The sequence below is a fragment of the Crassostrea angulata genome, chromosome 1 (assembly GCF_025612915.1).
Source record: "Crassostrea angulata isolate pt1a10 chromosome 1, ASM2561291v2, whole genome shotgun sequence".
In the NCBI taxonomy this organism is placed as follows: domain Eukaryota; kingdom Metazoa; phylum Mollusca; class Bivalvia; order Ostreida; family Ostreidae; genus Magallana; species Magallana angulata.
The window spans coordinates 37,472,671-37,616,849 of record NC_069111.1 but is presented as its reverse complement, the minus strand read 5'-3'; the positions used below and the strand labels follow the sequence as shown (position 1 = coordinate 37,616,849).

General features: G+C 34.2%; 12 protein-coding genes and 1 long non-coding RNA gene across 22 annotated transcripts in view; 5 read left to right on the top strand and 8 right to left on the bottom strand.

Moving 5' to 3' along the window:
• LOC128170842 (uncharacterized) overlaps positions 1 to 5,851 on the bottom strand; it is a 25,403-nt gene extending 19,552 nt beyond the window's left edge. The window contains exons 1-3 of the mRNA XM_052836598.1: positions 5,726 to 5,851; positions 4,148 to 4,263; positions 2,584 to 2,734 (exon numbers count right to left, since the gene is read on the bottom strand). Coding sequence (XP_052692558.1) covers positions 2,584 to 2,734; positions 4,148 to 4,247 — 251 coding nt within the window. The 5' untranslated portion in view covers positions 4,248 to 4,263; positions 5,726 to 5,851. The remainder of the gene's footprint in view (positions 1 to 2,583; positions 2,735 to 4,147; positions 4,264 to 5,725) is intronic.
• A 1,918-nt stretch (positions 5,852 to 7,769) lies between these two features.
• LOC128170851 (troponin T, skeletal muscle-like) lies at positions 7,770 to 23,843 on the top strand. Of its 7 annotated transcripts, none has more exons than XM_052836648.1 (16): positions 7,770 to 7,864; positions 8,028 to 8,172; positions 12,833 to 12,878; positions 14,005 to 14,022; positions 14,368 to 14,412; positions 16,201 to 16,230; positions 16,820 to 16,853; positions 17,046 to 17,162; positions 17,339 to 17,425; positions 17,901 to 18,050; positions 20,528 to 20,740; positions 20,892 to 20,932; positions 21,057 to 21,098; positions 21,351 to 21,387; positions 21,734 to 21,813; positions 23,249 to 23,843. In XM_052836648.1, exons 3-16 carry the CDS (start codon positions 12,850 to 12,852, stop codon positions 23,259 to 23,261), a joined length of 936 nt encoding a protein of 311 aa, XP_052692608.1. In that variant the 5' UTR covers positions 7,770 to 7,864; positions 8,028 to 8,172; positions 12,833 to 12,849; the 3' UTR covers positions 23,262 to 23,843. The 7 variants fall into 7 exon arrangements, with proteins under 7 accessions (XP_052692608.1, XP_052692567.1, XP_052692573.1 ...); XM_052836607.1 differs by having other exon boundaries at positions 7,776 to 7,864; positions 21,734 to 21,968; XM_052836613.1 differs by lacking the exon at positions 16,201 to 16,230 and having other exon boundaries at positions 7,847 to 7,864; positions 21,734 to 21,968.
• Positions 23,844 to 35,327: 11,484 nt separating this feature from the next.
• On the bottom strand, positions 35,328 to 39,562 carry LOC128161423 (uncharacterized). Its single transcript, XM_052824708.1, has 4 exons — positions 39,371 to 39,562; positions 38,734 to 39,268; positions 36,154 to 37,015; positions 35,328 to 35,842 (listed from the first exon to the last, which is right to left on the bottom strand). Exons 2-3 carry the CDS (start codon positions 39,221 to 39,223, stop codon positions 36,741 to 36,743), a joined length of 765 nt encoding a protein of 254 aa, XP_052680668.1. The 5' UTR covers positions 39,224 to 39,268; positions 39,371 to 39,562; the 3' UTR covers positions 35,328 to 35,842; positions 36,154 to 36,740.
• A 9,700-nt stretch (positions 39,563 to 49,262) lies between these two features.
• LOC128168202 (uncharacterized) lies at positions 49,263 to 52,969 on the bottom strand. Its single transcript, XM_052834388.1, has 4 exons — positions 52,819 to 52,969; positions 52,172 to 52,560; positions 49,587 to 50,211; positions 49,263 to 49,471 (listed from the first exon to the last, which is right to left on the bottom strand). Exons 2-3 carry the CDS (start codon positions 52,542 to 52,544, stop codon positions 49,988 to 49,990), a joined length of 597 nt encoding a protein of 198 aa, XP_052690348.1. The 5' UTR covers positions 52,545 to 52,560; positions 52,819 to 52,969; the 3' UTR covers positions 49,263 to 49,471; positions 49,587 to 49,987.
• Positions 52,970 to 56,137: 3,168 nt separating this feature from the next.
• LOC128190035 (uncharacterized) lies at positions 56,138 to 59,590 on the bottom strand. Its single transcript, XM_052861906.1, has 4 exons — positions 59,469 to 59,590; positions 58,689 to 59,066; positions 56,526 to 57,032; positions 56,138 to 56,404 (listed from the first exon to the last, which is right to left on the bottom strand). The coding sequence occupies exons 2-3, from the start codon at positions 59,059 to 59,061 to the stop codon at positions 56,821 to 56,823; spliced, it is 585 nt and encodes a 194-aa protein (XP_052717866.1). The 5' UTR covers positions 59,062 to 59,066; positions 59,469 to 59,590; the 3' UTR covers positions 56,138 to 56,404; positions 56,526 to 56,820.
• Positions 59,591 to 60,952: 1,362 nt separating this feature from the next.
• On the top strand, positions 60,953 to 72,292 carry LOC128189959 (uncharacterized). Its single transcript, XM_052861800.1, has 5 exons — positions 60,953 to 61,057; positions 65,204 to 65,629; positions 66,257 to 66,340; positions 66,961 to 67,080; positions 67,292 to 72,292. The coding sequence occupies exons 2-5, from the start codon at positions 65,266 to 65,268 to the stop codon at positions 72,076 to 72,078; spliced, it is 5,355 nt and encodes a 1,784-aa protein (XP_052717760.1). The 5' UTR covers positions 60,953 to 61,057; positions 65,204 to 65,265; the 3' UTR covers positions 72,079 to 72,292.
• Positions 72,293 to 73,672: 1,380 nt separating this feature from the next.
• LOC128192312 (uncharacterized) lies at positions 73,673 to 74,527 on the bottom strand. Its single transcript, XM_052864906.1, has one exon. It carries the CDS (start codon positions 74,525 to 74,527, stop codon positions 73,673 to 73,675), a length of 855 nt encoding a protein of 284 aa, XP_052720866.1.
• A 4,605-nt stretch (positions 74,528 to 79,132) lies between these two features.
• On the top strand, positions 79,133 to 83,327 carry LOC128184198 (uncharacterized). Its single transcript, XM_052853562.1, has 3 exons — positions 79,133 to 79,257; positions 81,198 to 81,482; positions 81,902 to 83,327. The coding sequence occupies exons 1-3, from the start codon at positions 79,233 to 79,235 to the stop codon at positions 83,005 to 83,007; spliced, it is 1,416 nt and encodes a 471-aa protein (XP_052709522.1). The 5' UTR covers positions 79,133 to 79,232; the 3' UTR covers positions 83,008 to 83,327.
• A 1,052-nt stretch (positions 83,328 to 84,379) lies between these two features.
• LOC128164633 (dyslexia-associated protein KIAA0319-like protein) lies at positions 84,380 to 119,282 on the bottom strand. The gene is made up of 25 exons (XM_052828616.1): positions 119,228 to 119,282; positions 112,518 to 112,662; positions 100,995 to 101,303; positions 100,457 to 100,591; positions 99,967 to 100,158; positions 99,277 to 99,497; positions 98,709 to 98,754; positions 97,363 to 97,461; positions 97,008 to 97,108; positions 96,713 to 96,800; positions 96,124 to 96,213; positions 95,534 to 95,666; positions 95,181 to 95,245; positions 94,633 to 94,793; positions 94,327 to 94,450; positions 93,624 to 93,756; positions 92,913 to 93,064; positions 92,453 to 92,604; positions 92,069 to 92,207; positions 91,570 to 91,738; positions 90,238 to 90,386; positions 89,711 to 89,833; positions 89,276 to 89,372; positions 88,874 to 88,971; positions 84,380 to 88,692 (listed from the first exon to the last, which is right to left on the bottom strand). The coding sequence occupies exons 2-25, from the start codon at positions 112,612 to 112,614 to the stop codon at positions 88,538 to 88,540; spliced, it is 3,228 nt and encodes a 1,075-aa protein (XP_052684576.1). The 5' UTR covers positions 112,615 to 112,662; positions 119,228 to 119,282; the 3' UTR covers positions 84,380 to 88,537.
• On the top strand, positions 104,413 to 108,539 carry LOC128164910 (uncharacterized). Its single transcript, XR_008241004.1, has 2 exons — positions 104,413 to 105,022; positions 108,362 to 108,539. It is a non-coding gene; the product is annotated as an uncharacterized LOC128164910 (long non-coding RNA).
• A 206-nt stretch (positions 119,283 to 119,488) lies between the features above and the next one.
• LOC128164848 (putative peptidyl-tRNA hydrolase PTRHD1) lies at positions 119,489 to 120,933 on the top strand. The gene is made up of 2 exons (XM_052828918.1): positions 119,489 to 119,730; positions 120,518 to 120,933. Exons 1-2 carry the CDS (start codon positions 119,545 to 119,547, stop codon positions 120,689 to 120,691), a joined length of 360 nt encoding a protein of 119 aa, XP_052684878.1. The 5' UTR covers positions 119,489 to 119,544; the 3' UTR covers positions 120,692 to 120,933.
• Positions 120,934 to 121,110: 177 nt separating this feature from the next.
• On the bottom strand, positions 121,111 to 129,197 carry LOC128164707 (transcription elongation factor B polypeptide 3-like). 2 transcript variants are annotated; one of them, XM_052828735.1, is made up of 9 exons: positions 129,064 to 129,197; positions 128,204 to 128,260; positions 125,382 to 127,154; positions 124,987 to 125,215; positions 123,974 to 124,074; positions 123,693 to 123,794; positions 123,482 to 123,560; positions 123,165 to 123,335; positions 121,111 to 122,837 (listed from the first exon to the last, which is right to left on the bottom strand). In XM_052828735.1, the coding sequence occupies exons 1-9, from the start codon at positions 129,133 to 129,135 to the stop codon at positions 122,773 to 122,775; spliced, it is 2,649 nt and encodes an 882-aa protein (XP_052684695.1). In that variant the 5' UTR covers positions 129,136 to 129,197; the 3' UTR covers positions 121,111 to 122,772. The 2 variants fall into 2 exon arrangements, with proteins under 2 accessions (XP_052684695.1, XP_052684755.1); XM_052828795.1 differs by lacking the exon at positions 129,064 to 129,197 and adding an exon at positions 128,724 to 128,984.
• Positions 129,198 to 133,181: 3,984 nt separating this feature from the next.
• LOC128158192 (glycoprotein 3-alpha-L-fucosyltransferase A-like) lies at positions 133,182 to 141,010 on the bottom strand. Of its 3 annotated transcripts, none has more exons than XM_052820948.1 (2): positions 140,435 to 140,568; positions 133,182 to 136,240 (listed from the first exon to the last, which is right to left on the bottom strand). In XM_052820948.1, the coding sequence occupies exons 1-2, from the start codon at positions 140,541 to 140,543 to the stop codon at positions 134,988 to 134,990; spliced, it is 1,362 nt and encodes a 453-aa protein (XP_052676908.1). In that variant the 5' UTR covers positions 140,544 to 140,568; the 3' UTR covers positions 133,182 to 134,987. The 3 variants fall into 3 exon arrangements, 2 of the variants coding, with proteins under 2 accessions (XP_052676908.1, XP_052676918.1); XM_052820958.1 differs by having other exon boundaries at positions 133,182 to 135,894; positions 140,435 to 140,562; XR_008239930.1 differs by lacking the exon at positions 133,182 to 136,240 and adding an exon at positions 136,288 to 139,673 and having other exon boundaries at positions 140,435 to 141,010.
• Between the last annotated feature and the right edge of the window lie 3,169 nt (positions 141,011 to 144,179).

Sequence of the window (144,179 nt, the reverse complement as noted above, 5' to 3'; positions counted from 1 at the left end):
AATACAGACGACAGTTTCCAGGTTACAAAGCATAAATAATGAAAACGAAACGAAAATCAGAACAAGCTAACATCAACGTCATGTGTGAAAACTGTCAACGCATTGAAATATTTAGCCTCAATTTACTTCACAAAATCGGCACCAATATATTTTTCATGTTTCAAAAATTTCCCTTCATACGCGAACTGTTGCACAACAAGCAAATTCATCATAGTCAGATCGACCCTTTTTCGTATAACATCATGGCTGCTTTAAACAAAGAACCTCGTTTTAGAAGTATGGAATACGAGTCTTGGTAAAATGGGTACGCAAACCCAGGCCGTGGCAAAATAAAAGCCAGGGCAGATCGGCAATCGTCAATTCCAAATACGCATTATTTCGCAGCAATATTTACAGCAAATACAAATATACTGGTCCATCAAATATCCTGAAATTTTAATGAGATTGGCAGATTAATAACTGCCAATCTTTTGTTTTGCCCAGGACAAGTCTTGTGTACCCATTTTACCTGATGCCGAATCCGAAGCTATTAAACTGATTGTAACACGCCTTTCCTTTATTATTATTTTCGAAATAACTCAGATTTGAAACAGAATTAGACCTTAATTTTTGCAATTTATATTTTCCTTCCCATAAGGATAATTTATGCTGAACTACGTTGAATTGGAATCAGTAGTTCTTGAGAAGAAGATTTTTAAAAATGCACCCCCCTTTTTCTACAGTTTCAAGGTTTTCTCCGCTTTGAATAGAGATCGGACTTTTATTTCTGCAATTTATATTCGCCCTCCCATAAGGATGCTTTGTGCCAAATTTGGTTGAAATTGGATAAGCGGTTTTAGAGAAGAAGTTCAAAATGTAAAAAGTTTACAGACGGACAGACAGACGGACGGACGGACGACGGACAAAATGTGATCAGAATAGCTCACTTGAGCTTTCAGCTCAGGTGAGCTAAAAATTGATTCAACTAGAGGTACTGTGAGCAAGCTCACAATTGATACCCCCCGCTAAGAAAAAATCATAACTCATGTTTTTTTTCTATTATAGAAATATTGGATGAATCTATTTCATCGTCCATTTTGTATAAATAACAACTGCTCTATTTTTTAAAACTGTTAATGCTTATATGAGTACACAAACCAATTTGTATTCTTTAAATTCCATTTTAGTTCAAGTTAACTGTTAATGCATGAGGACATTTGCATCCTTATGTTTACAAACATGACTGGAATCAAACGAAATTCCACATGTCAAGCAGCCACTTAATATAAACATTTTGAATTGTTGGTATACTGAGCCCGATTTTTTTTAAACAATGACCTTGAACTTCCTCAATTGACCTTTGGTCAAGGTCATGACACACTCTCAGGTTATAAGCATTCTAGATGTGAATTAAGAACTTCCAATACTTGTCCATTAGAAAGATATGGACTGGACACGAGTTTTACACTTTTCTGCATGTGACCTTGGCCTTGCCCAAATGACCTTGGGTGAAGGTCATGACGAACCCTTAGCTCATAAGCAATCTTTTTGTGAACTGAGAACTTCCAATGTTTCTCCATAAGAAAGATATGGACCAGACAAGAACTTTGCATTTTTTTCTGCCATTGACCTTGACCTTGTCAAAATGACCTTCGGTCAAGGTCATGACACACCCTTATGTCATAAGCAATCTTTGTGTGAAGTAAGAACTTCCAATGTTTCTCCATTAAAAAGATGTAGACCGGACACGAATTTTGCACTTTTTCTGTCAGTGACTTGACCTTGCCCGAATGACCTTGGGTTAAGGTCATGACACACCCTTAAGTCATAAGCAATCTTAGTGTGAAGTAAAATCTTCCAATGTTTCTCCATAAGAAAGATATGGACCGGACATGAATTTTGCACTTTTTCTGTTGGTGACCTTGACCTTGTCCAAATGACCTTGGTTCAAGGTCATGACACACCCTTAAGTCATAAGCAATCTTTGTGTGAAGTAAGAACTTCTAATGTTTCTCCATAAGAAAGATATGGACCTGACACGAATTTTGCACTTTTTCTGTTGGTGACCTTGACCTTGCCCGAATGACCTTGGTTCAAGGTCATGACACACCCTTAGGTCATAAGCAATCTCTGTGTGAAGTAAGAACTTCTAATGTTTCTCCATAAGAAAGATATGGACCGGACACGAATCGAACAGACAGACGGACGGACGGACGGACAAGGTGATTCCTATATACCCCCCCAAACTTCGTTTGCAGGGGGTATAAATATGCTCAGCTTCTCAGCAATCTTAATGAATAACAAATTATGATGAGAAATTCAATTATATCAGTAGTTTAACTTCAAAAAGAATATATACTTAGCAAGAATTGTCAATTATTATAATTGTTGTGTAGTTATTCATGACAGAACTAATTAATACTAAATTGTATTAAAAACAAACTCCTGACTGATTCATTTTTCTGAAAACAGGAAGTAGGTTTACGGCCTCTACCAATAAACACATTTTGGTTTCTTGTATCTACTCAACTGGGAAATCAATAAAACAGATGAAACTACTGTAAGGCATAAGGTGTAAATGTACCAAACTTTGAATTCACTTACCTAGGGTACATATTATTTGATGGGGCATGGTATCTTTGCCCTAAGGATGAGGGAGGCACATTCTGTGGTGGGAGAGACAGGGGGGATGGGGCACGAGACCCTGGGGTCATTGAGGGAGTGGAATAGGGTAACTGTGTATATGGCTGGGGTCCTGCATCAAAGAGAAAAAAAAATGTATGTTCCTTAAGGATGTTCTTTACTCAGAGTTTGAGTTCTTTATGTCGACATGCAACTTAGTTATGTCGACATGCAACTTAGTTATGTTAACATGCAATATAAATATGTTGCCATGCAACATATTTATGTCGACATTCAACTTGATTATGTAGACATACAACTTGTGAGTTGTATGTCAACATATTTATCTCACATGTTAACATAACTAAGTTGCATGTCAACATATTCATCTCGCATGTCAACATAAGTAAGTTGCATGTCGACATAAATAAGTTGCATATCGACATAAATAAGTTGCATGATGACATAAATAAGTTGCATGTCGACATAAAAAGGTAGCATCTAGCATCTTGGATGTCACAGGTGAGCGATATTTGAGATTTTTTGATATTTTGTATAATTCTTATCTGATTGCAATTTTCTTGCATGTCAACATAACTATGTTGCATGTTGACATAATTATCTTGCATGTCAACATATTTATATTGCATGTCGACATATTTGATAGAAAAATAACTTGCACTCAAGGGGCAGAGATATGCCACCATAAAAACAGGAAATTCAAACTAATTTTTTAATATTAAAAGTGAAGATTTTATTTGTTAGTCAACATAATTTTGCAAATTTTCTGTTGGTTTTATCTCATTTTTATTTTCGTTAAAATAATTGTATGGCACATAATACAAAAATATTGAGAAATGCTTAAAAATGATAAAAGAAACCAATCTCAAAATTTTGATCATTGACCTTATATAAATTTTATGCCAGCAGAGAAAGGTCTATATACTTAGTTTAATACTATAAATTTTTTAGCATTAACATCATTCAGGTTTTTGTTATATTGAATCAAAAATGGGTAGGGATTTGAAAACTGATAGAGGAAATTCGGACTTGAATATCTATAAAAATTGAGAATAAAAACTTAATGCTTTGTATCTATTTAATATCACTGCCATTCATAAACTGTATTTCATTTTTTACAGAGTTTAGCAATTTGTATAAATAAGAAAATCTCAATCATGTAAAACTTGTAGGGATTTTTCTTAAATTTCCAAAAAAATATTCAATGGCCATTAACTTAAAAAGTTGGTCATTGACCTACTTTTTTGGAAGTTAAGAATAACACTTCCATGTAAGGTCTACAACACAGAATAGTTGGTTTTTCATTATCATCAGTGGAATTTTCTTTCATTCTGAGTAAAAGTCATCCTTAACAACCAAATTTGATTTAAGTAAAGTATTCACATTTATCCAGAAATCTGAACTATCACCAATTCAAGACTCACTGACTAGTCAGAAATTTGCAGTGGATAATCCACTTAAACCATTAGATACTATTTATAAAATCCTTTGTTTAAATGTTATTAATTCTCAAAGTCACTCTAACCTGAATTGTATGTAGCATAGGGAAGGTGATTAGGCTGGGAATAATATTTAGTGTAGCCATCTCCCATCTGCATAGGATACATCGGTATATTTGGGTTCATATTTGCAACATGAAATCTGTAATAAAAAAGAAAAGCAACAGTTCAGTTTAATACAACATGTAAAAAAAGACACCAAAAAGAAATACTGTCCACATCCAGAGATACTTACTCTTAGCATGACCCATTATCACTGGTTTTAATTACACTAAGCTAAGCTTTTAAGATGAAATAACTCTCAGTAGGATGTTTGATAAAATGATCTTCACAGAGTTATGCAATGACCCATGTGGTTTTATATTCAGGATAAAATGTTTCCATGTTAGTACAAGTATGGGCATAATTTATTGTAAAATGCAATATATAATAAATCCATGAGTGTCAACGCTTTTTCTCTTCTTTTCACCCTTTCTAGATCAATTTGACTTTTTATTGATATATCTTGTGATTGTAGCCCCAGTTAAAAAAATTCCATTTTTTTTAGTTATAGCATTTTATGCTATTAACAATAACATTTGGTTGAATGAAATGAAAATGATATCACTCACCCATGGTTAGTTTTTGTTTTAAAACTTTACTAGACTAGTGTGCGACCAGTTCTTGCCAGTGCAATGTTACTTCATATTTTGTAAATATGTGATTTATTCATCATGCTGCCAAAAGTGAATTTTACTTATAGTTCTTTAAGGGTTAAAAGTAGATGTCAAAGTTTAATGTAAAATACAGAATTTATCAATTTTCAATAAGACTAACTGTGACTCACCTAAAAACACACAGTTAAAAATGTCTTTTATGTTTAAGAAAAGTAAATCAGAGCAGGCAGATCATTGGAGGCATTTTAGGTCACAAAACTGTTCAAGCAAGTTTTTTTATTGTATAAATTGATACTTTAAAACCGAAAAGGTTAAACACCTTGAAGTTCACAGAAGACTGGTTAACAATAATACAGGCTACAGCGGTACTGACTGGACCTCTGGTATGAGTCATCTGCACATAAATAGATTCTGATATTAATGTCTATACTTATATCGTGTATACACATTTTGGGATGTGAATTTATATAAACCAATTAGCATCTTTAGTGAAACTATGCCATAGACTTCAAAGCCTCAGCTCCAATAGCAAACTATTTCAACTCCATCTCTGCATAATTGCACGTCAAAGATGTTGGGATTTTTCTTGAATTCACTATTAATTTAATTACATTACGATTAATTTAGTTACATTACGGGAGTGTATGTACGGCCAAATGCATGCATAGAGTTAGAAGACAGGCGACCCAAAGTAGTTTCAAATTTAACTACCCTCACACAAACCATTAGTGGATGTTGGTCTGCAATATGACGCCGTTTGCCACTACCCCAGACTGCGAGACAATTAATGCAAATTGCAATGGCATCTCTCCGGGCTCTCGAACTTGTTAAACTTTCTGACCTGTAATTGGCAATTGGCCTAACTATCCATTACATCCAAAGCATTGTTATAGAATGTTCTACATTTATCGTAACGCTAATTATAAGGCTAAATTGAATCTTTCTTACCTATTCAAATGTATTTAGAACAGTGAATCTTTATCATCAACATGGTCAGCCGTCTGTTGAACTAGGCCCCCATGCACGTTGTTTATTGAATATGGCGCTCTCTGTCGTTCTACATTCAAAGAATGCAACCAAAAATATAGTGCAGTCTTAGCTTAACAAACTTCTTATCAAATAAAACGTTTATCATGTGTTTGTGTCAATATAATAATGAATTAGGCCTTTTACATCATGATTGTTCGGGATATTTTTTAAGAAAACAGGACGTAATTGTTTTTATATCACTCCGCGTCTAATGTGTTTACTAACCTTCCCGCCATATTTCAGATGTGTCGACATACATGACATGACATTTGTTGAAATGGCAAACAATATTTGGTAAATTTTGTGCCATTCTTGTATATATTTTACCGTGAATTTAAATTTTCTTAATTTCATTTTTTAAATAGAAAATTATTTGCTGTGTTATGTGACAGTTAAAATCTTAAACATGACAAACAGTTGATATGACAAACTGATGATAATACTATAATATGGCAATACACAAGTGACAGTCTGGTCAGGCACCTGACGTCATGCATTTTCGAAAATATAACCATTTGTGCTTAATAATATTAGTATTCTGAAAATTTGCACAAAGGAATTTATATGTTTAAACTGTTCATGACTAAACTGTTATATATCATGATATATTGTCTCTGGTTTAATTTGGGATTTGAACGAAGAGGAATAACTTTCAATGATATGGGGGAAGAGGAAACAGAGTTAGGATAAGCCGGTAGATGTATGGGAAGAGAGAGATATATACCCTACATGCGCGGATCTAGAGGGGGGGTCGGGGGGGTCCCGACCCCCCCCTGGAAAATGAAAATTTATTAAATTTACATAGTAAAATTATCGCGAAAATATGCCTCGGACCCCCCCTGGCAAACACAATTATCCTTCAGACCCCCCCTGGAAAAATTTTCTGGATCCGCGCATGCCCTATCTATAATATATAAATATGTACAGATGGGGTACATGACGTATGCATGTATCTCTTAATTTCTTCCGGCCCATACATTTAATGGCTTACTGATAGAAATTTAGAGGCTTGTGGTAAAATTCAATTGCAGTGCATGCATGGATAACGCAGACAGCTGACCACAGGACTAAATGATTGAGGAGGGGATTCTATCACCTTCTCCATGCACAAATCCACAAAATTTTTCTCAGGGGCCAGGGTCTGAGGAATTTTGATTGCTTTGGGAGGAGGGGTGTGGGTGTGTCCGAGGGATTTTACAATGTGAATTTTGTAAGTTTAAATTTGCTGGGTTGGAAGTTTGGAAGTAGGGGGGGGGGGTCCAGACAGCCCTGGCCCTTCCCCAAGATCTGCACATTCTTCTCTGTCACTCTCCCCTTCCTTAGTTATAACTTTTATAACCTATTGCTAACAACCTATTACAAGGTAAATCTGAACATCTTTGCCAAATCATTTCCATTCAAGAAGATATTGGACCTTGTGGTATGGACAACAGGAAGAAATTGAAATTTGCCATTCTGGGATCTATACGTATCCAAAAGTCTGTCATATAATAGTAAACAAAGAACTACAAGTGCGTTGTACACTATTCATTATGTCTAGATAAAATTAATGTATACCTGTACAATATTGCTACATGAATTAATTAGCTACAAACACAACAGATTTACTGACACTCATGTTTATTGTGTAGATTTACTAGATTAAATAGAACCAGATTAATTCAATTAAGTGAGTGAAGTGCATACTATAATTAAGCTATTATTTTTATGCCATCTAATTAGACTCATCTTATTAATCTTAGGTGTAACTGTTTTCTTTCATAAGAGATTGAGAGAAGGAAAGAAAACTCTTTGCTGAAAACATATTGTATTGTATGTTAGGCAGGCTCATGGTGAAAAATCTGGTGAATTATTGGCAGTTATATACAGAGCTACAAACTCTATGTAATACTGAAAATACTCCCTGTAGCCAGTGTTTATATATCTCTTGCTCTCTCGTTTCAGGTTGTCTTTATATGGAATGGCCAATCTTGCAGGCAGGCATCCCACTGAGCAAAGACAGAACTTTATCATCTGCATGTGGTGGAGCATTCCACTTCTATGCTTGGGGGAAGATAGGTTTCAGATTTTACAAATATATATTATTTAATTTGTTTTAAATATATATATATATTTGCATCCAGTATTTAAAAAGTTATAAGAATTAGTAAGTTGTGAAATTTTGATTTTTAAAAGTCATAAAGCCATTGCAAGGTTTGTATTTTTGGGAGTTCCATTCCAGTTTAACCCTCAGGGGCAATGGATTGGGTCCGAAGTTGTAAGTGAATGCTGTAACGTGGGAGATGCTCCTTGCTTCTTCTTCCTAACAACACATTCCAGCAGACGATAAAGTTCCTGGCAGCCATCTTTGTTTTCGACATCTATAGGTAGGGTCTCAAAAATTTTGCATTCAACCCATTCCAACTTTGTCAAACTTGAATATATTTCAATATTTTGTAGAAATATATAGCCCTGTGTGTTGTGAGGTTTAAATACCATAGAGTTTTTATTTTATCTCTTAATATTCTAGCAGTAATTCATGACAGTTTGTTTTCCTCCCTGATCTTTTCTCCATGTTTCATAATTTTCATGTCTCCCCTTCCTCTCTCTCAACCCTTTATTTCAACATGGATTACATATGATTGGCATTGACTCTTTCTACAAAAATAATATACCTGCTTGCAGCTTTTGACGAAATGTTCATACATGTATACGGTCAGCTTTACACATGACAGTTGCCACTTGGCGCTGTCAAACTATCGAGAATGAAGTTTTTTATGTACACATTTTCAAAAATTACACCTAAATACTTTCATTTGTTACTTGAAATATATGAATATGTTTGAATGTTTAATGAAACAGGTATTTTATGTACAAATTGTGATATCTATTTACTTGTAATTCTGGGCCGGTACATTTTATGTTTTTTATGACCATTGGTTATGTTTCTAAGTTTTCCAAACCTAGATAGACTAGGCCAAGTCTAAGGCAAGAAGATAAGTACAATATCAAATTGATTTTGTTTCTTTTGTACATGTATATCATAGTTAGGATGTATGACATACAACATGATGAATATTCTGATATTAAAAGAAGAAATAAAATACATATAATGTTAACATTCTTTCAAAAAACCTAATTCTTAAGGATTTATTAAAATTAAAGGTACATGTATAAGCATGTCATATGTACTGGTATACATGGAAGCAACTTTCCACTTCTGGATTACACTTGTACAGTGTAGTACATGTACATATTTTATGTTTGGTAGATTTGCTTATGACACATGACAAGTGTTTTAGATTACTTCTGTTGACACACAGGTTAAGTTTACATGTTGTTAAAGCAAATTTTCAGAAGATATTTGCCAATGAATAATTTGAATTCTCTTTGTAGCTTTGAAAGTATTCTCTTTTGAGAAGTGGATAAGCATATAAGCCTACATCCACTTTGTGGATGTAGGCTAAGCCTGTCTACTTTTTAAAAGAGAATAGCTTTGAAAGGGGTGGGGATGCTATTGTGAACAAGATGTTATCTTACATTATCAAGGACTATATTGAAAGTAGATAAACCATAGTACTATCTAAAAGGTCTTTGTAGTATCTGAAATTATAGTGTTGCAAACTAAGTTATCAAGAATAAGCTGTACTTATTGTGACATCAAATTGGAACATATTTTATAGATGATGGTATTCCATATAGAATGTCAAGGAACACTCTCTCTAATATTTCAGGGCAGTATGGCATATGATAGATTTACTAGGGGATTCATGATATTCATCCACTTTCATGAAACAAATCATCTATGAATTATTATATTCTTCAAACCAATTTATGTTACTGTAAAAGTATCTTTTGAGTACCGGTAAGTTATCAATTTATAATGTAATGATCAGTGCTTTTATAGGCTTATTGCAAGAAGATGCTCACAAATTTTTTTTTCATATATTAATTTATATTCTTTCAATATTATATCATTGGCTTCTGAACATGGCTAAGTGGTCATGGATGTTAGGCAAGTAGCCCAAAGGTTGCTGGTTCAAGCCCCACTGTGTTTATTGGTACTTAATGTATATTGTGCCTTTGGACAAGGCTCTATCTCTTCATTGTTTAAAATAAAACAGATAAAATAGAGTACCGGCCGTTACATGTTAAATTATGCTTGCAGCTAATCTGCAATAGACTTGGGTCCCATGTAGGTGGAGTCAATGACTCTCATCCACTTCTCACCAAGGGATATAAAGCTGGCCCTCTGAGTCTAATTTTATTTTTTAAGTTCTGTAGTATGATCAGCTATGTGATCAAGCTTTGGTATTTGGTATGGAACTGTTGTGGCACATCTTTCAGCGAGAACCATTCAGATAATTGATTCAAACAAAATTATTGGAAAATTAATCAAGTTTTTATTGAGATTGTGCAGCATGAAACCTACAAGTGTTTTCACAGTAACATACTAGGTATATTTTGTATTTCCAAGATCTGCATCTGACTTCAAATTACAACAGGGGGCTAAGATTAGAATGTTAAGGATGTTTTGTCTATCAATCCACTGGTAATTGAAAATTTAACAGCATTAATTTTCTAGGGATCCAAACAGGTTTTAATGCATGTATGTATAAACTCTTTTCACATAAATCTTTCCTGAGATATCAGAAAATAAGCCCACTCCAGCTTTCATGCTTGGGTTTAGATCAAGAAACTCATCAGCTAAAAATAAATCCATACATTCCAGTGGTATCTTGAGAAGCAATTTCTTTTTCTTACACATAAACCATGTTCCAGGTTTTTTTGCGTTTTGCGTTAGTAAAGTTTCCCTATTATTATTCTCTATTCCTGGGCAAAAGGTGACTTTTAAGGTAAGCAGTTTGTCCTTTACCTTCTTTTGCCATTTTGTAATGGTGAATTTGTAGTCTGTAACTTTGAAATATAGTAAATATTGTTTAAAATTTTGGTCAATTTTTTATTATACGGATAGTTATGCTGGAATTGCATGGTACATTTTTTTTTAATGGGAGTAAAGGGGAGGAGTGGAGAGGTGTAGGGATTTGCTCCCTGTAGCCAACAAGGTGACACTTCCATTGATAGACCATTAAGGGTTCCACCTTTTTTCTTTGACTTTCCTTCTAGTGGGTCTCGCTATGCACCCATCGTAATAAAGTTATCTGAAAGTCTTTTTAATTAATGGTTGTTTATTGAAATTATGTCAGAATAATGGAAGTCCAATCTTTTTAGTGGTAACTTGAAAACAAATACAGTGTATATATAGGTAGTATAGATTTACACAACAGATGGTGTACAGCAGCATAATGTAACTCATATTGGAATACATTAACACACTTTCATACTTAGTAATGCAAACTCTCAATAAATGCCACAATGACTCTGTTGACTGATCTCACACAGACGTTGGAACTCGCAAAACATGTTTTTTGTTTAGTAAGTCAGAAATTTAGTCATACAGCTGTAGATGACATGATAGACAAAGACATCTTATTTACCCCCCCCCCATCCCCCTCCCCCAACTACCCTTACTATCTCTGTACTTCTTAGCTTGAGGCATTATGTGTCTGTAGATGTATGTAGATAGTCAGCAGGGGGTAGGAATCTGCTGCCATCAGAAGCACCCACTGGCATCACCATCAGTAGTAGCAGTAACAGCAGGGGAGCATGTGGTTCTAGTTTACAAATATATCACAAGTCAGCATAAACACCCTCACATGTAGCCCACTCCTGCCTCTGGTTTTCTTGTGTGATAAGTCAGCTTCTTTTGTCGTGAAGGCTTCCCTTTATAGTACTTATTGGTGAGTTAATTGTGGTTGTTTTGTTCTCTTTGTTTATGGTAAGATTTGGAAGTCATTGGAAGGTTAAATATTGTCTTGTTTATTTATCTATGTCATAGCCTTTTATCAGTACATGTACACCATAAGTACACGTTTATCATTTTGAGCCGTTTTACGTTCCCTCAACTTCTATGATACCACTATGCTAAGTCTTTATCTGACATTCAGCTGATTTGGTACACAATAATGGTGTGCCTATAAATGTAGAATAAGTTTTTAGATTTGCTATACCCAACCTTTTTTTAAACCCAAGCAATGATCATTTGCACTAGAGACATGTTTCCAATTCCAGAATGAGTCATTATAAGACTGAATGTTGCTTATCTTTATGTCATATTTCTAAATAACTACTGGTTCATGTTTATTCAAGTGACCGTATTTTTAGACCTACATTGCTAAAATATTTTAACTTTAAAAAACAATCATTTAAAGTTAATTAAACAGCTGCAAATAGGTGTTCTTTTCCTTTTCAACTGGACAGAGAACCTCTGTACTCTGGTAGTCAGTATCTTTGTGCTATTGTAGTCAGTATCAGAATCTGTAGGGAGATGGCAAGTTAAGTTTTTAGTACATGTGCCTAATCCCATTGCATAGAAAATTACAAGTGTTCAAATCACTCAGTATCTTTACCCATATAGTAACTCCTCTTTAAAATACTGCTCATGAAAGTAGATTTGGATATATTTTTCACATGATCATGCACCTGAGTTAAAAAGACGAGAAATTGGTCGATCATGAGAAAGATCAAACACTAAGAATATTTTTCTTCAACTTTTCTATGAAATAAAGTTTATTAATTAAGATTTGCAATGGTTAGACTTAAGTTTCCTAAATCATTGGTGTAGGTCAAAACTAGGATATATCAAATCAGCATGATTTAGTGATTAATAAACTTTTTTTCATAGTAAATTAGTCTGAGCAGATTGAATAAACTGATGATATCTTGATAATCAAAGGAGATGAAGGTCATCACTGGCTTAATTACCATACACATCCTAATTAACACCCAGGGTGTTTTGGGAATTAGGAAACCTAATATTTTATTGATGCTGTGAGATGCTGTTATGAAATGTCTAAACTATGTAATGTGAAAATATTTTGGAAATTGCATTTGTAAAATGAATAGAATAATGTTCTGAATAGGATTAGTTTGACATGTATTTATTGATAAGCCATTGCATATCATGATTTTCTGATATTATTTCAGGTTTCTAAATTTCCAACATGTCTGACGACGAAACTCACAATCCCCCGTAAGTATTTCTCTGACATTATAGTATATTTTGTTCACATACCTATATTGTATGCATTAAAATTTTCCCTCATTATTTTTTGCCTGATTCGGGTGCATTGTCTTTGGGTAAAACCTAATGTGACTAATGCTAATGAAATCTAGCGTAATTTAAAAAAGTGATTTTAATTATAAAATATATCTATCTCTTAAATGCAACTTTCAGTATGTTTGAATGTAATCAGATGAAAATAACATGAGGCGAAAATAGCCCTGTATAGAACACCGGTACCGGTATATAGAAATGCTTCATTAAGTCTTAGTTTAATTCTATATTTCAATGAAATCATGATTTATAGGATAAAAATATTTTTTATTTATGATTCAATTTTGTTCAGACATACATATCATTTACTGAATTTTAATTTAATTGATGTAGACCTCTTTGACACCCAAATTGCACATCCAATATTTGAGGTAGAAGAAAAAAAATAAACAGGCAGAACTTTTTAAGAAAACCACACACATAGTTAAAATCCATTTATTAAACTCTACTATTATGAAACACATTTGTTTATTTTCAAATTGGACAGCCAACAGTGGAAACCTTTTTTTTTTTAAATTGAATGCTTCTTTATTTATTTACTTATTTGTGCACCCTTTTCATCATTTTCATTATGGGTCAGAAGTTTTGCAAAAGATCTGCAAAAGGCTTCTTTGTGTCTGAGAAATCATGTGAAGAAGTTTCAAAACATTCTTTTATCAACTTTATTTGTAAGAGTATCTGTAAATTGTCACTTCAACTTCCTATGACAATCAAGAGTATTTGTCATTAAACTTGAAACTTTTATGAATTTTTCACATATTTTCAGCAGCCAACTGAGTCAAGTTTGGCTCTTTTTGTTAAAGTAAAGCATAGATAATTGAAAATTTTCTCATATTTCAATTTAAACAGCAGAAGTTTAAATAGGATGGACAGTTAACTTCTCTTCCAGATAATTTTGATATGCTCCCTCTCACTTCCTCACCCTTCCCCTGTATATTTTTGCTTGCCTTTTACAGATTCATTTTCAGTCAGGTACAGGTTTGCTTATTCTGTATGCGCCATGATCAAATAAACATTGAATTGAAAATCGTGTTTTTTACAGAGAGGAGATTACAGATGCGTAAGTTTTCATGCTAAGGCTTAGATAAACATAAACTTAAAACAAACACAGAGAAAGAACTGTATTGATGATCTTATTAGTAATATTCGTGAAATACAGCTTCTCTAACATTTAACATTCAGTGTTGTAACCAAACTAATTTGAATATTAATACTGAATAACCGTCTTATTATTGTTGAACTGAGTTTTTAGAAGATATAAAATCTAAGATGTATATCTGATTCTATATGCAAGTAACAACTGATTAATAAGGCTATGCATGGATTATAGATGTTTCTAATGAATGAGAGGATTAAAAAAATGTATATAGAGTTAAAATAACAGCCACTAATTTTTATCTGATAGCCCCGAGGAGGTTACATTTGTAGCCGCCCCCGTTGCACCAACTCCGTGAGTTTTAGATTTGTATGTGTGCTGAGCTGGTTTGCTTTTAGATATACACTGGTTAGCTGATTGATCAAGCTAGGAGAAGGATGTCTATGGAATTTGAATTATTTTTGGCATTTAGCTATACATAGTGTTTGCAGTTATTGCTGTTTTGAATACGGCTAGTTATTTTTCATTGATACATAGATGTGAATCTTTTTAATATGAAGATTTTGTGAGATTGAACATGGATCTATGACTGAGATACTGTTTATATTGGTTTTCAATTCTTTTACTGGAGCCATGCAACAATATGAAAATGAATTGTTTGATGTATTTCAATTGAACCACCAAAATCACCTTTACTACAATTACTGTTCTCTTTTTGCAACAAAATTGAGTTTTAATTGATTAATTTTAAGTTTTGTTGAATATTTTTGCTTTTTGAATACGGTAGACTTTATATACTTAATCTTCCAGCCTACAAAAAATATTTGGTTGGAGTCCATCAAACAAGAATATGTTGAATTGTGGCCTGATGAACTTCAGCATAAGCTTTAAGAATTTTTAGACCTTGATGAATATAGATAGTGTGTTTCCTATTCCAACTTGTAAAAAGGTCATAATTGAGGGAATTTAATACATGTTATTGTTGTTTTCAAACTTGGCCAGGCAAATGGCCCCTTGTGTAAAATCTCAAATACACTAAACACATTTTTCGTGTTTCTTAATTGCTGACAGCATTAGCATTAGACATGTACAAGAATTCTTCAGTGTGTAACCCTTTATGACATCTATATTTAAAACAAATATTTCAATGTAAAAACCAAGGGCTAGCTGGTCAGTGAAGGAAGCAGAAACACACTATTTAAGTATCTTGACCTAAGTGTCAATCAGGTCACAGTGGGTCTTATATGTGTTCTATGTGAAGTCTGGGTAGTGTTGTGAGATTGATTTAATATTATATGATAGCTTGTAGTAGAATGCAGATTAAAAAAAAAAATATTACAGGTATATGATGCATATTTGTATTGCATATGATGTATACATATTGAGATACATACACTAACATTTGTTTAAGAGTTTATGTGTAATATACAATTAATCAAAGCTGACTTCATGATTAATGATTTTATGCATAATGTGTTCCATTGGTGAAGAATGTTCCAGAATGAACCATGGAGAGGTTGGTAGTGTATTCTTGGTTCAGGAGATATGGATCAGTGTAAAAAGGAACAAAAAACAGTGATCTGCTAATTCTCTTATTATAAATGAATTCAGAGACTTCAAAATCAGTGGAACAGAACTTGATCAGCTCTCCTTTCAGTCTTGCAAAGTTACTATGGAGAGCTAAATTGTTCTACCTTCTCTTTATGCTACCACCCATTCCACAGTTATTTCTGGGTAAACTGTTGATTTCGTTTAACTGATATTTGTAAAATAGATCAAATAGTTAATCTTTAGTTTCTTAGGCCAAAAATTGCGAAGTATAATGTGGCAAGCAGGTATTTTACTTCATTTTTTTGGTAAGAATAACTCAATTTGTAATATTTTTCCTTATCAATAATCTTACTTTATATGGCAGTGAGTGAGAAACTAAAAATTAATTTTTTTGGATATACTGCATGACATCACAATCGACAAAAGAAATTTACTGTTGTTTTAATACAGAATATTATATACATTAAATTTTAATATTAATTTGTTCACAGTTTAACATTAGAGTTAGAAAAATAACTTTTTTTCTGCTGCATGGCTATTAATCACATTTGAAAAGTGAAATTTTAAGTTGTCATGTTTTCTCAATTAAAGGGAAGTAACTCCTACTGAGCAGAATGAGCAGTAAGTCAGTTTATGTAAAGTGTTTAAGCATTGGTAGATATACAGAGTGATGAGATTCCTTGTAGATCAGCCTCATAGTCAGGATTGAGGTGTGTGTACAGTCTAGAGGGCTTCTGAAGTTATTATAAATAACAATGAACTTATTTAGGAGCTAGAAATAAACTCCAAAATTGGAATGGTGTGGGTAGTCTGTAAAATTTCAAATAGTATGTGTGAAGTTTTCTAGTATAAATGCCAAGTATTTCTATTGATGACTGTTATGTAGATTATATAGTGGTGTGGTTTTACATTGCTGTAGATCTTAGAGCTGTGTGATTATTGATTAAAACAATGAGAGAGAGAGAGAGAGAGAGAGAGAGAGAGAGAGAGAGAGAGAGAGAGAGAGAGAGAGAGAGGAGAGAGAGAGAGCATGACTGCTGTAACAGTTTTGTGTGAAATTAGGGGGGAGGTGTAAAAGATTATACATGATTAGTATTAAAAGCAGGTTGTTTTTGCATGGTGTGGTTTGACAGTTGTTTAACTTGTAGATCTAGCGATTCTGCTTAATATTTACATGTATATTTTTAAGACTTTTGTCTTAATTTTACAGAGCTTCCGAGAATGAAGCAAAGAGAGCTATGGAGGTGAGTTTTATTTGACATACTGGTATATTGAATGGTTCCTTTGTTACAATGTGGTTTACAATGTTTTTTTTACTGATTCTTTAAAAATATTTAATACGAAGGAGTTAAACAACTTTGTCAAACAAGAGTTTTCCTTCTTATCTGATAGACATTTTACCTAACAATTAGTACCCTATGAAATAAACTTTACAGGAAGCAGCCAGGAGGAAGGCTGAGAAGGTGGCACAAGAAATAGCCGAGTTTGAAGAGCAGAGGAAAGAGGAACGCGAGAAAGAACAACAGGAAATTCAAGCTCTCCGTGAAAAAAGAGTAAGTGTATTTGTTCATTAAAATAAAAAGGTATGCCAAGATGACATACAGTTTGTGAAGACAGAATTTTTTTTAAAAGTTACTTAAACCAGCTAAGAATACTAGAAGAGAAAAATAATTAACATAAACTTTTTTATGTTTTTTGGTATTTGGTTAGAGTTATGTGCCCTTTGTAGGAACAACGCAAGAGGGAGCGAGAAGAGGAAGATAGGAGGCTGGCTGAAATGAGGGTACAGGAGGAGGCCCGCAGGAAGGCTGAGGAGGTAAGTGCTGTTACAACAGGTGCTCTTGCTCCCTGTGCATTTTTAATTAATGCAGTGACTCATGTCAAATTGGCATGCACAGATTCATCTTCAAATGTGTCAAATTTGATTTGTTGATCTGCATTGTCATCAAGATGAAATCTTGATTTTCTTATACGCATGTTTTATTGATACAAGTTTCTAGGAACTAAGAATCTGAGACCTCTATTTTTCTAAAAATTGGTGAAATTAAATTTGTATAGTACATCATCAGTTTTATATCATAAATATATTGATTCTTATAGATTCAGAAGTGTTTCAAAAACAACTCTTGTGATTTTAAAATTCACAGTTGTTGTTTTTTTTTTAGGACCATTGTTTAAAAATAACAAGTTTGTAGAGATATCTGTAAATTTGATATTTAAAAACTATACCAAAGAATATAGTGATGAGCTATCCGATGAAGTTATATAGCAACAAGGTCTATATTTCACAGGAAGAGAAAAGAAAGAAGAAAGCAGAAGAAGAAAAACAGAGAAAAGAAGAACGTGACAGAAAACGCAAGGAACAAGAGGAACGCATTAAGAACATGCGTAAACCGAACTTTGTCATCACCAAACACAGTGATGGAGAAAAAACTGGAGAGGTAATTAAGAAGCTCTATTCAGTTATTTGTGCATTTTTTCAAATATTAATTTATCAAAATTCGTAGAATCCAACAGCTGTTGGTAAAGTTCTTATCCTAATGCATCTGCCACCAAAACTTTCACAACACCAGATTGTGATTTTGTATTTAACTTTGAAAACGCATTGTTATTTTATAATGGTTACCTGGTAAATAAGTTTTTAAAAAATTATAAATGTCTGTTTTCAAGCAAATTAATTAAATTTAAAGTGTATTTGCAAATCTTTATATCCAAACTTCCTCCAACATGTCAGGACGGGGGGGGGGGGGGGGGGGGAGGGAGAATGGAGTACTCCCTTTGGTTTAGATTTGTTTTGTGACAATGTGTTTAATGTAGGTGAGCATTGTCATGCATCGATTTAATGTTAAAATTATTTAAAGACTCCGCAAATTGTATCACAATTTATTTTACTAAGTCCTGAAGAAAATAGATGTTGCTTGTATATTTAGTTTATTTTATGTATGATATTTACTATGATATTTATGATCCACTTTTCATGTACTGTATACAGCAAACATTTTGTATCTTCACTATCCAAGGTTTTACAGTCTGCTCCTCTCCTATACAGAGGAGAGGTCTGAAAATCCTTGGCTAGCAAAAATGACATTTGAAGCATATTTATTTCTACTCTGTGGTAAATCATAATACTTCATTTGGAATAAATAACTTCCATATTTTAAATTTTTTTGTATGGATTAATGTTACTCGACAAGAATTTTCATAAAATCAGTTATCAAGATAGTGCAAAAACATTTTTCCTTTTCGTATGAATCATCATCAGGAGAACAAGTCTTAAAAAACTTTTAAAGATTCAGTTTAATGGTACATACTGGGTTTGCTGGTAACTGCTAGTTACAAACAGCTCTTGATATATGTATCCGTAGCCATCATGCTGGCAGAGTAACTGTTCAATTCTCTGAAATGTCAAGTTCATCCTTATATCTTTTCTTACTTTCATTTTCTTATAGACACAAGAGGTGGGTTCTTTCAGTTGGTTTTCAAATCCAATTCCTTTTTCCTTGCACTGGGTTGGACAGTGATATTTTTTTATACTTTCCCTTACAATACATAAGCAGCTGCCAAAACATTATGTAGATCAGTGATAATGGGAATGGAGAATGATGTGCTTGCATGATCAGCTTAAGATTAAAAAGATGAAATTCCATAGGCAATTTTTTTACTGTAAACCAATTTTTACTATTCATGACATATTTATAACAATTTACCAGTGCCAGAGACTATGTAACAGTAGATGATCTTCAACATAATGCATATGCGTTATTAAAAAGACTGCATGGTTGTAGCAAGAAATATTTGCAATGATGAGGTAATAACAAGTAATCATTCGCAATTTAATGAAGGTGTTACCTGCATGTAATTTTCTAAGCTCCAGCTCCAACTTTTGTGATGTGTAGACTGCAGTTTTATTTGAAGTTTGAGTTGCTCCCCTTTCCCATCTTTAGTTGGATGCTATCAAAGATGAACAATATGGCTGGATCAGATTAACCAGGGAAGGTGATATTTAATTCCGTGCATAAATTAAATTGCATTGTAGAAGACCAAAAATAATGTTAGTTGATAGGCATATACTGGTTTGTTCCTGCAGGTTTCTTAAGAACAAAGATTATCAAAATGACCTGGTAACAAGGCAGTTCCATCAAGCTTTTATTTCTCATTAACAAAATAGAAAGATGTTAAAAAAAAATGTTGATAAAATCTTTAAATTACAGTTTTTTCCTTGGCAAAATAGTAATATTAAACATCTGTATAAACCTTGTATAATGTGATCATGATAAAGAATTTCAAATAATTCCTCTAAACCAATGAGGCCCAATTGAAGCATCTCTAAAGGTAAAAAATGTTAACATCCAATCTAAATACACTTTACTTGTTTGGTGCCCATGAGTGTTTTGTTTAATAGACATAAAAAATTCTACTTTAGATAGATTAAATTATATTTTAGATCCCAGCACATCCATAGATTTTTATAAGAGGAAACTAAGCAGTTAGAATTGATGTATTTGTAGACTAATTCATTAGACTTAATCTGTTTACGGTACTAACATGTAGTTATAATTTCCAATTTGATTAACAATAAAACTCTTGAAAGTTTTGCATGGAAAATTATTGTACTTTTTTACTTCATAAATTTTTATTAATACTTTTTAATTGAAAAAAAAAGATGTGTGGATATTATAATCAACTGAATATAATTGTTGTAATACTTAGAATTGACATTTTAACTGTATAAATTGTTGTTGTGGCTTTCATAATTCTTGCTATTAATTAATTTTAATTTGTTTCCAATAACATGAGCTTTACATTACATAGCCTCTGCTTCTACACTCTCCATTAAACCTTACATGTACAATGGTTACTTTAATGATCCATTATGGATTTTAAAATGAATGATATGTATCTCTGTGTTTTTCTGTAGGAGAACGAGCAGGGAGAGGTCCAGAAATCTAAGGAGCAGCTCGAGGCCGAGAAGAGGTCCTTCCTGTCCCAGAGGATCAAGCCCCTCCCCGACCTGTCCGGACTGGACGTGGAGAAACTGGCCGAGCAGGCCAAGGAGCTCCATAAGGAGATCTACCGCCTGATGAACGAAAAGTACGACATCGAGGAGAAGTTCAAGAGACAGCAGTATGATGTAAGTATAGGCTGGTCCTGGGGTATTTTAAACTGCATTGTTCTCATAACGTTAATTAATCAGAAAACACATAAAATACTATTAGTGTAAAGCCTACACATGAATTCTACTCTCTGCAGTAAATATATAAATGTATAACTTTGTTTTGTAGATGATTGAACTTGCAGAGAGAGCAAGACAGATGAGCAAAGGGTGAGAATTGTATGTGTGTGAATAATTAATAAAATGGACAATACAATGGGTAATAAAAACCTGTTTGTAAATGTTTTAGGCATATATCCATGTGTAATTTCAATACTGTTTTTCTTTATAATAGAAAAGGAAGAAAAGGACTGTCATCTGCACAAGTTGATGAGTCGTAAGTGTGCTTTCTTATTAAAATGTATTATAAGAATGCTTAAAACATTGTCATATTGTATGTTTGTAAATGTGGAAATCATGGATTTGTTCAGGTAAAACAAGAAATTAAGTAGTGGTCATTCTCCAAAAAAAATTTTTGATGCTAAAAGATATATGCGCTCAAGTTTATGAGTAACAATAAAAATATATATTAAATCATCATCATCATCATTGATCATTATAATAATACATGAAATGTTTGTTTCCTCAGGTTTGACAGATTAGCAGACAAATTCGCCGGTGCCCCAGTGAGTACACAAAACATCAAACACTATAAACATGTACACAGTGTACAGACATCTGTATGGTTCATATGATTTGTTTTTCAATTATGGCATAATCTTAAAAATATCTTATTTTATGTTTTTTAAGGGGAGGGTCAGTTTCTATTAATTAGCTTTAATCAAATTAGAAAAGGGGATATTTCTTGATACTATATTGATCGAGAATTTCATTTTTGAAATTGGTTTTTAAGAAATAAATATTGGAAATGGAAATAGTATATAAAACAGTGTATTGTTAATTCGAGCAAAAAATTATTTTTCATGTTACCAATATTAGTTTTAAACCTAGAATTGCTTTTTCTTTCTCTAGCCCAAGATCCAACTATGCAGCAAGTACGAGCGCCACACAGACCACCGATCCTACGGCCAGAGATTAGAACTTTTTGAAGAGTTAAGTAAACCTATAGAACCTTCCTTCGTAACCAAAAAGACAGAGGGCGAGGAAGGTGAAGAAGGCGGGGAGGAAGACGCGGGTCAGGAAGAGGGAGGGGAGGAGTAGCTCTCTCCCCCCACCCCTCATATCCTGTTAGCCTAGGTGTCAACAGGTAATGGAGTGTGTCGTACTTAGCTGAAGCATCCGACCTGCTTGCTAAAGTCTGGTGTGTTCCTTGGTGTATAGCTCTTTGGACATGTTGGTCATTGAATTGGGCTTTGGTTGACCTAGATCCACAGAACTCTTCAGAACAGGCATGGTTTGGTTTTTTCTCCCTCTAAGGGAAACTTGTTGTAGCTTTGAATTGTCTAAAATAAAGCTACTACAACAACTACTGGTATCATACTGTGGAATTATGGGATTCTGGAAGGGGTTAATAGGGTCTTGAATCTCATGGGGGTACTCTGTATCCACTTGTATAAATTGCTATAATTATAAATGACCAGTTTTTATTTGAATAATCATCTCTTAAAGAAAATACTGTAAATTCCTTATATCACGCGAGTACTTCATTCTGCAATCTTGCTGTTTTGTATCAAATCGTGAGAATATAAAATCACAAACGCTAAACTCTTTACCTTATTTCTTATTGTTCTCAAGTCTGAAAAAATAATGGCGAGCTTCTAAAATCTGCAAAGGGTACTTCTCAAAATTTTACACTGATATTAATTCCTTGCATTTAATTAGGAATTTGCAGTAAGATATCCTGGAAAATACCCCTCCACAAATCTGTAAAAATGGAAAATCCACAGAAATTGTTAAAAATTTAAATGATTCCTTTGTGTGTATAAATGAACCATGACTGCTCGTGTTATGTATATGGTTGTTGTTTTTGAGAGAAAAGAAACAAAGAAGTGAACTGTTCTGTCGTGTAGTTGGATGAGAATGATACATTTATTGCAGAACTTGCATGCATTCTTGTATAAATGGTTTCCCATTTATAGAAATAATCATGTTCTACTACAATATCTGTCTCCTAAGCTCTTATATCAACATGAAAATACACACACTGCAAACCATGATAAACCAGATGTTGTCACCTGATGAAGATGACTGTTTAAAAAAATAAGTCTTTCCTTTCTAATGAGGCCTTACCTTCGTCTTCATTGGCATGGGCATGTGAAAGAAGCCTTGCTGTGGAAATATTTGACTGCATTATAAATGTCTAAATAGACTTTTTGATGTTAGATTTTTATAGAAAAGGAGTAAAGTTTCATTATGATTAAGTTGAAATAAAATTATATTTTATTTCAAGTTAAATCAAATCTAATTTTATGTATTTTCATGCAATGGTTGGTTGTTTAATTATCAGCTATTTTGCCTTTGATTAATCAAGGTTAACTAGAAAAATTGATGTCATTTAAACACAATGCTTTGTTTCTACTTTTTTAGATTAACGCAATAGAAAAAATAAACCATCTTCAAAGAGGCGACATCCCCATGAACAGCCAAAATGACTTGATTGACTGATAGCAGTAGAGAGAGGATATAGATTCTTGTAACTCTAATGACTATGTGTAACTGCGTTCACTTGTTTTTAATCTCTTGATATCCTAGGCTAATCATTTCTTTAGCTTTGTAAATTTTTTTGTTTTTATTTATGAAAAAGTAAAAATGTTAATATTGCCATGTATTGTTTCAAAGGATTTCTTTCGCATGTTGTTTCTGAAGTCCTTTGAAATAATTGTATAAGAAACAATAGTCTTGATATTGAACATACCCCAGAAGGAACGGAAAAGAAGAATGACTGATTTTTTGTGGAGGAAGTAGTTCCAATGATTTAAAGTAAACTGTCAACAATTGTTCAGTATTTCGGTCGGAGTAAACAAAATGGAGGGTTTTTCATTGAGATGATCTTCTTCCACTGAAGACAGTTTAGTGATAGGCAGCAGTCTATTGCTTTATATATCTATCAATGTATGCATCCAAGACTATGTGTGATATGACTAGTCCTTATAGACACAGTAATAAAGTTGGCCAAATCCTTGCTCTTTGTTGGCGTTGTGTATGTAAGAATTATCTCCCTTTGACTGCAGCTGATTTTTTTGTTGGGTGTCTGTACATAAAATATATGCGCATTTAATTGAAAAGGAAGGCTGGTTGGTTTATAATTAAGACTATATTATAATCTCCTTTACAAGGAGAGCTTTGTAGAGAAATATAGGGAAATGATCTTTCAAAGCTAAATATTTAAGGAATTTTTTTTAATTAAATGATAGTTTGTGGCTTAAAAAATCTCTAAAGATTTGGTAGATCTGTTTGATGTGTGATTTGTTGGCCATCCAACCAACAAGAGGCCCATGGGTCACATCGCTCACCTGAGCAACAATAGACATCATTCAGATAAAATCAGCTTTCTGGAGTCATAAAAATTATACAAAATATCTGAACAATGTTGTTCAAAAGATCCTGTATGAAAAAAAAGTTACCCTGCATAATCTTATATTTATCATTGAGCCCCTTTGTAACAGGATGATTTTACAGTCATATCACATTTTGAGCATTGCAATTCTCGAGAAGATCATGAACGTCTGTTTATACATGTATATATAAAATTTAAACCTACATTAAATTAATCGAAACAATTTTAAAAGAATCGACAATATGCAAAATGCTTGCACATAAGTAAAACCATATAATTATAATAACATTGAGTTTTTGTGAATAATTTTAAAGTTTTCCTTTGTAAAATTGGACCCCCCAATGTGATGTGACCCAACCCTAATCCTGAGGAATATGATTTTGACAAATTTTAATCTACACTATCTGAACTGACTATAGTAACAACTTTGTTTTAGAAGATGATTTTTAAAGTTTTTCCCCACTAACCTACCCCTGTGGATCATGATTTGAATAAACTTGAATCTTCCCTACCTGAGGATTCTTCCTCAAGAGTTTCAGCTTTTCTGGTTAAGCGGTTTCGGAGAAAAATATATTTTAAAGATTTACTGTATATATTTCTATGTAACTCTCCATTGTACCCCCCCCCCCCCCCCGGTGATCATGATTCACACAAGTTACAGCTTTTCCAGTCAACCAGTTTCAGAAAAGAGGATTTTTAAAGATTACTTCTATATATTACTTTGTTAAATTTGACTTTCCATTGTGGCCCCAGCCTACCCCCGTGAGTCATGATTTTCACAACTTGGAATCTACACTACCTTTGGATGCTTCCACATCAATTTCGGCTTTCCTGGCCAAATGGCTCTTTAGAAGAAGATTTTTGAAAATTTCTAATTAATCTTCAATAATTTCTAATTATCTTCCCTTGGAAAGGGTGTGCTCCTTAATTTTCACAACTTTAAATTCCCTTTGCCAAGTCTGGTTGAAATCGGCCCGGTGGTTCTGGAGAGGATGTTGAAAATGTGAAACGTTTACGGACAGACGGACGACAGACAAAATGACTCATATTGTGATCAGAAAAGTTCACACAATTGAGCCTTCAGCTCGGGTGTCAGACCGAAAAAGATAAATGAAAAAGTGAGAATTAGAGGTTGACGAGTAGGAAATCCACTTTTATGATGTATGGTACAAGGACAAATAACGATGCTGCAGAGTGGGAAAATATGAGTTTTATCACTTGAAAGGAATTTACTGTTGGCAGTGGATGGACAGATGCAGATCGTTGACATTTGATATAAGCCTTTATTTATCTTAACGCCTACACAGTTTTGCAGATGTTGCCCCGTATCGTAATGAATTGTAGCTTCACAGAGACAGATGAACATTTAGAAATACAATCCCCTGGGCTGAAACAACACATGTATCACTTATCAAATGTTATTTCCGTCGAATGTGTCTGAGTATGTTGAACATGGATTGAGGGATAAGGTTGACGTGCTTTTTGGGTGGCACTTATCAAAGAAATAACATTTTATAAAAGTTATCCAATATAATCCAAAAGTGGGACTTGCTCTTGAACTGACGACGGTTTTTGCGTTGATGAGACATGCTACTCGGGCGATATTTCCAAATAGTTTAAATTTTGAGTATTTCAAGAACAATAAAAAGTGTGAGAAAAATGTGGCCAGACTGAACATTTTAACACCATTTACACCATGCTGTCTTATTAGTGATAATCGACAAATCGGACGGTAGTTCAACTTATTTCGGCAACAGTTGTAGATACATGTATTACGTAATTCATTTAAAGCAAATTTTCATGAAAGATTGTCCTATACAGATATAAAGCAACTTGATATTTACGTGTATACAACTAGACACTTCATATACCCGTCTTGTTTGAATTCAATATAAAATCAAATTAATTAATTGACCAATCTTGAAGCAATAAGAATATCGTACGATAATGTGAATAAACACATATATACAAGAGGGGGTATAAACGTGATGATATGTAATTTCATTGAACTTTTATGAAAGAAGGTGCCCATTAAAAATCAAACAGTAAAAGGAGTCACTATTTAGAATAACTTTAAAAACAAATGCTTTTTCAGTATTAACTAGACTAGTCGTAAAACATCTCAAATTCCATCTTCGCCAGCGATGGGTTTTCGGTCCACTTCGCTCCGGACCGAAAACCCTTAAATTGGCTGGCGAAGATGGTCAAATTCTGGAATACAGAATATGTTTCTTAATGACTGCAGCTAATGCGAGAGACCATTAATAAAACACATTACGAATACTTACTGAAATTATGCTTGGGATTTGATTATATAATTGGGCTTATTTTTGGGACAAAAAAACACTATTCATCTTTGCCTTACAAAAAGCAAGGAAAGGTTCGTCCTTATTTTTTGAAACTATTTCTTTTTAAATTTATTCATTAATATTATTTAAAATAATTTGTTTCATCTTTGTTAAACATTTATAAATGCTTTTTCAATTTAAAAAAATTCTACAGATGAAAATTGTCGATTTCCCTATCAGTTTCGAACTCATGACTTGTAGATCAATTTAATCTAACGCTGTAACTATCAACATGCGTTATGCTGTTTGACAAATATATATTCCTGAAAGCTATACAGTTAAATATTGTTTGTCAGGTGAGCGATGTGGTTCACGGACCTCTTGAATCGATGACTAAATGTCAGTGGTGATGCAGAGGGAATGGCTATTTTTGTAATTTTTAGATAAAATACATACCTTATTTTTCTGTAAGTAAACCAGAACAATTATATATATAAATCGTACATGCATTTACAACAGAAGCATTGTATCCGAAGTGCCATCTATTAAAGGCAGATAACTGTGAGGGGGAATTCTCGACAATCAGGAAGGACATAGTCTACTCGTTCAGCACTCTTGCGACTTGGAAGTACCCGCATAGTAGCGGGTATTATATTTAAAATCCTTTCGAAAGAAAGGTACAACAACTTTATGCACAACATCGATTTTAAAAACTATCTATTTGTGATAATCTGCTTTTCGGATTTGGGAGAGAGAGAGAGAGAGAGAGAGTCTTCCACATGTCCGTCTATCTACAAGTACAGAAAAAGGAACCAGGAATATACGTACAAGCCCCACGTTTTGTGACACTACAGTTACAGTTGCTATCTACCTAAAATATACATACAACCCTCCTAGTATCTACAAGGCCTTGGGTTGTGCAAAGAGTTTAAATAGGGTTTTTTTTTATTACTTGTACAAGGTTATATACGTAGAGAGGATTAAGCTGTGCAACATCCGAGCACTTTAGAAGTATTATGTCGAAATCCATTTTCATTCCGTTTATAACTTTTGCATGAACATTACAACTGTTCAAAGAACAACTGCAAGAAATGGAATCTCACTCGCTACCTTTCACCTAGTGATGGTGCACTTGTCTCAAACGACGTACTGGTTCTTTTCTCTGTCTGTCTGTCTGTCTGTCTGTCTGTCTGTCTCTCTCTCTCTCTCTCTCTCTCTCTCTCTCTCTCTCTCTCTCTCGTTATGTCAATGTGTCTTTCATGGACAAGTTCAGAATAAATATAAATGTTAAAGCAGTGTTTGACATATCTTTATCATGCCTTCCCCCATCCCCCCTCCGTATATCTCTACAAAAGGTGTCATGTGCTATTGTAGAGAATTGTATTTGGAGTATGACCTTCCCCTGACTTTGAGTTCACCGTTTCTTGATTTAAAGTTTGCTCAGTCTCAAAAGAACTGTTCAAACTTCAGTTTAAGATACGTATTGATAGAACAATTTAACTATGTCTTCATTGTCTTGCCTTTTTTAACTATGACATTGCCTATTATATGTTTATGTATCTTGACTTTGCTATTTCAAGTGCTTTTCAAATATTTTTAAATGTTGAACAATGCTTGGTATCAATATTACCAATGCAACGATGTACATACTGCGTTTCCGATATTGGTGTTGCCTATAAACCTCGACGTTTCCTAAATTTGTATTTAAATGTACAATGCACATATGATTTTGTTTCAAATAGTCTATTCAATTGATATACATTCATCAGATTTAATTTTATTGAAACAGATTAGGAATATAAATAGGTATATACTAGTACATGTATTTAAAGCGAGACATTGGTTTACAATGTACTATGAACTGACCATCTGCATTTTCGACCTCAAAGAGACTTGTATGATCTCCATATGAGCAATGATAATTCAGTCAATAAATAAATCTATTAATTTAAAAAATTATTTTTCAAACCTTAAAACCTCGTTGTATACAAACCATATCGAAAGACTGCAAGGCGGACTTTTTTTGGAAGGAATGGAGATGGGACGATATTGACCAATGTTTTACACTTCTAACATGGTTTTTTTTCCCGCAAACAAAACTGTCTTGTAAAGTATTTAGAAAACAATCTCTCCTTTCCGTCTTTGTTTGTGTTGGGGGTGAGTGGAAGTGCTGTAACGACACTGGTAAGGGCAGCGACTTCCATTCGATACGCCTTCAGCCCTATCCCCCTCTCTCCTCTGCTCTGTCAGAGAGGTTCTCGGAGTCTCAGGGGCCCTTACCGTCGACAAAAAAGTAAACACGTTGATAATTTGTTTATCACATATATCAATTCCTCCACTTCAAACCTGCTTATTTCAAATCTAAACTCTTTTTCTCGCTCGCTCCTCGCCTTTCAAAGAGATGACTCATTTTCATCTGCATTATCTAATGACGATGGAATGTTTCAGGGATTATTTTTTTCAAAGATAGATGAAAATAACAGGCTCTTTTTTTTCTGGCGTTTTATTCACTCAACTTGCCCTATCACTTGCAGTTTTTTTGAAGTTTGAGTTTATTGCCAATTTTCTAATAATAGAACCAGCATACATTGGTTGCGATGCTCATCAAAATATAGAAGTCAAAAGAATCTTCCTTCCTACGATCGGATGAGATAAATTCTTTGTGGGGTGTACCTAGATTGGCACTTTAGTGTATAATTGTAATCGCAGTTATAAAAAAGATATTTGATTTATTTGATAAAGAATGAGAATATAATCAATTGAATGGAGTAACGCTATGATAATTTCGTGTTTGTCTGATAAACTATTATTAGGACCTTTTGACATAGCGTGGCCAATTATCACATTACTCCGATTATGTCAATAGTGTATTCTATGAGCAGAGACTTGTATTGGCAAAAAAGATGTTAAAATACAAAACCTTATCGCAAGTTTCTGACAACCATTTCCCCCGTAAGTCCTTGCTTTTGGGCGATCTTTCTATCGCAATTTTATCATTGTTTGGATTTTGGTTACAAAGAGGCGGATTTAGAATATATTTCACTTGTATGTTTCATTGTGAAATTGTTTCATGCTCAAATATTATTAAATAAAACATTATTTTCAAAACGAACACTTTATATTTCGCAATTTTCCCGAATTTTAACCATACATTTGTAATTTGTTAATGTAAAGCATCAAATGTATGTGTATATAATTATGGTACCATTTAAACGCGTTCTATAATGATACGTTTTGATGTGAAGTCATCGAGTGTTGCAGATAAAAATACATAAATGTATACTGAGCTAAAGTTTCCATAAATAAATGTACAAACTTCATATGCTCCCATTCGCAGCAAACTACATCTGCATATACAAGTATAATTATACGTTTTCAAACAATTTAGTGTACGTGTGTACACATTAACAAGGCTACTTGACTTGTAACAAAGAACAATTACTTTTGGTTTTCTTTTTTATGAAAAATCTATATTTAAAACTGGGAGAGGGTTATGAAAGTTTTACAACAAGAATGGCTGCAGCAATGACCCGCAATTTCTATTGTGTCTGCAGATTTGCGCGTATTCAGCTTGATACTTGGCAAAGGAGTACATTAAATTGGCATAGGGTTCAAAGAGGCATTCTTAATAGAACGCATTGTTTATCACTGGGTAACCTTTTCTGGCTTCCAAAAGGCTACAAGAACACTTTTTTGAAAAAAGAGACCATGACCTTGCGTCTGGAAATTAACCCGAAATGCACCAAGAGCAGCTCTATGGAGTCTAATACAAAAACCGGCTTTGCCGTTATTTAAACATTATAGAGACGGACATCGGTAAGAATCGCTGATGGGAGCCATTATTTGTCTAGATAACGTAGCGTTGTGTTAAAATGTTTGCTGTAATCAATGTTATATATAATGTTATTTTTTCTTGCAATATCTTATGATGCGAACCGGCTTGTGTGAACATTCTAGTGCAAAATTTCTCACACAAATACGAAACTATCGCAAAACATATGTCAGAATAAAACAAAAAGCAGCGTGGTTTTCTTTTTTCTCTCTCTCTCTTCTTTTTGGTGACTGACCTCTCAGACGAAATGCATGCACGTGCTGGCAGATCAGCTACAGATGTCCAGACAGAAGCAAGAATCATTAAATAAAAATCCTTAATTAATTTAATTTCATTAAGGATAATAGGCTTTTCTTCACTCGCTATTAAGGTGGTATGGAACTTATGTCGATATTAATGTGGATAAAAGTACATTATTATCAAAATACTTTCACAGCTAGGTTTAAAATTTTCAATTTTTGCAATATTTAACCAAAAAAATTTTGTAAAAAATTTGGAAAGGATCTCTAGTGGGATTCGAACTCAAGATTTATAGATTCAATGTGAACGCTCTGAACTATTGCGCTACGTTAAATTATTAGATGACAACTTTGGAAAAGAAAATATTTATAAAATCATAGATGTACTTTATTTTATTGTTTATTTTGATAAATAGTCCGCCACAATATTGAGGTGTCCCAAACCACCTTAAGATTGGAAAGACGCGAGTTAGTTAGTCGATTCTTTGTACATACATGTATTTAAATTAAGGATGTTCTGCATGGGACGGGAAGCTGCGCGATAGTGCATTATGATTCTTCAATGCTGAATTAAAATAAATTATTTATGAAATAGAATTAAACGAGTGTGATTACATGAACGTTTACAAGCTTTCGTAATATTCTTAACCAGCTCCCTTGACAAGTCAAAACAATATTTTGAATTGAAAGACAATACTTTTATTACATATAAATCATAAAGTTTCATCCAAACACTCTCAAGTATTCAAACCAACCATCCTTAGCGTGAAATTGACATTATTGTGGTAGTTCAGGCACTTTAGTGAAATATGTATGAAGTAATTGAAAATAATTTGAAAGAAGAAAACAAAAAAAACCCATTTCTGTTATGAATAATACCAGATCCTATTAATTAAATAGGGAAATGAGAGAGAGAGAGAAACACTCCGAGGTCGTTTGCGCGTTTTTTTCTCGCTACAGAAGGTTTCCTTGGAATTTTAATAGTGTCAATGGTACAACAGCTAACATGAATCGGATTATGCAAGGTCGTAAAACACCAGTGGGCTGGTAATTTTCATTACAAAATGGCGGGGAGTTGATTAACTAATCATTTGCATCTTTCACAACAAAGTTCTCCAACCGACATAAAAACTGACTTCTCCCCAGTTCGCGCGCGCGGGAAAGTAAAATCTGATATGATATATACAGATAAAAACTACGCGTTTTCTTATTAGTAAAATAAAGACTGTAGTATATCATTAGATGAAACAGAAAATTCCAGCGATGATGTTGAGTGAGGTTTGGCAATATGACAGTTTTTGGACAACCTGTCATAGGAAATACAACTAAAATCGCCCATTTGTCACTTTCTTCGCAGAAAAAAATGTCAAATGTTTTATTTGTTTTTCAAAACAAATGTTCTTTTTTAATCGATTTTGGCGCACATGCATACATCGTCTGATAAATCATATGGCCAGGAATTCTCCTTGAATTCCACAGGAATTATCCCAGGCATTTTCTTAACATAAATCTGCCATTGCATATACAGTTCTATAGATAGTTATTGTGTATCATTCTGGTTTATTTACTTCAACGCTAAGAATGCTGCTGTTTAGGACCATATCATTTTTTTCAGTTGCCCCCGCAGACCCAATGTTATATAATTATCCATTGCCTCTTACTCTTCATGACGTAACACTTCCGGTAATTGTGAAAGACATTGCTTATTCCAGAGCATCTTTTTCAATTAAACTATTCTGGAAAAGCAGCACGTGTGCATGTTTCCGAGCATTGACGCGTTCCTTATGCTTTTTAATAGGTGAAAGCAGTTTCCGGAACATGCACTGGTATGGCTGTAAGAAATTGTATTTTAAAATTCTTCAGTCTTATTTTAGCAACGTGATTTTCACACTGTTACTCAAAGGCACTTTAAAATCTGGAAACATTCTACAGAAAATGGCAAAACTTTTTTTTAAAAATCTAAAATCCTGAACGTTAAAGTTCTTGCATAATATTTATTTATATCAGGTGGGTTTTGTTCCTGTGAATTAAAGTACGAACACTTGCGGTCAAGATCGAGATGTTGAAATTTTAATCTACCGTGACAAGAAAGGAGTTCTTCCATCTGGCGAAGTAGATGTTGCATAAGTTTTTCATCCCATTCTCAGTTTGGAGGCAGGCAGCTAGAACGACCAGTGAAATCACATGAAAAGGAAACATTTTAACGAGACCGTAGTGTGAGGGAAAAGTTAAGTGGTTCGAATAATGAAAAGCACGAGGACAATAAAAGAAGGAAATAAAATGGGGGAAATGCTTATATAGAGCAGACTTTTTCATTCAGAAAATGACCCCTCATTCTTGCGAGCAAAAATACTTTAACACTTTGATCAACATCCATATAATCTGTGGTTTAACCGTATAGACACAAAAAAAAATGTTCGCAAAATCTCTAAATTCGTGAAATATTCACTTCACTAAACCAAACAATCTTCTTTCATTTTTCCCCCTTATTTAAAAAAAAAAATAAAATAATAAACCATCATGATGAAAACTCCCCTCAAGCAAAATGTTCAGATTTTCTCACGAATCTGACGAATGATGTATATATTCATAACTGTTAAGGGGGCTACCCATCCACTCAAACAGCCACGAGAAAAGAATTTTCTGTTCGTGACAATTATTTGGCGTGTCAAACGCATGTAGTGGAAAAAAAATATGAAAATTGGATACAAATCAACAGAGAATCTAAGGTCAAAAATTCACGAGAAAAAAAGCCGCATGGTTAATGGAATTTGAGAAGTAAAGGTTGGCAAAGTGGAAGATTTGCATTTATATGGACCCCATGTGTACTCTTAAAAAGAGGGAGGGGAACTCTGAATTGTTCCTCAAGAGCCAAGGTATACCCTTAGATTTGAATTCTAATTACTATCTATAGCCCTAGAGATTCAAAATAGGCAATGATGCGATAGAAAAAAAATCGAGTAATTGGGTATCCTTGGTAGAAGAAGATACGTATTAGGAGAAGGAAGCCATTGTATCCGGGGACTGGGGAGAGACACAAATATACAGCCTGCAGGTCAATAGATTTATCCAATGACATATAATTAACAACTGAAAACGTGAAAACTGGGAACCTTTTTTTTGGGTGCATGGGCTTTTTTCCACAGAATGAGAAACGCGTATAAAGGCTTCAGAACCACCTCTATCTGAAATTGTTTTCGGCGTGTTTGAAATCAAAATACAAACACCATACTTTTAAAATCTAATGGAAGAATATTTGACTCTCTAATAAATAGTGTCCAGCTGGCTAGATCGAAAGAATGTACCTTCATTGTATTTTTATTTATTCTTAAAGCACTGACCACAAACTATTTGCCAAGAATAAATAAAGAATGGAATTTTCATTGAGTTTAATAATCCGCCAGTTTATTTCCCAGGCAACGTCATATCATGGACACCAAAAATCCACCATACATTTATCAAATAAAATCTTAAAACATCTATTGCATGCTTCTATATTACGGTTTATTAAAAGGGGTCGCCAAGTAATTTATTAGATGGTCGGTAGGATTAGGTTTGTCAATGGAATTTCAATTTAACCTCCCTTTTTTAGGTTTTAATCTTTTTGAAGGATCCTATTGTCCCGTTTTTGACAGAGTTTTAACCTCTTCGCCCCTCCTTATGCTAGAGTCTTTTCTGTATGCATCAAAGAAGTGTCCATTCATTGGTGTCAATATAATGCAAAAAAGGGGATAAAAAAAAATCTTCAAAAGGCGGCTAAACGTATCAGAATTCGTAAACCTTTCTCGGCTCTTCGTGTCGAAATAAATCCTTATGAACAATGCTTTTGTTGCTAAGGTTTCGCAAAGAAAGTAAACAACGCTGATTTAATGACAACGAGATAATATATATTGCAAGGTCTGCAGCAAGGGGGCTACTTTTCTGTCTCGCTATTTCTTAATCTGATGCACTATCTGTAATCATAGTACCTCGGGAGGCGGATATGCATTTCTTGCGCAACAATCGGCTCAGTGTTAGCAAGATCTCGCGCTCGTGATTCACCCGAGCTCAAATCACGCCTCATCTTCCCCACCTTTCCGACACCAAACCAATGCATGCGCGACTCGTTGCTTCTTGAATAACAAAGGTTCTAGTCATTTTAGAATCTGTTTCTTGAGATAAGACAGATGTAAAATCAGATATGCTGGAATCGTAAAACAGACGGAACATTCATATCTGTGTTTCATTGATACAAGGAAATATCAAAGAGGCATCTGATATCTATGAAATATTTCCACATTCTTTCATAAATTACCCTTCTTCCGGTAATAATATCTCACATTTGTTATTCATATCTGTCTTTGAATCTATTGTTCATTCATTGTACTTTAACATTATGATAAGTAAAGGAATGTTATTACTCTGGTATTTTTTTTTATGAATAATAATAATAATGTAATTTCACTTTGACCGAATATATATTAAAAACACAGAAAGTGTAATGGTGTTAGTGATAATCCAACCAGAGGTCGAAATGCTCTCACCAAGATTTACACTAATTTTCGCAAACGTTATCAGAAAAATCTCGCTTCATTTTCCCCCAAATTTTACTGCACGATAATTAGATCCACACAGCCTCTCTCTTGTTTTTATTCAAACGGACGCTAGGCTGGAATTTTTTGAAGCATGCATATCAAAAGTACTCGGGTCTTTAATTTGTTAAACCTTTATAAGAGGTCCAACAATGAAACCAAATAAACACAACGCACAGTTTTCGGTTCTGATCATTTTATTTTTTTTAAACAAATTCCCGTACATATCTTTAAAAAAAAAACAGAAGAAGAGAGAAATCAATGCTGCATTGCATGAATGTTTTCACATTTTTACATGTACATTGTTAGTAAAAAAATAAATATCTGACATGGATACACGGGGTATTATCACAGTCGATTTTTACACACGTTAATTAATACATTAATCAATTTTTGGCAAGATTGTTGTGTACTTTACAGATTCGAATTATCACCTAACTTCTTAAATACATAAAAAATAAGTTTAAATAGTGTGAGAAAAAAAAACTTCGCAATGAAATAAAATCATCATCATTCAAAGGAAAAACATGAACATATAAAAAGAACACATTGAACGGTTTACGAACACAGCGCAAATCTCTTGCTAAGGTCAAATAAAATAAATAAACTCTACTAATAAGATGAACACAGTTTTGACGATTGGTGGCAGGACCTGGCGCTTTCCCCCCGAACAGCATCTTTCCTCTGACCACATCTGGAAAAGAACAAGGTCAAAGGTCAGACGTAAGATAAACAATAATTCATTTCCACCGAGATCTACACTTCGCTTCTATTTTCAATGACAATTTCGTAAAATAAATGTGGGAAAGTTTAGGAACCTGTCACAGGTAATCAATCTTATATAGAATGAGTTTCCAATAGCTTTTCTCGACCCAAAGAGATTAAAGTGACAACTCGAAGAAAAGACTCTAAATCTCCCCTGTCCATTCTAAATCTATAAAAGTCATTTTCTACACAAAATTCTTCCACGTTAAAGGGATTAGGATGAATTTAAAGGGTATTTACCTTTCCTGAGTCATTTTGAGATGCAGGGATAAATGGACATCGATTCTAGGGTCAGAGGGTCACTCGGGCCCTGGTTGCTGACCGGTATTATTCGTAGAAGCAGCGGGGGCCACAATCAAGCAGGAAACAGATTAGGGTCCGTCACTTCAGTCCGGCCTTAGCACCAATGAAGGACCCTTCTTGCACACATTTAAGTGACAATCTTTACGCGGTCACTACATCGTGTGATAAATGATTTTCGGATGTGTGAACTGTGGGGGAAATGTTCAAAACCAAGTCTTTTGTAATGTTAAACCCCCAAAGTGAATTGAAAACACTTTTCTGCCTGCATATATTAATGTCAGTGACCAAGCACTCGCACACACACAACGAAAAAAAAACGTAGTCATGAATATACATAAAGGCTATAAATGCAGTCTCTATAAACACGGTTATTTTCAATTAGTAACGTTTTTGGACGGTTTTGAAAAAAAGTACACTCTTGTCTGGAATGTACTTGAATGAGAAAAGTCACTAAGGTTATTGACGTTCGAGATTAACTCCACAAAGTGTTTGGGTTTTTTTGGTCTTTTTTTTCACAAAAATTGTCAAACATTTTCATGTGGCGGGGCCTTGAAATACACATAGTTGGTCGAGGAGGATGATACAGTTTGTCCGCTGTTGTCATCACTTTCGGTCGACAATTCGCAAGGAGCAAGGAATGGCTCGACCCCGCCGGCCAGTAGAACCACCCTATTGGACGTGGCACCGTAGTTGTCACCACTGTCATCATATGACGTAATCATGTGTTTCTTTAGACGATCACGTGATGTCATCCGTGGTGTTAGGACCATTGGCGTTTCCGGAGCAGACGAACAAAGCTCTGAAAGAACAAAAAAAATCATTTTTAATAAATAAATACATGTCATACTGTGCTCCACATTACAAGAGAGCATTTTTATAAAAACTTTTAAGGCCTTTGTTATAAAAAATGCAACAAAATTGTTTGAATTGTGAAGAATATTTTTCAGAAAGCTTCGAGTTACACCCGTCTTATGACGAATGTGTGAGAATCCTTCAGAAAGACAAAGAAGCCACCGGAGTTGATTCAACTTGATTGCGGAGAACTGTTACAGTTCTTTGTTTTATCTGCCAGTAGCAGCAAAACCCCCCAGTTCCGATCCCCCGATAACGTTTCAATTATCTTGTCTGAGATAGACGTTTCATTCATGTGCATCAAATTGTCCAACACATTGCATAGCTCTCCGCAGTTATCTGAACACAACATGATGATGATCTACCCGTAGATACAACCATAGAGTGGGGTTTCCTTTTGAAAATTTTATGAATGCTAACGTGCATGCCATATACCAGTATATCAATGTTTGGAAACTGAACCAAAATTTAAGAAAAATATTTTTCCCTACAGGTTTTAAAATAAAATATACAGTGTGTATTTTCTTGATACAAGTATGACTATCAAATATCTTTTTTCCTTAAGAAATGTTTATGCGGCCTGCAGGACAGACGTCAATTGTTTACACAAACGTCTCTGGTTTTTCAGCACTATACACATAGACTTGCTGTATTAATATAAGAACTTTTAAAGTTTCTCTCGTTATCAAAGCATAAATATTGCTTGTAATTTAAAAACACATTTAAAGCTTTTTTAAAAAAGTCTACAATAATTTTGCCCATTTTAAAACAATTTTTAAAGGTTTTTGAAGATTAAATTCTGAGTCATTGAAACAGTATTTGGTTAAGTCTTGGACGAGTCCTCATTGTCGTCGTCACGTCTGAGTTGGTCTGATTTGTAAGGAGTCAGGGTTGCCTGTAAGGTCAATCCCAGTCTCCGGTTACAACAATGAGTTACTAACAAGGACAAGAATGTTTTAATTGCCCAATTGTCTCCCTTACTGTCCAGTTATCTCCCTTTGTGATGCATTAATTTGTGGAGTTTTTGAAATTTCTTAAATACTTGATATACTAAGACATGATTATTGTATTAATTATATTTAACACGCTAGCATTTAAAAAAATCTTTTTCTTTTTATTCAAAACTTATATCTACATAAAGTCACGTCAGTTTACATGTATAATGAGGAAATGCGTAATTCTAAAGACTGGCGTGTTGGAGAAAAAAAATGCAATTTAGAAGATACTTGTAGAAATTGAGCAACCCTTAATCGCCATGTGGCGTTCGTATAATCTTGAAGCACTGCTGCACATATTTTGATAATGATGACGGTACAGTCATAGTTATATACCGCATACCATTAGCAAAATCACATCAGCGGAAGCATTTTTGTGTCAGAGAGAGATAGACAGAAAAGAGCACCGTTTGTTACCATCTTCAATCCCACATTTTTGCACCATTACAAGTAATCCGAGATCTCTCTAATCTCTTTGATGCAACTTTGTACGAATGTTACAAGCAATGATCGAGACTGAGTCACATTTGAAGGGGCTTAGTTGTTGGGGCTTTTTTAAAAATCATTTAAAAACAATGTTTTCTTTTAAGTCACTCAGATATACAAATCAGATGACATGGGTTTAAAAATTATTATCACATTTAAAAAAAATCAGAAATATTTGAGTTACCTGGATAATATATCAGTTCTTTTTCCTCTCTATTTTTGCGACAGATGAAGCAGTAGATGGTGATGTAGATAATAATGATGAGGGACACGAAGGACAGAACCCCGACCAGCGCCATGGCCAGGGTGTACCACCTCTCGTCAGTGACCATCTCCACGGGGACGCTCCCGTGGGTCTTGGTGGCCTCGAATGACCCGTGGGAGGAGATCGAACCGGTGACCAGTACTTTGGTGGTTTCGTTATCCGCTGGCAGGAGATTGATGACTGGGGCCTGATGAAATGTGTCGAACTCCAGGAAAGGTCCACAGACGGTGTCGGCGTACGGGGAACAGGGGACCCGGATGATGGTGTTGGATGCCCCACACAGGGTACACGGACTGCACTCGTTAGAGTCCGTGTCGAAGTATTCGTTGACCGAACATTCGGTGATATCGTTTTCGGCCATTGCCAGATTTACCGCACTTAAACACACCAATAACAAAGAGTAATCCATTTTTATTTGATGTAATGTTGAAAACTCTGCTTTCCCTTAGACAGTCTGAAAAAGTAAAAAAAAAAATGAATATTAATATAGTACACAAATCACAGTAAACTTTTATGAATTAATTTCAAAAATTAAAATTTGAAATTGAACTAGTACCTCGACCGTTAGGATTTAAATGATTAGGATATAGCGTGGGAACACAATAACCTGCTCTTTTCTCAATGAACGTTTTTCTTAATCTGAATACACGTTAGCGACAGAAGGCCTTTTCGGCTCAATAAATACGAACTCCGCCCTATCTCTCACTTCTAGCCAATCGTTTACAAGCGCTGCCCTGGAATGCGAAGGCCCTGTGTGTATTTCGACTGGAAGAAAAAGCACACCTGAATCTCATTCATGCTTTGTTCACCTGTATCAGCGATTTCCAGCCAGTGTCAACAACGATGTTAAACGAATGTAAAAAGATTCTTAATTGTATGAATGTAAAGCAATCTTTGAAACTCATACATCATTGTTGTATAGAATAACAATTATACTCTAGCTTGACAGATTCTTCCGCGACTTAGATTTTTTTAATCGCCCTATCCAATAGCCCGGACCAAACGCAAAAACTGTTATACATAAAAAGTAAGAGAAGGTCATACACTTGATCCATTGCGTCCAGACACAAGATCTCAACTGTTAAGTCTATTTCAGATTCAATTAAATAGTCTGAAATTAATTTGGCCGTTGGTGACAACACGTGTTTTTGCCAACATTTGCACTGTGTGGACCCACAGTTTCACTTGTAGCGGAAATGTTACAGCTCCCAAATACAACCGTATGTTCATGGTTTAACATGCTATTTTATGCACATTGATTCCACGTGACATAGGTTAACTGTCGAGGCATATCAGTCTGCAAGTTCAATTTTTTCACTCAAACTACAGAATGGTACAACTAAACTTTACAACATCTAAACATGGTTGTCATCAGCAATTCTTGAAACATGGACAGAAATTCTCTTTTCTGCTTATTTGAATAATGTGTTTTTGGTTCAGAAAAAATAGTCAAGGTTTTCTACAACAACACAGGTGGCAAGTAATGAAGTCTGATGGCTCATGTTATAACACAATGACAAGCATGCATGTTGATAGAAGAGAAAACCTCAAGGGTTTTCCTCCGACTGAGTTCTCTGTATTCCTATGATTTCGGCATATCAATAAACCTTTGCTGTATCACTGATTCTGGAAATATTTGTCTGATGAGAGAATCTATCCCCTTGCTCCTCGCCGGTGGTCTGTACATTTGTTGTCAAGGGCGTTGCTGAGTTTGATCGACTTCAAAGCGCCAAGATGACCCCCGAGTCGTTCATCATCCACGGACGGTTATATTTCTCCGCAACATTAACGTGTGTTTTGGGGGTTTTAACATTGACCAGTACACAGTCTAAGACATATCACTAAAGAGTCTTATTAACGCTTTTATTTGTTAAATAAATCAATGTAACGATCGCTGAACATGGTGACATGTGTTGGTCAGACCAGGGACGTATATACTAACGTTAGTATATACGTCCCTGGTCCGACTGGCCGGATATTTGGTACCGTTACGTAATGAGATCGTGACAAACTATTGCCAAGTAAATGGGAAATCTTGTTATTCAAGTGTAACGTTTTGAGTGGCCTAAATGCTTTGAAATTATTAGAAAATGTAGTTTCATAACTGTTTTTGGTTACCTGTACTGTTGTCTAATAAATATTCATAATATCTCGTATCTTGCACAAGATCTATAATTAGAAGGGGTTTTCCAGTAGTCTTTAAAACACTGGGCGTTTAAAAAGCCGCTTATCATATAACATTGTAAAATCCTTGACTTTTTCCGTTATTTAAACATCGTTCCTCCAAGGGAAACATTGCTTCATTGCCAAGTTTAGACTTGTTAAAAGTCTGTATAAATCAAGCCCTTCACCTATAGATAAAAGGACCTTACTGTTTGTTTATGAGGTCGGCAATCGACCCGTCTAGCAGACTGATTGACACTGTCATTCTCATCGCATCGGGCTCGACACGGTGGCCCCGATATTGCTTTGCTCTTTATTATTAAAATGTCCTTAATTCACAAATATTTCTTGACGCACCTGTCGAGTGTTTATCTGTATTCACGAGAACATGAATATAATGTGTTATTTTTTTGTTTCGACACAACAGTTGGCATTCGAGAGTATTATATGAAATACATTTTTCGTGGCGGAAACGACCTGGTGGTAATTTTGCGATTATCGTTAAGTGCATTTACATTTTCTTGGAAAGCTACTAATTAGAATCCATCATGAATACCTCAGAAAAAACTGAGGCCCCGACATATGGTAGACATTAAAATGTGCAAGAATGGTTTAAAGGAAGTTTGATGTTTACAAAATTTGTTTGAATATAAGAATGTTTTTTGTTTTAAAATGATCAACCCAATCTAATTAAAATTATAGTCGTTCTGATTCCGCTATCGCTTTGAGAAGTGGTAGCAGATTCAGTAGTAACGGATTAGATTGTGATCGACCAAAACTAATTTGAAGTGTTTCCTCAATAACTTTAATACTTTTTACTGATCAATGCTGGAAAATTAGATCATAGATACATGTATACGGCAAAATTGTCCTTTTGTAAAATTACTTTCAATGCAACCTGTTGTGTTCTCGTCTCACCAAATATTTACTTTTTCCGCTAACTATTGTGTGATGGTGGATTTACAACTAATAAACAGCGAAATGTATTCAGCGGGTAGTACCCCTTGTTATAATTAAGGGGTAAACAGTCCTCCATTATTTTTTTTCAACCCTCGAAATTGAAACGTCTGGTCCCACTAATTATACTAGGTGCAGATTGCAAATAATAGTCCGTCGGCACGTGCAGGGAACGCGACATCTGCCCTGGGTCGCCTGGGCAAAGACCAGCAGGTGGTACTTAGAACCGAAAAATTCTGCACGTACTATTTAAATTTGTTCATTACGTTAAAAAAAGCCCCCCCCCTCCCCCCCAATAAATTCCAAAGTCATAGTGAAACAAAGCCCGGCATTGGGATACAATGTACTAATGCAATACTAGAATATGATGGTACCACTGCTTGACGCAGACACCAATTTCACGGGCGTCAATCAGCACTGTCATGAAATATCAGCACATCTGCCTTTGTCGAATGTGAAATATAGCAGCTGTCTCCCGGCACACAGCGTGCCGAATGGCGGTTCCTCCACGAGCAGAGGACGGGGAATGATGGATAATAAAGATAGCGGTAAATGTTCAGCAAATGGTCAGCCAACCCAAGACTCTTCAATTAAAGATTTTGATTTGTAAATTATAACCCATCGAATTTCTTTGAATTGTTGATGGGCGACGAGCTATTTTTTTCTTTAGTTTTATTTATAATAGAAAGTACCACATTATAGAATGCTTTGAGCATTCTTTCAGTAGATTTGCCCATTATCTTTCCAGATCAAGGCTTTTGATCCGCTACCTTCTATAGTTGAGCGGGCCAGAAACCCCTTAACTTGGAAAGATGGTGTCATACAAAAGTCTACTGTTATAACATTATGGGTAGTTTTTTGCAGACAGTGTTTTGTTCACAATCTCAGTCAGCGGATGAGGTTTGGACTGGAACCAACAAAAATCTTCTTATTTGTACCAACTGTTGTACAGCTTTGGTCTTTTTACCAATCATTTTCAAGTACATGTAACTATCATACATAAAATATTGCTGTTGTGGAATAACTGCATAACTGCTGTGTTTTAATTGCAACTGGAATAACATGACAAATGTATTAAGAATTGGTCTACATGTACATGTATTTCTAATGTTTTATACAATGAATATATTTTCGGTGTTTTTTATCGAACGTTTGTGTATAAATATTGCCTTATCTACATTCCATTTAACCCCCATAATCAGATTTGCTTCGTCAAATGAATCCTTGATTGCTCAACGGAAAATTGCCCAATCCATAATACATTGGGGAACGTCAAAGATAAGACGAAAAATTCACTTTGATGGACAAGGTAAATTCTAGATAATTGTATTTCTCAAAAAATAAATTCAACCGCAAACTAACATCATCATTACATGCGCTTTTTATCACAAGACATGGACTGTGGGAAATTTACGAAGAGATTTGTTCTTTTTTTATGAAGACAAATTCATCACTTCTAAAACATCAAAATCGTTCTTTTCCGAAAAGATTATTCTCTATATTTTATATTTTTAACACACATTTTTCAATGCATTGAGATGTGTCGCTTTTATACATTAAAATCGCTCTCTTTCCTCTCTCTCTCTCTCAATCATTTACAAAGAGTCTTTCTTTCTTGCCGACTGTTAGTATCAACTCAGAGCATTTAGGCAATACACAATCTATATGAATTACACAAATTGCGTGACAATTTTGACTGTTTTGGTGACATCATTCGTAGACGTTACGGGTGTTAATTCGATAACGTTGTTGCTACCCCCTGAAAAAGTGTGCAAAACACAAAGTCCCTCTGTTTGCTCACGTTACACACATCCGGACGGGGAGGGGTAAAATGGTCTCCTACGATCTTCAGGTTTAAAAAGTCGTCTGCCAAGGAGTTTATGTTGCGTGTACAAAATATGTAATTTGAATCAAGGATTTTGCTGTCGCTAAAATAAAAGATTGCAATCTCTCTTTTTTATTCTTTCATATGACCTTTCATCTCGGTTGGATATTGACAGCGGTTCGAGTAAAATGAAGTTATTAATTCATATAACAACGCCGATACCGATACATCATCACAAACAGAAACAAGATAGAGGGGAACCATAAAAATCTTCAAAACAAACAGAACCTTAACAATAGACCAAACAGTCTCTCTCGTCGCAATCAACCCCACTGATCTCTGGAGCCGTAAATCCAGTTTAATCGTATTTTAATCACAGACGTCCCGCTAGACGAGGGGTAAGCCAATGGTTTGTCTGTGTGTAATGGCGATTTTATGGCTGTCGGGCCGAAATGACGGATCGCGGGGACTATAATCATGTCATTTATCACAACATATACCCACTCGTTACCTTCGCCAAATGGAGGGACCTTTGACCATTTGTCTATCAGTAGGATATGTGTCCGACCTTGGATTGGTCGTAGTCCTGACTGATGAGTGCCCCCCCCCCCCCCCTCTCTCTCCACAAGGAACTCTCTTGGTCCCAAAGTGAGACACCTATTGAAATTTAATCTTTCTTTTCAATGTTCATTAGTTGTACATGTATTTTCAATGTGTTTGCAAAGGTGATATTTTGTAAAGTTATCTTTTACTATGGGCCTAAATTGAGACACTGACTGAAATTGGTCTTTGAATTGATCTTTTTTTATTGGTTAATGATTTTAAGTCGTGCTTGCAATGGTTTTATGTCGTTTCCTTGGTCCCAATTGTGACACTGAAATCGTATTCTAACCTACTCCATGCCATGTTTATTAATCTTTCATTGGTGTCTGCAGCGGTGTTATTTTATTGTTAAGTTATTTTGGAATAAAAAAAACTTGAGACCATTCGGACAAAGTTTACGCAATGTTGCAACCAAGATTACAAGTACTTTAGACATGTATTGTTGTATAATTGCCAGAATGATTTTTTTAAACAGGAACTTTAAATTGACACTGAATATTACATACATGTAAATTACATATAATTATTCTTACATTAATGTGATAATAACAACAACAACAGAATAGAAGTCAGGAGAAAATACTTTCTGTAACTAGTAATTTTTTTGTACTTGAAAAAGATTTGGTATATAGTGAGCGCATCACTTTTAGTCACCGAAACATTAGAGACATGTCCAGAACTAAGATATATCTGCAATAGCTCGTAATAGTTGAGTTTTATCACACGAGACAACCATTTGGCATTTACCGGACACTGGTGACTAAACATCGATGAAGGGACGGCCATCTGACAGGGGAATTATGGGAATAGATAGATAATTGTCTAATTCATCCACTTAGTTGACATCAGAGGAACTGATAAGCAGTTTGTTTGTGGCAAATACCCACCCCTGCTACACACAACCAATTACCTTGTCATGCAAATACCGAAAAATATGTCGATGAGGCTTGAGATAAAAAAAAAAGAGACAGTTTCGCGGGGAAGTCACTAATTGGCTGGCTTGAGTTTCTCCGGAAGTCGTTTTTCCAGGCTTATTAGTCACCATTTTGCAAAAAACTGTTACACTGTAGCGAAAATGTGCACTGTGCATGGCAAATGTACTGGCATAGTAACGATGCGGTTAGTGATTTAATGGCGAATAGAAGAATAGAATGCAAGTACACATTTATATTTAGTACAGATAGAGCTCTTCCCGATAAAAAGAAGAAAATATACTTGGGTGTTCTAAGATCCCATGCCAAATAAAAGGTGTGCCAGTGGTTGAGAACTCGTTGACTCTGTATACTGCTAGCGATGCAAAATGATTACTCAATGAATAAAGAAAAAAAAGGGGACCCCATTAAACATTAAATGTGCCCAATGCATGGGATTATCCAATTATCGAAAATAACGAAAACCTCGTTTGCAGGGAAGAGGTAAATGGGGTGGATAAACACACACAGAGGTGAGATATTATAAGGTCAGTCAACAGGAATTCATCCATATTTCCCTTTAATTGATGATGAGTGGGTCAAATTACAACCCTCCAATCATTGGGTTTACGCGTCTTTTCTTCTCGGTCCCCACCCCGGCAATCAAGCGCTGCGTTTTAATGATCGGCAACAGGTGATTTTCTTGCTGTGAGGCTGTCTCTTTCTTGGTCTTTTCTGAAGATTATGTAATCTCCACACTGAAGATTTCATTTTTATCGGGTGAGAGAATCTCGTTTGATTTTCATGCGGTTGTCCTCATATAGACATGATGAAACCTTTAGAATACGCCTGGTAGTGTTATCAAAGAAACCCCCCGTGGAGAGACTGGTGTTTACAGACAGCTCAATGGACTAGAAATCATTGTACTGTCCTAATCAGTCGAAAAATTAAAAAACATAGCTGTAACGTAGACATCGCTTTCCTTACGTAGAATAATGGACGACAAAATGATGGAATTATATTTGCTTAATTTTACACTAGCAGTTTGTTTACACGTTTCATGTAAAAATATTTATATTATATATTATAAATTACTTCAAGATGAAATTGCGCCAACAACTTACTAATCAAATCGGCCGGGTTTTTTTAAAATTCGAAAGCTACATGTGGAAAATGATGAAGCATATTTGATAAACTACAATTTGGCAAAACTGCCAAATTTAACATTTTGACTTTTAAGTTTAATTTATTCAATTTCTATACCAAATTCAGACGGTGTTAGGTGTTGTTTGGTATTCACCGCCTGCCCGTATGTATAGGTAATATAAGAACCCATTGTTGGGCCCAGTAGGTTCGGGATAATATCGTCAACTTAGAAACGGAGTTATGTAAATAAAAATTGCAATTCTATTTAGATACAGTTTTTCATTTGATTAACTGAATATCATATTTCGTAAATTAGCAGCACCGCTGCATCTTTATGCAGTCGGTTACACGATATATTTTCTCGGCAATATGATCCGCCTGATATTAGTGTTACCTACTATATCGCGTAATCTTAATATACAGAAAATAAACGTATCGCTTCCTAAAACTTTTATTAAAAGCAAAACTGAATAGAGGTAAAAACTAAGATATGCGTCAGGTGCAGCTTGCACAAAAGATACTTTTCAAACTAAATTTTAAAAGCTTATTTTTTTTGGGGGGGGGGGTATTTAGAGTCCCAAAAAAGAACAAAGAGCCCCTTATGTTTATTGACACAGTTGACATGATAAAAACACAAGGACGCTTTTTAGCTTCCTTCTTTGCGAATAAAGAGCGTCAGAAAAGAACCCGGAAATCGGGTATAACACACACGAATCGGCAGCCAATAAGAGTTCGTTTCCTTCTGATGCTTCCTGCATGATTGCATATGGTGCTATTTTTCTTCCTTTGTCACAAACAAAACATCGGGTAAACCAATAGCTTCTGCATTACGCAAAACGCTAAACAAGCAAATTCGAACAATTTCGAATTCTATTTAGTTTGCCAAGCAAACTGTTTCTATGTATAACTATATATAAAATACCTTGAGTATAACATTTTTTATTTTTATAAGATGCACAAGGTAACAATATACCAATATCATTTCAGTAGCCATTGCACCTTATTTTAAAATGTATATAGTGGGAATCATTGCAAAGCACTCGGTTCATTACCGACTACACAACATCCACTTTATAAGGGACCACACCGCTACCAAGAGAGGGGCTCTACTAACAAGAGGGCGTCCTGACCATTATCACAAAATCCTCTTATGTTATTAAAAGTATTTTTCGCTCAAACACAATGTTATTCAAACCATTTAATCCCCTTGTTCCTCCCGCAACAATGCAGTCCTCAGTACTTCCGGCGGCGTTTCCGTTCGGAATCCTTGGGACTATACATTCGCCGCTGATACTCCCCTGCTTATCCTGCCTATACAAACCACCCTCATTGACAAAACGGGTTGTGAAAAAATGAAAAATAGCAAAACCATTATCAATTGTATCAATTTCACGATCTTTCTTTTGAGGTTCTTAGTGTTGTGGAATTTTAATAAGGAATCGTCTGCAACTTTTGTAACTTGATCACCAGCGGAAAGGTGTAATAAAAATGGCGACTTTGTCAAGAAAAACAGGAGAAGTATCCTCTTTAGATATGTTACATGCATTCGTTATCATTTAATTAAAGATGACTGGACAAAAACAAGTGTATAGTGTACTGCCTCAACTGCTGATAAAAGTAAACATCTGTCAGTGTTTTTGCAATTAAGATAAGCATAGTTTTTAACTCCCAAACTAATCCTGAGCCATAAGTTTATACTTAGACATGAGATAAAATCATTTATTTTATCTTAAATTTTCTCTTATCAATTTATATCATCCCTGTGATCTTCAGCGAAGGAGATAAGAAAAGTCAAACTGATGCTAGAGCATGCGCAATTGCTGAACCTCAAAGATTTGCATTTGATGAGGCAAATAAATATTGATAAGCAGTGTCGTTTTTTCGACAAAAAACGCAGTAGCGCTCGTACCAGGTGCTGAAAAGCGTTTATCAAACTTCCAGAGAATATGACGTTCTCCCTAGAGACGTATCCTTATCGTCTGTTATCAGCTTTGCGATTTGTCTATTTTGGCAAGTTATTGCAAAAACACTTACTCTTCGAGTTGCATGTGATTTTATCAGAAATTCTGTTTGTTTCCGAGTTTCAAAAGTCGGCAAATGATCGGCTTGACTTCAAGTTTATCTGCTTCTACAAGAAAGGGTGAGGGCACTGTTGGATGCCAATATTTATGCAGAGAATCTAATTCATTTGTTCAAACCAGTAAAGTTGAAAGAGCGTAAGTTAAACAAATAAGAACAAGGGGTGTTTTAATCGGGGCCACGCGTCCATTAACATGACAAAGACCCTTAAATGCAGGTGAGCGTTATCAAACGACACTTCAACTTTCCGCTAGCCGTTAGGTGCTAGCGAGCAGATGATTTCATTTTGGTGGAAAAATCGATAACGGGACATGTGGATCCTTTATTCAAATGTTTAAAATTTTTCATGTCTTTCAGATATGAATTCAAGCCACCGTCAAATATAGAAATAGAGCGGCGGAGTTTTCGATTGAAGTTCTGTGACGATGCGTGTCGCTATCGCGCCATCTGTCAATGCACGCGTCTGTTGTTCATTGTAAGGGACAACGCTACCCCCTTGTTCGGGCAGGTGATACACGGTGGCTGCAACGACTTTACACAATGACAATCCAAATAAACGAATTCCCGCCGTTATCTAACGTTTTTTGTGCTTCTAAATTCTTTGTTCCGTACAATTATTTGCGGTTGTGGTACTATTATACATGTTCATACCCGATCCACATTTGACTGAATATTTTCTAAGTTAAAGCTTTTCCTATGTGTACATAGTTATGTTGGTCGCTGATTCGACTTTTGTTCACTCTAATACAAAATGACAACTAGAGTTTCAAGTTTAAAAACATCTGGTTTAATGGAAAAAAAAAATAAATTAATAATAAATACAACATACATATTTTCCAAGAGTACAACACATTGATGTTACATGTACAACAAAGTGAAGAAACTTAATTCTTTGACTAGAATTTGTTTGGGATAAAATCCACCCGGAAAATCAGAAACTCTTCCGTAAAGTGTAGAGTATGAAAGGCAAGCGCTGAAAATAAAAAAATAAAGTAACATTAGAGATAGAAATAAAATTGATCATTTACTATCAAAATGACAAAACAATATTGAATATTGATTATAGCATTGTTGCTATAGATATTTACCTGCAACTATATCGGCAGTTCATTACTGCTCATCTCTTGCTGCTTAGCCACTGGTCAGTTGAACTGGTCGCTGCCAACTTGTCGGTTAATCAATTTACTGTTAATTGACCTTTGTCAGCTGCACTTATAATTGCAAGTGTTAGTTGATTTATAATCAGCCAACTAACTTTTCGCACTATGACAGTTATCTATAGTCATGACAGATTGTCGTTTAATATATATTCGCTGTCGGTTGACTTTGGTTGTTTATAGCAGTTTATCAGTAATTCTCACAACTGATTTCATTGTTCATTTGACAGAATTCTAGGATTTTTTCACCGAGTATACCAGTTAGTACTTGGCATTGAAGACTTCCCAAATATCACAGTTAGTTCACAGTAAACCGATCTGAATCGCTGCTCTCAGGATTCTAAATGTTCATCAATGTCTACATAGTCATTACTGCAGCAATCACTGTCAACATAGTCCATCATATTAACATAGATGTGAGTATTAGGCATATTGAACATAGAGTCATTGGCGTATATACTGCTGCTGAAGTAGTTGGTCTTCTTTAGCCGGTCCCGCGAGGGTAGGGGTTGATATCTCTCCTCCTCCCCAACAGTAGGATAATGTCTAGGGTGGGCTGTGAAGAGAGAAAAAAATAAATTAAATTTTCTTTAAAAGTTTTCTTTTTTAAGTTTGGCGTATCTTAAAAAACAACAGACATTTTTGTAAGATTTGTTGTTTCTGGTTAAACATGTTAAAGTCTTGTCAAAATTCGCCATGTAAGCGAATTGTTGAACCCCAATGACAACTTGCGAAAATAGCTGAACATCTAGGTGGTGAAATTCTGAACGCTAACGGCCTTTATAGTGTAGCGTAACAGGCACTTAGCTTTGTACTAGGGACAATTTCAAGTGACACCCTGCTGTCATTTTTGGGGTATAATTGTGAAATAAGTATAGTTGAGCTGATAGAATGGGCTCTTAATGCAATGACAATGTCTTAAGATAGATGGAATTATCTATATGGTGGGTCTGTGCGGTCTTTCATTCAAATCTTTTCATTCAGTATCGAGCACCTATTTTTTTATCCACTGTACCCCGCAGTGAAATGGAAATAGCAATGTGGAGGAAGAATTCATGATGTATATATTTTCCGCCAAATGCACTTAAGAATATTTAAGAAATGAAAATATTTGTACGCTTCCAGGTATATCTTTTATTATTGTATACAAAATAAAAAGGCTTTTTACATTCTTATCTAATTCAAGGATATATGTGTATGTAGAGAAAAATTCTATAATTTATAGGTATACGGTTGTCAACCATTGGCTTTGAAAATGGGTTTTTAATGTAGATCCTAATGTATTTATATTGATAACAGTCGTGGTACCAATGTACCATCGGGTAGGATTTAGAAGTGAGGGAACCGAGTCTAAAATCTAATTGAATGTTTACGGGTAATGAATGAATAATACTTAGTTCCAGTTCAATTTTTGCTTGACAAGCACTTTGAAGCTTATAAAAATATCGAAAGATTACATTATAGTGGAGACACGTAATCTAAACAAGGAAAAATAACTGACAGAATTGAGTTGTTATAGACTTATTAGATTTAAGTCGCAAAGTGACAAGAAAAGAATGTGGCACTTTATTGAACAATACTGGACCGGCGTCAGCCATCTCGAGTACTAATAGGTACTAACTTTATCACGTACTGTTGTAACAACAGATATGTTACTTGGCATGTCTATGTAATAATGAAATTCGCACACATTGTGTTGATAGGGTAAAACGCTGGGAAAAGAAAAAGAGGGTTTATGGTCTGTTGAATTCCTTCATTGCCATAGCGAACAAATTTGGTTGTTAATTACAAGATTTTCAACAGATTTAGCAGGAAAAATGCAGTGATATATTTGTTAAGACAATACTCGTCAAGTCTTTGGAACGTTAATTTTGTGAGATCCCACATTAAATGAAATGGACTTGCAAATAACCCAGGGCGCTAAATGGTAGGCCTCACTCATCAGATAAAACATTTGTCTCTGGGGAAAAGGTTAGAAATTTAATATCTTTGCAATCATTCGTAAAATTTCACTTTTTGTTATGCGGGTAACCGTCTGCGAAAATCACGCATGCAACGTAATTTGCGCGTCGTGATCCGTGTAAGAGAGAGGTTTTATTTCAGAGAAAAATGCTTATCACTTTCTCCATCAGCTGCCTTGATTAACCAAACATTTTATTGGGTGTTAGGGATACCCCCTGTGTTTTGTTTCTTAGTCTTTTCCATTCTTTAGAACACACTTTTTAGAGTGTTGAAATAAAGAAAACTGTGACAACGGACACATGTATGAGACTTTGATCTGACAGCAAAGTTCAATACATTTTTACTAGATAAACATATACCGGTACAATGAAGACAAGAAAACATTATTTTATAAATTAGTGTAACGCTCTTGTAAAAAATTCTTCAACACAGTGATTAAATGCTCATCTCGTCATTTTCCTATCAATGTCAATCATAACAAATCCATTGAAGTCAACATGGTATGATATATTTTTCAAACCATATTAATATGTGAAGTATAAAAAGAAACTTACGTCTACTGAGGTATAATATTTCCTTTTCCTGCTTGGGGCTCCATACTTTCCGTCTGAAACAGTACAATGCTATGACGATTGTGACCATCAGGGTGGTGAAACAGACAGCAGTGACCACCATGAGCACGGTGGGACTGGTGGTCCAGTCCTCAGGCAGCACCTCGACGGCCACGGTCCCCGCCCCCCGGGTCACAGGCGAGGGGGTACCGGGAGTGGGGTAGGGCGCGATTTGAAATCCGGCTAATACATCTTTTTCGCACAACGTGTCTCCAAAATAAGAACACTCCAAGAGAATCTTGTCCCCCTTTGGACATTCTGAACAGGGCAGACATTCGGTAGTGTCAATGTCGTAATATTCATTCTTCTTACACATTTTGGGAACTTTGCTCCTGAAAATTGTAATGATAAATGACTTTCATTAATATTCATCACATTGGCTTACTGCATTTTACGGATCGTACGATAGTTTAAATACCGTAACCCGCTCCCCCCATTTCACACTGACAGTTATCATTACGTTACGTTACATGAATGCCTCCGTTATCCTAACGTAGTCAATAAAACGACGATCCTTTTAATTTTGTCACAGACAGTTAAAAAAATTATTTAAAAATCAACTTTTGACTGATAATATTTCAAATACTTACTTAAGTTTCGATAAAGTCCAATGATAGAATGATGATCACACTGTCCTGTATCAGGTTTTAAAGACTGACAGTCCATTCATTCAGTCCACATGTTGTGATCTGTTTAGGTATTTACAGCGACAAGTCCATACATGATCCCATTATCAATGGAGTGCACTTTACGGAAACTAGCTACGCCCCGCCCATTACACTTATCGACCAATCAAATTGGCCTGGGAAAATTTCGAGGCTATTTTTATCGTCTTCGAATAGACAAGATAAAATCGTGTTTAAACACATGATGCAGAAAAAAAACAACGTAGCGTCCAGATTTTAATAACTTTAATGATATAAATGAAATTGAATATTATTAGGATGATGTTATCAGAATGAGTTGAAAATCTGAGAATAACAAAAATATATGCAGCAAAATTACGAAAGCTGAGATAAAGAAACTGAAAAAAAAACACCGTAAAATACTTGTTGTGTGTAGTTCATACAACTTGCCATTTTTTGGTGTATATTATCAGATGATTCAGAATTTTGGTGTTGATAATAAATATCAAGGCCTGTCAAGATTGCTTTGACACATCCGCCCGTATCAATTTTATTTTAATTTTGGTGCATAAATCATCCAGTTCATTTGAACACATAACTGGGAAAATGTCGGCGAAAGGAATATGACGGTTGATTCGTAATAACACAATCAATAACATAGAATTAAATTAAGATATCTTTATTCAGATATTAAAAACAACTCTAAGGCTTTAAAAGTTTATTTTTCTACAATTTGAGTGAGTCCGAGTTAAAAGTGTTCTATAACTACACAAAGGAATCAATAATTTCCTAAGATATGTTGGTAATTGAAGCTATTCAGGGACAATATAGATATTTACATAGATAAATGATCAAAGTCGTTTTAGATGTAAAGACCTACACAGTCAATATTGTCTTCTGGACACCCGCTGGTGTAATATCTGATTAACTCACACAATCTGACATAATCCGCCTCAATTCAATTTGTCGGAAAAACACATTGGTGGATTAATTTTAGTGTACAGCTGTGTCCCTGCGGCAGGGCGGCCGCCTTTGACTGTCCTTATCTCTTCACAGGACACAAGTACACAAACAAACAAGTGCACATAGTATTTCCGCAGGTTTAGTACCTTATACCTTATGGTGAGATGTTAAGTCATATTGTACATGTATAATTGATAATTATAACACCACAGGTTGAATTCGGTAATCATTTTTTAAAGAACACAGAGATGCCGAAATTTAATCATTCATTTAGCATCAGACAATATGTTCTAGGAACATCTTAGTGATAGAGTGTTTTAATATTCAGGACCCGGCTAAAACCTCAATAAACTATAAGACACTTTGAAAATTTATTCTAATTTTGTAAGCAGTTTACAACTAATTCTTGGATTCTCTGTTGTTTTGATGCCCTTTTCTTAATGATATGAGCAGACCATTTCCAAGGATTTTTTTTATATCCGCTGATGAATTACATGGATAATTTTTTCTACTTCTTCTTCTTCTTCTTGTTCTTGTTGTTGTTGTTCTTGTTCTTGTTGTTGTTGTTCTTGTTCTTGTTCTTTTTGTTCTTGTTCTTTTTGTTGTTGTTCTTGTTCTTGTTGTTGTTGTTCTTGTTCTTGTTGTTCTTGTTCTTGTTGTTGTTGTTCTTGTTCTTGTTCTTTTTGTTCTTGTTCTTCTTGTTGTTCTTGTTGTTCTTGTTGTTGTTCTTGTTCTTGTTGTTGTTGTTCTTGTTCTTGTTGTTCTTGTTCTTGTTTTTTTTGTTCTTGTTCTTGTTCTTGTTGTTGTTGTTGTTGTTGTTCTTCTTCTTCAAAAACTCCCTCCCTGATTAAACCATCTTCTTTGTAGGGTTGGTTACAATGTTCCAAAGCTTGTAGAGGATACATCTATTATCTTTATTTTGTACCACTTCATTCTGAAGCACGAGTCTGAACATAGGGTACTTATAAAATTCGGGATTCTCATCTCAATAATCAAAATTAATCCATTCCGTTTCGGTTCTTGTGGGGCATACATTGTATCTGCGACCTTGACATATGTCGATAGAAACCAAAGAAACATCCCATTGTCGAATACATGGGTTCGAGCCCTGAATAATCGATTTGATTATTTTTTCAATAAGTTAACTATATTTTTTATTTGAAAATAAACATGAGATTTGCGCATGTAACATTATTATCTTCATTGTAATAGATTACTTTAAATTTAAGTTCGAGCCCCGAATAATCGATTTGATTATTTTTTCAATAAGTTTACTATATTTTTTATTTGAAAATAAACTTGAGATTTGCACATGTAACATTCTTATCTTCACTGACTGTAATAGATTACCTTAAATTTATGTTATTTTTCACAACTCTCAATTCATTAGTTTTAAAACCCGCTAAAACATCAATTTGAAAGCTGAATTAAAGGATAATCTGCTACTCAGTTAATATATCTCGATATTATATGCATAATAATTGTATTTTCTTAAATATCTACAAACTCCATTTCGCCATAGATATATATTATATTCCGATTGAAATATTCTGATGTCACCATGTTATTAATGAATGTTTACCGAGTAAATGTATCATCGACTAATTTTGTCGATGAAATATCTTCAAGTATGTACATGTGAAGAAACAACAATGTTCTGAAAAGGTTAAGATGTCCTAAGATCAGATGTTCCTAGGAGCTACATCATCGATTTGCCAAGGTTCGTGGACCTTCCAGCTAAGTCTCACAAAGAGGAATAACTCATGATCGCAAGACGACTGCGCCTTCACCAATTTCTCCATCACCCAAAGACGGTGATTACAACATAAAACGATCATGTAGGTACTATAGGTACATCGGGTCGTTGACAGCCTTTTGTTGAACTAACATTGTTACAATTACAGAGGTGTATACAGTAATTGATGCTCACAGCATCAAATATAGGATAAAGATTTGGATAATGATACACTTATATAGTTAAAGCCGATTTCATTCATTTTTCTTCATAACCCATTATATTATATTTATGGATAAATTGAGGTTTCTGGTGTGCGGATCCATAATTGGTTCAAGGAGAAGGGGTGGAGGTCGGAGTGATATCTATATTTGATGAGGGGTTCCATGGCCTGTTTTTAGTAATTTTACCATTTTACCATTAAATTTAAGAATTATGGTGGATTGTCCAGGGGAGGGGTTCTAAACCCTACCCGGTCCCCTCTAGAACCATTCTGATCCACAAACCAATTGATCCAAAAGAGGTATTTTTTTAGTGTGACCCAGACAATTTTTTTAAAGAAATAATATATTAAGTATGAAAATGTTTCAACGTTTTGATAATTTAATTATGAAATAAATTAGTAAATACAATATATACACAAATGACACATAATTGTTGATAATTGTATTTACAAATCAATTTTTTTTACGGCCATTGGCTGTAACAGTTTAAAATTATCGCACAAATGTATATTCACTCCATAGATTTGATAAAATCTCCATGCATGTGTGGGTATGAACCATTCCTCGAATTCCTTGGGGGAAACGTTTCTTCAAAAAGGGAATAAAATCTCCGATGCCAACACGAATCCTGCAAGAAAGAAAACCAGAAACACGTTAAAAATTTGGCTTGATATTGGCAAGAACGTAAATCTCTATGAAAATTACAAAATTCGCTGAATTACAGCATGTTTATAACGTGATCAACATACCAAGTTTAATATTCCTCGAAGAAGATATATGGCCTCTGATTCAGCCTTGAGAGGTGCAGCGGATTCAAGTCTGTTGTTGTTAGAGGATTTGTTTTAAATCAATATCCTTGTCCCATCTTGTGCATTTTTCACTACAATTTGGCGTCACTCTGCCTCTTCTAGTTTTTGTCGACATTGCGTCATCTTAGTGGCGTCATAAGTAAAGCGTCGTTAGGCGTCATGCGTCATTATAATAGAACTTGTATAGATTAGCACTGACATTTGGAACTTGTATGCACACTGTTATTGTTTTCTTTCATCGGTCTTCTATGATATCGTCAATGGTGCAGTAGTCGCTATCGATGGAGTTCAGCATGTTAATGTAGATATGTGTATCCACCATATTGAGCATCGTGTCGTTGGCGTAGATACTACTGTAGTAATTAGTTTTCTTAAGGCGATCCCGCGAGGGTAGGGGTTGATATCGAGGTTCGTCACCCTCTTCCGGGTCTTGGTATCCAACATATGCTGAAAAAGAAAGGAGTTTTGTGAGAATATTTTATGGAGATAAGGTTTATACCAAGTCTTTCCTCATCAATAAGCGAAGAAATAGGGAAATATTTGGCAATTTGGGTGGCAAATGTATATCAATTAGACGCTGTTTCAATGAATGTGATTCATTTTTTGTCGAGTGACAATTTCAGGCGGACATCACGGAGAATAGCAACACCAGTTTTTGGGCAGTCAAGTTGTCAGATTGTTTGGTCAACGACCGTGTCTGAGGCGGATGGTATTATCTATCCGGTGGTCCAGTTCACTCACACCTTACTCCTTGTCGCTTTCAATTCAAGCTCGCACTCTGAGGGATGCCTACTGTGGGATAAAAAGCAGTGGCCCTCGGGTCTAATAGGCTACATGAATTTGAATGCATCATATTGAGAAAAACCTTATTTACATTTGAGTTTTAAAGAACAGAAATGAATATTCATACGACGAAGAAGGATGAAGAGAAATTTAGAGAGGTGTTTCTCTCTCTCTCTCTCTCTCTCTCTCTCTCTCTCTCTCTCTCTCTCTCTCTCTCTCTCTCATTTAAATTGACGTTTTCAGAGATTTGCGGTTGGTGATTGACAAGGAAATCAAAATTACTGTATTAAGAAAATTTAAGTAATTTCCTTTGAATTGACTTTCCGCATGCCAATATTGGTTTGACAGATGATAATTCAAAAATTGATACACGTGAAATATCAATATATTACACTCATGCAGAATATTTATAGAAGCTTATGAACTATTTTAGAATAAGTTTACATAGTTGGAATGAGGTCAGACAATCAAATTATTTAAATTATTTCAATATCTCTACACATATATTTGTACTTTTAGCATAAGAATGCGAGATCTAGTGCTATATGGAGGAACCTTTGAATCACCGATTTCCATTGTCAACGAACAAGACGGACTTTCCATAACAATAGCTACAGAGTCATGTCAAACATATAAAAGTGATAATGGAAGTCAACGGGGTGACGTAATATTGGGTGGCAGACGACATTCTGGTCTATTGGAACAATGGACACCAGCGTGCTTGTGTCGCCTGCCCCATGATTTCTAATTTACCATCGTGATAAAAGTCATGCTGGTAATTCAATTTAGACGTTTAGCGGGATAGTGTGGCTGTACAATATAACAATTTCACTTCAAACACATTATACCGACTTTTTTTTCGTTTAACCGCGATCAGTTACGTGACTTTTTGCGAGACCAATGTAGGTGACTAATTGCACATATTTTTTCGTGACCAACATTTGACTTGAGGTTAAACTGTAATTTCATCAACTGCTAAGGATTATACATTTTTCGTATATTGTTCTTTAATTCGGTAACTAAATGCAGGAATGTGCCATACGATGGTTTACATGATGGTATATTTCAAACTCCCCAGTCTCAAAAACACACTGGCGTGCCTCGTCTGTGAAATTCAACCCGAATATTTCATCAAGCTCTAGAAAGATTTTCTCATTTTACAATTTTCAAAGAAAAACTATTTGCTTATCAGAATACTGGGGCTGTGTATCGTGAATAATTATAAACATAAGCCATCTATCCTAGAAAATGCTCCTTTGTTTGATATAAAGAATTAAAGAGAACAGGAAAACTTAGAAAGATTAATTTTAAAAATCTTACATCTAGTGAGGTAAATAACTTTCTCTTTTCTTGGTCTCCAATATTTTTTCCACAGACGGAAGGAGATCAGGAAAACCACGACCACCAGGGACACAATACAGAGACATCCGGACACCATCAGGACGGTGGGGTTAATGTTGGACGTCCAATCATCTGGTAGAACCTCCACGGCTACAGTCCCCGATCCCCGGGACACCTGCGAGGATTGAGGGGCGGGATTGGAAAGCAACGCAAACCCTTTAAGAAGGTCCGTTTTACACAGGGTGTCAGCAAAGTACGAACATTTCATCAGCACTGAATCCTCTGTGGCACACTCAGAGCATGGGATACACTTCTCGGAATCAATGTCGTAATATTCCTCGAGAGTGCACATCTTGTCTGCAAACAGATAGTGAAGTGAATTGTCAGTGCTGCTCATAGAATTTTGACCGCATTATATAGTATATGTTGACATCTGATTTGCATGCGAGACACCCTCGCTAATTATGAACACTCGTAGTCTAATTATTGCGATAATCTTTTAATTGAGGCTTTTGACAGCTATTGCAGTTGGTTTTATATTGTTTTATACGGATGGTTAATTATCGAGATTGGTTGTTGACGCCTCATTAATTAGTTTTTCTGGAGTTACTCATAAACTTAATTGATATTGAGGTTTACAAAACAGGGCATACCAAAAAATTGTAAAGATTCAAATAAATGATTATAATCTTTTATGTCATTTCTACAATTAAAAAGAAAACCCCTAATATTTGAAAAAGAATAAATTAAGATACTTACATATGAAGTGCAAATATTCCTCTGCTCAAGAAACGTATTTTGAATTTATTCACGTGTTACACGCTATGCGGATGATTTCGCGACAAGTTGAAACATGATCGCCGTCTGCACGGTGCAGGGCTTTTTGCTCCACCCACCGATAAGCTCTCGTCCAATGAAAAGCGGGTAGGGAAATACCAAATCTATTTATATCTCGTTCGCCTTTAAAAATTTTTTTTTACCCCCCCCCCGAGAGAGCGAGAGAGAGAGGGGGCCATTGGCCTTATGCTAAATATGTCTTGAAAACAAGATTTTTAAAATTATTTTAAATAGATGCGTGTACATGTGGTTAATAAAAAAATAAGATTGAATTAAGTATACCCAACCTAGATAAAGAACAGAAATAAATTCAACCTCCTCTACTTAATATGCCATTTCTTTTGTTTGATATTATTTTCTTTATTTTTTCTTAATTATAAAACGCCCATTCATTACACTGAATGAAACAACTGGCTGTTCTGTTTATGTTTTTTTTAGATAATCAAATCAATCATGGTTGAGGCAGGTGTTTAACATTTGTTCTATTGAAAAAACAACAACAACAAACAAACAACCCAAGACTGTCTTAATCGACGTCAAATATTTTCCATTGTGATGTTTTTTCTTCTAAATCATCATTTCCCCTTAGGACTTATCGATAAAATCAACTAGACAAAACACAAAAAAGATAAAAGCAAAATAATTCCACTGGTACATGGTACCCAGCCTATGAAGAGATCTACACCTAGATCTACACAGTCAATATGTCTCCCGGACACCCGCTGACGTAAGACCTTATTACAGACACAATCTGACGTAATCCCCCAATTCAATTTGTCAGAAAAACACATTGGTGGATTAATCTTACTGTACATCTGTGTCCCTTCGGCAAGGCGGACCCCTTTGTCCAACTCTATTGTACTAATATACATCAGTATACATATACTTTCTACAATCAATACAGCAGTTTTTATTTTATTTTGATAAGCGAATTGTATCTCAAACAGGTGTGCATATTGAGACTATCTTGTTTATTTTCAACACAGGATTCATACCAGTATAAATTGATCTTACCAATTAATTCAATTCAATTTATTGATAAACACCACACATAGTGCAAGTCATACATACAGTATACAAATATAATTAGTACATATATTTTCTTATGTTAAATGCATCACGTATGAAGATACAAATATTACTTGTTGATTTAACATATTAATATTAAAGAAATATATTAAAGACGTTCTAAAATGAACTACTGATAAATACAAATAAATTTTACGTACTTTGTGGATGAAAATATTTAGTTTTCAGTGACTATATCTTGGTCTAAAATATTAGATTAAAATTAAATGACGGATTAATCTAACAATTCAATGGTACATCTAACAGATAATTCATACACTCGTACATTGATCTTCCACTGCGCAGCAAAATACACCAAAGAAAGAGGGATAACTCTTATTCATTCGTGCAATATATTTGTAAACACTTGTGACCTGAATACTCACCAACCCGGTACTCAGGTTTCAAGGCAGTCAAAATAAAGGAGGAAAGGGCCAGAACAGGTTTGTTCATTCTCTCTCTCTCTCTCTCTCTCTCTCTCTCTCTCATTTTCTCTCACACGTTTTTCTCTCCCACAATATATATTTTTCTTTCTTCGCATCGACTTCCCATGCACTTCAAACAGTCGATCGCTTCATCGTATGCGAAGAATTTTCTTTACCATGTATTACCATGTATTTACTATTTACTTGTACACATTAGATAAAAAAGAAAATCGATGAAATTCTGCTCTCCATGCTAAAGTGATAAGCTCGACAAGTCGTCGTTGTTTATATGCATAGACCACAATATAACTATGTACAAGAGTCTGTCATTTTTTTTGAAGGGGTCAGTGTAGATGTTTCCATACATACATTGTATTATATATTTTTTTTTTAGATAAAAACAAATGCATTCTCCAAGGTCATTTTACTATAGGAGTTTTAAATATACTTGACGTTCATGAGATGAAAATGATGGACGATTGTACAAACTGAGAACCTTTGCCCTGTAAATTTATACGTTATGGCCAAATTACAACATATAGCCAGGGATACGACGGTACTATACCTGCTTACCTGTAGGAATTGTTATCTCTCGTTTCTCCGTAATGCAAATACATGTATGGTAACAACCTTTGTTTGGTCATTGAGAGTAAGAGTCCCAATTTGACGCACGTAGGACTTGACACTATTTTAAATTGAGAATATATATTTTAAATACTGCCTTATATTAATCAGACATTAAACTACATGTATGTATGCACTGGTTGATTCAAATATACATAATTCGGGACGAGGGCAGATCAAGAATGTATTGCCGAACAAAACTATATGAATTAATGATCTAACAAAATAGGATCTTAACTTTTTGCTTCTTATACATATACTACATTTTTTTTTTTTTTTTTTTTTATGATTTATTAAACACAGTACATTTGATTCGAGATAATACCTCCGCAGAGGCTCTCTATATATACATCACCTGGGGTGCCAGGGGCCCCCTGGATCTGTAATGCTAATCAGCGATATAAATGAATCAGTATTTATAAATGTATTTTTTAAGCGTAAATAGACTTAGATATGGAATAACAATATTGTATATACATTTGTAGAGCATTAGAATATATTGTACAAGGTATTTCTTTTCTTCAATATGTATAATTGAATTTTTTTAAAGCGTAATTAGACGTAAACATGAAATAACACATTTTGATACAAGCAATAGTAAAGTAAAATAAGAGTACTATTCGGGGAAGTATCAATTGATATAATATTCGTATCAATATTGTAAACATATTTGTGGAACATAGCTGTTCAATAAAATATTTTTAGCAATAAATATACAATCGGAACATAAAGTAAATGCAATGCGGCAGGACTAACAACAGCATCACAGTCCAAAATTGCCTACCGCATATATGTGAAGAGGGACAGGTCTCCCTCTTGTATATTACAATAGTACATTAATAACGTTTATAATATTTCATTTATCATATACTATTTGATATTTTTTCAAGAATGCTGAAGTTTAACTTTACACATTTTGATTTTTTTACAGTAAGATACAATTGCATTAGCGCATTTTTTAAAAAACAGCGCATATCTTCAGATGACACATGTTCGTTTAAGATTCTACGTTTCATTTTATATATACTACATTTATCAACTAATGATTTGTGCATAACACTTGAACATTGTTATAAGAAGTATATACATGTACAATACATGTACAACAAATGTATGTACCAAAAAGACTAAACAAAACTGGTGGAATTCAAAGAGGGTTCGAATCTATTTGATTTAAAAAAAAAAAATTCCAGCACCTGCAAATGGAAAATGAGAATGTGCTTCCGTTATGCCACCATATGTACACCACGTATAACACAACATGCGGGGTGTATGCTATATTGTACACGGGGTGTAGGCTTCCGAAGCGAGAAAACGGTGCCGAAGGTACGATATGTGTCAAATTAATTAACTAAAGGACTTATTTTGCCAAAAAAGTATGCTTACGGAAGACAGCATGAATAAAGGAATATATAGACACGTTTTATTCCATTGTACATGTTCTAGTTTTCTCAAACACCTCAACACAATTCCGACAGTCAGGGTGAGTTTGACCCTGACGTACGTTAATGATCAAATATCTGCACAAGGTTCCGTTTATCATCACTGTTTTGTTACTAACAATTACTTACTATCAGTGTTTGATTATTCATAATTTTTTTTGTGAATAAAATCAATCGAATACATGAATATTTGCGAAAAAGTGATGTTGTACACGGGGTGTATACAACGTGTTGTACAAGGGGTGTAAACAATCGCTTTTTATAACGAATTAACGACATTCAAGAGTCTTGACAAATCTTAAAAAGCAGTTCATATTCTTTAACAGATAACATATGTTGCTTTTATCATATTTATTATGTCTATCACTTCCATCATTGATCGATTGATCAATTAAAAATAAAAGACGATATTATATATCACTATTTATAAACAAGCTACATATGGGTATGAAGAAAGATTAAAACGTTATATTTTACACCTTGTAAGTTTACTTTTTAATATTTATGTTTCAGGAAACATGAACATACAAATTTAAATGTCTCGGAAAAAGCGAAGACTCTGGCTTAATAAACCAAAGCGCATATCCTTCAAGGCAACTAAAAACTAATATGCATTACTTCCTGATTCACGTAACTTACACTGCAATACACCCATTCTAGTAAAAAGCACCAGTGCACTCCTTCAAAGGTGGTTTCATGGGCTTTTTAATGTGCACTTTCAGGCATCTTCTCAATACACATTTTTTGTCGCAATGATGGCAAGAATACCTCTGTTCTGATTTCTCCTTTGTGCAATGTTTCGAATGTTCTTATAAGTTATACTTTTTTGGCAAAATAAGTCCTTTAGTTAATTAATTGGACAAATATCGTACCTTCGACACCGTTTCCTCGCTTCGGAAGCCTACACTCCGTGTACAATATAGCATACAGCCTACACCCCGTGTACAATACCGGTATAGCACACACCCTGCATGTTGTGTTATATGTGGTGGTAACGGGGACAAGCATGGAGAGATTGCAAAACGTAATACAGGAGCATGGAGAGATCTAGCAATATTGTAATATACATGGATTCTTGTTGAAATTCCGGATTTAGAAATAAATAATATAGTTTGCTATTCAAAAATTCAAGTGAAGTTGGACAGTTCACATTTTGGAACATGAAATCTCTTCATGATATAAACCATGCACAAGCATGTCAATATAATTACAAGTTTAAAGGTCACTCCCGTATGACAATATGACCACAGCTAGAGGCTACGTTAGTATTTAGCTATCCATAATGGTTCCTCGCCGTTTCATCTGATGATATTCAGATAACGTTGATGACCGGTCAATTTTCTTTTTTTTCTATCTCGAGTGAATCAGATGTCAGATTTTGAAATGAATACTGACGTCATTGGTTCTTTGTGCGGTCCAGATTGACGCAGGGCTATACAGCCCGACGCCTCAAGTTGAGTGATGGCTGTACACGATCATGTAGTATTTATATAGATGATCTCAACCTCTCTTTGAAATCCAACAGAAATATTTATGACATTAAAATCGACGGGGGGGGGGGGGGGGGGCTTTTTTGTTTGTTAAGAAAATACTTTTTACTTAATAAATATGAACCAATATTGATACATGAAACTGGATTTTTAAAAAAATATATACCTCTCTCTCTCTCTCTCTCTCTCTCTCTCTCTCTCTCTCTGCTAATGTTTTTGTTTGTAAATGGGACAAGAATTGTTTCCTATTTGTTTATGAAAAATAAAGTGACTGTATAAATTGTCCATAGTGTTCTTCCTGGTTTCAAGAGGGGACGATGAGGTACATGAAGTGCCCCTCACCATAACAGCGTTCCTACATCTTTTAGGTCACATAGTTCAAGTGTTAGACACGTTCTATTTATATATGCATGTCGATGTGACATTGGCAGTACTTAATCAACACTAATGAATTCCGGATTTTAAAAAAATGACAGAAAATCCGACAATTTGAATTAGTCTGATGAAGCGATTTTGACCTACATTCTTGTTCAATGATGAAATAGCATGGCAATGAGCCTTAATGAGATGCTAATGTATTTTGTTTATTTTTTTTAAATTCTCCCCAGGGTTGTAATACATTCAAAACGCTTTGAAAGCCAATGATGAGAAATCTTCATACAGGGAAAGCATGTCAGACTCAGAATCCGAGGAAGACTTCGTAACGCCTTACGGTTCCCCGAGCAAAACAGATGAAAATGTTGACGTATTTTCTGAAGGAACTCTACTGCAAACAGAACAAAGTCCACGAAACCGGACAAGTTCTTGTTCAATTGAAAATTTGCAAAGAACTAACGGAAATGGAAACTCCTCGGCAAAACATCGACTGGGGTCCATTGATATTTCCAAAGAGAACTTGTCGTCTGCTCCGGCGTGCGCCAGTAGGTCGATGTCGCTTGACGACGGGGTGAAAGGTCAGATATCGGCGAGGTACCACGTGAATTGGGAAGGAGCCACCAAGCAGCGTGGAGTGGTACTAGTGTCGGACGGACAAAGTGAGTACTAGTACCGACTTTTTACACGTATGAAAGAGCCATTTAATGCTTGGTTCATTTTATGCACCGTTCAAGAAAAGTTAATTCAATTTGAGACATTAGAAATATTTCAAATATGTATGGATTTGAAATTCATTTTTCTATCGTTTACTAAAATGCAAGCACACATGTATCATAACTATAAATATGTTTTATAATAACAAATATTCTCGACATACGACACTCTTGCTGCATGTCTGTTCATCAAACTTAGAATTAACATTTGCAAAAATTAACGTTAAGACCATATATACGTTTATCAATCTTTCATGTTATATTCTGAAATCTGACTGGTTTAGACGCAGTTTATAATCCGCTATATTACCCTCAGCATTAGCTATACACTTGGCAACGGGTAACACAACGAGTTATTGTTACTTGCGCGTACATAATGCGCGTACGGTTCGCTGTAGAATTCAAGTAATTCATATATATACATGTATATATATAAGATTTCAAAAAAGTCATCTGTAAGTCTAATAAAAATGCTGTCCTCTGTTATGTCTTATTTCGATATAAGCTAGAATATAATTAATATTAGACATAGGACATCTCCATTAATCCTCCTGATTATGAAATTTGTTACAGAGGAGGGCGAGGTCATCCAGCAACTGGACGTGCTGGGGATCAACGAAGATCTGGCACACAGAGAGTACCCACGTCTATACCCCGGTATGTATTCCATTTACACACAGAGTACATATACTAAATCTATACTATGGTATTTATACTATTCATACAGAAAGAGAATTTGCACCTAAACCACTGTAAAACAGTGAGTACCTACACCTATACCACGGCATGTATACCATACACACACTAAGAAAATACTTAATCTTTACCACGGTATGTGTACTATTAACACAGAATGAGTTTTCACATCTATACTACGGTACACACATGTAGAGAGTACCCTCATATATACCACGGTATGTATACCATACACACAGAGAGTACCTACATCTATACCAAGGCATGTATACCAAAGAGAGAGAGAGAGAGAGAGAGAGAAAGAGAGAGAGTACCCACATGTATACCAAGGTATTTACACTGATGAATACTATACACGCATAGAGTACTCACTTCGATACTATAGTAAGAATATCATAGATTCATATATGTAGAGAGTTCCTACATTTTTCCACATGCAAAGAGAGTACCCAAATTTATACCAAGGTATGTATATCATACAAACATACATGTAGAATACCCATTTCCAGCTTATTAATGTATTTTTACAAGAACATCGACATTTTCTCTTTTATTGGTTTTGGGGTTGTTTTTTTGCAAAGATGGTGGCATGCCTCCTCGCTCTTCAGTAGTGATACACTCGGCAACTAATGTCATACAAGATTCACTAGTGTACTTGAACCAACCAGAGAAAGAGGAATCATCGACAGAGACAAAAGAGGGTTTGTAATATATGCGATTTTTATTCTATCTAAATGCTATTGAGTTCTTGGTTAAGACGCAATATAATGCGAGGATAAATATTAAAATATCATATTAATAAGTTAAACTTTAAGCAGTTTTAAAAGTGTCTTTCATTCAATGATAATAATCCTATTCAATTGTTGATTGTTTTATAAAACAGACATAACTATGGGTGATTTACATGTATAGGAAAATCCAGCTCGCTCCTTGGTGTTTTCCGACAAGAAGACAGTGTTTTCGTGGAGACGAACGCTTACCACCAAGCAGAGGAAACGCTGGAGAACTACTTCCGGGTCATGTTATCGGGTCAACCAGGTGACGGGAAATCGGCAATTGCCAAGCATCTTATTGTTAAGAAATCCAGACAAGGTTACCGGTTTGTTCTCATAAACGGTTCATATGACTTTGACTCGGTAAACTTTGATGAAAAACTAATATTATTCTTCGATGACATTTTCGGAGTAACTGTTTATGATCGATCTCGAACAGAAGATGTGCAGAGAATTCTGTGGCAGTTGGACAGCATTCTGATGAACAAATATGGAGACGTTTTAATGATCATGACGTCACGTTCACATATTCTTCACGATGCGCTGAAGGTTTTGAAGAACGCTGACTTTGTCCGTAAAGTGACACTTGACATCACAAATGGATTAAATGAGTACGAAAAAGGTCAAATTCTAAGAAAACATTTTCAGTTTTTCAATTTAAAAAAAGAGGATCTTCACTTTTCTTCTTTAGAGGTATTCTTTGACCAAGCAATTTTGTTGTCCCCTAACCACGGGTTTCCACATTGTGTTCAAATGTTCGTTCAGTCTGCCGCTCTTCGAAAAAAAGGACTTGAATTTTTCAGATCACCTATAGAATACCTTATACGCATTTTAAACGTGATGAAAGAAGCCAGCCCGATGGACTTTGCAGTATTGGTATATATTGCGCTCAGAGACGGTCGTGTCAACAGGTATGCCGATAGGTTTCCCATTCAAGATGCACAAAGACTGGCGTTCATCAGAAAAATGATTGGTTATGATGCGGGTATTATTCTCTCTGAAATCTTATCTTATAAATCCAAAGAGCTTGATTTGTTCTTGTCAGATAATGACACATATAAGGTATTTCGTCATCCGAGTATTCAAGATGCAGTTACGTTTATGATGGGCGAAGAATTTACGTTGGACGTCATCGAAATATGTTCCTTTGATTTCATATCTGGTAGAATAAGAACCAGTCAGTACAAGTGCGAAAACAATGAAAAGATCATAACGATTGAACGTCAACATTTTCCAAAACTTTGTCAAAGATTTACAGAAGAAATCAGGCAAGGCAATATACGAGATGTGTGCTTTCATCAAGCGATGACCGATCCAGTCTTCGTAAACGTCTTCTGCAAAACATCAACAGTTTGCAAAAACTTCAAAGATGCAGGGAACCAAGCTGAGGTACACCTTCTCTCATACGTCCAGTTCGACAGCATACACAAGTTCTTTGGATCCCTCATATATTGGTCATCTGTCGCTAACAACGTTTGCCTGCTGCAGAATCTTCTCCAAATGGATGGTCTTCATGAACTATTAAAAGGAGAAAGAACTTGGGCGCAGCAGCAATTGAGAGAATCTTTCGTTTTCACGTGTCTTCACGGAACAAGTATTGCATTAGCTCGACAAATTGGCTCTTTGATCGAAGACAAACATTCCAAAGGCTCAACAGTGTTTTCCCAAGACATTCTGAACACGCTAAAAGAACCTTTATATTCACATATCTTTTTCGAGACCAGTTTGAAACTTTCACCACTACAGGCAGCTATTTTGAGTATTGGCCCGAATTCACTCGGAATCGTGGAATATCTTTTACCATTTCAACACCAGTCTGATATCCTCGAATCAACACTTACAATTGCCTTGAAGCTGAATAAACAAGATATTGTTGGCCTATTTACAACAAAAACGAACGTAGATCTAGATGAAAGAGATATTCGTTGTGCTTTACGGAATGGTACTTTTACCCTTGTACAAAACACCGATTCTAAAATTCTTACAACAATAATAGGGTCGTTAAAAACTGATGATCTTAAGCACATGTTTTATCATATTGACAACCCATCTTGTTTAGATATTTTCAAATCTGTAGAACCCAATGAAATGAAATGGATTTTTCAAAAAGCTCTTCCATACGCTAAAACGACCGAGGTTACTTCAGCTCTGACACAGTATCTATCCGCAACAGACGTGGCTGAAGTATCTCTGGATATTTTCCAAAATGTTTCAGATGTCAGCGTCCTTAAATTCCTCATAAGTGCTGGAGCTGATGTTAACAGCGTGGATATCGAGGGTCATAGTGCATTATTTCTGGTCAACAACAATGACATTCTGAAGACACTTTTAGAAAACGGTGCTTCGGTCAATGTAAGAGAGAAAGTCTTTGGACGGAATCCTTTAATGCATCATGGAGTCAACGGAACACTTTCCTGTTCAGTTTTTGACACTTTTATCAAACACGGAGTTTCAGTGAATGATACTTGCCACAAAGGCCAGAATTTACTATTGCAATTCCTTAGTTCATGGAATGTACGGAAACACAAAGAAGTAAGAAAAGATGAACTGCAACTCCTTGAAAAGATAATTCAAGAAATGGAAGACTTTGATGCACGTGATAAAGATGGCAATAACATGATTCATGTATGTATGTTAGCAAATGTTCCCGTTTCAGTTTTTGGTGTGGTTCTCAAGCAGAGATGCGACCTCAATGCAAAGAATCAAGCAAGTTACTCACCAATTCACTTGGCAATTAGCTATGCTTATACAAAATCAAAGAAAAAACAATGGAAACCGGTCATGGTAGAACATTTACGGTATCTACTTTGCGCAGGAGCGGAAGTAAATGTGCAAGATAAGGATGGCGACACTGTACTGCATTTATTGATGAGCAGTTTTGTAGACAGGCTGAATTATTACGATGAAAGATTGACGTCTTATGAGAAACTGAACGAAGAGAGCAAATTCGAACTGTTGAATAGTGCAATAGATTTGCTCTTGTCATATAACATTGATGTTAATATTCGTAATATAAAGAAATGTACTGCGTTTAATTTGCTCTCAAAAACACGTTCTAGACGCAGCTTACAAGTAGTCAAAAAGTTTCTTGATCACAAAGCAGAGTTTGGAATGTCCGAGTTCCTCACCTTTTTGTGTATATCTTCAAAACAAGAAAACAGCCCTTATTCTTGGCATGTGCTGCAAGCTCTATCAAAGTTTGTATCGCTTAGATGGAAGGACCTTTTTGCGAACAGCCAATGTGCCCGCTGTGAGGAATTTGTAGGCTTCATCAGAATTGTAGAATCAATTGGTGCTACAGACCAAACTGTCCTAGAAGCTTTGCAGTTGATCATCAATCTCGAGTCCTCTTTAAGATGTGACGTTTTGAAGACGACTAGAAATGTTCTAAGTGATTCTCTATCAGAAGGATTGGAAATTGTTTGCAGCTCATTGGTTCCATGTAGTGAATCTTTAGGCTCCGAAAAATTTGTTTCAGTGTTATTTTTTGGAATTCTCTCCCATGCAATCAACTTTTTCAATTATCGCCAGCGATCCATCATTAAATTTCGGAACGTTTCATCCCTGATAATTGAAGACATTGATATTCTAATGCATATGATGAATCTACCTTCTAACGTTTCTGAGAACAGAAAACTGAGTCTGTTGATAAGTTATATTGAATCTGATATGCGTGATAAAACCTTATTGAAATCTTGCCTTCCGTTACTATTACCCGCTAACTTTGATGTAAACAAAGAAGTAAATGGCACCACATTATTGATAAGTGCCCTGAAATCTCCAGTTTCACGTCAAGAATTTCTTCAGTATTTATGTAACAAAGGAGCAGACGTGAACTTATGCATTGGAGGAAACAAAAATCATGCGCCTCTTCTCACTGTTTTGATCAACGATAACAAAAAGGTACAGAAAACACTAACATATGATAATCTGTATAAACGATTCACGTTTGTGACGTCCGATAAAGAACTTTGTGGATCCACACAGTTGCAATTGCTTCTCCAAAATGGATTAAACCTCCGAAGAGCTCATACGGTATTCGAGTACATCAAATTGGAGGATTGTTGTTTAAAGTCACTGAAACTTTTGATTAATCACGGTCTTGCATCGGATGAAGCTGACGAAAAAGGCCAGACATTGTTGCATAAGTTATGCAAAAGATCAAGTCCCTCCGAAATCGTGAAGAAACCATTTAACAGACTAGATATTTTACGATTACTATTATCTTACGACTGTTGCATTAATGCTCAGGATAAAGATGGAAATACGCCATCCCATCTTTTGGCCATGAGACGCCATCAAAATGGATTAGAAGAGCTTATCTCCAAAGGCGCGGATATCAATTTGAAAAACAGAAAAGGAGAGACGTGTTTACATCTTGCCGCCGACAATGCTGGAAGCGTCCAGTGTTTACTCCAGTACGGATGTGACGTTAGCGTCACTACCAAGGACGCCTGCACAGCCCTGCACGCGTTCTTTGACCTGTCTTCTGAGAAGTCGAAACCTCTGAAAGGACTTGCTCTTGCCATAGAAAAGCGGTTCCAAGATATCCAAGGTATTAGATCCATTACTCTACTCTTGGATTCTGGGATTGATATAAATGCTCAGAATAATCAAGGGAGGACTGCCTATCATTTGGCGGCCTATTTCTTTGACCCAAAATGGATCAACGAAATTTTCAGACTTCTTGTTCGCAACGGGGCGGATGTCACGTTACGTGACAACGAAGGAAAGAACGCTATAGATCACGTCCTTTGTCGTATGCGGAGCGCAAATTCAGAGGCGGTCAAGTTATTAATGCCAGCCCTAAAAACCGTGATCCGCGACGCTTCCCGCACTACTGTTGTTCCAAACATTGGAAAGGATATGCTGAAAACTTTGGGTGATTGTGAACTGTCAGAGTTGTTTCCGTTGAATGAAGGTTGAAAACGTTGAATGCTTGTTTCCATAATAAAAAAAAAAGATATTTACGGAAACTTATTGCAATTCATAGCTCAGTAAAATTCTGTAAAAAAAATTAAAAATAATTTCGTACACATTATTTTGGTGATTGTGATTAATCAATGTATATGTTGAATAAAAATGATTTGCATGTAAATATCTTTTTATTGTATATACAATAATCTTATGTAGCAGCTAAAATTGAATCAATGTTGCCAAGATCAGTGATGTGGTCCATAGGCCTATTGTAAACTAGTACTTAAAATTTTTTATTCAAAAGCTGTCTTTTGTCCAAGTTGATTATTTTTCTTCTTTGCCCATGAGCATCCGTCTTCGATTAAAAATGAATTAAGATAGGCCTACCTAGCTATTTGATTGACAACTGAGATACAGGAGGGATGGAAAGTTATGAAATAAAAGGAGGAAACCGGCATCTGCAGAACCATCGAGTTTAAATAAATGCTTAAAAATGCAAAATTTGGTCAAATCGTAACCAAAGAGCCGGGGTGTGGCTACAACAAAGACGATTTAAAAATGAAAAATAATACAAATTTAAACAACGAGCCTCTTGTTGAATGTAAATACAATGTGCTGTTGAATTGGTGATTGATTTGGGAAGATAGTTGACTATCTTCCTAAAATTTATACTCAATGTTATGATACATAACAAAGATACTTTCAACAAGAGGCTTAATAGCCTCTGTAGTTCATATCAGTACATGTTCAAATGTATGTAATTATTCGAAGATCCAAATCAATTTACTGATTAAAAATGAAGAGCGTGTGATAAACTTCTCTGGAACAGGAAATACACATTCAGAGTGGTAGCGCTTTACACGGAAAACATGTGGAGGGTCGCCAGATCTCCTTCAGTTTGTAAAAAAAAATAATAACCGATGGCAGTTTGTACAGGGGATTCAAACTTTTTAAAGTGCTTATAAAGTGCACTCTTGATTAATATTTTTTTATGTACACCATAGTAAAATTGATAGTCAAATTACGCATGTTATTTAAAAAGTTATAATTTAATCAACACTGTGAACATATTTACATTCTTTTATTTTTTGTATACTAGAAAACTGTGTGTATTGTTGCTTGTACAATGTACATATTTAAATCGTGTCCGAAACCGAAAGAAAAGGGCCAACATGTATATATACAGAAAAGAATATATTTACATGTACATAGTTAATGATTACATATGCTAGTATGTAAAACCCAATATTTATTGACGCACGGCGTGAACATATACTGTCTTGTGGTGGTTTCGTGGTAAAACTGACGTCAAAGGTTAACCGTCATAAACACACTTCAATTATCCTTCAGAACAAAAAGCCAAACAAGATAGGTTTCTCTTTTAACATAGGTTTGATCACCAAACACGTACGCCAAAAAGCCCCATTACAAATATCAGGACGAGAGAGAGAGAGTTTTCTCATGAGGCATAGACATGTACATGTATCGCTTTGTTATATAAAATATGCGAGGTAAAAGAAAGAATCTGTAGATACAATGATATGCTCTGTAATGATGACGGCTTCGATTTACCCGTTATTTGTAAACAATATTTCATATATTGCTAAAAACTATTAGAGTCCTCATAACCTGATCCCCGACGGATGATTTTCTTTATCTCTTTCTGTAAAGCTTTATCGTAGTACACATATATCCACGGATGCGTCAGAAAACCCAAAACACTGAGTGAACGTAAAAACACATGAAAATGGAATGTCACTAAGGGCATTTGAAACCATCGCGACGGATCCTTAGCGTCCAGTAATGCATACGTCCATTTCGGTATGTAGGAAAGCACCGTTACTGCAGTAACAGCGAAAAACATTAATGATGACCGTCGTGCCTTCCGGTTGGCGCTGAGGTACACAGCTAGAGACTTAGTTTTGCTTTTTGATCTGTTTCTGCTCGGGTTTTTTCGTAGCGTTCCCTTGTCACATTTTGGAACCTCTTGGAAACCAACACTTACCTCCGGTTGTAAGACCTCAAGTTGATTTTCTTCTGTAACGCTTTCTAATTTCACCATTGGTCTATCGTAGCTCGAACGTCTGCTTGCATTCTCGCGTTCAAAGGCATTAATAATGCTTGCTCTTAGATTCCCGTACAAATTTCTGAAGCGTACTTTTTGAATCCGCATGCCTTTGAATTGTTTTATTTGCTTGTAGATGACCCGTGCTACCAAGCAATAGAGAACAGTCATGACAATGGAACCCAGAGCGGAAATGATAATTAGAAGAACCGTCAGACCGGAAACCAGTACTTCTGAACCGGGGATGGTCATGTCTGAGCTACATACACGTCCTATGGTGCCGTCTGATAGCTTTATATGGATGACTTTGTAGTAAATCAGCTTGGGTAAGGTGAACACTACAGACACTGCTAGAGAAATTCCTATCACGGTGTATTTGGTTTTAGTTGCCATGGTATCCGCCATGGACAAACATATATGGCGGTATCTATGGATACAAATGGCAATTAGAATCAACAAAGACGTGAAAAATAATATGTTTGAACAGAATGTTAGAAATTTACATGCTTCATCGTTTGGGTAATGTAACGGATTGAGGTTTTTGGTGAAGACGAAAGTTGAGCAGAATACACACAGCATAGCGTCAACATATGCCAAGGATAAGATGTAATGTCTGTCATCTCTGCTCTTGTTGATTTTAAAGCTGTACATGTAAATAATTGCAACATTTCCGAAAAATCCAATCACTAGAAATATAGCATGAATGACAGTATCATACATGTATATATTTCGAAATCTTATGTTCACCACCTCCAAAGCATCTTCATTGCTATACGAGAAATTTCTTGGAATAAAAGTGGTCACATTTTCCATAACTGGCAATATATCACTTGCTCTGCTCTGAATGACGTAAATTGTTTTTTAACGGGATTCTAATGATGAACACACCATAGAGATTAAAGACTGGTCCCTTTAAAAGAGGTTTTTGTCAAATTCTCTTGGTTACGTAACATAAGTCACATCAGCGAACTATTTTCCCCCTTGTTTTCATCCCGATTGGTAGCCATGTTTTGACTGGTATATAAACATAGTCAACAAGTGTCAAGTCGAGGACAAGCGATTTACTGTAAAGCTACACCACGTGATCTCTCACAGGCTGTTCATCCTACGCTTAGTATAAAGAAATTTGTGTTGTACCCCATCCTGTATTACATCCTCTTTCTTCAACAAATGGCCTCTTTTCCGGGTAAAAAGTTTATTTTATGACTGCAAATCAAACTTACACGAAGTAAGACACACTTGCAAAAAATATCATATTTGTGAAGATGGTCTATAATACATGTACCATTCATGACGGCCATGCATCGAACATAAGTTCGACTGAGGACGAGAATTTGGAAGAAATGAACCTTCACTACAGGAGTCGATACATGATAAACACGGTATTCAATGCAATTTTCTTGGTCTTCGGTGTCTTGGGAAACGCTTTGGTCATCTATGTATACAGAACGAGATTAAGAAAGAAGAGGCATGACGACCGATATTACGTGGTCGTGTTGGCCGCCACGGATTTATGCCACAGTATGTTCTCATCTAGCCTTGTTTTCGCGAAAAACTCCTACCCACTTATGTTTCCAAGTGATGCCTTGTGCAAGTTTTTGTTATACGGCACCAACGTGTTCTTTTGTCTGTCCCTTCTTCTGCTGTTGATAGTCTGCGTTCATAGGTATAGAAAAATCTGCAGACCCATGAGTCAGGATGAGGCGCTTCGACATAAGAACATTGGAATTCTGATTGCCGTTCTAGCTTCATTGGTGTTTAATATCCCAAAGCTCGTTTACTTCAAAAGAAAGCAAATAACGGTAAAAGCGTGCAAAGCGTATATATGTGGCTCAGATATGACTATGGGAGGTTCAATGTTTTTCGTGGTGATCATGTCGAAATTCCAGATTGCCTTTTCTGCCGCCGCCGTCATAGTGCTGGCTGTGTTGTATATCCTTGTTGGACGCGTTGTATACAGACAGATGAAACAAACTGAACATAAACGGAAAGAGAGCGAGAGATTTCGCACGCAGATTGAGAAAAGTTCGCATTCCAATTCTGAGGAATTCTCAACCACGTCTCCGAAAATTTCCGAACACCATTCAAAAGTTGTGTACAAGGTTTCTGACAAAAGCGTCACTCTTTCTGAAAAGAGGAAGATGAGTACGAAACCGCGGAAAACTCGGAGTAATTCGATGATATCTAGTCTAAGTTCTCAGGTTCGAACCCATCGACTCACCATCATGTTTATAATAATTACAATAAATACAGTTTTGTCTTACCTCCCGACCTACATCTTCGTACATTTCGACTCTATGGCCCCGGAGCGTTGGTTTCATGTTTCGAACTTGGAACTCCAGTTGTTTTTGTTCCTAAGAAGTTTACACGCCGTGAGCTATGTAGCCAACCCAGCTATATACGCATATTACGACAGCGCTTTTAAGCATGCTTTGGCAAAAATGATGTGCCGAGGAGTTTTATTTGAATCAAGCGACCAATCGTCGACTTAATAGCCAGTACTGGAAAGCTACGAACAATATGCTGTCATTTTGACGTATAGAAACGCTTAGACGTCGAACAATGTTCTCCATTAGGATTTTATAACGATTTTTTGCCACAGTAATTTTTTATTCTGTCCTACCGTAAAATAAGCTGCTTATTACTGAAATCCTTCAATATAACGAGTGTCTTCTCTATGGATTTGTAATTATTGATTTAAAAAAAAAGAAGAATAAATATTCACAAATATGAACTCTATATGATTATGAGTAGTGCATGGATGAAGTTTTCTGGTCAATTTTTCCTTTGATACGCCGATCAAATAAAAATTATTTATTTCTTAAATCCACTGTTCACCTGCTTTGTACAACAACGAGTAATAAAGAATGAATTCCTAATGTTTTTTTGTTTAGAAAATACGTTAACTTTATCTTTTTTATATAATATCCGATTTCTTGAACTTTGTCTAATCGTTCTCGTTTATTTTCGATGTGATTAATTCATCGACCGAGTTGGATGTGATGATATAATATAAAAATGTTTTTCCCATTACTTTAACCAAGAGTTTCTGAGAAAATTAAAAAAGAAAACCACAACAAAGAACACAATTTAGCAATACAAAAGTATGACTTTAGACGTCATTGGCGTCGGAACCGGGGGGCTAGGGGGGGGGGGGGCTTAGCCCCCCCCCCTTTTTTTTGCAAAGTTATACCTAACCATTAGGCACATAGCATAATAAAGGGTTCATCCCCCCCCCCCCCCCACTTTTTCTCGCATCAAACATAATTGATCTGAAATTTACCTTGAAAACATACTGAAATATTGATCCTCAGGGATTAGGAATTTCATGATTTGGGAAAAAAGATTTTTGGTAGGTCAATGTTTTTTGGAACTATAAGTATACTCTTTTTCAAAAGACTGGCTGTTTAATAATTAAGATAATGATAATGAATTATCAAGCATGTAGATGGATTTTAATACCCTGATCAAATTTTTCTTGCTTCACTTTTAAATTGAAACATTACTGAGAACTTAAGATATATATTTATGTAGTTGGTTATTTATTTGATTTATCTCTTTTTGTTTTAACTGTGTATATATTTATGTACATAATTACAGTGTATTTCTTTGTGTTATTTGTTAATAAAATTATTACTAAGTTCATACGAAGAACATAAAAATGGTGGTTTTTTAGCCTTTGAAAACAAAGCAATGCATAAGTTCTATGTCTGTAAGGCACGTATTGTTTAGTACAGTAGACAATTTAGTAAAAAAACAAACACACGTCGTCAATATTGCAATCTTTATTTGTTCTAGACCTGAATACATCTAAATAAGTGTGATAAAGACAATGCACCAACATTTGATAAGAATACATATTCCAGGCAACATTTCATTGGTCTCAAACAATGGAATATACTTTTGTATACAGTTATATTTAAAAAAAGCCATGGCGAGGAAGCAGAAATCGTCGGTTCATTTGCTCAACAGCATTCAAAACAGATATCAATATTCAGTTGTAAACATGTAGCTATTTTAAAAGAATTCGTTATACGGATATATAAGAAATTACAGATATAGCACAGGAAATCCAATGGCCCGTAGAAATTCGTTAAAACCGAGTTTTACTGTACACGTTAACTTTGTATATTTATGTTCACAGTTCAATATATGTGGACAGATGCACAGCAATCAAATTACATTTTCTTTAAATTTTTGGAAGATTGTTTAAACAACACACTTCAATATACAGGATATCCTGTGTGTCGCGACTTAAGACACAGAATTGTACATTACATGCAGTAGGCTTTCGGTTACTCAAAATCAACATTTATAGTGTGCTTTTGCTTTTTAAAGACAATCTACAGTAAACATCCATCAAGGAAGAGAATAAGCTAAATTTTTAAAAACAGAAATGACAATTTATAAAATTTTGTCTTGGTTTGTTCTATTTGGCAGAGTCAGAGTCAGTATTTAAGATATCTTAAAATAAAAAATATTTTCTTGAATTATCAAATGCACAATGAAATATCTTCATGATTGAAGGTAAATAATGAAGTGTCTCATTGTTTTCAATTAATATCATTAAAAACATGGAAGATAAACTACAACATTTATTTAATGCTTACGCCAGTTCGTGCAGTCCGTGCTTCGACGCTACAACGTCAGCTACACAACTCATTTTATCACTCGATATGCACGTGTGCATAAAATACATAAAAACATTCACAAATTAAGTATAGGAAGTGATGAGCGTCATCATTATGTTTTTATGTATCGAGACATTGAAACCATAGAGAGACAAGGGTGAAATATACAACCACCTAAAAAACCCAAACTTTTGTCATGTCATTCTGATTTTTTATAGTTGCATAAGTAAAATATCTTCGCATATGTGTTTTTTAAATTATGTACACTTATTTACTGAGTAGTTCCGGGATTTTATCTATTTCTGATAATAAACACAAGACATTTTACAAAGTGCTCTTTTGAATTGGAAGAAAACAACCGGAATATGAAACTTTGATTTTGTCCGACTTTTTCTTATCAGTGGGGTCTACCAATGTACACCGCCTGTACAAATGCTCTTTATACGTGCTAAATTTTCACATCAAAGATGGCACCTAGAGGTTCAATATGTGGTATGTATACATGTAATTCAGTTGAAAAACTCGGGTTTTAAGAGCAATATTGTGAAAAAATAATGCTGCGCTAGCGCATCGTGAGAATGTTTTTGAATTGCATATGGGGGTTTCTATACTTGAAGTTGTCATTGCCACTCTTAAACAATACTTTACCGTGGAATTCTTCAGTAGTCAGTCGTTAATCTACTCTCTTTGATATACTAGTATGAATGTTTGTAGGAAATATAGCCAATCAAATAAACTATTTATGGAAGAGAAACTGTAAATTGGCTACTATACTCTGTCCCGAGTTTTTGCTTCCACCACTTGTCGCTTGATATTTCGATAATAACAAATACCTTTGTGCTCAAACTACATGTACGTTCATCCACTTATATGAAAAATGTCCAGATTATCTGTTTTGAAACGCCCCCTCTACAAATTACGTGGTCAGAATTTTTTTCAGATTTCCAAAAAAAGGCTAGTTTTGTTATAAAAAATAATAATTCTCTGAAATCAAGAACAGTTCTCGCCTATAAAAAAATTTAATTTTTCTTATAAAAATAACAAAAATAACTTCCTGCACGGAAAAGGGAATGCAAATAAGCATGCTATAGTTTGTCCCGAGTTGTTGCTTCCATCACTTTTTGATGATTTTTAATAAAAATAAACATGCCTGTGAAAGAAGTACAGTTGAAATCAATGAAATGGAAAATATCCAAGATATCTTCATTGACAAATTATCCCTTTTCACTCATAAAATTTCACAGGAACGAAAACAAATTTCTTACGGAGATTTAAAATGGGAAATGTTTTCATCTTTTCTCCATTCGGAAAAACGCGGGACACCTCGCGCAATTTTTCAACGTTATCACCCGGGCTTATTAAAGGCTGATGCAATGCAAAATCCCCGTAGACTTTCTATCTTGGGATGTGTATTGAAACCTGAAGCGGTCGTTCAATTACTATAGTCTGTCCCAATATATTTATGCAGCACATTTGGACGATTTTTTGATAAACATACACATACCTGTGAAAGAAGTGCAATTGAAATCGATGAAAGGGAAATTTTCCAAGATAACTTCATTCACACATTATTATTTTTCACTCGCAAAAATTCATAGGAACGAAAACAGATTTCCCACGGAGATTTATAATGTTGACATCTTTTCCCAAATTCGGAAGTCACTCGGAATACCTTGCACACTTTTTCAACGTTATCATCCGGGCTTAGCAATGGCTGATGCAATGCAAATTCCCCGCAGACTTTCTATTTTTACCCGTGTATTGAAATCTGACAAGCTAGAGGGGGCGTTTCAAAAAGGAAATCTTGGGATTTTTTAATACCATTGAATGAACATCGTCTGAATCAAGAAGTATTCATAACTATTGAATAACTTAAGAAAATATGCTGCAAAAATAACTTGGGACAGACTATAGTATAGATTATTTGATATAAAATCAAATAATTTTGCATTAGTTTGATATAAAATGTCTCACACACTAAAACTACAGTGCTTTGCTTGATTGAGCTAATATAGAAATACAACATATGATTTAAACAATATTGTTTACAGAAATGCTTAAAAAATAATCAGACAGTGGCTGAAAGATATGCTCCGATCGATGGCATTTATCAAATACAGTAAAAAAAAACCGATCATAATAATGAAAATGGCCCCGGTGAGTTCTTGTATTTGGGCCTTCAAACGTACCCTTTTCCATAGAAAACCGAATATTTAAGATTTCATGTACATCGAAGGATATAGTCTTGAATTGACGCAATTTACTGGTTAATACGTTTTAATTCTTATGCTTGCAACGATATTAGTTTAACGACCGATAAAGTATAATATTATGCAAGTACTCTCAACTGAATAATTTTAATTTCTTAAAATGAACACTATATCTGTCCTTTTATGTAAATTAAACTTAACGAAATTGACTGAACGTTTCAGGATTACATCTGGTTTGTCTGTTTGCAATTGCCACTTCGTTCTGGGCGAACGCAAGCATGGACGTATGGGTAACTAATAGCAACGGAGGAGACAGACTGTCAAAGAAAGCCTCGTTATCGCCCACCGGAAGTTCTAACGGATTCCATATAAACGTCGACCGTAACAAGCGTTACCAGTTCATCTCCGGTTTCGGAGCAGCATTAACCAATGCAGCTGCGTACACTCTGTTCCACAGTCCAAGACGAGACCAGATCATGGAGGATCTGTTTGGATCATCCGGAATTTGTAAGTTTGACTATTCAAACAATAATGCCTCTCAATTTCAATTTTTCAAAATATATAACAAAGGTGGGTGTTCAATGGTACTTGTGCTGAAATTCATCTAAGGTTTTCGTGAATGTTTTCATATTTGCCCTTTTACTATAAGACTACGAATGTACACGTACAGGGAGTTATCCTCTATGAGAGGACAATTCCTTAACACATATGTATATTTATTCATCATAAAACCTCAGTGATATAAGATAAGAACTATAAAAAGAGTGATCTGAAATTTTCTTGTGCGTTTACAATTGCGCTTTTCTGAACAACAAAATGCATGTAGGCAACTACCCTAAAATTTGCATTGCACAACATAGGGAAACATGTCAAAGACCAAATTCGGTTGAAACACATGAAACCTTTGACCAACATTATTTTTGCAGCTATGAGCTATCTAAGGTTGCCAATGGGAGGCACAGACTTTCAGGGAGTACAGCCTTACACCTACGATGATCTGCCATCCTGGCAACACAACGACTTCCATATGGACCAATTTTCTATCCAGAAGGACCGTGATTTTATCATCCCCATTCTCAAGCAAGCTCTGAAAATCAACCCCAGCCTGAGGATCATTGCTACGCCCTGGTCCGCTCCTGCATGGATGAAAACCACAAATTCTCTCTTTGGGGGAGAATTTCACCATGGCAACAACTACCAACAGGCATATGCTTTGTACTTTGTAAAATTCATTCAAGCGTACCAGAGCGAAGGGATTTCAATTGACGCTATTTGCCTACAGAACGAACCCAAACATTCGGAAAATTCTTACCCAACGATGAAACTCAGTTGGGAAGCCGAGAGAGACATTATAAAGAATTACCTCGGACCTGCCTTCAATCAACACAGCATAAACACAAAGATTATCATTTACGACCATAACTGGGACGACACAAGCTACGCTGGCAACATTCTGTCCGACGGGGGAGCTGCTCAGTACATCAGAGGAAGTGCATGGCATTGTTACGGTGGCCGCCATGACACCTGCGGGGGATTCCACAATCAACATCCAGACAAGGACATCTACTTCACCGAGTGCTCGGGCGGCGACTGGGCGCCCGGATTCAATGTCGTGTGGGGCGTCCGAATTCTCTCTATTGGCCAAACACGCAACTGGGCCAAAACCGTCATGTACTGGAACATCGCACTAGATGATAACCACGGGCCAAAAGTCGGCGTCGGAGGCTGTAACAACTGCAACGGGGTGATTACCATTCACGGAAATGGCGATACGACGAAGAATACCGAGTATTACATCATAGGTCACATGTCAAAGTTCGTTTTTCCGGAAGCTGTTCGATTAGACACCCCCGCCTTCGGTTGGGATGACGTGCATTCAGTTGCGTTCCAGAATAATGACGGGAGCGTGGCCATTGTGGTTTTAAACCCCCGTAATGACAGGGACCAGACGTTTTATATTGATATTGACGGCCAACATTACCAATACACCCTCCCAAGAGAATCGGTCGCAACATTTGTATACCGCAATTAGGAATTTCAACCTATATCAACTTTTAGTGTATCTTCTGTAGATAATTATCTTTTCAAAATCAATACAAATTTTGTTAAGCGTTAACGATACATCAATTTTAATAGCCGTGATTTATCTTTGACAACTCACATGCATACACATTGGTAACAAACTGTATACGAGTACGGTGATAAAGGTTACAAATGGCCACACCAAAGAAGCTCAACAATAGGAAAGAGGAACATAGTTAAATGACTACCCAACTAAAGAGCTTAGATTTTTTGTAAAAGTGGTAAAAATTGATGCAATCTTTGATAATCTTCTTCTATACTTTAAGAAAAGATTCAACTATAATGAGCTGTGGGTCTTTGCAAAATTCAAGACCACAGGTTGGTACCAAAGCGGGACTGAATTAGTCATATAGTGAAAAAGCTTCAGAAATCTAACGTGCTCATTAACACTACAATAGTATATATATAATGGCAATAATATGCTTGGGACCTTTAGAACTGCATATCGCAGTGTCACTCGATCAAGCCTTATTTCTAATAAATTAAAAAGATATTTATTTAAAAATGATGGAATAGAACTCCGCCATAGAATATTTTGAGCCAAGTTTGGTTTATATACCCAGTTGTTCTGGTAAAAAAGTTGAAATGAAAAAGTTAAAAGATGCATGGACAGAAAGAAAGGAATGACGAACAACAGGTGATCAGAAACGATTACCTGTTGAGCGAAAATATGTAATCCCCCCCCCCCCCCCCCCGTATCGCCCACCAGGCTGTGCTGGAAGACGACGATATCGTAGATCAAAATAATAAATGCTTGAACGAATTTCATTGTTTCATTTAGGTAGTAAATAAGTCATAAAATGTCGGTGTCCAACGTTATTTTAAGATACTCGGATTACTTTCGGGATCATGATACTTGTACGTTCTATATTTTGTAAGACAGTGATCAACAGTATAACTGAGAGACGATGTTCTGCCTTTTTTCTTCGTAAAACTGATTGTAGCCATTCCAAAGGCATTCTTATAATCAGCTGAATTAATGAAAAGTGTTACCAGGCACGTAGTTAACAATTATTTGCTCTTCAGTTTCACTTCCTGTATACAAAAGCAGTAAGTGCGTACTTGATGAATCTATTTTAAGTAAACCACTTTAAAAAGGGTGTTTGAGGACATGTCGTTGAAAAAGAAAAACGAACCGTTACATTTCTCGAAAGCAGATACTTTGAGCTACTTAATTTCACAAATAAAATATATCAATTCTGCAATGTCTGCGAGAACCAAAAAAACCAAAACAGTTACGAGTGGTTGTTACTAGTAAAATCCCCCAATTATTATATATATGACCAGCATCAAGAATTTAAAAAAGAAACAGAACTCAAAGCGAAATGTACAGTATATATTGTATCTATTTTTTGTAGTCATCTCATAAACTTGCACACAAAACTGAATGAAATCAAGGAACTTAAAAGAAGAGAATATACAAATTAGTGCAGAAATAACTGACCTGTTGTGAAATCAATCGACATAACAAAGTGAACTATTATAATCCAGTGAATGCATTATGATAATTGTGACATTTATCTATGCAATTCATCTTTTAACACAAAAAAAAAATAATTCTCCAAACAAAGGCACACTGTATAGATTCTGTAGTTATATTATATCTTATGGTTGATAAAATGTCAGCAATCTTTAACACCTATAGTACAATTTAAATAACATCAATATCATAACATATATTTATCTTAATTAAAGGCAAATACCGTAAATATAATAAAAGTTTGAAAAATGTATGGTAAGAATTAGAAGACTCTAATCATAGCAATGCTAAAATATTTTGTACTTTGAGTCATATATATTATATATTTATATATACCGTTTTGCGAAATATACTTTTCGCGACAAAACCCAGATAAAAGAAACTAAACAAAAGTATCTTTAGAATGAAATAGGGAATGCCAGAAAAATTGAACTAACATCTTGGAAAGAGAAATAGAGGATAATATTACATTGCTTTAAATTGTGTATAACATCATGGTAAATATAATTAAATTGAGTAAAAAAAATTAGAAGAGATCTATATATATATATGCTCTTTGAAAAATCTGTAATCAATATTGCAGAGTTTTCCCCCTTTAATCTCACCATGTCACTTTTTTCAAAGCCAAATCTAACTGAGGTTTAACATCAAAATAACACCTCAAATATATAATAAACCTGGAATGTATACAATAACTTTGTGGGGGATCCCAATTTATAAATTAAACAATCATTGAATAACCGAAATAAATAGAAATCACAACAGATTGCAAATAAATAAACCCAAAAATGTGTGGTCTTCTTCTTCATCAATTTTAAATGAAATCTAAAAACTAAAAAAAAATCAATACCTTACTTTTCCTTTCAAACTGTTTATGCATATTGGTTTTACAATCTATAGGTACAAAAGAACAATCATCAACAATGAACAATCACAATATAACTTGATATAACACCAGACCACCATCTTGGATTTCATGTCAACATACTGTTACAGCAGAAAAATAGTACTAGGATGATAGACAAGCACGAATTACTGTATACAGGGTTATTTTTGCCCTGTGTAATTTTCACCCTCCTACAGTAATCAGTTTTGCCCCATTTTGAATTCGTCTAATTAGATTAAAGAGAGATAATGTGAGACATTGGTATTCATTCAGCATTAAATTTGCCCGCTGACAGTGAGGGCAAAAGTGGTGAAAATTAAACGGGGGCGAATAATTCCCGGTATACAGTATTATAGAACGAACCACAAAATCAAAAATACATGTAAAAATAATAACTACTGTATATGGTACATGAATTAGAAAATAATCATCACAAAAGAAGGTCAAAACTATCACAACTTAATTTACCCCGTCCCCTCTTTTAACATACAATTACATCTGTCTTGAAACATCCTATATCCCCCCCCCCCCCTTTCAATGTAAATAAAAATTCTGATGAGCTGATTGGGACCAGCTATGGTTGAACATCCAGAGCTCTTAATTTTTTGCATATGAAATAAGACTACATCAAACAAACTCAGAAGTGATGGAAACAAATAGCATTAAGATTAACTTCCACAAATCAAAAACAAAAATAAAATCAAATGCAAATTAATTACAAGTACAATCATTTTGGTTTAGCCCTGCAAATCACTTATCAGTTTTTAATCTGTATGTACCACTAATATCATAGTTAAAGTAAATGGGAACACTTGTAAGTAATCTCAGGGTCAAAACTAATAACAATTGCACAAATCTATGCATATGCATTATGCACGTGTCGAAGCTGAAAGCCCATCTGCATAAACAAAAAAAATATTTTTTGGTGCTTGACAAATCCATGTGTGTATGTCCCAAATGTCCATCAAGGTAGTTACATGCAGAGATGTTTGGAGAGTATTCAAGTAAGTGGGATTCATTGCACAAAATATTTGTTTCCTTTTTTCTTCTTCAACAAATGCAGTACAGAACTGGTTTATGATATACATGTACTACTGTTAATGTATCACCGTCAAAATTCAATGCAATTTGACAAAAGCCATTGTGGATAAGTACAGTTGGAGGCCAAGCTTACATGGCCTTTAATCATATACTATTGTGTACTTAGATTTGCAAAGAAGCAGTGAAAAAGCTGCCCAAATATAACCACTTATGATCTGACAATGGTTCATGCACTTGAAACAAGTTTTGAGCCATCTTTAAGTAAAAAAATCTTAAATTATGGTAAAATACCGTAATGTAAAATTTGTGTCCATCAAAATAGTTGCACAGAACAGATTAAAGATGAAACCACAAGTGATGACCATTACCATAACAACAGGCTTTGTGTTGGAATGAACTTGTACAGCTAAAACAAGTTAAAGAAATTTGGAATCAAGTATTTTGAAACAAAATCAGTGTCTCAAGTTACACAGTTACAATGATAGTTGGGTTTTAAAATAACACAGCTGCAGATACATGTACAGTACATATATTTTTTTACAAAAAAAAGAGAAGTATGAAAACCACTGCAAAACAAAGCACATTAATTTGTATAAAAAGAAAATAAATGTTTGCTGGCTTCTTAGAGGCCAATTAATTTATCAATAATTACATGAACTGATATTTTTACTCAGTAAAAAATAAATATAATTTTTGCCAATGAATAAAATAAAACAGAACCCAAACAAAATTTCACCGCAAAATTTTCAATATCAAGCAAAAAAAAAATATTAAAAAAAATCAATACATGAAACTGCTATCAAGAACAAAAAAAAAAATTACTTTGACATAAATAATGCAGACCGCTTTGTGACATGCCAATATCCTTCCTGTTAGCTACAGCTGTGCCCTGACACAGACTGATTTACTGATTGAGAAAGCCTGGCCTGTACATTGGGAGTAGGGGATTATTTACAGGGAAATACTGATTGCCTTAATTAACCTAGTGAGTTGCAGCACCAGGAATTGAGATCACGGAGTCTGTGCTTAGTATTTCTTTGAAATATTCACTAACCATTTCAATTTCATTCTTAATGCCAAATTAAGTCAATAAATATTAAATATACACATCATTAATGTTGACAAATAAGCTTGAAATAAATAATCTCCCCCCTCTAAAATGAGAAATTTATTGTAGAAATTTTGCTTTTTCCCCAACACACAATCTGTTATCATGATAACCAAAAATCATCTGATTATTAATATATATTAATAGCATATTGCATGTGGCTAGATTTCATTCTATATACCTGTAAATTATGATTTTGAAATGTCTTTAGAAAAAAATCATCTTTGATAAATGATCCATATGAGCAATAATTTAATTTCAATGCAAGAATGCTCAATTTTTACTTCAATTTTTAGCTATTTAAAGTATGCAGTTGTTAAATATAGCTGAGTATTAATGGGCTAGATCTTACTTAGGGAATAAGGAATCATTCCTTGAGTATTATCAGGTGATCATTTTGGTCGGGGCGTGATCAAATCCAATAAAGCCCGAAGGGCTTTATGATAGATTTGATCACGCCCCGACCGAAATCATCACCTCATAATATTCAAAGAATGATTCCTTATTACTTATATTTATATAATTTTCAGCAATTGTATGATTAAAAATTTGAATAAAAATAAGCAAACCTTGCTTGTGCCCCCAATTACACGTCATTTGTAATTATTGGACTGTATAGTACAAAATCAATATGCAGTGTTATCAGAGGAAAAGACATTAAAAAATGTAAATAAATGTATATACCTGCACTCTATTTATACTTAACACCTACTGACTCATGGAAATGGAAATGTATGGAATGGTTGTCAATCATAAGGTTGAGCATAATATTACATAATGATAATTCTTAACACCATGACATGATTAAAATAAATATCCCACATGGAATTCACAAAAATATAAACCCCAACTGTTTTTGTACACACTTGAAATTGCACCATTATGTAGTCAAGAATAGCCACATATTAAATCATAGAATCTTATCTATAGGTAATAACCTAGGACCAACTATCTCCAGTTTTCTGCTAGGCCCGTAGCTTGGTCTTGATGTGTTTTGATACTCCATTGAGAGGTTTCTGGATGAAGCCGTTAGTCTTTTTAGTGTTGATAAACAATGTCTCTTCTTCATCTGTTGTGAGGTCGGACTCTGACATCATCACACTGCTGTTCTGGGTTTTACCTATAGATCACAACATACAGTCATGCACAAAGATCTACATTACAATATCTATACAGCAAATGAATTTATGTTAGAGATATACTGTTACAGTAGTTATTTTAGTAGCTAGAAAACATATTATACTGTATGAATTTAAACTCCATCAAAGATACTTGAATTTTTTTTATTCATTTCAATGTACCTTTTGGCAGCAGTTTGATTTCATCTTTAGCATCATCTACCTCCTGCAGTAGAGAATATCTATGTCTCTTTTTTGTCTTCCATTTATAGCATCTGCATCTATTAAACAAAAACAAAATGCATTTTTATTTATCAAATATGTACATGTATGCAGGTTAATTTCATAATAATTTATAATTATTATTACAATAAACAGTAAAATAATGTTTTAGATGAAAATTCAAAACTTGTTGGATTGGTTTTCTCATACATAACCACTTTCAAAGGCACTGTACGTGTATCGATCAAAAACTTACAGTCACTATCATTATCATTTAACCTTTCATATTTGTCAAGCAAAGGTCTTGATAAAACACACCTTGTATGGATTGTAACTGCTTTTATAAATTGACTTGAATCTCACCTCCGTTTTTTGATCCAGCAGATAGCTCCCCATACTATAGCTGCCAGGGCCACAACCAGTAGAAAAAGTACAATGATGAAGTACAAAACACTCCAATCTGCAATTATAGCACAACGATAAGCAGGGTCAACACTTACTCTATACAAAAATGTTGTCAAATATCACAGATATTGAATGGATTTTTTTCCTCTTTTTTCTTTCAGTTTGGTCTGTCAAAATTCTACATTTTGTTGTGTTGTAGTTTTTTGTTTGCCAATTTTAATTCGTAACATTTCTAAATTCGGTGTTCTCTGTTCATGACACTTACAACCACGGTGAAAGTTTTACATGTATTAAATTATTGTTCATTATTTTTGTTCTGAATATGAATTGATTAAATTTAATTACACACCCAAAAACACAAAACAATGACATGAACAAAATCAATGTACATACCACAATTGCTCTCCCCATTCATGACATTGAATAAAAAGAAGTTTTGCATCCAGAAGGCATCACACACACAACGTTTTGACTTGTTATCACAGAAGCCATGCCCAGAACAATTGTTTTGGCAAACTGAAAATTCAAAGTATCGAAGATTAACATGGAAAATAAAACATTGTAATGAAGTGTCTTTACAACTAACCATTTAATTCTTTAACATCCTTAATGTCAACCAGCAATGTACATGTATTTCAATCATCCAGGTAAGATTTTTTTTCAGTGTTGCTTTAAAATGCAACATACAGTTGAACCGCGATATCTCAAACACCGATATCTTTAATACAATAGATATGTCGAAGTGATTTGTAAGTTCCAACCACTTATAGTTAAAGTAATTTACCCTTGACATCTCGAATACTTGGATATCTCGAAGTTTTTAACAAGTCTCTAGTTCGAGATAATGAATTATAACGAATAAATAATTTCTTAAGCTTTGCAAACAGGGATAGGTTATAGCTAATTATTCCAGGTCTCACCTATCGTATCCAGAGAGAGGACTTTATAATTGAGTATATGGTAGTTAGAGGACTCCAGCTGCTCCTTTAATAGTTTGCTCGTCTCCGGACCAGGTTTTATGTTCCGAGACTCTTTCCTTATGTCAGTCATATAGAAAGTGATATGCAACCTACATCGAAAATATATACAAGTAAAAATTACAATCATTGTTTGGAGAATCTACTAAAAATGTCTTTTACATAGATTGACTGTTGTAATGATAAATTAACACAATTTTACATGCAACTTTCTGTATGATGATAAACTTGATCAGAAAATATTTTGGAACCAATCCAAATTATTTATGTCTTACAAGTATTTATCTTCAAGCCAGAAAAACTGGAATAAAAATCAATAGTATCTAAAGCTGCAAAAAGAGATTTAGGTGAACCATCAAGGACTAGTGAAGTGTCATCTGCATATTGTGATATTTTGTGTTCTTTATTATTTATACAAATACCCTCTATGTCCTTGCTTTGCTTAATGCAACTTCCTGTTTAAATCTTGCCAGAGTGGATATTCCATATTTTGAAGAATTAGAGAGATTACATTGTATCTCTAATTTGAACTTAAAGAAAATGAAACAATTAAAACAAGTGTTTACTGTATAAAGAAAAAGGGGACAGATAGGCCAATAAAACATTGTATTTTCACTGATGTTGTTATATCTGATGAACAACTGACAGGATAGGAAGAGGGATGGTGAATATTTAACTGATATCTCTTTTCAACAAAGAATTGATTGGTGTTTATCTCTACATTGACATGGGTTGTAATAGAGCCTCTTACAGAGTTGGAAGACTTGTGAAGGGTCTGTACATGTATTTCTGCATTGTTTGGGGTGGGTCTGTTCTTACAGACAGTTGGGAGACTTGTGAAGAATTTGGATCTCTGTATTGTGTGTGTGTGTGTGTTTGGGGGGGGGGGGGGGGTGTCGGGTGGGGGGTCTGTTCTTACAGAGAGCTCGGTGACTTGTGAAGGATTTGGATCTCTGTATTTTGTGCGTGGGGGTGGGGGTGGTTCTGTTCTTACAGACAGTTGGGAGACTTGTGAAGGATTTGGATCTCTGTATTGTGTGTGTGTGTGTGTGTGTGTTTGGGGGGGGGGGGGGGGGGGGGGTAGGGGGGGGTCTGTTCTTACAGAGAGCTAGGAGACTTGTGAAGGGTCTGTACATGTATCTCTGTATTGTTTGTGTGTGGGTGGGGCCGGGGTGTGGTTCTGTTCTTACAGACAGTTGGGAGACTTGTGAAGGATTTGGATTTCTGTATTGTGTGTGTGTGTGTGTTTGGGGGGAGGGGGGGGGGTCTTCTTACAGAGAGCTAGGAGACTTGTGAAGGGTCTGTATCTCTGCACTGACGTCCCCGTTCTGTGATTTGGGTAACATTGAGGACAGCTGGCTCCTCAGGTTCTCCTTGTCCTCCACTGTGAACTCCTCTAAGTTTGTGTCCAGAGTCAACTCTAGCAAGTCCTTCTTATGAGGATCTAAAAAAGGTAGACAAAATGTTGACATGCACATCAAGACACAATGCTAATGTAAATCAAGACAAAAATTAGTATCTATATAAATGAAATCTCACTCATTTTATAATTGATAACTGATCTAAATTGCTTTTTTTGTTCCCTAGCTTTGTTTATGTGAATGGTTCTGTAGTGACAAGACAAAGTTTTGATTACCAGTATATTTGCAATAATAATGAAAAAAAATCTGAGAAGTCAGGTCACCCAGTATGAACATGTATGCTGCAGCATAAATACATGGTGGGGATTATTTCCTATTCCTTTATCCCATCTGTACAGACAGCCAGTACGTACCTTCTTTGACATGTAGGTTGGCTGTATCTGAGCTGGACAGTCCTTCTGCATCAAACACAGTCAGCTTAAAGATGTACTTCCCTGCTACCAAATTAACCAGCTGTAACACAGCTCCATGATCAGAGCCATTCAACACATCCTGTCAATCAAACACATCATAAACAACATGTATCCTCAGTCTTAATCAAGCAAACTCATCATCCTTTTCAATTTTCAATTTCGTGTTCCTGATGAAAAAAACTCAAAAGTTCATTAAAAAAAAAACTTTAAGATTTGAAATTACATATCAGTTTTCAATGGCTGATTCAAATGAAACTGATAAAAAGTATAGAGCAACTGGTTAAGAATCAACAATGATTGCAACCAAAGTGGTAAAACTCTTACCCCAGCAGCCAGGCTTTTGTCATCCCTCTCCCAGCTGTAACGGACTATCTTTTTGTCATCCATGGACTTGGATCCGTCAATTTCCACCAGGATAACAGGAAGGGTGACAATTCTATCCCCACCGGCATTGCTGACCGGGGCCTTGTTTGGTACTGATTATTAAACGCAAGAGATTATAATAGTCCTAAGCTATCAGAAATGAAGCAGGATTTGATTATTTTTGATAATCTTAAGGAATTTAATCATCCAACATTTTATCATATAACAATTTTTCTCCCCAATGATTTTAGGATTAAACAGTTTTCAGCTATCTAAATTAACAATTTTCAGTCTCTTTTTCAAGATAATTTCTTATCCCTGCATTATTATAATTATCATATAACTTATTATTCAGGACTTTTGTTAAATTTGCTGAAATACTTGTATTCTTTCACACATTCTTTCATAACAAACAACTTACATTCTTTCACAACAATGGTGAGATCTTGAGAAGACTTCAGTTTTTCCTGGTCAGCCACAGTTAGGGTGAATTTGTACTCGCCCGGAGTTATGTCCCCTACTGCTGTTGCCAATGCAGTATCACTGTTTAGAATCTTCAGGGTGGGAGTACCACTATAACAAAATATAATTATCAAATTTTTGAAAATATAACTTTTCATAAAAAATTGCATTTTTTTGCCTATTAAGTATCTGACTTATATACTTCTTATCCAATATGTTATCTATCATCAAGTAATTTTCAGCTCAACTGAAAAATATTTCAAGGTATAGTGAACCACCTAAAGGGGGTATTGGGCACCTCAATAATGTGCCGTACTTTCTATTGAAATAAACAATAAAATGAAGCACAAGTTTAAAAAAATTTTCTTTCCAAATATGTTTACCTAAGAGCGCAGTGCATTAGGTAAAACTGAGAATCTGAAAGGCATGAGTTCAAATACCGCTGGGTTTTTTCTAATTTTTAACTTTTCCAAAACATTTTTTTTTGGTCAAATAATGTAAAATTTGAAAATTTTAAACCTGTGAAAGTATTTTGATTATAAATTACTTTTACTTACATTAATATTGATAGGTGTCCCATACCACCCTAACATACGTATACATTAATTTACAAGTTAATTCAGTGACTTGATACATAGGCTGAATGGCCATCAAGCTGAAGCACCCTTACCCAGTCTGTACCCAAGAGTAGCTGTCAATCTTCTTGTCGTCTGTGGAGTTTCTGCCATCCAGAACGAGGCCCTTCAGGGGTATAATCTTGGTCAGCTGACCGGCAGTGACCGCCACAGGAGGGGTGTTCACATCTACAACAAGACAAATCCCAACAACTTGAGGAGGCTGTGTGGTCAATAAAATAACCATCAGATCTATGTAAATTTTTAAATGTATGATTTTTTATGGTACATGTATAAACTTTAATTTTGTAATGAAATATTCCACATAAACCGTGACAAAATAGTGAACCTTGAGGTGAAATGAATGGTGTACGTTTTTGAAGATTATATGAAATAAAATCAATTTTCAATGTATATGCTATATGACAGCTAGTGGAATTTTTAAACTTTGGATTTTAAGAGCAATCAATGTACCATCATAAAGTCAGGAACGTCTTCGGAATTTTGTGTAAAATGTTAGTATATAATTTTAAAAATCCACCCTTTGTGAAATTATGCACAAATTCCCCCATCATCCTCTAATTAAAATATCTTAATGAGAATTGACCCAAAGAAATATAATTTAGATTCTCAATTCTAGAGAGACAGCTTTTGTAATAATAATAATTAATATTATTTTGTTTCTATAATATGGCAATGCAAATGCTTCATCAATTTACATTTATTCTCATAATCTTAAGCACAGGAATATTCACATACCTGGCTTAACGAAAAGATGGACAGTGGCTGTTGACACCTGGTCTGCTGTGTCTGTCACTTTCAATGTAAAGGTGTAGTCTCCTACCTGTAGCTTGGACAGGTGTAAATATGGAGAAGTGGTCCCCTGAAATTTAACAGCAAAAAATTGAGAATATTTGTTATGTCTAGTTAGCTATCTTCTCCTAATCAAGCTCTGAGAGTTATGCATTTACTGAACTCAAAATAAGACACTATAAATTTGAGAATAATATTTTCTGTTCTTATTTATATAATGTTAATGATAATTAACGAAATGAATGAGAATACCGTCATGTCAGCAGTTAGTTTGTCTTCAGCTGATTTAATCCACTCATAACTTTTGATCCCTTTGTCATCAGTGCTGGAATTCCCATACAAAATAACGGAGTCCTGCGGAAGATGGATCACAACATCTGATCCTGCATCCGCCTTCGGAGGATAGTCTGTTTCTGTATACACATAAGATATATAAAAATCTTGATAAAAAACTTCATATTTCAGCATCAAATTAACATGTGATTCTTTATACAGAACAATATTAAAGATTATTTTAATCACTGTTTTGATCTATCCTTTACTCAACTCGTTATGCGACTGGCATTAGAATGTTTATCCATTTAATAATCAAATACTTTGACCAATTAATTTTGTTGCTGCCTTAAAAGAAAACAGCTAAATTATTACAAATAAAGGCTTTGGATACATAAACATCAGTAATTAAACATTTGCTTCTCTAGATGAAAGCAGCTAACATATATAAATAACAAATTACAACCAAATCAAAAACTTAAGAGAAAAAAATGCATTCATGACATGGCAGAAAAACTTGGACCAACCTTTTATCACAGTAACATTGGCAACAGTTGAATTAGTAGCACCATCTGAATCAGTCACTGTCAATCTAGATATAAAAACCAGTCTGTGTTTACTTTCTATAAACATGATGCTCTCTTAAAACACATTTTCCGAAAAAAAAATTTACCTTTCACCTAAAAATTGATTGACTTAAAAATAGTTTTTACCATCAGTTATATTCTGCAATAAGTTTATCAGTACAACTCTTTTTATTTTTTCAGTATAACTCTACAATCAGTTTTTCAACAACTCTATAATCTGTTTTTATTTTTTCAGTTCAACTCTAAAAGCCTATGCAGTGATCAGTATATCAGTATTTATGGGCTGCACTCACTTGAAGACGTAGTACCCGGGGACCAGGTCTTTGAGGGTCAGCATGTTGCGGTCGTCCTGCAGGTTGTGGTCCTGTAGCGGTCCACTCATCTCCTCCCACAGGTACTTTACAATCTTGTCATCATCTGAGCTGTCTATTCAAGTACAACCACAAGTCATACTTAGCGAAAACATTCAGCTCTCCTGAATGCTACACCTTAATTCTATTCAAATGACTATTGTAAACCAGCTTTTGTTCATTACCGCTATACTTTGTGATTTACTAGAAGTATTGTTTCGCAACCAAGTCTACATTTATTATCTTGAATAAAAACACAAGACATGAAATGACTTGTTCGCTGCATGAAACATTTGTGATAAGAAGACAAGCCTTGCAAAATCATCTTTCACACAATTTAAGGCAATATCCAATGTCTTTTCACAATTATTCCAATTTCTCGTAATATTATTTGCTCTTGCTGCTTTACAATATATGATACATGTACAATTTTTACAAACAAAAAAACAAGGGCACACAGACGTAAAAAAAAGCATCAGGCCTTAATCTTTGGATCTATAAAAGGATAACATTTAAAGGCAGAGGTTACATACCTGAGCCATCCAATATGGCAGAGTTTGGGAGTTTGACCACTTGTTCCTTGGGATTGATCACAGCCACTGGGGGACTGTTCTGTCTGGCAGCTGCAAAACATTATACAGCATCATCTTGCATGTAGTTGTAAACATAAATATAGAAAAAGTGGAGATCTGTATAAAATTTCAGAAGGTCAGACTTAATGCTTGGTGTTCTCTGCTTACTTAATGAGCCAAAGTCATCTAAAACAATTACCAAGTGTACTGTGGAATCAATTTTATTTGTGAGGGTCAATGTTTGTTGGTAATAATAATATTTCTGGTTTGTGGGGATGTAAAATTGGTAATAATTTCGGCATTGTTTTAATAAATATTAAACAAACGCTTGTATATACGTTCATGGGTATGTAAATTCGTAGACAAGGGCTACTTAATAAGCCACAATCATTTGTCCCTCACCCACAATGCTGTTACAATAATAGATATACTCTTTGACTACAACTAAAACAACCCAAATTCTATAATTAACTTGTGTTGCTGAACATTAATGAAGACTAAAAACTAATTTTGGTCATATCTCTATTCACATATCTATAAGTTGACTTACGTGGTAACACTGTGACATTCACATATGCCTCCCCAACATGGTTTACACCTGTGACCTCAATTTTAAAGGTGTAAAGACCTGCTATCAACTGTTGACAAAAAAAAGAGACAGAAAGTAATTATTTGTACTGCTTTTTTATAGGAAATAAACTTGAATCTTAAAATTTTATTCCTATTTGGACAAGGAAAAAGAAAAGAACTTAATAAGTAGATAAATTAAGTTAAAGATAAATGATTCAGCATATCAATATCCTTTAATTACAAATAGAGGATAAGATAAAGACAATATTTCTTACATTTGAAATGGTTAGTTTGTCTGTATTTTTTCCCACCATCTTGCCAATCTCAGCACCTTCAGGGGAGGTAATTAGGGACCATTCATACTGAAATTTCTCTCCTATAAATAAAAATTAATTCATTCATTGGTTCATTTGGATATCATTTAACTTGTTCCACTTTAAAATTGAAATATACACAATTAATCCTGAGAAATTCAATCGAAACTGTATTATGATTTCTTTATTATTGGAAATGAAAGAAAGTGTTTAGAACACCTGTACCTGTACATGTAATAACTTTTTTCGAATAACTTTTTTCCTATAAATCAGACTTTAATGATTTGTTGATAATGAACAAAATTTGCAGACAAACCTGGGTTTTCTTTCTCCAAAACAAAGCAAGTTAAGACAGTTTCATCTTTAGGTAGCTGTAGTTCTACAGTATTCCCAGCTGATACTGATAACTTAGTTACTGCAAAAGTAACAAAACTCAAAATATTTTTTTAAGCAGATAGATTGATAAATAAATTCCACATGACATTTAAACAGATACATGTACATGATATTATTCAAAAGATGACTTTGCAATATGTATACCCAAAACTCAAACTAATAGGCATGTATTTTGATATGCTTTAGAAATACATGTACTAAAATCAGTGAATAAATTTTTGAAGGTATCATTTCTTTCAAGTAAAAATGGAAGAATGAATTTGATATAAAAACACCAGCATGCAAATATCACATTTAATTGTTCTTAAAAATCAGCACAATGACATGCACTTTCCATAACCCTTACACATGGATTTTTTGTATCAGTATGAATCCATGTCTCCCATCACAAAAAAGGGAACATTAAACCAGGGACCCATTTAATATCATGCATGGTCCCTTTTCCTACCAAAAAAACAGCACAGATATCTAGTAAACAATATTTCAGGTATATGGACAAAATTTACTTAAAAAACAAAAATACCTGTCATGTGTTCATATAGATTAAAGATTTTTCAATTTAATTAAAATTTATTTCAAAATGAAAGAAAAGTAGTCTAGCTTTCTCAAAAGTAAAATTTTTGTGCACAAAGATGAGTCCCCTAGAGAAGAGATTTGTGTGCTAGCACCACCAGTCCCCCTTCTTTGCCGTTTTAAGAAAAAAATTACGTTTCTCACTTGTCTTGACTACTCCAGCCCGTTTACTTCGATGGCCTGGTGTTTAAACAAGTCATGCTTTTAATCATTTTAGAAAATGAAAAACAAGATTTTTTGTTGAACTCACTTTCATGTAAAATGCGAACAACTGCAAATTTTGACAGGGTTTTAGAAGACAAAATAAACTGCAGAATAATTGGGAATAAAGAGGTAGATTTTTTAGTGTATAAAATTCACATGATTTCTTTAGGTAAAAGCAGGATAGTAAGAACAGCAGAGACATAATGATTAATGTATCAAGTAGATAAGCTTTTGTACCGTTTTGTAAAACAGCATTGTAGGAAAGGATCTACATTATAGGAAAGATGATAGGGGGTGGATACTGTTGTTATGGTATACCACAATCCCCCATTTCAATAAAGGAATATATTTACAACTACATGTATGTTTTACCAGAAAAATATTTAAAAGGAAGTAAAGCAGCTACTGGTTTAAATCAAAATGTGTTTTTCTGCATAATAAGGATCATCCAAAATACATGGCTGATACGAATATTTGATTCACCATTACCTTTTGGGGTTGTCTGAATGACCTCTGGAGTTGTTGTCTTTGGGACCTGTTGATTACATAAAGGAAAAAGTAAATTTGAAATGTTAAATTAAAAAACCCAACAAACAGAATTTAGTTATAAATGTATTTTAATCCTTCTCATTGATTTTTAACTCGTCTGTTAATGTCTTCAAATGAGTTGAATATAAAATTGTCTTCAAAATATACTAGTAGTGGAACAGGCATCCACCCAAGTTGTACTAACTAGCTATTGACTAGCATATTTTACACAATACTGTTAACGTTATCATACTTGGCATGCATGATATTTAGAAGAAATTGATTTTTGATTAGTCTTGCATTTCAATTGTAGATGTTCTAGATTTAGCATACACTGCTTTCTGCCAAAAATGCGTATCATAATACAGTCAAATGTACACTACCAGTAATACACTTACAGTATTTCTAACTAAAACATTTTAAAAATCTCATCAGATTAATACTCATTAATGAAGTAATCATCACACATGTACATTCAAGAACCATGTTTACAATGTACATATACATGTACTGTTGCATGTGTACTCACCGGGGTGGTACTGGCATTGAGAATACACTGGTTATCTGTCCCCATGACATACCCCTCCACACACACACAGATCCCTGACCGCTTCAGTGAGTTCTTAGGGAGGTAACACTCCTGATGCTTCCCGCAGGAATCCAGTCCATACTCGCACACCACAACGGAGCTATCCACCGCGGCCTTGGTGGTAGGCGGTAAGAGTGTGGTGTTGGTGTTATTGTTTTTACCTGAAACAGATGACAATACACCAATGTTGATTGAACCATCAATTAATTTGCCTGAATCAAGTTACCAGTAGACTGTAAGTGTAAATGCCTGCTAACAGGAATTATAGTTCAACAATATAGTAATGATATATTAAGTTTTTAGCTAGGTCAAATAAATAAAGGTGTCATGATAGTACATGTCTTTAAATTAAAAAAAGATTCATATGTAGCAAACTTTGGCAAAGACAAAATAAATCTGAATTTCCCATTGGATTACATGTATATTCTTTAATAGATGCAAAACCTAGTAGATGTCTGATTTTGTAGGCCTTTTAAAAATTTCAATCTTTATTATGCATTAAATAAATGATGAAATCTTTCCTATAAGTGGGTACAAAATTTCTTAATTTAGTTTGGAGTAAATAGAGGAAAGAAAATTTGAATGAAATGTTACATCTGATTTTAAGGGCAAGTGATAATTTTCTGTTACCTATACTGTCCGAGGCCACACAGGTGTTGGTACCATCGCGGTGGTACCCCTCTTTACAGCGACAGGTGCCCACTCGCCTGTGGGTGTGGGGAGGGAGGTAACACTCCTCATTCTGGTGACAAGTGTTGTCCAGGGGGTACTCACACTCACCAGTACTTGACACGGGGTCAGCTAGGGCAGGATCAGCCAGGGCTGCAATACAGAAAGAAGAGAAATCTTAACTTTTATCAATACTGTGAAATCGTAAGACTTCATGGTGGCTCATAAATTGTGTGGATCTCCCTCACCCCTCAACAAATTATGAGACACAGAATATATTCCATGAACGTCTGAAAAATTGACAATCCATGAAAATTGCCCCCTCACCAACAAACTAATTTTAATTCCACAATAGTATAGTCCATCTACTCACAATTCTTCACAATCATACGTTTATTCTCCATATGATCAAATTCATAATTTATAAAACTCACATACAATAGGCCCTTACCCACACAGTTGCCGAGTTGGTCCTGGATGTAGCCTGACTTACACACACAGCGAGGGGCCCCATCCTCAGAACTGTACCTACACTCCTCCCCTTCCTTACAGCCATTGTTATTCAACAAGTCACATTGTTGATACACTGTTGAGTTTAAAAAAAAATCATCAATAAATTTTTATGTATTTTTTTTTTTACTTTGTAATTAATCAATCATTGGGGTTATTTCAAAATGAGTAAAATAAAAACAAGGCAAAACCAAAAGTAAAAGTATACATTAACAAATTTGACCCACTGGTTATTTGATACCAATACACAATACCAGTAGATCAAATTATGTTAGGAATAATAATACATGTATGTCAAACCTTCAACTTATGGGCAGCATTATTTGAACGAAATTAATGCTTACTTTTTCTTAATTGCAACTTTTAATAGAACAATGTTTTTTAAAAATAACGTTTCAGTTATTTATAATAACATTTTGATCGTCTCATATGTAAAATTTACATTATCAATTTGTCTTATTACTTCCTGCACGACATACCCACATCCCTGACGTTGATGTAGTAGGTATCATTATATTTTGCGCTGTTCTTGGTTATGGCATCACACCCTCCTGGGTAAGTCAGATTGCATTTGATGAGGTAGCAAGTATTTTTGTGAAAAAAGGCAGAGTCACATACAGAAGAATCTTGACAACACGACACAATACACAGCCACTGATTGGTCGAATCCTTGTCCTTTGTGTACACCCCTGCGGAGGCCCCACCTTTGGGAATGGAGTTTTTGTGGATGCGTTTCTGAAGGACCTCTGGTTGGACTTCTCTACCACAAATCTCTTCACTGACAGATCCTGGAATCAAACAATCAAAGAAAATAAATAAGTGATAGATTTCATGAATGGTGGAATTAAGGTTACTTAAAAAATGTTTTATTTGTCATAAATATACAATATTATTTCAAAAATAATGATACAGATCAATACCAAAATCAGTAAAGATTGAAAGGGCAAGAAAACAGATGTTGGATATAAGGTAATAATAATAAGCATCTATTGCATGTTCCAATTGTAACTTAATATATGAACATTTATAAACCAGGAAATGCAAAATATTTATATATACTGTACACAGGGTTGGTTTTTTTTGCCCCAAGTTATTTTCGCCCTTCTGCTCTTGAAAATGGTTTCACCCCGTCTTAATTTGCCCAGATAAGATTGTGTACTAAAGAAATAACTTGTAACATTAGTATTTGCCCAGTTTTAAATTCACCCACTGACAACGAGGGTGAAAGGGGCAAAAATGAAACAGGGCAAATATTACCCTGCATAAAGTATGTATGACCATCAAAATATAAATACTTGAAACTGTGTGGTCTAACTTGATGAATTATTGTTTTGAAGAAAAACCCTGTAAATGTAATAACCTTCCATGCTTTTAATGTTGTTCATGTTCAAAAAGCATCGGAAATTGTAAAAGTTCAAATTATTTTTTATAGGTTCACAAAATACATTAACTTTAAAATTACTCATGTATGAATACCTAAGTGTGATAAAACATGTATGATTGTAAACCATGTATGATTAATATGCTTGAAGACAATTCAAAAAGATTGTATATGAAAAAAAAACCTAATTTAAGTTTCTGAAAAGCAGCACACTTGTTCATCTAAAAACCAAAACAAAAATGATATTCTCACATTTGTGAAAATGTGAAGTAAAATTTTATTTGGAAAAAAAAACGATCAATTTAGGATGCTAGCTGTCAACTTTGCTTTCTAAAATTCATAAACTTAAAATAATTAAAACAAAAATTCCTAGCAACCACATTTTAAAACTCTGAATTTGGGCATTGAATTTTCATGTTCTAATGTTTTATCCATTGAGATACAAAGTTTGAAAAAAAACACATAGGTAAAAATTAAACGATTAAAACACATGACATTTTCCCCTCCATGATTTCATGCAATGATGTGCTGTCATAAAAAACAGATGAAAGGGAAAGATAAAAAAAAATTCGAAAGCAGTTGACTGTGCTAATTAACTGTACATGTTGGTTAGTACATTCACTTTTCACTTCCATACATTTGTGATCATACATAAGGAATAAGGAATCATTCTTTGAGTATTATGAAATTATCACCCCATAATATTCGAAGAATGATTCCTTATTACTTATATTTATATAATTTTAAGCAATCATACGATTAAGTATTTAAATATAAATAAGCAAACCCCGCTGGCACCTCAATTTGGCGTCAATTGTATTATGGGTTATATAGTACAAAATCGATACGTAGTGTTATCACAGGCAAAGACACTGGAAAATGTAAATATAACTATGATAAAAACATAATTTATTTTTCGTGCAATATCATTCAACGATCATACCCAAAAAATTGGTAGAAACATGATTTATATTTTTAGTGCTGGCACTATAAAACAGATCATATACCCCCTTTACTTTAAACATATTTAAAATAAAAGATGCATTTTTGCTGGCATCATCATGCAGGGATCAGTTAAGATATCTTATGTATGGATTGAGTTTCAGAAATAATTTGAATATTAATGCACTCAAGTAATAAAAAGTATTTTGTTTGCAATGATCGATCAAGACTGGTCTTTAAATGATATAACAATGCAGTCAGTATGGTAATACTAGACATCATTCAGCATTGATTGACTAGAACTCCATCTGTTGTGTAATTGGTTTTCCAGAGATAAAAAATTTGACGGAAAATTTATGTGGGAGGTCTTCATTGTTACTTATTTTGTTTACATGCTGTCTTCAAAATACATTGACTATCCATCATTGCCATGAATATTATGTTTTCACTACTATTATGCATATCCATATAAGTCAATTTCAAATACCGGAAAAATAAAAATGTTTTAGTCAAACTTAGGTCCCTGCTATATTTATAACCACATTGAACAGTGACCAAACTTAATTGCCATTACATATTAAATCTGACCTTAGAGTTAAATAACCTTTGCTCCACTGATGGTGACCTTGACCTTAAAAACCACAAAGTATGAATTTTAGTTTTTGTTCTTAATATGGAAGGTTCCGTACTGGTAATAAAAATTGTCATCAATTGCATGCTTGGTTATAATTTGAGTGTTTGCAACATATGTTTATTGCTAATAGCTATTAGGCTCCAACTCCCTTTCCCCTTCTCGTTTCAACATTTCTGCTTTCATGTAGAAATTATTGACATACAGAAAAGACAAGATCAATAGCCATTTCATGCACTGCTGTTCCAGTCAATGCTAAGTTCTTTAAAAGCCTTTTAAAGCTTCATGGACCTGTGACTGGTCAATTTCATAAATCAGGGTCAGACAGAGGTTTGGTAGTAGCAGATGGCAGCTATCAACACCTTTTCACTCATCCTAGTGGGGGATATCGACAAATCTGGGCTGACAAGCTGAACGCTCCATTGCTAGGCCTTGTTATCATCAGACTTGTTATAAGCTCTTTGTGCTGGGCTTCTGATTACCAAAGAAGTCCCTTAGTTTTCAATAAGAGCTAAGAGCAAACTAATTCAATTAATATAGAAAAGTAATGCATATTGGATATCTAAAACTCAAATCTTCAGCTAATTATTAAACACATTAAAAATAGTATGAAAACAATGCATATGATTTTTTTTAAAGTGGCATGGGACACTGAGATATCAATGCAAATGAAAGAATGTCATATTCAAAGTTTATTTGCCATTTTAAAATTTTCACATCGCAAAATTAAATATTTTGATTAGATAAATTAATCTAATGCAATATTTTAAAATTCTAATCCAAGTAAGAATTGTAAACACCCCTGTTGATTTCAAGCTCAAGACTTGCAGATCTTTTAACTGACTGGACAAAAAGACTGTGAAAGAAAATGATATAACTACAAAAAAAATGGTAACGACCTAGTAAGTTGTCAGAACTTGTGTCCAAACCATTTGTATATGTATCGTACATATACTTATACAATAAAATATGTTCAAATAAAAAATAAAAAAAAAGACGGTACATTCACAACACACATATTGAGATATCCCTATACATTTATATATCTCTTAGAAGGAAATCGTCTAGCTGTGTTCAAATACCCATGACAAAACAATGAAATTAATCTTGGAATACCTGCATGAATACACAAATGTGCATGACCTTGTCATCAAACAGAAACATAACATTCACAGATTTATCCATAAGACCTGGTATTTACAATTTTTGCCGTTTCAGATAGTCAAAAAGCTGTTTGTATTGCCTGTATTAAGACAATAATCAAATTCATTACAATCCCTAAAGACTATAACTGTGTTTAAATGTATATGTACACCAGTAAAATATGAATTCCAGGAGTTACTTTGTATACATGTCATTTTTGTTTTCAAAGAATTGCAATTACTAGCAATATGAATGCATCTACTATCTAAATAAATACATCTTTTAATACCAATTAAACCAAACTGCATTCTGGTATCTTTAAAAGTGAATAAATATTTACAAATTTTCATATCATTTCCATGTATCGTTACGTTTCACTGATGTTGAAAAGCAAAGCAGCCACAAAGAAGGTACTGTAGATAAACATTAATATTTCTATTGTATCATTAAAATGATTCATGAAAGCTTTTACAAGGGAATTCAAATTTACAAGATAATTTCAGTGTGAGAACGTTAGGAGGCATATAGTCTCAAGCCACGATCCGGAGCCTGCGAGAGGATTGTACATAACGACTGTGATTAATGTACTGATGTTTGGGTGGCAGAGTCTTATATCTATGGGTACTCAAGATCAATCGTCTCAGAATTTTAACAAACAGGCTACCACTATTATAACACTGATGAACTGGTGATACTTTTTCTAGTTGATCTAAATTATAACCTGCAAACAGATCGTTAAAAAAAATAGGCCAGATTAAAAAAGTCCTGATTTATTACAGAAGTATAATTTTTTAAAAAAATACACATATACACTCCCTTAAACGTAAACTAATCCTAGATGTTAATCATTTTATTTCTTTGAACACCTGGCTGATATAATAAAATAGTTATAAAATAAGTGGGTTAATTATCAATGCATGGATTATCAGTAATACTTTTATAATGCAGCTTTGATACATAAAGTACAGTAGGCAGAGGTACGTGTAAGACTGCTAGAGCAAATCTTAACCAATCACTGATTCATAATCAATATCCCAGCAATTAAACACATCCCACTGACTGCAGTCTACTTCAACTGCTCCATCAAACCCTTCACTTTGGCATTGAGGGTCCTCAATTTAATGTCCTTCACCACAGAGAGCTCAGTGGTGGAGGCCTCTATAAGTAGACAAGCCATTTCAATGGGCTAGGGGGTGTGCTATTTTAACTACAAATTTGTGTGGTGATTTCTTCTAATCTTAAATACATGCATTTACAATTTACAATTAACCATAACCAATTATTAAGTGATTAATCTCTCAACTAGGAAAAAGAAAATAATTACATGTAAGGGATTTAACAACACTAGTCAAACAAAATGTATTGATTTAAATCCATATTTCTAAAAACTTAATTGAATAACCTATTGCAACATTTGAAGTACTATGAAGCATGTTAATTAAGTGATCAACCAATTACTGTCTATAATGGACTTAAAATAAGTTCTACAGTTAAAGCAATATTATAAAAATAGGCTTATTGATTAATTGCACAATGGTTTGTTCCAATAATTCAATGAACAAGGTTAATTCTGACAAGGTTACAGTTTGAATATACATGTATTCATCAATCAATCAATCAATCAATCAATCAAAAAACACTTTCTGCTTTGAAATCATTATCATCATGGGAAGCGAATTGAGATTGATTGCATTCATTTAAGGAATGAATTCAATATTTATTTGTTTTATACGATATAAAATGGTTTGGGGCAGTTTACGCTTTATAAACTGCGAAGCAGTTTATAAAAAAGCGTAAACTGTTTCAAACCATTTTATATCGTATAAAACTAATAAATATTGAATTCATTGCTTATAATTTAATTTTTTTACTCTGCATTGTAGATGAAAACGGTCATTTGACCTTTAAAATGACGTAAAATTGTACAAAATTCAAACGTAACATCAGGTGTATTGATAGGTGTTTGACGTTATTCCTACTATGACGTAGGCAATATTCTTTATACGATATAAAATAATTTTTTAGCCAATCAGAAAGCGCGTTACAACCAGAACAAGAATAGAATTCCAGGGTCCCCCGCCGGTCAAGCAATATACTAGTATACTGTATATTGGAATATTTTCAAACATTCAGGGCTGTTCCAGAATTAAATGTGTGGGGAGGTTGGGAGGAACATTTTTTTACCTCCACCACCCATTTTTTTTTCTATTTTTCCTGTCACAAATATATCCAAAATACTACAATCTAAAAGAACTTGATTATTAGCGGTATAAACATTTGGTATAAATTTAATAAAAATCCGTCAAAATTTGTAGGCATGAGAGCGCTTACAAGGTCACAAAGTCCCATAACTCCAACAAAAAGTATCGACCAATGCTAATTTTCGAACTTGACCAAGATAATAGTGGTATAAACATTTCGTATAAATTTAATGAAAATCCGTCAAAATTTGTAGGCATGAGAGCGCTTACAAAAAAGTGTGATAAATCCGTCACAAAGTTCCATAACTCCAACAAAAAGTATCGACCAATGCTGATTTTCGAACTTGACCAAGGTAATAGTAGTATAAACATTTGGTATAAATTTAATGAAAATCCGTCAAAATTTGTAGGCATGAGAGCGCTTACAAGGTCAAAGTTTTTATAAAACTTAGTCGTTATTGTGGTCAAAGTCCGATAACTCCAACAAAAAGTATCGACCAATGCTGATTTTCGAACTTGACCAAGGTAATAGTAGTATAAACATTTGGTATAAATTTAATGAAAATCCGTCAAAATTTGTAGGCATGAGAGCGCTTACAAGGTCAATGTTTTTATAAAACTTAGTCGTTATTGTGGTCAAAGTCCCATAACTCCAACAAAAAGTATCGACCAATGCTGATTTTCGAACTTGACCAAGGTAATAGTAGTATAAACATTTGGTATAAATTTAATGAAAATCCGTCAAAATTTGTAGGTATGAGAGCGCTTACAAGGTCAATTTTTAGATAAAACAGTCATTATTGTGATCAAAGTCCTATAACTCCAACAAAAAGTATCGACCAATGCTGATTTTCGAACTTGACCAAAGTATTAGTAGTATAAACATTTCGTATAAATTTAATGAAAATCCGTCAAAATTTGTAGGCATGAGAGCGCTTACAAAAAAGTGTGACGGACGGACACACGGACGCACGGACGGACGCCCGGCATTTCTATGTCCCCGCACCGCGTTGCGGCGGGGGACAATTAAATTATATCCAATTAAAATCAAATTACAACTGTAGCAAACTTAAACTGTACAAATAATTTATACATCATTTTCTACATATTAAAGTATTCTTTTTATCAAATCCTCATAAATTTAGTACTACATGTCATATATCATACTATCTATTATATTTTATATACATTATCATTTTATTATACTATAATAAATTACCACTAACTGTATGTGGACATGTCTCTGTGTTATAACTGCAGGGTAGTAAAGCTAGTGGACAAGATTGAAGAAAACTTTAGCATCATTTTACCTTAAAACCATTTCACTGTCTTTGCACAATTCTTAAGCATTTTAGTAAAACATACCTTATTCAGTTTGAAAGTAAATGGTGAATCATTTTTCAAGAAGTTTGGTGACATGGTTATTTAATGTACAAATTAATTCATGCAACCACTAGAGTGGTAAGAAACAGCTAGGATTATCAATCCGCAAGAAATATCCATCTTATGACTTATGAATTTCAATATTTTTCTGGTTACCAATTTCAGAAAAATCTGCTGCAGCAGAACCAATATCTACCGGTATGTCCCCTGAGGAGGGATCAAGGAAGGACTGATGAATAGTCATTTAGGGGGTAGAACCTTTCATGCAATGGACCCAATGATTTACCCATAATGTTATCAAATCTGTGACTTTATGTGAAATAAAAAATCAATATACCATATATATTAATTGCTTTGTTATAATATCAATTTGTACCAATAGAAATAGAAAGCTAGTCTAGATATCATTTTACATATAATGCTGTATTGATTGCAGAGTCAGACAGTGCAGGCAATAGTAGAACAAGGACTTCAGGTACATGTAGTAGTAGTGGACGATTGTTCGGTAAGATCACAAATTAACACTGGACACTAAGCTTATCTATGGGAATTACTGAACACGTGTCTAGTAAATGCCGCTGACAGATCAGATTAGATGAAGTCAGAACCAGCAGTAGCTACAATACTGTAACAGCATAGTGCAACAGAACTAGAATAGTACATATATTTGATTGTATACATTTAATGCAAACTATCTCAGAGTCTTTATAGACACAATTTTGTGAAAATGAATTTTAATTGGGACAAGACCTTAAAGATGTGTAACTAGATGAAAATAAATCATGGTAAAAAAAAAATAATAACCCTACACAGAATAGTGTTTGTAATGTTTGTCCAAATCTTTTCATTTTATCTGTCACATTTTGCATTATTTAAAAGAAAATGAAGTTAAACATGTTTTATTAAAGACATGTATTGGTTAAGTCAATTAAACCGAGTTATCAAATTTTTTTCTGATCCTCACCATGTCAACGACCTTGACCTCATTATTCTTTATTTTGTGTTTTATACCTTGGTTTCAGAAATTGTTAAATCTGATTTCATACAAAGATATATATTGTTGAAATAAATTCACTTACCACTGTATCATAATTAATTGTACTTGACCTTCCTTATGACCTTGAATTGATTATTCCTCATTTTGCATTGTCTTTTTTCTTGGTTTTTTTTTAATATATTTAAACAAATTGCACTTACAGTCCACTCCGTTGAACTAGTATCATTATATTATACTTTTTTCAGGCAAACTACAAAATATTTCATTCCCTAGTTTATATACATTGTATTACTTATATATATTAGAAATATGGCAGTGTTTTGCAAAGTGTAGGGATCGAATGCCAAAAATCAAGCTACATTGCACACAATTTTTTGTTGTGTTATTCATAAAATTAGGTAACTTTATAGTATCAATAATGAAAACACTTGTTAGGGAGTTGAATTTGTTCAGTCAAAGAACCTGCAGCTATTCTAAGGGGAGATAATTAGAAATCCACACAATGTCAGGTTGTATCTATAAGTAACTTGATGACCAATGAATAATTAAAATCATTTTATGTAACCAACAAAATAACTATGCTGACAGCATTAAGTATATATATATATCGTTAAATAGGTTTTGTGTCCAAGTTTCCATCCTTTGAATTAAACTTATATAAAACCACTTTTTCTTAAAAAGTATTAAAACTATGAAATCAATTATGAAATATAAACCATATTAATTTTCAGCTGATCACAAGTGTGACAGATAACAAATCTTTTATCACGCTCATACTGTGCAATCCACATCAATATGTCACGATCACCTGTTTTTAACAAAAATGTTCGTAATTCTTAGATCCGGGGCCTGCTAACATTGATAACTGTCACTAAGCCTCGTCTATACATACACTCCCTATATCATGATGGTATCAGTTACCATCAGCAGCTGACATAGTCCCTAGCTGGTCTACATATAATGATTCTCTGGCCCACATGTACTACACACCAGATGTATTAATTCATACACAGGAACAGCATCATCTGCAGTGCATTTTCATTGCTTAAAATATTAACATAATGATTTTCCATGGCAAAAGATATGGCCCTAATAGTTCACACTGGTTTCAATGAAATTTTTTCAACAATCAAACCCTGTCAGATCGCATTTGAGGCATAAAATATGAAAAACATATGATATTAATATAAACATTAAGATATCACCCATAAAAATGGTCCATTCTATTCATAAACAGTATTACCAGTACATTGCAATGTGGCATGCACTTAAAAAAAATTGAAAATTTGTTTTTTAAAGTGTGTAATTTTAGTCATGACATTGCACATATATCATCACAATAAAGTAATGAGCTATAGATATATTTTTTCCTTGTCAATATCTACCTTTTCCTTGAAATTTATCATTTTACAAAACTACTTTGCCTTCTTAACATTTTCAAATTTATTTCAAAACATATATATCCATACAACAAAAAGATTTTCCTTGATGCATATTTAAAACTCTACCTTCTCTAAATCGTAACATATTAATTTTCATTTTCTCTACAAATCAATACATTCAGAAATCAAGGTGTGTATATTGAGGATGCCTGGGATAATAAAACTCCTTCAGGGCTATCATGCTTATTACAGCTCCTAATCAAATCAACAGCTGTCAAAAGTCCTCCATTATACAAAATTTCTTAATCATTAAAATCTTGGAAGAGAGTCATACAGAAAGACGATCTTTAATATGATTCCAAAGGTAAATCAAAGTACTGATAGTACTGAAAAGCGCTAACCCAGCTTATGTATGTATATAACAGATATATTTATACATGTATAACATTTCAGCTTCTGTATTCGCACTATATCCTAATCACTGCGTGGCACCCCCTGCAATGATGTTTGTAAGCCCCTTACATTAAATTCACAATAGCCCGTACGATTCACAATAGCCCGTGCAGTTATGTGCATAAACCACTGAAACTGGTTCCCTAACCAATTTTGAATAATGTATACTTTTGCCCATAGGGGGCAGTTATTCGATGCACCGGAAGTAGAAGTCTAACAACAATAAAGCGCTGAGCTATGGCTAAGCGCTTTAAAAAGCAATCTGCATTCATGTCTTTCTTAATTTCAATGGTATACATAGCAGTATTGAAGAGCAGTCATAACACACTGCTAATGGTAGCATAATATAGACTGATTGATCATAAATCAACATTGCAGCATTACCACATTCAAACAGAGCTGATGGATATAAAGCAAATGTTGCTGACAAAAACAGGAGACATTAAGCATCTAGTCAGTGATGCAGAAGCATTAAGCCAGCTTCTGGTGCCTCGATAGACCTTATTTCCTGTTAATTTGTCAAAGTAAGCCATAAAATTACAGACTTCACATAGACAAATAAGCAATTGTTTAGCCTGGATTTATTAAATGTGTGCAAAAATAGATCTAAAACGTAATTGACATCTGAGTTAATACAACAAGTCTTCTATACAGTAATTCTGTATAATGAATGTATATCTAGTTAACTTGTCAATACACTGGGTTCTTTTGCCAGATACTACTTGCTTTATTGCAAAGGAAATGAAATAGCAATGATTAATATGATGATATATGCATATGGATTGACATCCTTTTTACCAGACCATGATATTTGGTGGCAATATATATTTTTACTGCAAACTATCATTTTTACATTAAATTTCCTTAATTATTCCATTGCTAGTAGTAATTTAAAGTACTGTTTTTGTTACAGTTTATTCAGTACATTGAAATACTGAAAAGTGAAAACAAACCTTTTTACAGACTACATAGTTCTGTAAATCAAAGATGTCAAAGCACTTAGCATCAACAAATGATTTGCAATCAAGCATTCATTGAATTTTTGCATCGTATATTATAATATATACGCTTACATGCAACGGTTTGTTAACAACAAATATGCATAAGTGAAAGGTAAAGTCATAAAAACTGCACTAGCTTGAATAAAATTTGGAATACTGTCTCATTTGAATTTGCTGGATACAAGTGCTATTGAGTGAATTTAATTCTTTTTCATTCTAATGGTATTTGTGCTAACTTCTGTGGAAGTATAGATGAATTCCTTGCATGAAATTCTATTCCAAGGTCTAACTAGGATAAACAAGGCAGTACATGTCAATGCTTGAGGACATTGAAATTACAAGGTTATCAGGCCTAAAATACTGAATGAATAAAAAATCTGTTGATTTCACAATACATGTTTATATTTGATATTTCTAGAATAGACTGTGAATGCGTACATGTTTCTAAAACACTGTGGAGATGTTTATTACAAATTAAAAGTCCTTACCGGAGAGGAAGACGATTACTAATAAGAGGGAGCAGTTTGTTGCAGACATCCATTTTCGTGATGAGATGTCCCTAGACTTGGAGACCATTGTCCACATCCTAGCCCATACTGCTTGTGGTCAGAGTACAGTAGATGTGGTGGACATCTGTAAAAGACAACCCAGACATGTAACACCCCGTCTAGTCATTAAACCTACCTGTTAAAAGGTACCTGTAATCATAAAATAAACTAATCATACTTCTTATGCTTCATGTATAAACCTATTCAAAGTGTAGCCGCAGCAACATCATGATTAAAGGCTCACATATTTTAAATCGTCTCAATGTTTTATGATATGAACCTATCAGTTTATAAAGTTTGAACACATGGCAAAAAATACTCATTAAGGTAAAGATCTAGTAAATGCAGTGTGATTCTAGTGTGTCTAATGGTGCTTAAGAATCATTATGACATCATAATTGATTTGATAGATTTTTCTGTACTTTATGTCTTTAAAGGAATTATATGGAAAATAAAACAATTTCATGACATTCTGTATTAAATCATTGGAAAAGTGATCCTGATACCTACCGGTATATTCAATTTGACATTATTTTAAAGGGGAAGTCAAGAACCTTGCTTAATGTCATTTTTGATGAGACTGTATGCACTCTAGATATATCGGGTATTAGTCAAAAATAGACAAAGATTTATTTCCTTCATAAGTCATAGAAAATAATAGTTAAAAACATGTTTTTTCATTGAGTTTACACAATTTAAGCTCACAACCTATCAAATGAAGCTATTGATATGACACACTATTGAAAGTTAATTTTCGGAAACCTGTATAATGTTCTTACTTTGAATGAACATGCATCAGTAGTCTAGCTCAAGAAAATATTGTCAAGTATTTTCTGGGGGAGGATTGAATACAAATAAATTCAACTATAGGAATGTATTCATGAAATGCATACAATACAAACTCCCACATACAATTCATAAAAATTATGCAGCAGGTGCATCACTGGTATCGCTACAGCAAATCCCACCTTTCTGTCAAAATTAATTATATACCAGTAATCAAAGATTGCAGTCTAAACTGGAACTTTTTTGGAGTGCTAAATTTTATCATACGCTTACTGCCATCTACAGACATAATATTGCAACTTGTTCTATAAAAAAATCCTGATGTACTCTACCATCGGACACAATGAAGCATTCCCTTTAGAGAACCAGAGCACATAATACAAGTTCAGGAGCCTTAAATGGTTGACTTTCTCTTTTCATTAGAGAGTGAATGAGGCAGTATGTATACACCACTGGCAGCAAACAAGAGGCTGGGACAATGGCCATACAGCCACGAACGGCCCAGTCCTCATTGCATGGTGATCCATCACAGAAATCAATCTGGTGACTTTGATTTCCCTGGTGCCACTAATGGTTTATACATCTACATTTGATGGCTGCTAAACGAACTACTCAAATGCCTAATAATGCTACATCAGGTTAAAATACTATTAGGAGACAGTTCGTTGCAAATAGCATTCTCCCCGCAATTCAGATATTAAGGCCTCATTAAGGCTCATTTACTCATAGATTTTTCTTGTTTAAGGCCAAAAAAGTTGTTTAAGGTTGTAATTAAATAGCTCCAAGGGCATTAACATTCACAATACTCCTAGATAACAATTCAAGGAGAGGGCTCAAAAAAGGCAGATTGCTTGCTGTCCAATCTTTATTTAGTTACATGTATTATGTGATATTTTTACATACAGCTTACTCCACTTATATTGAAATCGCTTATTTTGAAATTCCGCTTATTTTGAAATAGAAATTAATCCCCAGTTTTTGCCTCTCATTTTCTTTGCATTGATTTTACGGATATAATGAAATCGGCTATTTTGAATTATCGCTTATATTGAAGCCACTGATCGGTCCCCATAGGTGATAATTAGTTGTTTTTATAACGGTTATATTGAAGTACTCCCTGGCAGCTGTCGTCACGGTTGGTGACAGTAATTATGCTAGACTGACCGGTTGATATACAAAGGTGTGAATTGATAAATTCTCATCATGTGTGTTTTTAAACTTCTTTTAAAAAGTAAAATTTATTCACTGTTGATTTTTTTGTTTTTTACGTATACGGATGTATTGAGGCTAGACGTAATATGGAAACCCCACGGAAAAGAAAAACTTTATCTTTGGACACTAAATATGAACTAGTTATGGCTATTAATAAAAGGACAAACCCTAAATTTGAAATAGCCAGATAGCTAAGGATGTTGAGATGATCGCGAGTACACTTACGATGATATACAAGCAGCATTTAGCAGTGTTTAAAGCGTCTGTGTACGGTGATTTTTCTCTAAAACGTAAAAGAATGCGATCGGAGATTATGATGAGGTTAAAGATAGTAACAAAATGAAACTTACAAGACTTACGGATATAGATTTAATAAAACTTTCAAGGACTAATATTCCATGTAATCTGTTCACTGTAATAGATAAATGATGACCAAATAATTTGTTCGGGTTTGGTTTTCAATGCTTACATCGGGATTGAACTTTCAAAAATGGCGGCTTCACGTCAGTAAATTTCGCTTAAATTGAAATACGGATATATTGAAATAATTTCCATGGTCCCCTGAATTTCAATATATCCGGAGTAGGCTGTAATAATAAAATATTCTTTTAATTCAACTCCTAGATAACAAGAACAAATTCTAAACAATGTCACCTGAATGTCCTATCAATAATGCATAACACTTCATGATATTGACAACATATATACATCAACAAAACAATTTAACTAACAGATGTTCATCAGCATCATTTTAATTGACATTGATGGAACTAAACTTTTTTGACAGTTTTAATATTTAACATTCTAATCGACCTATAAATCAATCCAAGATACTTGTAAGTTCATACATTAATGAAGTGCCTACTTATATGATTCTGCGATAAGGTTTTATAATATGATGATATTATCAACCTTAATCTACGTTTTCAGTTGATCACTCAGGCAGTGTGATTTTTAATTAATCTGCTCCTGGAATACCAAGCCACTGCATAAAAAAAGTGTCCTCTATCAAAAACTGATTCTCTATCTCTCCATGGTAAAGTAAATTTTTCCATGGTTTAATCATTGTATTCATAAGGAGTACAGGTATCTCATTAAAAACATTTAAACCAATTGCAACCTTTCTCTCTCTTTCTCCACTTTAATTCTAACTTTGTGAGTACAACAAACATCAAATATGCTGAGTAGCATATTGTACACCCAGCATTTCTGCACTTCATAAAATCTCACTATAGAAAACAGTGACTTTTTAAAAATAAAACTCTTTTACACAGAATACTGTCACTATCTACAATATACATTAAACAAAGCCATCCCCCCCCCCCCCCCCCCCTTGAAGGTGTCGGTGGTAATTAACACAAAGCTGAGGAACCACGCTGAGACAGAAGTGATTTGATCACTGTCACAGGACAAGGAGCTGGCTGTATTGATTCGGACAGAACTGTGTCAATCTCCTTCTACTCCTGTTGTATTTGTTCACCCACTTTTCACATCAATTTCTGTGAATCAATGCACTTCCACTAGCCATCAATACACGGACACCAAGCAATGGTATCCATCTAAATCAAGCACTTAAAAAATGCCTACAGGCCAACCTGGACTTTAAATGCAACAATTTTTTTTTATCAGCTTTATAGCATGTTTATCATCTTTTTTATTCTTTGTGAAAAAACCCAGACTGAATAATTTGATGTTGAGGCAATCCAAAAGTTTGCATTAGCTGCCCCAGACAGGTTTTGACTGAAATTAATGTTGTTGAATAACATAGTTCAACTGTGTTGTAAATGTGGAACAACACAGAGTTCAAAATGCTAATTTTTTTTCTTTCAACCTTTCATAAATACAAGCCTTATGTAAATAAAGTGAGAAAAGCCTTAAAAATTTGGTTGTTTAGTGGAATGTTTTATAATGTATTATACATTTGATAAAATTCCAATCAGCATGCAGACTCCAAGTGACTTGATTGCCTACTACATTATATTATATATAATAGTGGTATACCTTAATTACAGATAGTGTGTATTAAATGGTTCAAATTGAATGACGCTCATTATAGAAATGATAGTGAGCATTACTGTTGTGTACCAGTATACTAATACTAGCATTCACAAAAATCACCTAAAAACAAAATCAATATCATTTACCAAAAATTAATATCGTTAAATCCAGCAATTTATTGAATTTTCCCCCAAATTCAATGTATTATTTAACACAAATTTAATCTGAGAAATTTCTGATAGCTTACAATATACATATATAGATCAATCAAACTGGATTTTAATGACAAAATACACGATAAAATATATGAATTCTGTCAAAAAAGAAATGTATTTATGCACCTATAATCAACAGACAGATTTTAACTTCACATGGTGATTTATACAATCACATGTTCATGTTACATCATTTTTTGGACGAGAGACTCAATATTACCTAGTGCATACCTTGCCTTGCATTAGCAATGTTTCTTACCAAGCTAACATGTGTTGACCATGTTTACAAATGCCTGACAAATTGGTGACAACTTTCTACTTCCTTTTCCAGTCCAAATGATATGTCAAATGCCCTCTCTAGAGTACATGTGTGTATTTTTCCTAATTACTAAATCAATTTTACAGTTCCTTAGGGTAAGCAGCTTGGTCTATCAAAGATTGAATAAACTGAGACAATCTGAGTCTGTTGCTGCTTGCAATCAGAAAACATTTCTGAAACAACTGTTGTTGTTGAACAGTGATGTTACAGATTACTTCATCAAAGAAGTTCAACCCCTTTCAAAGAAATTTTTAACCCCAGAAAGTAGACTTTTTTTTTGCAGCAAGAAGATAAAATCAATTTTCTTCTTTTTTCCATATGAGTATTAAATTGTCAGATAAATTTGACACTTTATACTATCTTAAAAAAGAATATTGATATTGCTGTAAAGTATAATGGGGGGGGGGGGGGGGGTCTCACAATAAAGTAATAAGCATTACTAATGTTATGTAGCTGTAGCCTTCAATATCATGATTAAGCAAACTCTACAAATAATTCCAAATGATGAAAAAAAAATAAAAATTATCAATTGTATGTATCTGGTACATAAAATCCCACATTAGATTTAGAACAGCAACATTAATTCTTCATAACAGATAAAAATCACAATGGTTATTGAAAAAAAAAATTGCTCAAATTCTAAAAATGTTAGGTGGTATGGGACACTTCCATGTTGTGACGTATTGTAAACGAAATAAATAATAAAACCAAATGTATTATAAAAGTAGTTTCTTTCCCAATATTGTCATCTATCACCGTAGTGCAGGGGGTTAGAGGGTTTACTACAAATCTTTAAGTCATGAGTTCGAATCCTGCTGGGGGTTTTACAATTTTTACCTTTCAAATATTTTTAAAAACTATTTTTTGGTTAAATATTGTGAAATTTGAAAATTCTAAACCAGTGAAAGTATTTCAGTTATAATTACTTTAATCCACATTCATATCAACAGATGTCCCATACAACCTTAAAGGGGATATGATAAAAAATAGCATAAAACAATGATAAATGAAAATGGTAAAAAATAGACAATGAATTTAAGATCAGGATCATAGGGAACAAACAAGGTACAGGAGAATAGGACAACAGGTATAGACCCAAGATATTTATGCAGCACATTTGGACGATTTTTAATAAAAATACACATACCTGTGAAAGAGGTGCAATTGAAATAGTTGAAAGGGATAATTTCCAAGGTAATTTCATTAACACATTATCATCTTTCACTCGGAAAAATTCACAGGAACAAAAACAGATTCCTTACGGAGATTTATAATAGGGAATGTTTACATCTTTTCTCCATTCGGAATACACCGCGCAATTTTTCAACGTTATCATCCGGGCCTGCTGCAATACAATATCCCCATGGACATCAAATTTTTTAGCATTGTATTGAAACCTGATAAGATAACAGGGGCGTTTCGACTGAGAAATCTTGCAAATTTTTCATACTTTTGAATGAACATCGTTTGAACCCTGAGATATTTATAAATATCAAGCAATTAAGCAAAATCTGAATTCAGGATATCTTGGGACAGACAATAAATAGGGCAAAATGACATAATACCACTGAATGTTATTAACCCAATTTTCCCCCCCAGATATTTCCTCCACACAGGGAATTATTAAATCAAACTGATTAATGGCTGATGACGTTTCATTTGCAAAGAATAAACTTATGTTTCAACTTACTAGCACACTAAAGATACAAGTTAAAGTAGATCTGTGCCATTTTTGCTCCATAATTGGAAACATAAACAGAAAACAAAATTGGTTTTCAGTGTTCTACACCACCCTTATTTAAACTTGGAAAAAGCATTCAATATCGAGTAATAGATTATGTCCTCAAGCTGATCTATTACTCGTGTCACAGTAACTCTTAATAACTATGTTAACTGATTCAACTGCGAAAGATTAGAATGCTTTAGTTAAATCAACACAAAAACAACAGAGGACATTCGCATCATATGGTTTAGCGACTCCAGTCACTTCAATATTAATGACAATCAAGACAAAATTCATTGTCATTCAATTTAACATGTGCAATACAAATTCTATGGATGAAAATTGTAAAACAAATTTTAAATAACTGGGGAAAATCCAGAAAAGCATGTTTACTTACTCTGTGTATTTTGCTCGATGTAAACGTCACCTTATCTATAATTTGATTGGCTATTAGGATTTCGACAAGGCAACGGCAATCGTTCTTTGTTGTTTCGGCAAAGATTAGTATGAGGACAATTTTCTTAAAACCACATAGGAAAATAATGAAAATTCTTTTCAATTACAAACCATCTGCTTTTAGCGTAAAAAAAAATCACAAAATTATCATATTCGGCGCATATTTTCACAGAAAACGAAAATGTATGAATTAGCCAGTCCCGATTCGCCATTCAATATGGCGACACCCATCAGTTAAACAGGTGTTAAAAGTAAATCATGGCACAAAATCTAGTACAATACATTGTTGTGCGTAAAGATTTGTTAAAATCGGGATGGCCTACAGGTGCTCTGATTACACAGGCCTGTCACGCCTGTGTTGCTGTCATACACCAGTTCTACGATAAAGAAGACACACAGAAGTACCTTGGCGATGTGGATAGAATGCACAAAGTTACATTGGAGGTAAATCTGGGGGTTTTTTTAACTATTGTCAAGGGAATATTCTCTTTTTTCTGATTTTCCTACATTTGTTTTAGAATCATTATATTTATACATCACAGGATCAAATCCAAATCGGGCATCAGTATGCCTCTTATAACAGGTCCAGGAAAATCACTTGATCCACCTATATAGCTACATGTATTAGGGTATTTAAACCTATGGTATGTAGCTTTACCAACCTATCTTCAGAAATCTTTTATTTGACATTCAGCGCATGTCACTATCATATATAGGTTGATAAAGCTATATATGATGGGTTTAAATAGCTATTTAATATAGCCAGCTATATTATAAAAGTGGATCTAGTGATTTTCCTGGACCTTTATAAGAAACTTTTGGGTTAAATTGAATGAATCATGTGCATCTATTTGTCTGTCTGTCCATTCCACTTTCCTGTCTGGCCAGTAACGTTTTACCATTTTATAAGCTCGCATTATATTAGCAGCCATGCAGTTCGAGAGATTTGCATCATGAAATCTAAGGGAGTTAAAAATATATTTAACATCAGCCATAAGCCACAAATTTTTTTCTCCATACACATAAATTTATTTGCTAAGTTGCAAGGAATTGTGCCATATGCTCTTCTGCATTATGAACAGAAAATTCAACTGAATGATGGGTTAATCACCACAACACAACATCCAACAGTTTATATTTATGTATCAAGAGGGATTCACATTGTTCAAAATATCAAAATTTAGTACATACTATTATATTATTTATGTAAAGAGGTTTTCTTTTTTTTCAGGCAACAGATGAAGAAAGTATCGTAAAACTTTCAGAGACATTGTCAAGTACAGGAATTGATCATAAGTTGTGGATTGAACAACCAGAAAACATACCAACATGCATAGCAACTAGACCTTACGTAAAGGAAAACATTCAAGAAAATTTTAAAAAGTTCAAATTATTTAAAGCATGATTAACTATACATGTGTCTTATGCATCAAGATCTGATGGTTAAACAAGAAAATTTAAGTTACAACTTAAATGTCTGAATATGTTTTACGAGTAGATGATTTGATTTCCTTTATATTAAAGTAAATACATGTAGTATTACTGATAACTGTCAAGTGCTTGCAAGTTGTTACTAGTAATCATACTCCTTGATTAACTAAGTAATACATGTATGTCTAGATACAAAATAAAGATGCATTTAAATCATGTTAGTGTTCTATTATTTTGTTTGACCATTGTTCATATAAGAACATGTACTACATGTATTTTAAAACAATGAGAAATGAACAGTATTGCTTTTGAATATTTTTCCAAAAATATGGCATGATCTTGTGTAAAATGCTTCTACATCTTTACTGTTATCTAAATAAAGAAGAACTGCGATTAAGAACAACTGGTTTATTCAATATAATCAACGATAAAATACAAATAGTGGATGTCTATATATCTTGTAGAATTTAAATCCCACACCAGTCAAAAATCTAGGATTCCACTAGTACTCAACAATTTATGTTTGCTCACAAGTTTGGGTTTTCTTGTCTAAAGACAAAAAGTACTACCAACAGATGCATGTAAATCAATGCAAATAGAAAAAAATATGCAGTTCTATTAAAAATTGATGTTATAAATTAATTTCACTTGTTGAGGACTAAATAAATATCTTAGTTGTGAAATAGGAATTACCGGTACATTTAAATGAATCATCTTGTACTTTTGTGACAAGAAACACTCATAGTCTTAAGTTAATTTTCCTAGAATTAATGCAAACACTATATTTAGAATTAAGGCAAAATTTTTGCTTTAGCATAACACAATGAAGTATGTCATAATTAAATAAATTCAAATCTATTGTTTCAATATAATTAAGACTTTAAAAATAAAGTTTTTCATCAATGTTTGCTGTGTAATAACAAAGAATTGAATGAATCAAGAAATCTTATTTTAAACACAACTATATACAGAAATGGTTAATGAAAAAAATAGAGCCTTCAAATATGTGTGTGCAAGAGTAGACACTTCATAAATGCCAAAACTGTCTAATAAAATACAAGTAATACAAATCTCTCTATCCACTTTGTGAATGACCAAGATCCTCTTACATGCATGGATACCATACATGATTTACATGAACTTATTTAAAAACATGTTCCACACTGGACTTACTGCAATCTTTAAAATCTGTTTTCTATGTGAAATATTTCTTTACAATAAAAACTTTTTAAGCTAGGTTTTTTTATAAGTATAAAATTATGCTCATTGTGAGTCATATAATTGTAGCAACAATTTCACCTTTGATAAAAAAAAAACTTTGAACAATTCATAACAGACTAATGGATGGCTCACATTATATGACAATGCAATGTGTATACATGTATATGCTTATACGCAATTTGTTTTAACAGAGTTTCTCATTTTTAACCCTATATCATGCAACATACATCTTAATTTTTATTTCACCTAATGCTGCCTCCTGCATATAAACCATGTACCAGGTATTTGTTGTACATGTATACTTTTAAGTGCAAAAACCTTGTGTCATCAAATTTTATTTGTATGTAATGCCTGAGATTCAAAGTCGTGCATGTTTGTACCTACAATATTCATCCTCAATTTGCAGGTGAAATTTATGAAACTTCATATCATTGTGTACTGAGACATAACTTTTAAACAATTACATTTATGTATAAAACAAGTCTTGGAGATAATGTGTACTGGTACATACATGGACTTAATCTATGTTCTTACATCCATTTTATTGTTATTTAATTAATTTAAAAAATAATTTAAAATCACTTCTTTATGTACATGTACTTTATAAAACTGCAAATGAAAGGTGAGATTTCACTTGCCATCACAAAATATGGACTAGCTCTAACTGAAAGCACATTTCAGCACCAAACATGAATTAAAACATTCCAACCTATACATAATTAATAGAAAGATTTAAATTTGTATAGAAAGCACTTTAAATTTAAAACATGATGAAAAACATGACATTTTATACATTCCAACCAATAATCAATTTGTAAACAAACAAAAGAATAACTATCTTCGCATTTTCTTTAGCATCATCATTGTCTTTTGCATCATTGGAGCCTTCTGCTTCACAGCTGCAAAACAAAAACATTTTCACTTGAAAACAATGGCTGTGTTGCTACAGAACTGAACTAATAAAAATGAAAACATGTCTGCATGAAGGAACCTTGATTACACTTATAACTTTCTAAATGAGAAAACATTTTTTGAAAAAAATTTTCAGTTTGATTAAAATCTGATCTTTAATGCTTGATTAATGATAAAAGAAAGAACAAGTACCGGTAATTAATTTTTTCCTTGTAGTCACATTTCACAGGAGATCTGAGTTTAATCAGATTAAATAAGTTAATTTTATTCATGCTCTGACAGATAAAAATCTATGAATGGAATGATTTATAAACCTCTCTCCTCTCTCTCCTTCCTCCCAATTGCAATAGGGTCCATGAGGTGTGCAAACTTCTTGGCTCTTTCCCCTGAGGACGGTCCTGCTGTTCCGTACTTTAACTGTTGTCTGCGAACTTCTCGAGGGGGTTTCACATAACTGTCTACATATGCAAGTTTTGCTGTTCTTTCTACAATATAAAAAAAATGTAATTTTTTAATTTGAGTTTTCAAACAATGATGCAAATATTTTTCAAATTGAAACTACCAATGTGTCAGAAGAATTCAAATGTGATATGGACTTTCATACAGAATCAAGTAGATTATTAAAGTTTACCAGGAACTGCTTTTGCCATAGACTGGGATATATTGTCTTTTATCTGTTTTAGTTTTCTCTCCTTTTCATCATACATTCTCTGAAATATTCAAATTCAATTAGAAAAAGGATATGAAAGTATGTTACAACGGTATCTGTTAGATGAAAATATCATTGAAAAAATCGAGAACTTTGGATTGAACACTTTGACATTTATGGGTTTATGAATTACCAGGTAAAGTTCCCTGTATGACTCAAACTCATCTGGCTCAGAACCTTTGAATTCTTTTTCACAGTGCAGCTTCCAAAGCTGATCACTCTCCTCCAAGAAATGCTGCCAAGAAATTAATTGAACAGATTTCAGGCACTATAATTTTTTACTATAGAGATTTTTTCCTAGCTTCTATTTCCCAGTAAACAGTGAACTAGAAACTTGAAATTTATTTTTCAATTTTTGTTAGAGATTATTTAATCATTTCGATTGTTCCTAATGTGTTTGCATTTGATACTTACAGGGTTAAAGTCTTCTATTCTGTATAATTGGGAGGGGGTACACCTTTTGAGCACTGGTTCCATTAAATAGTATGGCACAGAGGGTCCTACTGCTTCAATACCTAAAGACATAAAAATGTTAACTTTTATCAATAATTCATACATAATGAAGTTGAGGTTTACAAATTTTTTCATGTTTTTTCCATGAATTCATTTTCAATGTGTAAGTTTCGGTACATGTTTGATCAGGCCTAAGGGAAATTAATCTGTTGATTCTCAGGCCAAAAATGTCAAAATATATAAATATATTGCAACAGCCGCCAAAAAGTATTTTATTTTTATCTTTATTACAAGATTTGCAAAGGGAAACAACTCAATTTTAAGATTATTGAGTTAATCCCCTTTTCAGTAGGGCAATGGAGGCAGCACATCACTAATTGTTGCAGTGTCTGAGAAAAGAAACATTAATAACAGAGATTGGAAACTACGCCATTAGCGTGATTTGTTGTTGAAAAATGTTTCCGGACCATGCTTACTTTGAGAACTACATATTAATAAATTGATATATTGATCTTATACCAACAGTATATTGTTTTATGAAAAATGTGCATAGGATTTAGAAGTACAGTACATGTATTTGTAACAATAAATTGAAAAATAACATTAATATTTAGAAAATATATAGGCCAGCTATATAACTTTGGTGAAATTTCGGACGGCCAGTTGCCAATTGCATCCTGAAACTCCCATTTTAATATATATTGTTTAAAAGTCCCACACTCATGAAAATATATTTTGAATGTTTTGGTAATAGGATTTAGCTTTTTTTATTTCAATATATTTGTTTAATAGATATACCAGTACTGATTTAAACTGGGAATACTTTACGAAAGGGACTGCAGGATTTTGCGAGATTTCAATCAGTTGCCAATCTCTGTTATTTATGTCTCTGCCGAGAACCAATACAATTTATTTTTCGCATAAACAAATATTTTTGGTGTGCACTGTATGTTCTTTCAACACTCTTCACTTACTGTCAATATGGTTCATGAGGACATTCAAACATATTTCCTGAAGTGAGAATACTTTTGGTACTAGAGTATTTTTCTTCCCAGAATACACCATGGTCTTGGCATAGCTTTTTTGACCAATCAGAGAGTCGTCAAACTGACTGGCAGCAGACAGAGTTTCCTCGATAGGGCGGAAATTCGGGACTGCATTGCTTCGAACCAAGCTAGCTAAATCTCTCTGAGACAGTTTCAACTGGAAAGAAAATTGTATCATGAATACTGGAATATGCATTATGATAATTTTATCAGTTTCATGGTAAGAAATCATTTAGGTGAATTTTATGACTGAAATTTTCCCTACTGTATATTTATTCGATTAACTGCTTTCAGACTAAGTTGAACCCTCTGATTTGATTTACCTTTGGTGGAGGGGCAGAAATTTTCATATTGTCACTGTTATTTGGTTTGGATTTTTTCTCAGTTTTGGATTTTTCAGACTCTTCTCCTTTCTTTTTGATTTTGAATTTGGATTTAAGTTTCTCATAATTTGGATCAGCCTTTGGTTTCTTTACCACTGGAACAGCAGCTATACAGTCCTCAAATGATCCAGGCTCTTTGCTTTGGTTTTTCGACCGGGACTTTTTAGATTCTGATTTCTTGTCCTCTCCATCTCGCTTGTGACTGCTAGATTTTGAACTAGAGCTTGATTTCGATTTGCTTGAAGAATGAGATCTGTGTTTTGAGTCTTCTTTCTGATCTTTCTCTCTGTGTGATCCTGATTTTTCTGAATCCTTCTCAGTCCTCCTCCTTTTACTTCCGTCAGCATGTTGACCACCTTTCTCCTCAAGGGAGCGCTTTTGGGACTTCCTATCTGTAACGTCCGATTCTCTCTTCAGCACTAGCGGCGCCATGTGATATTTATTGAGGGCATCATCCAATAGGGCCTCGTGATCTACGTATTCGTCATTGAAAAAGAACCCCCCTGGTTCTTCATTCTTCTCCGCATCAGAGCTTAGACCATCCCAATGACCCAGGACTTTATTCGGACTACTACTCACTGCATTTTCCTCTGAATTCTCACTGTCACTCTCTGACAACGTATGCTTTGGTCGTTTGGATCTCATCAAGTCTGTAGTCTTATCCCTACTACTGGAATGCTCCAAATTCTGCCTTGATTTATCACAGTTTTCTGTAGTTGAAAGACTAGTTTTCCTGTCATCTTGGCTCTTACTGTTGGAACCACTACCTGAATATTTAGAGTGACTTTTGGAAACATCATTGTTTTCATTTGTATGCCTACTCTGAGTTTTATCTTTTCTATTATAATCACTACTTGAATCTTTAACCTCCAAGTGCCTACTTTCATTTTTATGACTTCCTTGAAATGAGTGACCATGCTTTTGATCAGAATGTTTATCAATGTCTTTACTAGAATGTCTACTTGAATCTTTACTAGAATGTCTACTTGAATCTTTACTAGAATGTCTACTTGAATCTTTACTAGAATGTCTACTTGAATCTTTACTAGAATGTCTGCTCTCAGAATGTTTTGACTCCTGGTATCTACTTTCTTTTCTACCTCCACTTTCACTATTTGATTTAGAATCTGTAGATTTGGAATGAGATTTATGGCTCTTGTGAACATCCTCTTTCTTCTCATCCTTATTTTTTGACTGTTCATTTTTGGAACTACATTCATTTGTTGAATGCTTTTTATCACTACTAGAACTTTTCTTACTTTCCCCTGAATGTTCTCTCCTGTCCTCTGATGTTTTTTCTTTATTTTTGGACTTATTTTCCCTGCTAGAGGAGTGTATACTGTCTTTTTCTCTATGCCTGTTGTCTGAGCCTCTGTGTTTATCACTTTTACTGTGTGATGAAGACTGATCTGATATATGATCTTTTGTTTCCTCTTTGATTCTCCTCTTTTCATGTGATGACTTCATGTTATCCTGTATTTCATCGCTCATATATTCCTCCTGATCTTCTTCCACTGGACTTCTTACATCACTTCCTGCCTCGGGGCTGGAGTTGGGTCTTTCTGAGGTGTGTGTGTCATTCTCTTCCTCTTCTTCTCGGGCCTGAACACGTGCCACCATTGATTTCCACTCAGAGACAATGCTTTTGGCAATGAACCCCAAGTCTCCATCTCTCTTCCTGAGTCCATTAATCACTTTCCCAATTTTTGTTCGCTGTTGAATAGAAACTATAGATGTTAACCAATGAATTTAAGATAAAATACTTACATATTATGGTGTGAATATCATGTAATGTTTTAAAAAATATTTTGATAATTTTCTTATAAAATATATAATGTAATATAACTTGCTACATGTATTACATAGATACTTGATACAAACAATACTACAATTTTTTTTCTTTTTTAATACATTCTCCTAAATTACAAATAGAGTTGGGTATTGCCAATGAAAACCATATTGCGATATATTGCAATATCATTATTACTCTGAACATTGCAATATATGGCAATATACTGCAAATACATAAACTTTGATAATTTTATAAATAAATAATACTTATGTTCAAAATTAAGTGATTTCTCTTACTTTTAATATTGTAATAACTAAGGTTCTATAGTCTATAATGTGTGTGTAGTAAGAAATAGCACATTAGTTAATATTTAATTTATTTAGATAAATTCACACTGTCCATTTTACTCTTCTGGGGAGCAAAATTCTGCCACACAGCAGCTTTAGTTTTCATGTTTTTTACTGTTTTGTAATCGTCAGCCATTTTGAATAAACAATATCAATGCTATTGAAACCAGAACCACAAAATGCCCCATTCCCGAGAAAATACAACTTCAACTCAAACGTAAAAAAAGAAACTCAGGAAACACTAATCAATGAAAGAATTCAATATACTGCTGTATTATCCAAATGTTTTCTGTATTTTAAATCGACATGAAAAATAAATAAAACTTATATCATAGACCACTCGACCATCGATCCTCTTCTGTATTCACACACGCCTACCATACACAAAGTTTATCATAGTTACTCTCGTTACATTTACTTTTGGTGTCTTGTCGATGTCAGGCTAGTTTCAAACACTTTATTAGGTTTATTTCAGCTGTTTATTTAAAGTTTATTTTTTCCAAATATATTCATACATATTGTAAAATACAGGTATTTGATTTTAATAACGCGATATATTGTCAGAAGGACTAAACCACAACATACCAAGATACCGGTAATACTGCACACCCTTAATTACAAACCTGCAAAATATCCACTGTTATTGGTAGATCTGCAATCTTCAGTAGTGTTTCTTGTAACTGTTAAAAAAAGTAGGAATACATGAATTACGTGACAATATTGTTATTGATGTACAGACATTATTTATATTACTATGCACCATCGTTTATGAAAGTGCCACAAAATTAAGACCAATCAAAAATGAGGGAACCCGTTGGACTTACATGTATCATGTGATAATAATTTTTATAATTTTCCAGCAACTGTGGTATAAGCATACATGTACGTGAAAACCATGATGCATGAAAGATTTTATACTTTATTCATAATAATATGATATGCAGCAATCTATACAATTAATATATAAAAAAAATATCTGAACCTCAAGGAGACGTAAATGAATTAAACTGGAGGTGAGGTACCAAATAAGAAACATTTATAAAGGAATACGAATTAGCGCAAGTTCCTGATAAATGTTTTAAATCAGAAATTAGCTGAAGAATGGATGCAGTATCCAAGATGGCGTCCTCACTTGTTATTTACCTCTGAAGTACCCACTTTTTTAACCGTTTTTTTTTTCTCTACACAAGCCCTTGTGATTTGTGAAAGGATTCTCTTGCAGTATCAATTTACAAAGCTTAACTATATTTTTATAAATCAATGATAAGCATTCGCTGAATACATTGCAAGCTTTCTCAATATATCCACGATGAACAATATATAAGTTTGAAACTGTTTCCAATAAACAGTACACGCAATTCGGGTATCGCACAATTCATGATCTGCGGGCCCGAACAGTTTCAAAAAGAAAATGTGCACCCAAAAAGCACAACACGAAAGCTACAAAACGAAAGCTACAGTGTATATGTAAAAGTAGGAATACCTTTCCTTCGTCCGTGCTATTTTGTAAGCGAGACTTGTATCTTAGAATCTTACTCTCGATATCATCTGCCATCACACACAATTTCGCCAGCTGTCACTGGCAAATACCCCGAAAAAAGTTACCGGAAGTCATATTGTGAAACATAACATTCAAAATAAAATGTTAAAAAAATCCGGTTCAAAGAAATTTGTCTGCGCTAGACCTTTGTAAATTTCTAGTAAAAGGAGATATTTTGATGAATGATTAAATCAACAAAACACAGAGAGAGAGAGAGAGAGAGAGAGAGAGAGAGAGAGAGAGAGAGAGAGAGAGAGAGAGAGAGAGAGAGAGAGAGAGAGAGAGAGAGAGAGAGTTGTGCACTTTATTTGATTTGATAAAATTATATAATTCAAGTATATGACAGGATTTACTGACCAGAGGCATATTTATTGGTCTTTTGATAAAGTTTGCCACAGCCACGTAACATCTTTTTTGAAAATAGGAATCCTAAAAAATCCCTAAACATTGACAAACCAACTAAGGATTCATTTGTTTTTGTTTTTTTAATTTATACAATCCTATTCCGTTTGGAGTTGGAGTTCTTTTGTCTTTTGTTCTAAGAACGGACAGCATCGAGTTAATCTGTAGACAATACTGATAGCATCGAGTTAATCTGTAGACAATACTGATAGCATCGAGTTAATCTGTAGACAATACTGATAAAAATAGTTAAAAAAAAAAACTTTTTACAATAAAATCAGCCTTCCAGAAAACTGTTAGAACTTTCCTTGGTTCATTCAGGTTTATGCAAGATTTTAAAAAGCTGTGCTGCAAAAAAAAATATATTCATTAAAACATCTATGTTGGAAGAGCATTTTTTATTACTAAAACTTAATCAAAGTTTGGCTAATACTGGTTGTGTTATAAAAATTTTCAGTTTGGGAAAACAAGTAGGTGCATGGAGCCCCCCCCCCCGGTAATGCTTCATCCCTTTACAACTGGATTGCTAGCGTCCTTTCCGACAGGACTTTGTCGATGGGAAAATCAGTGTCCAACTATATAAGATTGTGAAGTCTGGAGTATCCCAAGGGTCGGTCCTTTGGCTATATTTGTTATTGTTCTACATCGATGACATATACCGGAAGGCTTGTACGCTGTAGTGAGACTATTAGCTGATGATTGTAAATGTTTGACTGTTACATCAGAATTAGATACCCAGACACCAATACCGACTTCCATAGAATGGGCATTTTGTAAAGCGTTGGAAAGGGGAATGTGCAACATTCTGTCAGTCAGCAGCAGGCTTTGGGTAATGCTAAATGTAATGGTAATGCAGTGCAATGTTCTCAAAGTAATGCTAGTAATGTGTAATGCCACAAATTTAGCATTACAAATAATAGTAATGTAATGCATTACTGTCCAAAATCTAGTGTAATGCTGGCATTACATGGCATTACTTTGAATTACTATGCTTTTTTATGCATTTTCATTTTCATAAAATTGTGATGAATTGGATAACTAAAATTGTATTTGATTAAAAATTGTTTTAAAGAGGATAAATAACTCTTGAGATAAGATATTTTAGTTGTGTGATTTTAAAAAATTAAAAACCCGGCCATTCTTAAAATGTCAATATAACTAGCTATAACACAATTTCATAACATTTTAAGAGTGTTGTTATTGAGAATTTTATATCATTTCATATCATTTGAAAAATTTACTCCAATTAGTTGTGCATTTAATGAATTCTCTACTGTGAAGAATGTGTCAACAACACACAATGCCCCAAGAATAATCTAAGTATCAAAACAATCTATTGTTTTAAGGGGTGCTTAACACCCCAAAACCCACCCTTAATCTCTTGGCTTAAAACTTACTTCTAATATAACCCATTTGAAAATATTAAAATATATATTAGATTTTCAAACTCGACATGATGCAGTTAAAAGATGAAACCTTGGATACTTCGATAATCGCAAAATGCAACAGCAATCTTGTATAAGTCATTAAATTTGAACGTGCTAGTGAACATGAACATGTAAAAATGCTTTATATGTGAAAATTTTGCAAAAACTTTTATTCAGCTTTTAAATTACTTTTAAATAACTAATTGACTTTACACAAAGTAATGGTAATGGTAATGCATTACTTTACTCATGTAATGGTAATGTAATGCATTACTTCAAGAAAATTAAGTAATGGTAATTTAATGCCAAAATTCATGAGGTAATGGTAATGTAATACATTACTTTGCAATGTAATTCGCCCAAGCCTGGTCAGCCGGAAAATAAACCATATATACACCAGAATAGACTACATGGCAAGGTTCTTGAGCGTACATGTAAAAAGTGCAAAATACTTTGGATGTCTCGTAATATTAGATCCTAAGATGGAGCGACCACATTAGTAACTTGAAGCTACTAACTTCTTTGGCAAAGCAACAAGAGACTCTGCTTCCACCGTGATCTGAATAACAGCTGTGTACATGCACATAAAGGAAAGTGCATACAAATCAGTAGTCATGCCCGTACTGGAGTATGATGCGAACACGCTGTCACTGGAGTATGATGCGAACACACTGTCAGTAACAGAATGGAAACATATCAAGTGTGGACACCATGATCCAACATTTGAAATGGCATTCATTCGAATAGCGTAGACGAAATACCAGACTGGTTTTGTAATAACGGAATTATGTAGAAATTTAGAAAATAAACCATTTCCTTGATAATCCGTATAAAATTCTATAAAAAGTAATCCCGATACATATACTAAATAAACAAAAAGCCAGGTATACAGAATTTTAAAGACGAGCCCCAGTTATGAATATTTCTTATACATCAACATAGAAAAACTTTCATAAAATTCAGAACATCAAATCACCATCTGGCAGTGGAGACTGAAAGGTGGTACAATATGCACTCGGTAGAAGGGTTTGCAATTTTGTAATTCAAGACGTACATGTACTGTTGATGAATAACAATACAACCTTGAATTTATGTGAATACTGTCTTATTAAATACCTAAAAATAGATAGCAAATAGATAGAAATACCTAAATACTAGATACTTTACGTCACTAAATGTAATCAAGTTTTGTGAAAATACCAAGTTTGCCATCTATAAACTTCACAACATTAAACTTATGTAAAGTTATAAGTACCACTAAAAGTTTAATTCTTTATTATTTGTCATGTTTCCTTTTTACCTCTTGACATTCTCTTAATTTTCTCATGTTTTTAAGCGGCAGAGAGACCCGATTGGCTGGTAGGTAAAGTTTCAATTTCTGTTGTTTATATAATGTAGATTGTAGAGATTACATAACATAACAAAAAACAAAAAACAAAAACAAAACAAAACACCAAACTACTTCTAGGAACAACGTTTTCAGTGAACTTGTAATATAATTAATTTTCTCCAATAGCACAGTAATTGCATCTTCATAGTGCCAGGGTCACCAAAAATACCTATAGCTGAAGTTTTGCACTTGTTCGTCATATCATGTTCATGCTAATTTCTAAGAAAAAACGTGTATATTTATTTGAAATATCTTCGATGCTGTCTGTTCTCCTTCGTTGTTTTCCTATTTTGATCCTCTATACCGAAGTCCTACTATCTTTTTCAGACCCTTTTCCTGTATGACAATTTTGTACATGCAGGCACGTAGCATCGTTTCTGAAAGTGGGGGGGGGGGGGGGGGCAGACTCTTCCAAAAATTCTTGACAAGCAAAAAAAAAAAAAAAGGGGGGGGGGGGATAGGTTCGCGTAGTTACATAACTTCAATTTCAATCCTTATTTCCTTATTTTCATATTAATTTTTTTACATGCTCCGTAAAAAGGGGGGGGGGGGGGCAACTCCATGATAATTCAATTTTTTATATGTTAATTTTAAAAAATTAGTTGCTGCGAGAAAATGCTACGTGCCTGACATGTATGTATATATACCTCCGACGATTTGGGTTTTTTGTGTATTCTATTTCTTTATTCCTCTTGTACCAAAATATTTGGTTTGAGCGAATAAACTGAACTTGAACTTGAATAATGTATCGGTACCAGCCGCAAAAAAATACTTCACTGACTTATCTAAACAAGTATGTGCAGCGACGTGACAAAATTGTTAGAGGGTAAAATAACAACATGAACAGGGAAATAAATTTTAATAAACAATGAAAAAACCAACATAATAACTGAACTAATAGCTAAGTATTTTGTATATAAGCATAGATTGAAAAAAATGTACATGTGTTTGGACCCTTCCTTATAAAACGGCTTACGTTATAACAACATAAACGATTAATAAAATAATATTAACAAGAAAATAAATTTTAATGACAACAATTTAATTAAATAATAATAATTGAACTAAATATGGATGCGATATGCGATATACAAAATAAAATAAATAAAAAGCATATACTAGATATAATTGATAAATTGACAAAAAAATGTGTTGAATATTTAACCGTTCTTCATAAAATATCCCGCATGGAAAACAAAAAAGAAATAAACAAAGTAAGAATAAACAAAAGAAAAAAAAGTGTCCAAGTAGCGAAACGTTAGTGGACAATGCACTCGCTTGTCACCGCTGCAACCCGAGTTCTATCCTCGCGATCGACAGTGGCTGTATGTGATAGGGTATGGCGGTCGCCCGTTTGGACACGTGGGTTCTCTCCGGGTACTCCGGCTTCTTCCCCCACCAATGACCCCCTCGCGCTAACATCCGTGCCGACGAGAGATATTACAAAATGTAATATAAGTTGTAGAACTTGCTCATCAATCGTTTTAAAACATTTTTGTTATGTAATCCTTTATGTTTTTGGTACATTATATAGCATAATATATTTAGATTTTTAAAACCTGTACATTAACTTACCTGTAGCTGTATATTAAGTGGAAAAAACTGTCGATTCTTAACTTAATCGTCAGCTTCTCCAACTTAATGTACAGCTACAGGTAACTTAATGTACATGTTTTAAATGTTGAAAGCAATACCCACACATGGTCCTCAACAGTTAGGAAAATTTATTTTAATTCAAATATTAACATAAATACCAACATTAGTATTTAAAATACATGTATTATTTTACAACAATATGAGTTTATCATCTCCGGATGATTTTTACGTTTTCATTTTTTAACAATGGCCATCACTTGAATTTCCCCCTTTTCCATCACTCGAATTTCCAACACTTGAATTTTCCCCTTTTCCATGAATAATTTCACTCATTTGCCATTTCCTTAATAAATTAACAGCCCATTTTGTTTTGTGCTACATTTTCTTTGAGAGACCTTTCTTCACCAAATCATCTAATTCTGCTTGGTTAAGCAGTTTTAAAAGTCACTTTAAAAATCTTTTCATATTCTCCACACCTTGACTAGCTTCTATTAATTCATCGTCTTAATTAAATCAAACTGTGTCTTGGTTTGCTGTTTTCTTTTTCCATGTCTAAAATGTCACTCAAAATGCATCCGTATTTACACTTTCTTCTGGATCTCTAAATGTTTATTGCGTCAAAAATATACTTTCTCCATCTGATGAAGACATCTTTTGTCCTTGAGTTTTACCTTGAGGGTAGTCAGAAATCACCTTAGGTATCATTTAAATGTAAAATTACCTGGCACTGTCCATTAAGTTCAACAATACACCATTATTTTCACCCCTTTTCTTGTTGTTTTTTAAATGGACAATCAATAGTGTTACGTAATCTTAGCATTCATTCAACCCAACACCTGAGACAGTTTATTAAGTTAACAATAGAGAAAATGTTTTAAGTAGGATAAAATCATCAAACTGTCCATTCAGTGAGAAAAAGAACTGTTCTCTGCCCTTCGGGCCTCGAACAGTTCTTTCTCTCACAGAATGGACATTACAGTTTTTGGATTTTCTCCTTTACGTAAAATAAAGTTCAGTTTAAAAAAAGAAGCGGATAAATGCACGTGGATTGTTTAGATCAAATCACTTGGTGGGAAGCAATCTGGCCGGTTGTTGGGTGTCACGATCCATTTGTAAATGTCGCCATATATTCTGACATACTTTTCACGATTGTTCAATCTCCGACAAATATTGCACATATTTCCTTGCCAAGATTCTGCGGCGTAACTTGAGACATAGTTTCTTTTCCACTCGACAAACTGCTTTTGCAATCCCGGGTCATTTCCGACACTCTTCAAATACGAAGACAACTTTCCTGGAGAGGAGAAGTCTTTTGTGTCGATGTAAGATCGGGGTGGACTAAACAGGGAATAATTCGCCCCGCCCCTCATGATCGGAATGATGTTGTGTTGAGTCACGTGATGCAGTCCTTTTTCGGTCACATAGTCCTTGCATATTGCGTTTTCAAATGATAAATAAAAAAGATACTTCTCGTCAAGTATGTCGTAACACCGACTTTTAACTAAACCCCAACACTCTCTTATTGCAACATCCCTTGTTTTGGGACAACTTTTCGGCGGCTTCAATTTTCCGCAGGAGCCATATATATCAACGGATATGCTCTTTTGTAAAGAACGAACATACTTTTCCCGCTGAGAAGTTGTGCTGCAGTGAGAAACGAACCAAGCAATACCACGTTTGAAATTGCTGCTATTTTTCACTTTTTTTTCTACATCCCTCTTCTTTTTCACTTTGTAGACACCATGAACAAATGGAAAATCCGAGTCCCTCCGGTAACTTATTGTCCAGTTCACTTTGTTATTGTATTTGCGCATATTATTTTTCGTGAGAAATTTACTACCAGTTTCTTTCAACAAGTAATTAGTAGATTCATACTGAGCAAAAATCCAGACCTGATTAGGTAATTTTTTTGGTAACGCTCCGCCTCCGAGTAGATCCACTACAAATATCACTGCATCACTAGTATTATATAATTGTTTGTCTGTGGATATTTGGCATGTGTAAGGACAGTTATTCCAAAAGGTGTTGTTTGTAAACGACCCCCATATTGCTTTTTCCCAGTGTTTCGCATTATAGAGAAGAATGGTTTTTGTTTCATGCCGATTTACCGGGCTTTTATTTGATACGTTGGGGAAACGTCTGATTAGTTCTTTCTTTTTATCTATGAAAAAATGTGTGACCTCTATATCTTGATAGTATAAGATTAATTGAAGGAAAATCCCAACCACAAGAGCGACGAAAACATAGCGACTGATCTTCCCATGCACCTCGAAATTGGTTGTGCATGTTGACCAAGGCATCTCACCTGAGGAAAAAAGTAAAACAAATTACATTAACATTTATTCAATTACTGTCATGAATTATAGATATAAATGTTTGTTAATTTTAATTCTGTCAGACATGTAACTGCCATATATTTTTCTGATTACATACCGGTACATTACAATACTAGTATAATTACAGATTGATTACGCAAATAGCTGCAGTTCTGTAGTTCCCGGTCTGAAAAAAATCCGTATGGACGACCAAAAAAAATTTGAATGGACCACCTAGTGGTCCATTCGATTATTTTTAGACCAGGAATTATCTAGACCTGCAGCTATTACGCACCTTGACCAAAAGTCCACGCATATCAAAATGACTATGTGAACAACTGAGGAAAGTTATATAACAGAATGCTTTCTTCAAAGTTTCATGTGGCCAGTGGGTATGATGGAACAGAAAAAATACATTACATGCAATTGCGGATGATGTTGATTTTATTTTTTGATCGTTAACTTTAAATTCTACAAAATCGCAAAGAAAACATTTTACTGTTTATGTTACCATGTACCTCTGAATGACCCCCCCCCCCCCCCACCAAAAAAAAAGATCATCACGTTTAACTTCTTGCAAATATGCACATCTACACGTTTGTCTTAACAACAACAAAAAATGCGAGGCTCAAATGGACCAATGTTCCAAGAAAACCCATAAAATACAGATTTTAAATCCTTTTTTTGGTCGCTTTACGCCGAATTTTCACGATCGATTTTATCGCAAGAATGTATGACATCACTTTTAGGTAAACCATTGCACCATATAGCACATTTGTCAAATTTCGATTCAGTACCATGTACGAACGAGTTTGGGCTTATGATAAAGGCCAAATAAAATTAATGATCTATAGGTTGCTAACATCTGTGCACTAAACATCATGTGTATATCTAAACAGCTGGGTAATACTTTGATGATTTAATACAATATTTTTTGGTTTATGGGTTTTTTCACTAGCAAAAAAAAATTCATACGTTCTAATATTATATCAATGAGGAGGACTGCCATCACAAACATAACAGCATTACCAACAACAACAACAACATAACCAACATCAGAACGCTAATACCAACATCTAAAACAAGTTTACCACCAACATAACAACAAAACCAACAACAACAACAACATAACCATCACCACCAACAACAACATTATCAGCATCGTAACACTATTACCGACATCTATAAGAAGTTTACCACTAACATAACAACAACAGCATCATTACCAACATCAGAATACTAATACAGCCATCTATAACAAGTCTATCATAAAAAACAACAGCATTACCAACAACAACAACATCAATATTACCAACATCAGAACACTACTACATGTACAAACATCTATAACAAGTCTACACACAAAACAACATAACCAACATTTGAACACTACTACCAACATCTATAAAAAGTCTACAACCAAAATAACAGCATAACCATAATTAGAACACAATATCAACATCTATAACAAGTCCACCACCAAAATAACAGCATAACCAACATTAGAGCACCACATCATCATCTATAACAAGTCCACCACCAAAATAACAACATAACCAACATTAGAGCAACACATTAACATCTATAGCAAGTCTACCATCAAAATAACAGCATAACCAACATTAGAGCACCATATCAACATCTATAACACATCTACTATAACAACAACAGCAGCAGCATTACCAACATCAGATCACTACCATTAACATCTAAAACAAGTTTATCACAACCAAAATAACAACATAACCAACGACATCATCACCTAATACAGAGTTCTTGAAATCTTTCGGTCCTGTCGGCAAGACCGATAAAAATAACCAAGGACCCATTACTTGAGGTTGCCTGTCAGTCCAAATGACCGGTAGATATGGACAGAGTAACTTGCGAAAATATAACTAATTTTCATACTCACTGAGGAGATCCGAACGCATACGATAAATCTAGAGGAGTTTTTCGCGGTTTTTTTCGCTCTCTCTAGACTTATTATACATTTTAGGAACACCTCAGTAATTATTACTTCCGTTGCTTTCGATAAGTTTGGCGAGTATTTCGTACATATTGATACGGTGTGTTTATAATGCAGCTAACAGATGTATTCAGACAAGAGGAATAAGTCTTTCAATCATTTTCCAACCTAGATGTCGTCAGAAATTATGGGAGAAAGTGGAGAACTTGTTTTAAACATAGCGTGAACTGAGGGCCCCCTATAAATCCAAGATGGCGAGTGTTGTCTCGTTACGTTTTTTCAATGTACATTGCATACACCGAAACAGGGTTTTCAGTGAATGTTTTTATTGCAATACACAGAAATACACACAAAAATCCCAATGTAATCATTTATAAATTTTTTCGGGAAATAAGAACTCCGCTATCTGACAACCGAGCCATAGTAACATATGAGATGTGCAGAAAGAGAACGAGAAAGAGAACAAGAAGAAAGTTGATAATGAGAGAGGGAAGGAAATAATAATTAATGAAGTGATAAATAAGAATGTTATCAGGAGCCAGAATGTGAAAGTTAGGAGAAATCAGAATAATTAAGGTAAAAATGAGAGAAACTATAAGGCAAATATACTTGTAGTTTTTCATCTTTCTATTGAAAATGTTTGGACTGATAGAATCAGTCTGGACTGACAAACTTCTGATGGTTGTCACTCCAAATGACTGACAGTGGAAAAAAGATTTCAAGAACTCTGACCTACTACTATATATCATCCGAACACTTCCGTACTATAATTTTGCCCAAGTTATTGTTTCCGTCACGTTTTTGACAATTTCTACGAAAATCAACACACCTGTCAATCAAGTTTAATTGAAATTTATGAAAAGGAAATATACAAGAATTCTTCATTGAAAGGTCATCTGATTTTACCCGGTGAAACTCACAGGTATGAAAACAAAATTCTTACGGAGATTTATAATAGGAACTTTGAAATTCATTCAGAATTACTCTGGACATCTTGCACATTTTTTTATCATTATCATCCGGGGTATATGCAAAATCCATGTAGTCTTTTTGTATTGAGCTGACACGGTGTATTGAAACCTGACAATCTAGAGGGGCGTTTCAATGGGGAGCTCTTGAGATTTGTTTCAATACTATTGTATAAACATCGTTTGAACTTTGAGGAATTTATCAATATCAAATAATTTATGAAAAATTTATGAAAAACAGAGAATACCATGTATAAAAGTCAACCATCAACTACTAGTATAACCAACATCAAACCACTAACACCAACCAGTACAAGAAGTTAACAGAAAAAAAACACTAAAAGAATTACAACAACAAACAAAGACAAAGTTCCACATAATTAACAATATAAAGTACGTGAAACGGAGCGGCATCGTTAAGATCATCAACTCACAAGCATCAACGCTGTTGTTGTTATTATGACAATCCAACTATTTCTGCCATCTAATCTAAAATTCACGTAGAGATGGATTATAATATTTATGCAATTATCTGAATGACTGGCGGAGCGTTAATAGAAGTCTAACCTACTGAATATAAATCAACCAAAGTAGAAATCCATCTAGCTACGCTGTTCTATCAATTTCAACACATTGTTTTCATTTTATTGTTCCTTCGTGCCAGGTTCGATACACCATCTTTTCATGTAATTGATCTATGATCAGGTAATAAATGTTTACAACTGTGCAAATGCAGTCCTGCTGAAATTAATCAATTTTCAAGAATCTTATTATTGTTTGAGGTTTTGTCTACGTATTGGTCCTAGTTTGGACATATATTACTTTGGCATATAAAAGAAAATTCGGCCTTTAAATTGAAACTATCATGTGTAGTTAATCCTAACGGCTTCAACAGCATTGCGAAACTTGTGCGTTTGTTGTGATAGCTTGTACACCGTTGTACAGTCTATAACTTTAAAACCACGCAGACTTCTTTTTAATAGAATTCCCCCAAAACACACTGTCGCATCAAATAAATGAAAACAGTTTCGGAATACCTCTCATATCGCTCAATAACTCGGACTTTTTCCTCCTCATTTATCGACAATTCAGAAAATCAATTTTGTTTGAAGGATTTATAAAGTAACCTATAGCAGAATATACATGTAGTTGGCCAGTTCGTATATATATATGTACATATAAAGTGTAAACCTGTACAGTATTTTCTTATATTAAAGATATACTAAACGTGAAACAATACTACAACTTACCAACACGCGAGGCTCGCACTTTCAGAGAGGAGTTTGTTGACAATGAAATAAGCTGAAAAGTCACCGAGCCGTGAAACACCATGCATACCCTCAGGCGGATTTTGTTCATTCATTTGTCATTTAAATCTATTTATTCAGTAAAGCTCTTTGAGCTATTGATAATATGTCTGGATTTTTGAACACGATTATCTTCCATACAAACAAGACTGTTGACATGTTACATAAGCTGGACAAAAACGAATTATTTTCGTTTAACCGGTCCCTATCAGATATCCGTTACAGACACTTTAGTAGGAGAGCAAAGCACGCTTGTTTAGATAAATTCGTTTAATCAATTTTACCAGGACATAGATATTTCCTTTCTAGGCCACTGTAATTTCTTGTTCGTCGGACAATAAGTGAAAAAAAGCCGAAAAAAAGTACGAGCGGGCGAGCGATTAAATTATATAATTATTTTTTGTCAAAAATTTTAGGCGGTACATAAATATATTTGTGCGGACAGTTATATTTTTCTTCTTGTTTCTGATTTATAAATTAAAACTTTTTAAAATACAAAAAAGCGGAAATAGAACAAAAAAAAAAAAAAAAAAAAAAAACAGTGCAGAATTTCATGGATACAGGAAATTAATAATAAGTAGATGCGATCTCGTTGCGAGCAACGAGTGGGTCTTCCGTCCGATTTTGTATAAGATGCGATGTAATGAGATTTTGACTGAGATTTAAATCGTTCTGATGTCAACTCTATTAAAATGAAATTTTCGAAAATCCTATAATTCATCCAATGATTTCGAAAAAGATGTCATTTGACGCAGAAATGAACGAGCATTACAAAAACCACGTTTTAAAATTAGTTTGAGTTCATTTTAACACGATTTAAATAAATCTAAATTTGGAAAAAAATTAAATTTCATCCAATCAATTCGAGAAAGATGTCATCATCAGAATTGCAATTGAAATTCAGATATCATGTTTTGAAATTAGTATAAGGTCATTTAAACACGATTTAAAGCTGGTTGGTCCGATTTAATATCAAATTTTGTGCATGCTCTTAAACGATGGTTATACTAAGTATATGTATAATAATAGACATTGCAGTAGTTTTCTCAGTCAATTTAAGCCAAGTTTCATAAAAATATTAAATCTGTACAAAATTTTTTAACAAAACAAACGAGATAAAGGGGTATCGTTATTTCGCCTCAGAATAAAATTCACACACGTCGAGACTGGTATTGTTGTATTACGACTTTGACATCGCTATAAATAATGGTCGTAATTCAGGCATATTACAAATAAACATATGTACATTTTGTTCACTAATTTTTCTGAAGTTTGCTTTGTTAACAATCGATGGATAGCATGCGGGTTGAATTAACCAATCATTCGGGGGACGAAACCAAACGGTATCCTTATCAAAACATTCCCATGATGCATTTTGGTTTGTTTTTTCGTTTGCCCAAAAATAAATTATTTTTATTAGCCGGGCTCTGCTAAAAGCAGAGTCCTGGCTGTAGGCAGGCAAATCGCCAATGTTACTATAAATATTAGCACAACTTTAAAAGTAAACAAAAAACCAAACAGCGTCAAAGTAAAAGCTTCCGCTATACCAAATAGTTACAAAAAGAGCCACGTTTTGTCAAAAGTGTTGGCATTTTTTTTTTATTTCAAGAGAATTGTCTATATTTTTTAGTTTTCTTATTAATAACGTGTTTTAAAAACAAGACTATGCAATTTGGACACATACAATGCGCATGAATTTCCATGAACTTCTTTGCTGCGCGGTGAGGAAATGGAGATAGGATATGTCCTTTATAAAAATTTAGATTATTGAGAATCAAAATTTGTCATGTACAAATTTTGATTCTCAATAATCTAAAACTCTAAGACATTTGACGTTTTTACTATCATGAACTTCGATAAACGAGTAAACGAGAGAATTTTTCAGTCTTTACTACACAATTAGCTGCAGGACTGTAGCTCCCGGTCTGAAAAAATTCGGATGGACGACCTGGGAGCTACAGTGCCTCCCATAGTAAAAAACTGCAATTTACGGCGCACAAAAAAATGCGCTAGGCTTTGACTGATTAATATCATTTACGATCACATTCTGTACAAATATTTAATCCCAAAAAATTCCTCGGACATTTTACTACAGATATTGTCACTTCACTTGCCTCTGATATTCTTTTAAACACCATCCCCAGCCCTGTTAATTAAAGTGGTGCAAGTTTGTTTACATTTAAAAATGGCGACTCTCGATCTCGACGTAAATCAACATACTTCATTTTCTGAGGTCGGTTATCATGTTTAAGAGAAAGTCTGAGGCAAGTAAAGTGATGATATTAGTAGTAAATTTGCTGAAGAATTTTATGGTTCTAATTATTTTTACAGAATTTGTGTGAAAATAAGGTTAATAAGTCCAAACTTAGCGCAATTTCTTGTGCGCCGTAAATTGCAGTTTTTTACTGTGGGAGGCACTGTAGCTCCCAGGTCGTCCATCCGAATTTTTTCAGACCGGGAGCTACAGTCCTGCAGCTACTACACAATATGCATAAAGACACACCAAATGAGCCCGGCTTGCAGTACTTCAGTACTTTGATTGACTTGATTTGGTAAGAATTGTACACGTTTTAACTCAGCTCGTTCAGGCATCTGGTGTTAAAAATGTTACTTTTAATAGAAAGATAATTTTTTTTGTTAATCTTGTTGAAAAAAATTAATATTTTACTATAGAAAGAAATGTTTGCTCCAACCATAAGGTCGTAAATTTCAAAATGTTTTAGTCTGTATTTTCATAGGCTATATAATATTTGAATTTAAACTAAAATTAATTTTATCAAGTTATCCAGGTATTTTACAAAGTTATAACACTTAGTTCAAATAGGCTGAGTTTGAAAACATTTCGAAAGTGTAGATGTGTGTGCAAATCGGGGTTTGGATTCGTATTTTTCAAAAATATGAAGTAGTTATTCCTATGAGGAATATATATGATATATATCTGTTCTCTAATCTGTATTTCATTGCTAACAAGGCTCTATCTTGGTATTCTCTATCAGTGAAATGTCTATGTAAAACTTTAGAAAATACTGTAAACGTATTATATTTGGCGTGTACGATATTTGGCGGAAAATAGTTTTTGAACAAGTTGCCGTGGATTTAAATTAGCGAATTCCTGAATATGACTATTCTTTTACATGTATACATGTATATACGGATGGTATTTAGCCATGTACAATGTACTTGATTTAGCTTTTATAAATGTTTATGTATCTCGATCTTTAATAGAGAGAACTAATAAAGGCTATTTTTTGCCTTCTGTTTGATCCATAATCACTTATATACTTATATGTATATTTCTGAATAAAATACTTCTTAAAGGTATATGTGGCGTATTTTTTCATGCTAAGAAATATTTGATTTATTTATTTATTTAATTAAATATGTTATATAAAGATAGACCTTCACAACAAATTACGCAGTTTATATCAATAGGGTTTTCAAGATATAAAAATTAATAAATAATTTTTATAATTATTGTGGAGTCTACAATAAATACAGCATTTGAATAAACCCTGCCTTAAGGTGGCTCTATACACCACTTTTTGATGACGCAGTACGCAAAAAAGTAAATGTGGAAGCAGGCAATTCCGGTATTGGCTGATTTAAACTGAGGCGAAATGTATGGGGACCGCTCTTTTGAAAAATCTGTTAAATGAATAGATTTAATTTGATAATTGGAAAATTCATT

Coding starts and splice junctions, on each gene's coding strand:
- LOC128164707 (XM_052828735.1), bottom strand. CDS start 129,135: ATGGCAGATGATATCGAGAGTAAGATTCTAAGATACAAGTCTCGCTTA. Junction 123,795..123,973: donor GAATAGAAGACTTTAACCCT/GTAAGTATCAAA, acceptor ATTTCTTGGCAG/CATTTCTTGGAGGAGAGTGA. Junction 123,561..123,692: donor CATACAGGGAACTTTACCTG/GTAATTCATAAA, acceptor TGAATATTTCAG/AGAATGTATGATGAAAAGGA.
- LOC128170851 (XM_052836607.1), top strand. CDS start 12,850: ATGTCTGACGACGAAACTCACAATCCCCC. Junction 17,426..17,900: donor CCCGCAGGAAGGCTGAGGAG/GTAAGTGCTGTT, acceptor TATATTTCACAG/GAAGAGAAAAGAAAGAAGAA. Junction 20,933..21,056: donor GCAAGACAGATGAGCAAAGG/GTGAGAATTGTA, acceptor TCTTTATAATAG/AAAAGGAAGAAAAGGACTGT.
- LOC128184198 (XM_052853562.1), top strand. CDS start 79,233: ATGGCACCTAGAGGTTCAATATGTG. Junction 79,258..81,197: donor ACCTAGAGGTTCAATATGTG/GTATGTATACAT, acceptor TGAACGTTTCAG/GATTACATCTGGTTTGTCTG. Junction 81,483..81,901: donor GTTTGGATCATCCGGAATTT/GTAAGTTTGACT, acceptor TTATTTTTGCAG/CTATGAGCTATCTAAGGTTG.
- LOC128192312 (XM_052864906.1), bottom strand. CDS start 74,527: ATGGCAACTAAAACCAAATACACCGTGATAGGAATTTCTCTAGCAGTG.
- LOC128164848 (XM_052828918.1), top strand. CDS start 119,545: ATGGCACAAAATCTAGTACAATACATTGTTGTGCGTAAAGATTTGTTA. Junction 119,731..120,517: donor TGCACAAAGTTACATTGGAG/GTAAATCTGGGG, acceptor CTTTTTTTTCAG/GCAACAGATGAAGAAAGTAT.
- LOC128189959 (XM_052861800.1), top strand. CDS start 65,266: ATGTCAGACTCAGAATCCGAGGAAGACTTCGTAACGCCTTACGGTTCC. Junction 65,630..66,256: donor ACTAGTGTCGGACGGACAAA/GTGAGTACTAGT, acceptor AATTTGTTACAG/AGGAGGGCGAGGTCATCCAG. Junction 67,081..67,291: donor ATCGACAGAGACAAAAGAGG/GTTTGTAATATA, acceptor TTACATGTATAG/GAAAATCCAGCTCGCTCCTT.
- LOC128161423 (XM_052824708.1), bottom strand. CDS start 39,223: ATGGATTACTCTTTGTTATTGGTGTGTTTAAGTGCGGTAAATCTGGCA. Junction 37,016..38,733: donor AGAACTGATATATTATCCAG/GTAACTCAAATA, acceptor TTGTTCTTTCAG/AGCTTTGTTCGTCTGCTCCG.
- LOC128168202 (XM_052834388.1), bottom strand. CDS start 52,544: ATGTGTAAGAAGAATGAATATTACGACATTGACACTACCGAATGTCTG. Junction 50,212..52,171: donor AATATTATACCTCAGTAGAC/GTAAGTTTCTTT, acceptor CTCTCTTCACAG/CCCACCCTAGACATTATCCT.
- LOC128190035 (XM_052861906.1), bottom strand. CDS start 59,061: ATGTGCACTCTCGAGGAATATTACGACATTGATTCCGAGAAGTGTATC. Junction 57,033..58,688: donor AGTTATTTACCTCACTAGAT/GTAAGATTTTTA, acceptor TTTCTTTTTCAG/CATATGTTGGATACCAAGAC.
- LOC128164633 (XM_052828616.1), bottom strand. CDS start 112,614: ATGTGGACAATGGTCTCCAAGTCTAGGGACATCTCATCACGAAAATGG. Junction 96,214..96,712: donor GAATGTCACAGTGTTACCAC/GTAAGTCAACTT, acceptor AATGTTTTGCAG/CTGCCAGACAGAACAGTCCC. Junction 89,373..89,710: donor GAATGGGGAGAGCAATTGTG/GTATGTACATTG, acceptor CTATAATTGCAG/ATTGGAGTGTTTTGTACTTC.
- LOC128158192 (XM_052820948.1), bottom strand. CDS start 140,543: ATGAACAAAATCCGCCTGAGGGTATGCATGGTGTTTCACGGCTCGGTG. Junction 136,241..140,434: donor AGTGCGAGCCTCGCGTGTTG/GTAAGTTGTAGT, acceptor TTTTTTCCTCAG/GTGAGATGCCTTGGTCAACA.